We start from the raw sequence: 140,545 nt of genomic DNA, 5'->3' as shown, positions 1-140,545 counted from the left end.
CACCACAGGTGTTCACCCGTAATCACTGACCCATCTTGACAAAAGCCTGATTTGAATAACATTTTTCTTCCCACTGATTTTTACAGTCGGACAGATGCGCTTAGTTGTTTTTACATTTTAGCAGTTGTGAGGCTGTCCATCCTCAGCAGATGGGCAGGAAGAGCAGCGGGCTCTTTATGATGCACATTATTATTTCAGCAGGCGGGTCATCCACACTGCTAGCTCCCTACTAGATTTACAAGTTATTCCTGGGACACCTAAGCCATCGAACCTGGTGGACAAGTGCTTATATGACAAAATAATCACGGGGCACTGACTCAGTGGCACCAGGCAGTTGCTGAGCAGAGGGCAGGGAGAGGGAACCCATCCCCAGGAGGTGGGCCCTCTTCTATCCCGATGAACTACAATGCACCACAGGAGAGTTACACCTGCCAACCACAGGGCATCTACTCTGCAGGTACTGCCAAAGGCAGTCATTTTGTCACTCTTGGTGAGGGAGAAGAAATATTACCCCAAGTATAGATGGACATTTATCACAGACATACTCCACTGAAAGGCAACAGATGCAATAGGGTATAAACCGTTCAAGGAAAAAAGTACTTTTGGAGTGAAGCACACATTAATAAAATATAAAATAAAATAAAATCTCAGGAGGGCTACTGGTTAAAGTTTTGTTACCTATTTAAATCTGTGCTAAGATCTTCTAGTAGACCCAGATTTACCATCACTGATAAATAAAGACACATCATGTCCACAAATGTTTTCAAAGCTCAAGTTAACTGTTCAAGAAATTAGTAACGCCTGGGTTCCTTGCTTCCTAACCATGCACAAGTCACTTCCAGCTCCCAGCTCGAGGCTTGCTAGTTTTACGATGCCCTCCCGTGGACAGAAGCCATCTTTTAGCAGCCTTGGTCAACACCGCTGCACTCTTCGGCTAAAACTAGGGTTAATTTCTCTTCCAGATGACTCTCTGGATAGCAATCACCGGAAGCTGAATAAATATTGAACTTAATCATTTGAGGGCAAAATCAAACCAAGATATTCCCTTTGATGGTACCAGAAGTAAAAGGCTGTTACTGAAATGGGACCCAAGGTCAAACTGGCAACCCCTCTCCTCGGTATTTATACGGAGGACAAGGCGCAGCCTGCTTGGAGAAGACTCCGGTCGGATAGGGGAACTACGTTAGTAACGCATCCTTGCTTCTGAAAACTTCACATCTGAGCACAGATTCTGCAAGCAGGGAATGTTTTCCGACACACGTATCAACAGTCTGACTTCCAGTGAAACCACGAACGCCGCGCCAAAACGACCTCACGCGTACGGACAATGACCAGAGCTTTCTTTTCCCAGACCCATTCACCACATCACAGGCGCACGACTGCCGTAACAGCCACACCGCTCACGTCTGCCATGGTCTGGAGAGACGTAAAAAAGGTGGTTAGCAATCAAAATACAATTCTGCAATCAGCGGCATGGGCGGAAGGGATCAGCATGGTGCTGAAGTGGCCTGAGGGAGGGCAGCACCTCTGTAACCTGACGGGAACCAGTTTCACCCCAGAAGTCCATTCCCTCGCCACGGCCGCTAACACTGTCGTATAATTAAGCTCACTACGGCGTGACCAATGACTTGAGAATCAGACTGCCGGCTTAGTAGACATCGCCTACTGAAGAACTCAATTCAGAATATTTTTAGGGGCACTGCCAACTTTGGGAGTGGAAGATAGAGTGGGAGATGCGAGAAGTGAGAGGCAGCAGGTGCCCAAAACCTAAGACAGCTGCTGGCAACAACTCTTTGCACTCGTGTCGGTATCTGAAGAGCTCTGCAGCACATTCTAACATCTTGATGACCAGACTTCATCACTGAATGAGCAAAGAGTCATTTCTCCATAAGGCAATAATCCAGCTCTAAGCTTTTCCATGATGGCAGGAATTAAAGAATTTAAAGAATCTATCTAGACATTCAGTACCCACTCCAGACCCTTAAACACCTCCAGTTTAGCGGAAAATTGAAGCAGTATCACTATTAAATGTAATGAAAGTCAGAGATGTAACCAACTGACACAGGAAAGGAAGCGGGAAGAGACAAAACTGAACAGCAATCAATTTTGAGCAAAGGCTGAGATGAAATTGCTCCACTAATGTACACAGAGCATACACAATCCTATAAATATGGAGGTAGGAAGTATCAGAAAAACCCTCTGCCCTTTTATGATTCAGGGACAACTGCACTTCTAATACTTACGGCGCTGCTGCAAATAGGTTTGCGTTGCTGACAGTTGATAGTTTTCATTTGAAACAAAATAAAGAGAAACCCATTTTTATAAATTCTAAAGTAAACCATCTGCTTTCGTTGCTTGCTTTAATCCTGCAGCCCATTCCCACATTCTCCTTTTCCCATCGCCACTTCTCCACATGCATACATACATACCGAGTTTTCATCTCGTAGGCTGCCAACAGACGAGGCATTCGATGTCTATAGGAATCTTGCAGAGTGTTGGCTCTCCAGAGATGTACACTCAAGATGCTCAAAGCTGGTAGCAGGTGAGTCAACAACTCCCTCTGAATTTTTACCTCCTTGCTGAAATCCCGGCTCTGCCTATTAAACATAAGACTCCTAGTCCCTGACCAATTTAACCCAAAAAACACCCGCTCAAGGGAGGGCATCAGGAAATTCTCCGTTAATTACGACTTTCTATCCCAGGACATATTTCAGACCCTGCTGAGTCAATGAGGTATTTTCTCAAAAAGCTAGAATCAAAGGCCACTCAACTCTTCCTGGATTATTTCTAGCTCGTATTCATTAATACCGACTCCCGTTATGCCAGCCTAAGGGTGGCATATGGCTTTCTAGGGATAGTGAAGACAGGGGGAAAATAACAGTTAGGCATGCTTGCATCCCAATCTCATTTCTGTGCATGCATTTGGGGATATAGCTTTCTCTTGCCAGGTTCTTAAATACTAAATATACCAGCTCCCAAGTCAAACAGTCAAACGTTACTTCAAACACAACCACTATTTTGCACGAAATCAAGATGACATGAATAATCAACCCACGTGCCTCCAAGCAGCAAAAACAATGAGCCATGTGAGCTGAGGAGGAATTCCCAGTCCGCACATGCTCCCAGACACTAATGCAATTTTCACCTGCGTCTGAACAAAACATATTTATAGGCACCAGCCACTGGATACAGGTTTAATATCGTACAGTGAATCCAGAGTTCCTTCTACAAGATTAGAAAACTAATTTCTTTTTATTCAAAAAAAGATTATCTCAAATACTACACAGTTTAAGAGAAATTCAGTTGACTTTGAATCTACTTTTTAATACAGGCAAAGACTGTCTTAATTACATGCTTGAGCAAGAAAATTCCTGAAAACCTTCAGTCATGATCACACATCCCCTGTCTGTCCCTACGAATCCTTCTGCGGGTGAAGACTCAGGACTTTCAAACACCACAGAACACGTCTTTACCCACTTCGACAGTCTTGTGAATTGTCCTGTTCTCTCTGCTCCTTCACCCTAGACATACACAAAGCACACTTTATGCAGCATTACAGAGTCAATGTCTTTCTGGGGGTAAAATCCGACCTCCCAGTTTGCCAGGACATTTGCATGAAAGAGTAATGACGATTTAGAATAAATCAAGTGGATCCCAAAGCCTTACTGAAAGGACCACAGAAAGCAGGGATTTCAGAGCAGTCTCCCTCATTCCCATGATTGCTGGAGAGAGACGAGCAGGCAGCACTACATTTCCCTACAACCAGTTCTGAAAATATCTCTGTCTTGGCCTGCAGCATTCCCCGCATCCTATGCCATGGTCAGTGTTATGAAAAGGCTGCCAATTAGATTGTGGTTTTGAGCTACAGACAAAATGTCCACCAGAGACTCCGATTGTTGCTTCAAAAGCACTTGCATCCCACCGTGTGTTTTAGGAAGCGAACGTGCTGGTTCTCAGCTACATATTCTCCTGGCTCCCCACAAGGCTGAAATCAGAGAAGACGCTGCAAGGTTGCATGTTTTAATGACATCCAAGTAAATCATAATGAAATTATTTGCAAAAAGAAGAGTATAGATTCAGCGACAACAAGAATTTCAGGATATTGTAAAACTGAATTCTTTATTTTTCTATTGCAACCTCCGGGGCACGATTGTATCAAGAGCAACTTGCAAATCTGTGTCACTGCCAGCAAAATTTTGATTTCCATTTGATAGGACAATTTGCAAACAGCAGTTTTCCACATTGTGCAAGTGCTTAACATTTGTAAGAACTACAAGGATTCAATGCTGATTCAATGCCCATTTACCGGGCAATGCAACACACTCTTGCTCTAGGCAGGTGGCTTGGAAAAATCAGGGGGGAGACCATTCTCTCTCTACAAAGGAGCAGTAACTGTTAGTCTCTCAGCAAGGATCACAAGCCAGGTGTTGTTGCTATCGCAAGGAAGAGAGTATAGACCGGGTGCAGCAGGAAGAGTTAAGCAGTTCGAAGAATTTTATTTAGAAAAAAAAATGTTTTTTTTTTCCGGTGGAGCTCCTGAAGCATGAACATGATGCCACATGCTAAGGAACCAAAGTATTTACTCCTAGACCTTTTGATCAAAAGCAAGAAGCTTGAAATGTAGCTTTAAAATACTGAGTGCTCTAACTGTACCAGTCGGATGACCTGACAGAGCCAAGATTCATGCTTCACGAGTTTGCAAATTGAAAGAGTCAATCCAGCTCAGAGTATCGCAGAACCCTAAAGACAGACTGCTGGATTTATTGTACTAGATACTATTTACAAACATATCTCCACACTGTTTGCTCTCTAATTACAGCTGGAGCACACACAATCATTTATTTTGTGAGCTCCTTTTGTACACTACACCTCCAAAGTCAATGAAAGTAATTTTAAGAACCCGTTGATTGATTTATTGATCAAATAAGTTGACCGGTGCAGTAGACTAGAAATAACCAGACTGCTAAGTGATTTGACAAATATTGCTGGAGACTTGTCACTGAAGGCGCCGAAAGGAAAGAAAAAAGAAACCTACCTTTCAAGGTAGGTTCGGTTTTTTTTTAGACTCTCTGCTAAGAGCTGGCCCTACAATTTTGTTCTGTATGCAGGCCGCTTGGTCAAGCGCAGTCCCCAGCCAGGTGTTTGGGGTAACTCTGCCCAATCCAACACTAAATTCAGCACAAGTTGAGCTCCTACTGTCAAAGAACAATGAGGGTGGACAGAGGGGTAGAGTTTGAGAGAAGAAAGGGAGACTTGTACCCAACCAAGGCCATGGGACAGGAGAAACACAGGCAGTGATCATGTCCCACAGTGCTCTGGACAGATTTTTGGGAATTCTGTGGTGGGACTTCACTGCGGCTTTCAACGAGCTCCAACAGCAAGGAGCCGATTTACTGAAAACCATCTATCTCATCAATCAAGTGCTCACTGTGACGGCCTATTTTTTCCTATTGATATAATTGTGATTTAATGAGGTTTTCAATGAAACATGATGGCAACTTTTCATCAAAGCTGAGCACAACGTGTACTCATTTACACTGTCCACTCAGTCGTAAGAAGAGCTGTCACCCAGCTGAAGGAGTGGTTTCCTAACAGGTAGAGGAAAGGTACGCAAACAAAGCAGGAAGCAAAGGAAAAAACTTGCATTGCTACTATTGCTTGTACAACAGTTTAGATAATCTTTTTGCGTTGTTTCACTGAGGAGTTTAAATTTAACCCCAGATCAACAAAGGAATTAAATGTCCGAGGCTAACACTATCTTTTTCCACTAGCATAAAGCTAAAGCAGGAAAAAACATCCAGGTGCAGACAAAATAAATTAGCAAGACCACAGTCACTATCTGTCACAACCTCTCAGCATTTTTGAAAGTGAATGCCACACTTATCAAAACAACCTTTAAAAACAAAAACCTTTAAAAGCGATTTATCTCATAATATTCTCTTTCGTGCCGTGTAACACATATATTACACATATATAAAATTAGAAGAAAAACCCATTCAAAGAGCCAATGCTCCAATGCTCCATTTTCCATTTAATGTTGGCTATGCACCTACAGAGACCTTAAAACCTTTTAAAGGATCAAGCTTTCCCTCTCATTAGTACCACCGTCACGTTGTTCTGAGCTGTGGTCATATAACCTTTTGCACCTTTTCACTCTATTGAATCAATCTCCCCTGGCAACTTCTGGTGTGGCACTCTGCTCCCCCTGCCTCTGGCTCTTCTTCCCTCGCTAATTCTGTGTTCAGAACTGTGAAGCACAAAATTAGACGTTTCAAATTAAGCAAGGAGAGAGAATGAGAGAACCTTATTAAATCAACATTAGCATCAGAGTTGTCTTTAAAAGAGAAACTCAATTGCAAAATATTACTTGTCTCTGTAAAGCTCTTTGCATTGACAGAAATGAGAGACAGGCAGCAGCCGAAGTCGTCTTCCTCTGCCCCCAGCCTCCTCTTGATGCTGGTCACAGTACTTGAGCAGTGAGAGCAGGATCCTTTTCAGACCACAGCCCCAGAGGAAGCAGAGCTTACCTTGAACTCACAAGCTCTGGCACTGACAAGTAAAAAGGACAAGGTCTATTAACATCGTGTTGGAAAAAGGAAAAAAATAATGATAAAAACCACCCGCACAGACAAAAAATACTAACACACACAAGCAGGCTCCCTTCTCCTGCCAAGCCTTCCCCAACACTGGCTGTTCCCTAAGTCACAATACAAGTTGCTCACTTCTTTATTTTGTACCACAAAAAGAGCCAGTTCAAGTTCTAGTTCCCATGTGCAGCCCCTAACAAGCGGAATTCCCAGTGACAGTCAGTGCATTTTGTTCCAAAACGTCTGTACGTCCTGATGGGAACCTGCAGCTCCCGGCCACGTACGCCTCAACTCCTTTTCAATGTAAAGCACCGGAGCATCACAGCACTCCCCCTTTGCCAGATAATTAAACGTGTTTTTAAAGTCAGAGATCACCCGTGAGCCTGCACTGTCTTTAAACAGGATGTTCCCTTGGCACTTTTGAGGAAGAGCTGGTATTTGCACCTTGTGTCAGTAGAATGAGTGAACACACCTTACACGTTTGTGACACAGGCGGCGTGCTTGTCCGTCAGGCTGACACCTACAGCAGCGCGCAGTTCACCCTGCAGGGAGAGCTGGCAACGCGTGCTGTTAAGGAGAACTACAGAAGCAAATCTGACTAAAATAAGTTTTAAAAAAGTCTATTTCAAAACTATTTTAATGCTTATTTCAGTGTTTAGAGTACCCACTTAGCTAGGAAATGTTATCCTAAGGGCAAGTGGTGTGAAACCGAAGCTCAGTTCCTAAGGACAGCACAAAGTTCTCAAAGCGTTTCTGGGTAAAACAGACACTGCCCCAAGAGAAATAAAGGCTGAAGCGTTTGATTGCTCCACTCCTATCACACAGTGGAAACTTTTGTATTAGCCAGGCACGACTGAAAACTTAGCATTTTGCAGACAGACTTTGTAAGTGCGTTCTCCTTACAAATAAAACAACGTTTTGAGGAGCCAGGGCTGTTGGCAGTTCTGGTATCTCTGCAGAGCTGTACTAAAAGCAACTACTTCTTCATCTGACAGTCATGCTTAGGGGCCCTAAATTAAGCGCTAGACAAAGTAGCTCCTACACCAGAGAATCAAGATAAAGTACACCAAGGAAACAGGAAGAATGAGAAGGAGGATAAAAGTAACACCCACGAGAACCAGTGACAAAAACTAACTTGGTTGTTAAACAGCCGTCTACCCAACATCCTTGTTTTGTAAAATGAAATGCTTCGTTTTCACCCGAAAGGGCAATGGTAGCAACACAAGACTGCTCGGAGCTTTCCGAAATGAAAGGGCCCAATGAAAACGAGCAGTTTAACATTGAATTAGGGAGCTGAAAAGTGGGGAAAACAGAGAAGTCAGAACGATGCGCTGAACCTGCAGTCCTAGGGCTGCCCTCGATGCCTTTTCAGGCTGGTAAGAAGTCTTTACCACAATCAACTAAGTGTCTGCTACATGTGTTTCCTTCAGGAAAGGGCAACACTAAGCAAACACTGAAAACATTTTTGTTTTTTAACCTATTCCCTGCTGCAGCTATTTTTCTTCTACACTTAGCAGCCTGAACACAGAACAAGAAGTGGCCTCCAGCAGCCTTCCAGCCCAATCCCTTGCTTCCGTAGGGGCAATCACTCAGTGCCTTTCATTCAGCAGGACACTAACTGCAATGAGGGATGTCTAAACTGAACTATAACGATAGCGGTTTATGGAGCTAAGCACTGAACAATGATCAAAATTAACAAACTAATGATCTTCCTTAATGCAAATTGCATGGGTCTCCTGCACGGCCTCCTCTCTTATACACAGAACACTGAGATGTGAAAGTGAGGAGCACCACTTCAGCTTAAAAAAAAAGAAAACAGGTAAAAATGAGAGCATTCACCAAGTAATAGTCTCTTTTTCCAGCAACACCAAGTAATAGCCTGCCATTTACACACCCGCTTTCAGCTCTTTAGTCCACAGCCCCATTCTGAAAATGTTTCAGGAAACAGCCAACTTTTACCTGCCACGCAAAATGGACAACTAAAAGAAGAACAAATAGTAAAAGCTGAATTTCTGTGCAACTTCCACCATATAATTATGTTTCTTACACATCAAAGGTCAATTTGATAAGGCAGCAGATACCAACCCGAGAAGCAAACAATGAAACATGTAGACATTTGAAGATTTGAAGTCATTTATAACTGAAGGCTTGGAAAAGCTTTGAAAGAAATTCAAAGAAGTTTTAAAACCCTGCAAAGCACCAAGATCTAAACAAGCAAAATGTTCTAAGGGGGGGAGCAATTTGCTTTGTTTAAAACAAAAAAAACAAAAAGCAATCTGTTTACCTTTAAAGATCTCAGTGAATATCAACACATCACAACAACACTTCTCGAGGTAACTACTATTCCAAGGAAATTAAGGCACAAGCAATAATTTTCCTGCTTCGTGCAGAAAATATGAGACATGATCATGACTGATAACTGAGACCCAAACCATACAAGAAAAGTATTTTCATCAACCATGCATTTGTGCGGATTACTGAAAGGCAAACAGTCGCAGTGTAGCGATGCTCGCCTGTTAATATCCTTCCAAGTTGGCACAAACAGAAAATTACTTCGAAAGATTTAAGTATAATGGAACGAAAGGTTACTCGCATCTGAGATGAAGAGGAAGAGCTGGAGCAGCAAGAAAGCAATCCCTGTCTCACTCCTAAGTCTCTAAGGGACTCGGGAAGCAGCAGTGAGTGGTGGCAAGCCAGGCACCACGTCCAGGTGAGCAGCACTGCCTGCGGTGACTCAGTCTGGGTGCCAGCCCGCCACCCACTAACATCAGTACGGGAAATTTGCTGTAAGCACTGAGAGGATTCTGAGGAAAGGAAGAGAGACACAGAACAAGAGGCAAGACTGACAACACAACGCAAAGAGGCACGGCACCGCTCCTTTTCAGTACTAAATCCTGGCTGTAGCACTTAGCCCACTTTGGAGACCTCAGGAAAATGGAGCCGGCCCATCATTGTTCCATTTTTCAATCAGCAAATCAGGAATTAATATTCACGGGTTCCATGACTGACATAATTGCAATTTAAAAAGGGCAATTAATCATCAGCCACATTGGCAGCTGACTTGCCAGGCTGGGGATCCTTTCTCTCCACACCTGCCAACAAGCATACAGCAGGCAAACCCACCACATACACACGCAGAGCCAGCAAGTGCCATTCGCCCCCTTTCCCCACTTTTATTTCCCATCCGCAGGCTTCACAAGGTAAGATTTATTATGGCTTTTACCCAACAAGCACACATGATCCATCTGAATCATTTATGAACACTTCCCCCGGGTTATCCCCCCAGGTTGGCCAACCAGCCACGTGGCTAAGAAATGCTCTCCCCATGTTTTCTCACTCATGCCAGCCCAGAGAACTGAGGCAATGAGCTCCAACCCCTCGGTTACGTAGCCCTCCTTGCCTCCTCATTTTTCTTTTTATCTTTGCATGAACTAGTACTTTTAAAAGTGACATCTCATCTCATTCCTATTTGGAAAGTATATTACAGCTCTTCAGTATGAATGCAGCTCCAGAGAAACTACTAACGAAGGCTGATGGAAGCTTTAAGCCTGACACTTTTCACAAGATGAGTCCAAAAAGTCACTAAGGCAGTATTTACCTCCGTGCCTTTATTGGGAGGTTTTCCAGCATGCTTTAAACGAAACCAAAAGCCAAAGCACCTGTTCTGGGATTTGTTCTGCCACCTTTAAAACGTGAACAGCCACTGCCAGATGTGAAAGGCATTTCAACCAGTAGTATTTACAGGAGAGACATTTGGAAGTTAGGCAATGGTGTTTAGGTTCCTGGAAAGAAAGTTTTGAGAGACTACATTCCCAAAGGGTGGGTATATAACCTCCAGCAGAAAATACGATTCTTATTATAACATCCTTTCCTGAGAGGAAGAAAGCCAAACTGACCACTGCACGCCAGCCTCCTTTATCTGCAAAGTACATAAAGCACTGTGGTGATAAATAGCACAGCAAACAAGCATATCATTGATGGAAAGATTTAGAAATCAGCAAGCTGTGAAGTCTTCAAGTGACACACTTAAGACAATGTCCTTGGGCCAAAGAAAATATACGACATACATCTAGGCCAAAGAAATCTTGCTTTAACAGGTGCAACTGCTGCCAGCCAAGTGCAGCAGATACATGGCGACTGAGCACGTTTGTTGTAACACAAGCTGTAAAGTCCTCCGCTCCTCATTCCTGCCAGTCAGCAACCAGAAATTGACTTTCATCGTAACAATATGGGAAAAGATTTCAGTGCTATTGTATATGAAAGAGTAATTTCAGTCCTAAGAACCGTCAGGATGGAAACTGGAACACAATTACGTATTACACGCCTTGGTCAGTGCTCCAAACAAAGGTAGTTGGCAGAACGTCTCTGCCAGCAGATAACACCAATAAATGGCCTCATTTCCATCTATTAAAAGATAATAAACAGACCTTGCTTCCTCATACTCTTCTCGTTTCTATCAGGTCCTTCTCACGGTTTGCTACCTCTGTGACACATGCTCCAGGTTTTCTTCATTCACAAGGCTCAGTGCATCGTTGCAAGTTAAATGAGGTGTCTACAACCCACTTCTCTTAGCTTTGTGGAACTAGACAAGTGCAATTATAAGTCCCCTCCATCTTCTTCTTCATTCAGATTTTGCAAGGTTTTTAGAAATCTCAAAGAACATTTCGTTCCCAAGCAGACCGTTACCTGCCAGGGACACAGCTTCCACGCTGCCCACTTGCCCTTTGTTCAGACAGGACTGACCATGTCCTCTCTACCAACAAAATCACTCCTTAACAGGCAAGGGAGTGAGGTGTTAAGAAAAAGCAGGTATTTCACTCTATTATGTATCCTCTCCCAACTTCGGAGTAAACAACCTGTAGCTCAGTTGCATTTCCTCATTATAACAGACTGCATCAAAGGCTTCTGCTGGGCTCTTCTGCACTCAGAGAGGGTGTTTACAGAAAACAGAGCTGGAAGTAAAACTTGAAGGCTAAAAGAAAAAAGAAAACATGAAATACAAAGAAACTCTCTCAACCACAGCCAGGGCTCCTGGGCTGCTGCCCAAGATCATGGTCACCTCATTTCTTAAATTTCTTCAGAAGAAAAACAAATACTTGTGCTTCCAAATTTTCTGAACACCTTTAAGAGTAATACCTCCAATCAGCACTTGCTCACATCTTCATCTTCAAGCCTGTATTACCGAGTTTTGATAAGCTTATTCCTTCCCAATGTCTCTCTCCACATCAGTAAGAGCCACTAATAGAAGACAGAGACCAAAATCCTCCTCTTCTCTATTGCCTACATTTAGCAATCAGCGGCTGCCTGAGTATTGTGAGAAACCCAAAGCACTGCCACGTTATTACACACTTATCTCTGCAAAACCACCCTGCACAAGTGACAACTTCCAGGCAGGGGGGAGGGGGAATTGTGCGGCTTTGTGATAATTAAAGCATAGACGAGTGTCACTGCTGTAGATAATTATGCATTAGCAGCGAAATTACTTAATGGAATAAAATAAACTAAGCCAAATGTTTTGTTTTAAAGGGAATTCAGGGTCTGCAAAAGGTGCCCAACTGACAGCCCGGGAGAGCGAGAATGACAGCCCTGTGTCATTCACAGCACTGATACACCACCCAGCTGGCTGCCACCGTCCATGGAGGAGAGCTGGACATTTCAGCCTGCCCAGTCACTCAGTCTCTGATCTGTCTGGCGAGAGCCCGCCCAGGGACCAGCCAGTCACTAACTAGTGAGGGACAACTGTTCGGGGTCACTTCCCAAGTGAAGGCACCGGCTTGGATGGGTCAAATTAACTCAACCCACCGGTCTTCCATAGCCAATAGACTCCCGTCAACAACAAAAACATTGGGATAACTGGATACTTGACCCAAAACACAGCCATCTTCTCTCACCAAGTGCACGAGGCCTCCCCCAGCCTCTCCTCTCACCTTACCAAGGGCGCTCCCACACACGCTCCCACCGCCGCTCTCTGGAGATGGCTCTCCACAGCGTCCTCCTGCTTGTTAAAAAGGACTCTCAAGGTCAGTCAGAATTTATAAGGCAGCCATTTCATCTTTTGTGCTTCTCTGGCTACAGTCCTTCCTAAAAGCTGCTGAACGCTGGAGATTCTGCGGGGTCTGAAAGCCCTGCCAACACTGAGGCCAATTAGGAGTTTCAGAATGATGCATATTAAAGTTATTATAGGAGGCAGTTATGCAGCCAGAATAAATCTTAACTGAACCTTAAAGTGGTTTTTATAACTCTTGTTTCTCCTTCTTGAAAACAGATGAAAAGATACAAATCTCCTCCCTAAAAATCTGTAGGGATTCAAGCCAGCCACCAACTTCTTGCTCAAGAGAAGATTCTGCCCCCAGCGCAGTAATTCACTTTGTCCACGGCCAGCAAGATCAGCTTTATGTTTTAAACTCCGAACCACTCAAGTCCGTCAGAAACCTACAATATCAGCAAAGACCAACCTGAGATCCTGCTTTTACAACAGGACAGCACATACATGTTTAACTTCGGCTGAAGCTCCAGTATTTTCTTGCTATGGGTCTTCTTAGACAGTCTGCGTAGTCTGACTGCAGACAGCAAAGGGACACAGCTATTCTAGTCCATTTCTTTTCCTTTTATTTTTTTCCTTTCTTTACGGACCAGGTTTCACAGATAACATCAACACAGCAAATCTTGAAGAGGACCTGAGGAATGGAGGCAGACATGATGCCAAGCATGCGACATCATCAGGGCAGCATCTGCTGCTGTCCTCCCACCACTTCCAAACCCCAACTTGCTGTCGGCAGCAGTTACCTCCCCCTCCAGAAAGTATTAATGGCAACCAGCCACAGAGCTGGGGACCAGAGAGAAATCTGAGGTGGCTAAGGACATCCCACGTCACTTGTGAGGAAACCTGCGCTGTCCTGACAACAACCTCGCCCTTTTCCTCTGCAGCCTGAACACAAAGCAACTGTGTGAGCTGCCAGACCCCGTGCATTTCGGCATGACAGCGAGCCCCAGCAAGCATGGTGAGAAGACAGAAGCAGGTTCATTCAACACAGATCTCCGATTTGTAAATTATGCCAGCGTGCAGTGGCCTCGCAGTTCTAAACGATCTACTGCTACAGAAACCAATGGACTGCAAACACACAGGGTAAACTCATTCTGAAAAATATTACAGTAATTCCAGGAGAAGCTAGAGTCAGAATGAAAACAAATAAGTGAAAACTTTGAGACGTTTCATTGGTATGCAAGCAATTTGAGAGCTCAGCACTTCCCAGTCCACTCCTGGCAAAGTCTTCATGGGTGTCCCTTCACTGCCACCTTCTGGAAATACTCGGTGCTTCCAAACTGCTCAGCAGGAAAAAAACGTACGAGCTCAGCTTAGGGTAGCTGCACTGGCACGCAACCAAGATGTTTATTAAAAATCGCCAGTCACAAAACAGGAGAACTACATCTAGAATCCCATCCCAAGGAAGTGAGCAGCAGAACAGTCTGCAAGATCAATACACAGCGCAGCCAAGGCTGAGCCGTGGTTTTGACCCCAAATAATATACATAATTCAGCTCCCAGATTCTGCACAAGGCAGGGAATAGATCTTTTTTCCCAGATCCTAAAGTCAAAGGGATATTAACGAGGATCTGCTGCTCGGATTATTAGACTCCATTTGCACCAACACATCTTAAAGACTCACTTAAAACAGCCAACAAAGCCCTCTTCCTCAAAAAAATCAAATCAAATCCTGCTTCTCTGAAAGTGAAGTTTCCTAAGAATTCAGAGTCGATAATGAAATTTAAAAATGCAGGTCAAAAAAACCATCCTAATGCCATTTCTTTACATACACACAGGCATACATGATGCACCACTGTATTGATTTGCCAATAGATGACTGGAATTATCAAGCACGAAATTTCAGTCCAAGTCAGTGTGCGTTTTAACTCCTAAAATAGGCAAATGACTTGCTGAACTCTACAGCGAAGCCTAACCAAGCTCAACAGCAACATCTGCTGGGCAGCGAGCAGCAATATCAGATTAGTTTAATCATACGGAAGGGTTTGGTTTTGTTCTGAACAAAGATGTGAGTTTTCACTGCAGTTTCATAATGCCCAGTAAGACGTATTTCATGTGCAGAGAACAGATCTAACTGCTGAACGCATGCAAACAACAAAAAGGCACAACTTTGCACGACACTTTTCTGACTGTACGCATGCATCGACCATTACCTACCCCTGAGATATTTGACATCAAAACACTGAAATTAAGAGGGATTAAAATTTATGTTAGTACGACTGTTCTGGAGAAAATCTCTTCTGTCCAACTGCTTCAGTCCCATCTGAAGAACACCCAAGGTACCCCCCAAACTGCTTTCTTTCCCAAGGGAGCAGCCAGCACATGAAGGGCCTGAGGCAGCAAGGTATTTACCAACCACCTAGCCCCACCTCACAAAAGAGAATGGTAGCTAAGGCCATTAGAGCTCCTTTCCCTCCAGACACCTTAACACATTCCTTATTAACCTTAGAAAATAAGCCTGCTACAGCAGAATGACATTACTGGAGCATGAGAACAGCTAATGGTCCTCACTTAATTTGAGCACCAACTGACACTCTAGATTAATTACAGTGAAAACTCTCGTTTTTACCCCAGGTGCACAAAACTTGGCAAACTACTTCTAAGCTATTCTAAAGAAAAGAAAATGCAAGTTGCTGTTAACAGCTTCAAGACCGCACTTAGACCTTCTGCATCACCTGGCACAAGGCCGCAGTGACCTGAGAGCCTGCTAGTTAGCTACACAGGCAGAGTAAGAGGTGCTGATGTGCTTCATTTCTGTTACCAGTAAAGGAACCGGATCACGTTCTTATGGGACTACTGAGAACCACCTCTTACAGGTCACCGTGTAACAGGAAATCACAGGGAAGGAGGATTTTAACAGAACTCTATGATAACCTTCACTAGCACAGAAACTTCAAAAAATTACACTACAAAAACTGAGCCTTGAACTTTTTAAATAATAGAAAACTATAGGCTGGAATGACATTCATTATCTTTAAAAAAATCAGTTTGCTTTGTGGTTTAAGGCTCTCATGCCTTTTCAAGTTTTGTACCTGGAAAAAAAATATTTTGCCCTGAAAAAAAATCTGGGAAGAGGATTTAGGAAATATTAAAGTTCAATTGCAACTATATGGTTTTGTTGTTTAAAACAAAAAAGGGTTCCCAATTCCCCTTTCCCACATCTAGCTGTTGAAATAGAACAGCATATCATAGGAAAACAGAAAAATGAGTGATTGCTCAGGTCCTCAACAGGGAAGAAAACAGCTTTTATAAGGAACCATTTGTGTATTGGAAGCTCAGAAAATAGAGAGAGGAGTCGGTTTCAGTTTGACAGTGCCAAATTACTGCTATAGCAAGATGAACACCGAGAAATGAATCCATTCTGCTCGAAGGTTGGACAGAAGGGAAAAGGAGAGAAGAGATATGAGCCTGTGTGTTTAGGAAAAGAAAGGGGCTTGAAGTTATCTGCTAGAAAGTGAACAACATTTTCCACGGCAAAAGCATTAGACTGAAGATACAGCGAATAAACACGGCAAGCTCTCGTTCCTAACTACAAGAGCAGAGGTTATTTAACAAATGTATCCTTACTATAAAGTGCTATTTGAGCAGGTATTAAACCATGGAGCTTTTTTCTTTTGGACAGTAATTATACATAGCCCTGCTCTGTCTGTTTGATCAATTTTTACTCTCAGCTCATACAGCATCATCCTTCAAGTTCGCCCATTATCACAAAGTCTTCAAGGCTAAAAAGGCTCCAACCCCCCAGTGCAACACGAAGACAGGAAGAAGAAAGCCAGTTAATTCTCTAATTCCTTCTCTCCCTCATAACCTTGCAGGTGTTCTATTTTCATTGTCTAAAAATCAAAGAGAAAATCATAAGCTCATTTCCTCTCCCTTAGTACAGTCCCTTTCAAGAAGCTACTCTCCGTCAAGTTTTACTCAGCACTCATAAATAATACAGATAATTGCAGATGGCCATAACAAACAAGCAAAAAAGTGTACATATATAGTACAAAGGAAACAATAAAAAATCTGAGGTGCTCCAAAAGCAGAAGGAATTCCTGGCAAATAGCAGCAGTTGCATCCAGGTCATGTTTTTAGTTGATGTGAGGCAATGGGAGCCAAAAATAATACAGAGACAGACTTCAGACAAAGTTAAATAAGGCTGCTGGCAGCTCGCTCCCCTCTGAAGCATTTGTTTCCCAACTCACCCCCATGTGCAATATGCAGAGCTATTTCTTCTCTATACTTTTGCATTAGGAAGTGGGAATGCTGCTCATGGAAAGATAGGTTTAAAACTGCTGAAACTCCAAAATACATCAGCACTATGCAATTAGGAAGATATTATGCTGACTGTAATAAGAAACTCTAAGAGAGTCCAGCCAGCTGCCCAAGAGTTAACATAATGCATTTCTCATCAAAACCTCTTCCAAGAGGTTAAGCACACAATAGACTATCTAAAGCACAGCTAGAAAGGCTGCTTGAAATTCCACACATGTGCCTCAGCAATGTATTTCTATTAATGTCCAGTGTGTGTCAGCGTGAAGATAAGGTACCAACATCATGTCCAACCAGCCAGCTAGAGAATGGGACGCCGTGTAAAACATTGTCTGATACTTAGAATCGCGGAGAACAGTGGCGCTTGCAATCTCACCCTCTGCACACGCGGCTGATAACGCCACCACCGAGAGCGGCAGCCGGAGCAAACCGTCCCGCAGCCTCGGGAAACTAAAAAGGCAGAGAGAGATGGGGAGGGAGAGGGAAGCAAACAAGAATTAAAATAAACTTCATCAGAGAACAGGCATGTTTTAGGACGTCCAGCAGTAGCGGAGGGTGTAACTGAACCAGGAAAAGCCTCAGTGAAATTTGCTCTTCGTATCAGCTTGCTGTAACTTTCTTTGAAGACAACAAATAAAGAAAGAACCTCAGTGCTTATTTTGCTTTTTCCCATCATACCACGTATTCTCAGCTTCATCTCCTAGTAAGATCCAGCAAGGCTATTTGTAATGGGAGCCTTGTCGGAGACATTTTATTTGAAGAGCTGTGATCCTGAACAGGGCACAACTGGACTGCTGGGCCTGGCATTTAGGGCTGGAGAAGCCCACACGTCAGCACAAGCAGCTGCTGTATGGGAACCCGCTGGAACTCCCTGTGTGGGCTGTGCTGCGTGCAGATGGGTGTTACACACAGAAAGGTCCAGACTGTAAGGAAACTTACTGGCTGAACAGCTTACAAATATAACCTGCAACTTTACTGCCTGGGGGTCAAGGCGTGGAACGCAGCAATCCTGACCAGGAGACCACTGCATCTTGAAGGTGTAGAGACTGAAGCTGAGCAGGCACAGTGCCGTGCAGGGCTGCTCATGCAGCGTGGCCTTCAGGCCTGTGCTGTGCTGCAGGATAAAATCGCCCAGCTCAGCATAACCCAGACATCTGCGGGCAGCTCGCCCTCGGGACCGGCAGTTACGGCACCTTTATCTAAAAGCGCAGCAAGAAGCTCTCACGTGAACATCCTTTATGAACAGTTGCTTCTTAAACAGCTGTATTACAAGAATGTAACACAGTTATAAGAATAGAACAGCTTGACTGACCAAAACTGAGGAACCTCTCCACAGATGGGATCTGTGCAGCACGCCATGGGAAAATCTAGAGAGGGCCCATGCCGTGTAAAGCAGGGCTCCCAGCACATGAAGGGATGTCAGATTTACTTGCTATCTGCACTCTTTTTATTCTGTTTCATTAAAACAGCTGTTTTATTAAGCCACTGGTCAGCCCCTCTTATCAGGATCCAGAAAGAACCCTGCACCATTTCTCTCTAAGCATCCCTGGTGCAGATCCCTCTTCCCATCTCAGGTACGAGCAACTTCCTTGCCACCCCCTCCACTGCCAGTGAGGGTCACTTCAAGACATGCACAACAAGGCTCCAAGGCAAGGCAGCAGAAGCATCAAAGCTAGTTTTCATGGCAGTTCGGGAATGTGACAGAAATGTGACATCCAGCGAGCGGGCACCTACCTCACATCCCCATCATCCGAGTGCAAGACCATCTGTTTTCCATTCAGTGCAAACTTATTTCCAAGTTATATTAGCCCTTTAAATTCGTAATCTTGTTCTCTTTTTAATAACACTTTCATTCTCAAACATCTCATGGAAATTTTCAAGCTTGTTTCTAAGGATCATTGGTTCAGGATGCAAACACTGTCATTTTGAAGATAGAATACAATGAACGCTGGAAAGTTATAGCCAAATAACAAGTGAGATGTATGATCCCCACTACACACAACAGACAAACAAAATGAAAATCCCAAAATAAAAAGTTTAACCAAGCTTGTGGGAACTGTATTTTGTACTTGACACCTACAGCAATCTCATACCACAAGCCATGCTGGCTCGTACAGAAGGAAAGGCTACTGAAACACCCCCATGCATTATCAAACGTAGTATCTAGTTGTAGACAGGGAAAAAGGAAGACTAATCCTATCTTTTGCTTCATAAACAACAGAATGGCTTTACTGTAACCCTTAACTAGAAGGAATTAATCTGGAAGAAGTTTCTGTGGAATATATGAACTTTGTAGGCAAAAAGAAGTGAAACATGGGGAAAGGAGAATTGAAGCTGAGAGTGGGGAATTGGGCAGCACCACAGACAACTTCAATTTGTTACAGCTGTAGGATTTAAAAAGAGGCCAACCTTGTGATAACGTCCCTTAGCCCAAGAGACTACAAAAATGAGAAGCTCACAAACGACCATCAGCTGCTGAAATCTGCAAAAACTCTCCAAACACAAATTAACCTTCAGAGTCAGGAGATAAAAGACTAGCTGCAGAAATTGGAAGTTGTTCAAAAAAAAATGCTATAAATGTCTGACAAATCATAGCAGCAGTAGCAGGGAAAATAAGGAGTACAGATGCAGCATCTTACCCCCAGCCAGATAACACCTTTGCCTTTCCTCAAGAGAAGATGGAGAAAGAATTTACTCTTAAAATCCTGGTTGGTTGTATTAAACATTCTGCACAATTGTCTTAGTTAAATTTAGACCTCACTGGTGCTTCAGAGGCCAAAAGTTATTAGCTTGCTGGAGGTTACACACATGTAGATCCTTGTCATGCGAAGTTTAAATTTAATGCAAACCTTTCCGAAGTCCATCATCTAATACTGCAAGATTACGTTCTATAGGGATTCCTGAAACATTTAATGGTTTCATAGAAATAATTAATTCTTTCACTGCAGAAGTGCACCCACTTCTGCTACAGAGGACTGCAGCCAGAAAGGAACCCAACCGTGCAGAACGAGGGATGTTCTGTCCAGAGGCTATACAGATTATCAGGCCACTAACTTTCAAGACTCCGCTGATTAACATGCATTCCTCAAAGTGCAGAAAATAAAAGAAAAAAACCTCAGACAGCGAGAGTGAGTGGGATAGAAGGAACAAGATCTGAAACTACTCGCAATCCAGCTATTTAACTCCCCTATCGATAGCTTGCAACACAGAAAACAACACTGGAGCTACAAAACCCAGCGCAGAGTCCTCACCAGGGGAAGAAAAGCAGACTGCTTCCAAGTGTTTTGACTCTGCCTCGTGTGCAGCAGGAGGTCTCTATATCAAGTATTAAAAATGCAGAGAAACGGAACGCATAACCTTATTAATGCTGCTACTAAGTAGACTTTTTCAGGTCAAAAAATAATCTAAAATATAAAAATAAAGACAGGAGACTTGGAGAACTAAGGGCAGTCTGACTCTTCAGATAGCCCGTTGGCACTCGGGGACACGCTGCCTGCTCATTAGAAGCACCAACACCAAAGAGACCGTGCTCGACCACGCGCCTCGCAGCAGACAGCTCATCAGAGGCTGAGCCAGCCTTTAGTAAAGGCAAAGGAATGCTGCACATCGTTAATTACCAAGTCCTGACCCAAAGAATTTTAAAAAGCAATTTAAAAAAAAATAAGGCTATATAAAAATAAACACCAGTTATGACACTACAGGTTAAGATCTGAATTTCCTAAGATCTGTTCAAATACTTCAGTAGTTCAAGGCACACGTTTGTTTCTGAACTTTTGTGTGCCACAAGCTCTGAGCTAGCAGCAGTTACTGCCTACTGGGATCAGCTTTTGCCAGCAGGAGCCCCTTCCAGAGGTGCCAGACCTTCCGCCAGCCCCATTCAATGTGTAGTTCTTTGCAGAGAGAAACCATTTGGGAGTGTCACATACACGTGCCCTGGTTTTGCTTCGATATACACGTTAAGAGACGATGACAGGGCCTTTTTTGTAATAAATCACTAAGGCTTAAATCAAAAGAAAAAAAAAAATCTACATCTTTAACAGGTAGTTTTATTCAATTAGTGAAAGCAATTGGAAACAACCACATTACAACTTCTAGACAAAAACAACGCCACTCATGCCAACCCAGGCAGATTTCCTAGCTGGTTGTGCACGCGCTGAGGGTATGTGAATGCTCTGCAAACAGCCAGACCTGTAGGAGATAATGCTCCGACCACCAGCAGTACCCAAATTACACATAAACTTTGTGTTCTAGTAGCTAAATGCACCAGTCATTTTCCAAACAAAATATAAAAGTGAATCTGAAGGTGGTGTCATTCCTGAAGTAAACGCATGTAGGTACTTGTTGCTAATCACACGTGATAACCAACACTGAAGAAAAAACAAGTATGAAGAAAAAGAACTCGACTTGTTCCTCACTTTGCACTATTATTTCCTGACTTAAGTCAGTGTTTTCTGCCTCACCCACAAAAAGTTTCATTCAAGAACAATTTACAGAAAGAACAACTGTAGACTAAAACTCAACATTTGTGTTAGCAAAGTCTCCCCCCAGAACCAACTATTTCCTGCATACAGACTTGCAACTCTTAAAGTATAAGGGTTTTAGCTCAAAGTGCTACATTTTAACTGCAAAGCAGACCACAAAACTGCCCTGAGGTGAGCGGCATCCAAAGGGTAAGGCAAAGCTCACAAGGGCAGTACCTGGGGCTCTCACTACATCAGTTCATATGGCCAGGGAGAGGAAAAAAAACAAAAACCAAGGCCAAGTGTTGGTGATAGAGGCCTGACCTTAAGAACACAGCCTCACCTCACTGCTGTCCCCACGCTGTCACAAAAGCCCTGCTGCTCCTGGGCCTCAGTTGGCCACTCCAGCTCGTTGTCACAATGGGAAGAGATTACGCGCAACAAAAGCCCAGCCTAATCCAGGGATGTTTACCTGCAGGTTAATCAGCCAGGATGAAGCTGATCCCCCAGCTTAACACAAAGTAAATGAAAGCCTTAACAAAGCTAAATCGTGTTCAGCACCATGTTTAAAGTCATCTTCAGTCCCAGTTCAGCCGCATCTCTCTGCGGCTGATAGTGGTTGACAACACTGGGCAAAAAGTGTTAAGGTTGGCCTGAAGCTTCATCGATGACTAGAAACCTAACGAAAACTTTCCAGAAATAGGTCAACTGGATCATTCCTTCCCCTCCTAGGGGCCAAACTCCCCCAACCCACCACTATTCCAGCTGAACTCCCCTATTATCACCAAAATTCTCTTCCTTCATAGCAAGCAATGTACAGGCTATTTGTGTAGCTTTCACCAATTTTACTTCCATATTCTTTGAATTGGAGAAGAAAACATAACAGTTAAAATGGCAACAGGCATTTTTAACTGGTATGCACTAAATACATACACTATGTACACGAAAACAATGCTGATACTGTCCAGTGCACTCCACGTGGAAAGCCCGAGAGTTCAGAATCCCACACACGAGATCACACCAATATCAAAACCCACTGTCCTGATCAAAGTCACTCCTGCTCAACACATGCCCTTCCTCTCTCATTGATTCAGAAGGGCTCTGAAGAGCAAGTGGCTTATTTCTGGCCAAGAAATCATTCAAAAAGAACCCAGCAGCCTATGCCCAATTATCCCCAGCTGCTGGAGCAATAGGACAAACCCTTCCTCCTGTGAGGATTTCCTCCCACACTCACATCACAGGCCAGACTAACCACAAGGTGCAGAGCTGGAGCCACCAGAAAGCAGGGTCTGCCGTCCAGCGAGCAGAGCATGTTATTTATTTGTATATTTATAGAATTCACCGAATTCCCAGAGCACTGGGAATGGTGAACCATTTGTCATAACAGCTGGCAAACGGCTTTCCCAGCAATTTAGGAGTTGCGTCCAGCCTGGTTTCGCACAGCAAGCAATGCCCTTCAGTCTTGTCTGAAACAGCTAATTATAGTGCAAAGTTTGTCCTTCCATCACCCCATTTCTGAATTCATTCTTTCAAAGGGGTAAGGAAGACGACGACTCTTGGTCAATAACTCTGACAAAGCCATTATCCGAGGGGTATTAAATGGGGAGATAAGAACTTCAGGGCTTTGCACAAATCATATTAGTTCAATTCTGAAATCCGCGTAATGCTTCTTTTCAAAGTATTAATTTCATTTATTCTATTTGCTCTCCCTCTGTCCTGATAACACGGGCACACATGGCCCCTAAATGAGATCCTCCTATTTTATAAGTTATAATCCTCCCTTTCTAGAGTAGTAATGAGATGTCTTCGCTTAATCGCGTTTATTCTCCCCCCCCAGCTTCTGCTTTTCTCCATCCCCATTCCACATTGATTTGTTTCAAAGGTTTCAGCAAAAACCATCAGGCTGGGAGTCACTGGCTCTGAGACGAAGGCTCATGGTGCATATGCTGCACAGCCTTAGGAGATTACAAAAGCAGAAAGGAAAAAAAAGTTTCTTCTTTTGTTGGTAAAAAAGGAAAAAAAAAAAAAGAAAGCAAGCATGAAGAACCAAGACGTTGAGAGATTAGGTTTTGATTAACTGGAAATTAAATAGGAAAGATTCAAGGTTTAGGAAAAGGCGAGACTGTTCACAACACATCCAAGCAATTAAATAACTTGACTATGACAACTCCAGAAATTCCTTGTGCTAGAATTAAAAAATAACAAAGATGGCTGTACTGATTCTTGTTTATTTCACACGAGACTTAAGCTATGCTACTAGCATCAGTTAAACATCCTAGGCACTGCTCTGAAGTTCTGTACATATTATCCCTGCTGTACTGTAAGTGCTCATGGCATTAAATTATTTAAGAGTCCAGCCAGCACCATGATCCTGCAGCGATGTACAAACAAAACATGGCCTAATATAAACTGGTGAGAGCTCTTCCACAGGAGCTCAGCAGACTGCTTCCATCTGAACCAGTCCCAGGTGGTTAATCAAAAGCAATATTCACTCCAAGAGTGAAGTGAATGCTTCAGTGTTCCTACTTATAGAGGTGTTCAGCTTCTTAAACTTCATGGAGTCAAAACCTAAAGGTATCTAGAATCTAAGTACCCTGTTCAGTCATAAAAAAAAAAGACAAAAATGTAAAACAGAACCCATGTTCTTAACTCTCAAACCCTCTTGTAACCAGTGAACCACTAAGAAATAAAATCAACCAGTTTTAATCTGCACCCTGCCCCATCAGTGATGAAGTAACTGGCCCCAGAAACTGGCAGCAAGTTCCCTGCCAAATGTTATTTGTAGTCCGCGTGCTCAGCAGGACACTGTACAGTACCACAGGAGTACCTCACAGAGATGCTGTTAATAATAAAAGTCAGGACAAAAATCATAAAAAAACAGATTAAATGACAAGTTATGTCCAACTCAAGCAAAATGAAATCGTTTCAAAATACAGCTATCGTATTTGGAGTTATGGTCCATAAGTGGTAAAGTTACAAGAGAATATTGCAACACCACTAGAGACAGCTGTGCAAGGGAAGGCTACCAGTGACCAAGCTAGCGATACAGTGAGGGCACAGAGCAGCACAAGACCTTACTGCGAGTATCAAAATAATAATAATAATAATAAACCTACTACTGACACATGGCATCATTTTCAACTCTTACTAAATTAAGTGCTGTTAGAAGCAAATTATTCATTTGGCATTTCCTCCATAGGAGTTGTCCCATTTTTCACTGGTTTCCCTAGAAGGTCATAACAAACAAAACAAAACAACCAAATAACACCACAAAAAAACACTAAAAACTGAAGGCTCTTTCCCTTATGAACTTCAGCAGATAGTTTCCAGTTCCATCTGCACCTGGACTACCACCGGGTACACCTAATTCCACTACTCTTTTCTGTTTGAAAGAGAAGACAGATACAGATGAGATGAAAGAGCAGCTCACATCCATTATTTGCCTCATATTCTAGGGCTAGAAAGCAAAAAAGAAGTGAGCAAAACCCATTCAAACACTACTACAAATAAAGGAAGAAAACAATACTGGAAGACAAAGGACAGATACGATTTGAGTAGGATTAAGAAAGTAGAATAAGGTGACCATGTCTGAAAGGAAACTGTAGCTGAGATAAAGCAAATCTGATAGGGATTCCAATCATTTAAAAAGGCTGGCAAGAACAGTTACTGCTCAGGAAGACACCTAGAAACCAACAGACAATAGCTTTGACCTCATCTTTGGAAGGACAGGCTAGACTATTCCATTTTTAAGGATCTTAAATTTATGACTGATCAAAAGATAGTTAAAGAGCAATGAAATTTAACAGTTTCTCATTCTTGCACCACATTCCATGGCCACTATTTATCTTTTATGGGTTACACAGAGAGAGCCTGATCAGATTTTCGCAGACCATCAAGTTTGCAATATCTGGGTATGCGACAGTGCAGGATTAAAAGCTAATTCAGATAATAGAACAGCTTCTGTATGTTAGAGGTCAGGTCCCTGCTCATTTTAGAGGTGCCCTCCTTGCACTCCGCAAACATTGCCTGCCTTTGCTAGTCACACATCCCCGAGGTTACTCTCTGCGTCTCATTACAGGAGAGCAGGCTCTGTTTCTGAGCTGGTCCTTATCTTTCGGTTGGCACTGAATCCACCAGCTTCCCCCATCTTCCCAGTCCTCTTTACAGAGCTCTGTTAATTGTGCTAACAAAGATAATATTCTCTTTCTAGTGGGAAGAGAGTTAACAGTGTGTCCGCTGGCCCAGACCTGCTGTTCAGAGGAATGGCAGTCACCTGCCTCAGACATGGCTCTCCGAAGACTCTGCACTCACGCACACTTCCTGTGGTTGGGGTACAAGCTGCCAAGCAGAAGCTTCCTACAACGCAGCAATTCACAAGCTACACCCAGCAGAGCGACCTGAGACCTACCAACACAGCCACGTGCAGTAGGCTGCCGGACAATCAAAGCATAATTGGGTCCAAACCCCCAAGCGGACGTCCTCACAGAAGGCACATTCATCAGTGACGGTTAAGCACCAAGGCAATTAAACAGCCTTTTGTCCAAGAAGGCTCTAAACCCCAGAAGCTGCCAGGGTATGGAGGTGGGAAGCACCACTCTAGGCCTGCCCTGTTCTCACACTCTGCATAAGCATCTGCTGTGGATTGCCATCAGAGATGGACTAGAGCTAGAAGAACCTTCTGTCCAAACCATTACAGCGATGCTCACTTACATTTTATTTATTCACCCCCCAGTATTATAACCTCAAGCTGCTTCCCAGATCAGTCACGAGCCTGGGTAAGCCATGCCTGTTGCTATTCACCAGGCAGAAAACATGCTCACAGAAGGGCTCTTCACTTCAATCAAGTGCATGCAACACATCAGTAGGATGAAGAGACAAATAAAGATAACATTCCTCAAGTCTGTCCTCTTCCTAAACTGTCCCTTCAGTATACAGTAGGCAAAGAGAATTTCCCTCAGCCTAGCTCTCTCAATAAACATTTCCAACACCACAGCCTGTACTGGGAGTGGCTGACCAAATTAGCTTTCTCCCCAGCAGCCCGTGTAGTGCCGCGCTCTGCACCACTGGCTGGAGCAGCGCTCACATCCCACCACTGCTCTGCCCGCTGCTGAGCTGTGCTGGCACAGCACCAAGACCTCTCCACACACCCCTGGAGCCATCTGGGCTGGGAGCAAGAGGTGGGGAAGAGACACCACCAGGGAGGCTGATCTAAACCAACCAAAGGGATATTCCATACCATACCACGTCGTATTCAGCAATAAAAGCTGGGAAACGGGAAGGGGGGGGAGTGTTTCGTTATGAAGACGTGTGTCCTCCCACACAGCCACTGGGCACATTGAGGCCCAAGGTGTAGCCAAACATTGTTTGCTGATGGGAAGTAGAGAATTGCTCTCTCTCTCTTTGCTTCTGTGCAGCCTTTTGCTTGTGTTTTTTTTTTCCTTCTTTCTTTTCCCTTTAGTTAAATTATCCTTATCTTAACCTGTGAGCTTTTTTTCCCAATCATTATTTTCTTCCCTCCCCCTTTGAGGAGGGAGAGTGAAAGAGCAGTTGTGGTGGAGCTTAGCTGCCCGTCCACCACACAGTCTGCATGAACAGGCAGTGTGACCTCACTGTGGCACGCATAATCAGCGTCATCTTATCCTGGATATACTGAAACATGCATTTCATGTGCTTACGCTACCTGAGACAACAACCCCATACAGGCACACACCACGCTGACCTACCGTTCATCCTTTTTCCCCCACAGCTAAGGCTGTCCTCAGCACAGTCACTGCTCCTGCCTTTCCCTGCAAGCTTGGCCTTGGAATCACTGCATGACAGGCTGCAAGCGTAGCTTGCCAACTGCACTGTAAGCCAAAGAGTAAAGCGAGGAGTTACGAGGTGATGAGTGCCTCAGCCTCAATCAGGTTCTAAACACATCACATAAGTGACATTCCAGGAATCCCTGAGCTGAAGCTGAGAGATTTCAGTCTGTCCCAAATGGGAGCACACTGGAGGTTTTGTTACTCACCAACTGGGCTGCTCTCTGCCTTTCTTCATTAGTGCTGCTCCTCTCCCGCTGAAGGGCAGTGTTCAGCGCCTCACCGGCCGCTTCCCTCTCTCTTTTGGCCAGCCGGAGCAGCTCCTCTTGGACCAGGGCCTGTTCCTGCTCATACCTGTACGAGATCAGAGAAGGCGATCAGCAGTCTTCTGGCAACAGGGTCATGGCTTAGCATGGACTATCCCTGACCAGAGCCAAAACGCAAATGCATTATCGATTTGGTACAAAGCCTGCTCACAGCCCCTCCATTATCAGCAGGAACTCGAAGTCGAACAAACTGTAAACATGACCTGCAAACTTCACTGTCACACAGCGCAGACAACTACGGTAGACTGAGCACCTTACAAGCTTATATTTCAGTTATATTTAGCTCCATTAAGTGCTTAATTATCACCTGAAAACAGTGATAATAGAAAAGTAGTTAGCTAGATAAATAGGTACCACTTTGGAAAAAAATCAAGGAAGGTACTACAATAAAAGGAGTTAGTCTGACAGTGCTCTTTGTCTACTCTACAAGGGAAAAGAAATCACACAGAACAAATACAGTGACAGTGCTGAGCGAGCATCCTTGTCATGTCTATCACCTGGACACCTGAATCTCAGAGACTGCCATGAAGGAAATTCAGTCCAATTCAAGCCTGGGGAATTCTACAAGCAAACACCTTCAGTGTCTGTGTAACTCAGTGGCTTTCCGTTACAAACCTGCTGGCCTGCTCTTCAGGAAAAGACCAATTTTTACAGCATCTTTAAGAAAAGAAAACAGCACTGAAGTTCTCACTGCCCTGCATACCTAGAACTAGGAGTAGACTCCTCTGGTTTTGATAGAGGACATTCTTCTTGTACGTTTTTTTCCCCGCTCTTACAACTATCTTTAAAGATAAATAAATATAATAAATGTAAATACTTTTGAATTAAAAATTCATAGCACTCTAGTACTGGCTGAGTGGCAGTAAGTCTAGTCTATGAAAAGGAGTCAGATACATGAAATGGATCTGATAATGTTAGGCGTAAAATGAATTAAACCCATGACCACATCTGAGATTTAAAAATCCCTCAGTATCAAACACTTCGTTTCCTTCATTTGTCTCAGAAAAGGCAACTGTACTCAAATTTGGGCTTAGTTGGTCCTGTAATGCACATCATACACATTTTCTACTGTTACCAATTCTTTCCATTGGTCCTCCCTATCTGTTTCTCCAAACACCGCCTGCTCACAGCTCCCCTGGTCGCTCCTTTTGGCTAAGGTACAGGCTTATCTAAAAAGTGTTCAATAGCCCTTAGCTGAACAAGGCTTCAAAGAGGATTCTCGGGCACTAACATTTACAGTCACTGCACTCAGAGTGAAGTAAAACATATATACAGTCCAAAAAGAGCTGAACTGTGTCTTTTTCACAAAGTTCACCTCACCTCCTGTACAATTCCTGCTCCGCAACTGAAGCCTTCTGACCAGAGTCACCTGTCATTGGTGGCTGGATTCCTAGAAAGAAGAACAGAAGCCTGTGACAACTGTAACAGAAAACAGTCTGTCATCACATCGTAAATTATTTGATAAGAAGAGAACACTTCATATGCGAGTGTTATCCCATCAAGAGAAAAAAACACACACCTAAGAAGTCTCACCAAAATTTAAATCTGATCGTTAGAATTCAGAAGGAAAAGATCCTGACAACACTGTCTTTCACGAGGCACACTGCACAAGGCATGCTGTAGAAGTGTCTAGGTAAGAATGTTAACCTCACACTGTTTTACACTGAAACATAAGCATAGCTTTAGTCCTACTTTCTACTTGCTTCTGCTAGCTCCACTCAGTCTTCCCCTCAAGCTCCTGCTTTTCTTGTAATTGCAGAGATCCCACAAGTAACACATCTCTAACAGCAAAGGCCTGGTTCGTTATCTTCACGTTAGTTTGGATGCCTTAATTACATGCCAATAATGTTTATCAACAAAGTATATTTGAAAATTATCAGAAATCAAACCGATTTCTGACCTGTAAATAAAGACAAGCTCAGAAGTCACGTTCTCACCATCCACTTGGAGTGTCATGTAAGCTGTGCTTAGTCAGTCCATCCTGCCCCCACAGCGTGAGCTTATTTCCAAAGAACAACCAGCAGTATTTCCCCACCCATCCACAATATACTCCCCGGGCATGGAAAGGAGACAATAAATCAAGTTTCTACAAATAAAAGATAAAAATATTCGGCCTTGCTTACTGCATGTTTATTTTAAATCATTCTTAGAAACATTCACAAAGTGACACAAGTTCACTAACGCATCTAAGAAGGGTGGCACTCCAAAGCCAGAGAAGGAAAGGACCTAGAAAAACAAGCTGTCTTGCTTAAGGTCACGCAACAGCAGGAGTAGAGGGACAGCATTTCAACTGCCCCGACAGCCAGATGATACAGCCGCCTTTCAGAAACATGTAAAAAACATGTCACAGGACCAAAATGTCCAAGACGTTCAACGATGCTGATATCTACATATGCAGAAGTGTTAAAGGCTAATCAAAGAGCTCCTCTCGTAACAGGGCAGCCTTGAAAAGATCCACACATGCTATATAACATCCAGCAGCAGTGCTATTGAGAGGTGTGTCAAAAGAGTAGACCTGACGGGGACTGACAGTACCTGTAGGGGACTTGGGCTTCCCTTCTGCAGCTGGTGAAAACGGAGCTGTGCCGCTGGATGACCTCTGGTTGTCCCTTTGTGGAGTTTCTTTCATTCTGTTTACTACATCTTCAGAGAGCTGAAACATGCATACATGAGAACGGAATCAATTTAGCACTTACCATACATATATTTCAGGATAGAAGTACCCAACTTGTTAGCTTTCATGTTACCGCAACAACAGAATTGAACATAGAATCAAATATAGAACAGAGGGTGCCTTCAAAGCCCATCTACTCCAACTGCCTGACCACTTCAGGGCTAGCCAAAAAGGTAAAGCATATTAACAAGGGCGTTATCCAAACACCTCTTGACACTGGCAAGCCTGGGGCATCAGCCACCTCTCTAGGAAGCCTGTTGCAGTGTCTGACCACCCTCCTGGAGAAGAATTTGTTCCATCCATCCAGTCTCAACCTTCCCTGACACAGCTTTGTGCCATCCCCCTGCGAACTGCCATCAGTTCCCAGGGAGCAGAGACCAGCACCTCTCCCTCTCTGCTTCCCCTCCTCAGGAAGCTGCAGAGAGCAAAGAAGCCGCCTCAGAGCCTTGTTTTCTCCACATTACCAGACCAAATTCTTGGGTTTTCTGCCCTCCTGCTTTACACTTCCACTATTTTCAAAATACACGTGTGGGCACAGTACCTTTGCCACAGGATTTGGTGAGAAATAACCTCAGATATGTAACGCCTACCACAAGAGAAATGACAGGGCAGCAAGGCAACGACAAGCAGCAGAGCCAAGGCATCCCCACAGCAGGGGATGATAAGGGGAGGACTATCACGATCGGTTCCAATACAGCTGAAGGCTGGGGGACAGTGTCTACTTGTTCTAGGAATTTAACCTTATTCCCTAAGGAAAACCTGTCTTATTAAATAATACACAGTACTCCTGGTCAATTTAAACCTGAATAGTAGGAGGTATCCCAAATATAATCCAGTTCCATGTGAATTTAATGGAAATTAGTGGTGGTTGAAAGCCAGAATCCCACGTCAGCGTCCTGTGGAAGCGAACACCAACAGCAGTCGGCCTCTGGCGACCCTGGGCAGTGAGTCCGCAGGCACCTGTCCCTTTTACCCTGAGAGACATCCACAGGAACAGAGAAATAAAGGGGCTGTAGGAACTTTTGGTTTGCTTTTCTTGAAATGCACAGGCCTGCACAAAGCCAGACTCAGTTCAGGGCAGGCTGAGCAGAATTACTTTTGCATACTTAAGTGCAAAAAGCGAAGAACACCTTTGGTACCACGAATCATGAAGGACTATTTAATTTCACCACACAAACTAACAGAAAAACCAACAGAAAAGAAACTCTTCCTCCTGGAAGCCAGGCAGAGAGGCCTACAAGGCACACGGCCACCTGGACCTCACGAGGAGCTGCGGGCGGCCAGGCACCGGGCAATGTGGACGGCCACCTTCACGGCGAGCTGCTGGAGGTCACTGTACCACCACCAGCAGCAGGCTCCCCTGGCCCTGGGGGTGCTGAGCAGAGCGACACCGGGCAGAGCCCAAGGGGCTGCTCCTTCCCTCTGCTCCTTTGGTGCTCCTCAGTCATGAGAAGCCGGAGAGGAGCCCCCTCACCTGCCCTGAGCGCTCTGAAAGGAGCCGGGCACGGCCTCGGGTGACTTCTGCAGGGCGAGCAGTGAAAAGCTCTGAGCCGAACCCTGACAGGACTCCCCGCGAGGGCTCGCTCCAGACGAATTTTAGGGAGAAAAGCGCGGGGACGAGGCGATAGCAATAAAAAAACAACGGGATGCAACGCGGAGGCGCCCCCCCGGCGCCGGGCCCGGCCCCTGCGCGCCCCCTCACCCTGACGCCCTGCAGCACCCGGACGCGGTCGCGCTCGTCCCGGCCGAAGGAGACGCTCCTGCCGCCCGGCCGGCTCCCGCTGCCCCCCATGCCGCCGGGGCGGCCGCCGGGGACGCCGCTCCCCCCCGCTCCGAGCCGAGCAGCAACACTCCCTTTCCGCCGCCTGCCAAGACGCCCGCCTGCCATTGGCGGATGGCTGCCGGAGAGCCAATAGCGCGGCGCGGTGCTGGCGGCGCGGCGCGGTGCAGGCTGGGGGTTGTAGTCTGCCGGCGGAGCAGGCGTGTTGGGAGTGTTTTCCCCTCATCCTTCGCGGTGCGATGTGCACCATAAAACCCCTTTTTCCACGCATTTCTGCTTGTCATAACCACGGGGTGGTACTGGGGTGTTAGTCCGAAAAGTAGTGGATCGTACTGTGAGCGGGTTGTGGTGCCGAGGAGAGCAGTTTCACTTACCCACACCAACCTGCCTTCGTGGTAACCAGCCCTCAGGGCTGGTAACACCACAGAGCACCTCTAAAGAAAAAAAAAAAAAAAATCAAATAAAGTTTTCATGAGGGCACCACCACATCCCACCTGGAGTGCCTTCTGCAGTACCTGCACCAGAACAGCCCCAGGCCCTCGTCAGGCCTCCTCCTTCCCTCCAAACCGCCCCCTCAGGCTTCCGCTTGGGTACACTGACGTGTGGGGGCTCTTCACTGGGTCAGTAAGGAAGGCAATGCATCCAGCACACCTCACCACACAGAAAATGAAGTGGGAAGCCACGGCGCTCACCTCCGAAACCCAAGGTTCTCCTCCAGGTTGCAGTAAATTGGATGAAGCAGAAGTAAATTGGATGAAGAGCGGCCCCGCATCCCTCCCCTCCACCACACGTCTCCCTGAGGCAGAGCAGCCCGAACACGGGGCCTTCCCCTCTGCCACCCCAGGAACGCCTGGCCCGGCCTTATGCACTGCTCCAGATCACGCAGACCTTTGCAGACATGGGCCCTGGCTCCAAGTACAGCTGACCCACATGCTAAAGTGAAGGAAAAAAAGAAAAAAAAGAAAAAAAGAGCTTAGCACAAGCAGCTGGACCTAGAGACAGCAGCTTTGGAGGATCTTTTCCAGATAAACTTTCTGGATTCCTAGAAATACAGGCCACATGATGACCTATTCAATTTTGTGCATCTGTGACTACACACATAATAGTTAATAAAGTCTTGGTATCTTAGTTTTACACCAGAACATTTTTAACTGTTTAATACTTGCCCTTCACTGCAGACACACAGCCGTCTCATCAACAGGACTCTGGGCAGCCCCAAGGGAGTATCTATGACGCTGCTCTGCAAGGTATCACTACCTGTGCTCTATAGCATGCTCCCAGGAGTGGGGAATGTTCTGTTATTTGTGTAATACCTTGTACTTTGGAAACTTTTCCTATTGCTTGAAGTCTCAAGACTACAGAACGGCAAAGCAGCAGTGGCTGTTTGCACAGCAGCACAGAAACACTGCACGCATCCAGCTAAAGAGCGAAGCTCTTGGTAAAGCCAAACCATTTCTGGAAGAGGCCAACAGCTAGCACCAAGGAAGAAGTGTAAGTGAGGCAAGTGCATAGTGATTCTTCCCAAAACCCACTCGCAAGCCTCTATTTCTAACCTGCCACCTGCTCATTCAATTTGCTGGCACCCAGTTCTCGTACTGAAAAAGCCCACAGACATCTCAAGGCCCAGAATAGGAACTGGGCACCAGTCAGTACCTGCTCCCACACAAGCCTTTTCCCAAACAGGGGAAGGCTTACCGACAGCAGAGACTCCTGACGCTAAGCATGGCTGGAAACAAGACCTAGTTATTGAGAAATTCACTCTGTTGTAGACCTGGAAACCACTCTCTGCACTGCCCTAGGAATAGGCTTCCAAAAAGGAAAAATCTACCTCTGACAAAAAGACATCATGTAACTCTATTATCTGTCAAACTTGTTCAGGGTTTATTTTTATTTAAATCTGAAATAATTTTCCTCCATAACATGGATCATTTGAAAAAGAACATATGACCATTTATGCCAAACAATTTTATTTCTTTATTTTACAAAAAATATATATACATTTGTTCTATATTTAGTCTCTTTGCACCCCCCACACAACACTTCTGCTCGAGGACCATTGTGGACATGGCCCAAAGCGCTCTATGCACATACAACAGGAGGAAGGTCAGTCCATGACCCAGCACAGAAGCTCCTCAGCAGCAGTACACAGGACACTCCAGAAATACTGGAGCCCTGCCAGCAAAGGACAGGATGGACATGCTGACCACCTGCACTGGTGATCCTTCAGCTCTGAATTCAGCTGGTAAGGAGGCAAATTCAGGACCTGCTCTTCATTGCACCAAGGAGGGCTGATAAGTCCTTGCACTCAGGGTGTTAGTCAGCGAATATTCCTTGGGATAGAAAAGTATTTGCTCCTTTATTTCTCAACTGCTTAGACTTTCAGATCTTTCAGACCTGTCCAAGGCCCACCAGCTCCAGGGAAGCTCTGCAGGTTTCCCCACACTTGCCAACAGCAGCTCAGGATCGGTATTGTAAGCAGCATTAGGAGCAGTAGGGCAATTCAGGCACCACATCCATCATCCATCCCTGTTAAACTAGGCAAGTGTGGTTCAGGCCAATTCACAGCAAGCAATGGGAGGAGCACAGAACACCTCTCTAATGTGGCAAGGACTGACTTGGCCAGCTGCTTGTCCACCCCTTTCACAGTCATTACAAGGAAGGGAAATGTAAAAGGCCGTTGATCCACATGGGAAAATTTAGTTCTCACACATGGAAGCCTTTTTTTTTTTTTCTTTTTTAGAAGTTGTTGATGCTACTTCGAGGCCTGCAGGGCAAAGTCCACAGGCAGCAGAACAGAGAGGCTGCATTGCTTATTAACAAAAAAAAAAAGATAAGCAGAGGGCCTGCATAGTTTAGCAACTGATATGAACTTTGTGTTCTTATCCAAACTGTTTCTTCCCCTATGGTGGGAACACCGAGTAGCCAGTGCTTCCCCCTACCTATTCATGACCCAAACCAATACCCGCACACTGCACCCTGCATGATGATTTCACAGAAACTCTTACATCAATATTCTTTTTCAGAAATAGCAGTGAGTTGTGGCAAGAGATATACACATTACTCAAGTGTTTCCAATTCCCTCTTTCTATCATTTTTAGTGGAAAGTTACTATAGCAGATCTCCACCTACCTGTGGGACGCAGGTAGAAAAGCACCCCCAAAGCTAGAATAAACCTCTTCATCCCTGGAGAGCACAATCTGTCTCAGAAACCACTCTACTGCAGCTTTCAGCTAACAGTCCCTGGATTAGAACACAATGTTTTGGAACTGCATGCCAGACACCTCTGACAACAGTCCCCATTCTAGTGTGGAAGAGATTAGTAAGTCCCAGACAGTCTTTACATGAACCACACTCCACGTGCACATAACTATTTCCAATGTAACAAGCCATAAAACCTATTCAGACCAGAAGAAATCTGGGGATCTGAACTGTAACATAACAGAAGCTGAAGCAGAGCACCCATCTCCCAACCCAGAACACCAGCCAGCTTGATTCCAGAATGCCTGCGGTGTTTGAGAGCTCCCAGTCCCTACACACTGACAGCTCAGATTCATCATGGACTTCTGCTCTGCCTCCGGCATCTGAATGTCTCTGAAGCCTTCATCTGCAGCGTCAGCTTCCCTCACAGCCCTCTCCATGACCCTGAAAGAGCCATAAAGCAGGGTGCAGATGTAAGACACCCCTACCTCACAGTTTTTATTCTCGTAACTTAGCCCTGGCTCAGTGTTGTTACCTAGATATGTCCCTGTGAACCCAGACACACAGCAGTGCTGTCTCCGTACTGTTCCACAGCTACCTCAGCTGAGCCGTGCTGTCTGTCCTTCTTTCTGTCTCCCTATTGCTCTGTCAGTTCACATCCATGCTGGTAAGCTACTAGCTTGTGCTCCCCAGAATAGTCCCAGGGCACACTGGACAGTTCATTCCTCTTCATACCTCTTCTCCTCCCCACACACTCACAACGCAGTCCTTGTAAACCCTAGCAATTTATAGCTTTCATTCGCATTAGCTGAAACCAGAGGTGAGCCCAGCTGACTGGCTTCCCCCTTGAGACACTGCTATTGCTGCTTGTGCTGTTACGTTATGACAAGACCCAGACAGTTGTACTGCTTGAGAAATCCCAGGAAGACCATCTTTGGTTTAAGCCACCAAACTCTTTCAATTTGTATAGAATAAAGCAGTCAGATCAATAGCATCATCCCTAAATGCCACTCCCTCAATTGGCAGACAAGCGCTGTCAGTCACTGAAAGGCAAGAGGTGCCAGTCGGGCCTGTCTTCTGGATCAGATTCACATCTGGAACATGGAGGATCACGAAGGTTCGGTGTTCATAGGTTTATGAAGAGAGCCATTTAGATTGTTTTCAGGTAGTGACAAAGTGTTCTTTCCAACGGGATTTGGGTTGCCAACTTAGTTCCACAATATGTTTCAGAAATCCTAAGGAACTGAAGAAAGCCATGGCAGATAGCCAAGGACAGACATCCAATGGACATCCTAACAGCTGTGTATCAGGGTGTTTAGGAGGAAAGGAACGAGGCAGCATGTGAAGGGGTAGCCCTGCCTTAGGCGTTGATGGCTTTCCAGCGGTCACTGTCTGTGCTGTTGATGCTGCCCACGTGATATGGCATAGAGGCTACGTCATCCAGGTACGCTGTGGTGTCAATCTGAGTGCTGGAGTAGAACCCAGAGTCCATTCCCTCCTTCTTGGCAACAGCATACGGATGGGGTAGGTGCACATCCACATCTTCAGGCTCATCCACCTGACATTTGTAGGAGAAAAGGATCTTCGGCTCAGACCTGGAGTTATTAAAGATTTAGAACACATGTTAAAGCAATGCAGTGTCTCATCACAGCCACCTATCTTTAACTGAAACTCAGCAGCACCAAAACCCACATGTTCAGGTCCTAAAGAACCCTTCACATGAGTGTTCAGCCCTGAAATACACCTAGTGAAGTGACTGCCATGAAATTCCGCTAAATGTAGCTTAGGACCGGGCTATGTGGGAAAGATAAAAATGGCAGAGTCCTAACGTCAGTGTGGGAAGCATATTCTCCTCTGTGAGTTCTGAAGCACTGAGGGCAATGCTTAGCATCCAAACATCAGTGGACTCCACAGCTGGCCTGGCTACTGGTAGCAACAGGATTCCACCCCATGTTCCATTCATGCACATCAGGAACATCAAAATACAAATAATTTACATGTGTCTTCATCTCACAGAGATTACATGCCTCTGTTACAGGTCTAGCTCCAGAAACTGTTCCCTTCTGATTTCAGTAGAGAGCAGAGACATTTTGGTATTTTAGGAGTACTTTTTGTTCTTGGTGGTTCAAAAGCCTGACGCTTCTTGCTCGTGGACAATAAAAGGTGCGGCCTACACAACACACTTTTCCAATCTAGATGAATCTCCTGAGTGGCCACACGGCGGCACCCTCAACCCAGTAATAAACACTGCCGAGTGCTTTTAGCTAGTGACTGCCCCGTTGTATGGGGATCCCCAGCTAAGGGGTTACTTTACTCCCAGATCCTTACCACAAACCTATTAAAAATCCACTCAGGTGCCCGATTAATCCTTCAGGACTCAGTCTCTCACTCACCACTTAGTTACCAACTTCAGCAGCAGAACTCTGCACCAACAGGATGCAGACACTGACGTGACCCCCCTTAAGTGTTCAAGAGGAATACAAATATTGGCTCAACTTTGCATACAAAAGAAGTGACCAGCACTGGGTCATGCAAGAAAAACAGCAAGGCTAGAAATAAGAAGTATTTCCTTAGCTGGCATTCTAGTCACTGCCTTTCTCTGCAGACTGAGAAGAGTCAGGTGCTGAACAATTAACAATATATGCCCCCTAAATCCCTGTTCCTAGCTACTCACCCAAAGAAGCCTTTCAGGAATGCCACATAGATGAGAGGTGCAAAGAAGCTGAAGTAAAGGAACGTGGTAGCATCAACACAGCTGCAAACGGGAACATGAAGACATTTAGTACTCAAAGAATACCGCTGGACAACCCCAGCCACACGCCCCCAGAGGATATGATCCCACTTCCCTCCAGCATGCAAACACAGCACAAGAGTCTTCTGCTAAACAATTTCAGACTGATGCAAAATAACAGACTCTGCCACCAACGTGTCACCTCTCCTAGAGGCTCAAGAGGAAACCATGCCATGCTGCAGGTTCCAAGCCCCAGCGCTGCTAATTTTGATGACTGGAAGATGACTGATCTCTGCAGAATGAGACTCCAGATATGACCATGAGCATCTCCATGCTATTCCGAGCAAACAGGCTATTTACTCCCTTATTATCTGTGAAACAAGCCAGTGGCCAGGCATCAGTGGAGTCAAACTAACCTTCTCTTTCACCACCTCAAGACCACTGTGAAGCATGCACTCCAGAAGTTTCCCTACTGCAAGCTTCCTGATGATTTAGGAATTCTTTTGGCATGAAACAGAACCAGTAACTTCATTCCTCCTTACGAACACCTTGGAGGTTTGTTTTCTTGAGACAGGCAGTGTTAACGGACACAAATGCAACATGAGAGTGGGCTGTGGAGCTCCCTCCCAGCATACATACCACAGTCCTTCGATGATATCCACGCAGAGAAGGGCACTGCCCAGGCCCTGCACCAGGTTCAGCAGTGCCAGGATTCCAGCATAAACATAAAAACTCCTCCTGGCTGTGGGAAAGATATGAACACAAGGATGAAGCTCAACCCCACAAGCACTGTGAAAATAATAGGTCCTGTCTGACAGAGCTGGCAAACCCAACATAAGCACCTCAGCATTTTGGTTGTTTTATGAGCTCTTAAGAGCTAAGAGCACTTTTTCCTGCCCCATACTGCCAGGACTGATAGAGGTATAATGGGCTAAACCAGACCCTCCTGCATGTGTATACACAAACACACACACAGAAGACAGGTTTTGAAAGCATGTGGCCATGGCAACACGTGCAAAGATGTTACAAGCAAACATCTGGAACCACTGTCACTCATACATTCAGACGTAAGAAAAAAAAAATAATTTCCAATAATTTCCCCAGCTGAACCAGAAATTGTGCCCTTTTGATCTGCAGACTAGCAAAACTGCTCAGGACACCCGGACAGGAGCAGCAGGCATGCTGGACTAGGCAGATTGGACCCAGGATTGCCTGCTTGTGCCCTGTGCCACATACCAACTCCCTCCAGGCACCCACATGTGGATACCAGCACTACACAGAGAAAGCACAGTGCAATGTAAGTATCTTAGTAGCAGCCTCTCTCCCTGTTCAAGGACTGCGGATATTGCACCACCAAATAAACAGCACGCACCAACAATAGAAAAGCATCTTAAAGTAAATGCCCGGATAGAACTTATTAGAGGCTGATTGGAAGCTGCTTTTCTCACAGGCTGACCATCATGGACACTTCAACATCATATGTGCATTTCAAAAGCAAATCATTATTAAGAAGCCAATTCTTATTGCTCTTGGAAGATTATATACTTACATCTGCATCAAGAACCAAACTACTACATCTTGTTTCCTTAATGTAATTGATTTGCTGTTGAAGTTGCAATGCAATTCCTCTCACCCTGTCCTCCAAAAGGCACAACACCCTACTTTGCAGTGATAACTTGAGTCCTTTGCCATGTTTCTGTACCCTTAAATAGCAGGATGTATCTGCAGCACAATCACATACAGGAACCTCTTATTCCCACCTATGTATTATCATGATGCTGTCCCCAGCAGTACGATGGAACCCACTACAATCACTTACAAGGCAGAGAAATCCGGTCCTTAAGAGGAGTTTTTGGAAGAATCACCACGAAGGAATAGACCTGTTGAGACAAAGAAATAACTGTTCCATGGCTGCTCGGCAGCTGAACTCAGGAGGCCTCACAGAGGCAGTGAGTAGTGTCACACACTTCCTACATGTCTCAGGCCAGGGTCACAGCTCCCTGACATTAAAACCAGAGTACATGTGAGGGCTCCACACCTCACCCCATCAGCACACAAAGTCCGGTCACCGAGAAACAAGGGAGCAAAGAACATCTGAGCTCAGCTCAGATTCAGTTGCCACAGCTTACACAAACTTTTTTGCTTCAGCTTCCCTGTCTCATGAAAAGCATCATGCTGCACTGTATCAGGCAGGAGGTGGCCTAGGACCTTATTACGCTCTAATCTTCCTCCCTGCTCCATTCATAAATTATAAAGAGGCTGTCAGAGTGCATAACATGTGCCTCATACTTACCAGAAAGAAGAAACAGGAGCTGGCAAGCCAGAAGTGTCTCCCTCCATGACCATAGATGTTGAAGTCTTCTGCTGAGAGGTGGGCATCAGGGTACAGGATTTCCAAGGTCCCCTAGGAGAGAAGTGACACCATCACTATACTAGGACCGTCAGCATCCTCACTACAGTAGGTGTGTGTATAAACAAGACTGTTGAAAGTTCAGTTAACAGTTGTCTCTACCACACCTAAGACCTAACTGCTACCCTGCTTAGGCCAAGTTATGTTCATCCGGAACAGGAAAAAAAATAGAAAACAAGTGATAGGAAAAAAAGGTGGCAAGAATCAGCATCTAAAGGGAAACAGCATCAGTGACATTCCAGAGAAGAGACTGAAGGAAGGGAGGAGAGTGGTTTCAAGCAGCCAGCTATTTGAAACAGTTCCACTCCTATTTCCATCTCTGAAGTACACCTTTCCTGCTGCAACATCCAGAATATAAATGCCTGCACTTGTGCAGGAGTTAGGAAAGGAGACTGTCTTCTTCACTTGAATCCCTGAGAAATGATATGAACAGGAGCTACCATACAGACAGTGGAGAGAGAAAAGAATTTGTAAGCATTATCAGCCTCTGATACGGTTCTCAAACACCTGATACTTAATCAGGCTCCTCCAGGATATCATGTGGTAATGATCAGTTCACTGCCTCCACACACCAGGGCCTGATCACTGAACAATGTTCTGTGTGTTGTTCTGGTGCCGCCCCAAATAGAGGCGCAGAGCTGAGCACTTACACATCAATGAGAAAAATAAACCCAGACACACACTGCATTGTCCAGAGAGAGGGAGACACAGCTAATAACCAAGCTAGCAAGCCAGCTGCTCATTTGAAGGGATGCAAGAGCTCTCATCTCTCAAAGAGACAAGAGTCACAGTGCACAGCCCGTACTGACAAGGGCACTTTGGTTGTCTCCATCTAGTTTTGATTGTACTTAAGGCTAGACCCAAAATCTGTGGCTCAGATGTGAAAAACACTCACTCCTGTTCCAAGATTCAATGAACAAGGCAATCCATCTCATTTCTTGACCTTGACTGAGGTATTCCCACCATGGAGACAACAGGGTGATTGGGTCTAGCATGTGCTCTCGGGAGCTTCATCCTCCACCACAAGCACCCAGTGTTCCCCCAAAACTTTATCCAGAGAGCAAAGCTGCCGCTTCCTGCACATTCCAGGAATCCCACACCTAACAAACTCCATGGCAAGTCACCCCTTTTGCAAAGGCTAACTCTTCTGCTCTGATGTACTCACCTGGGTGACAGAATATGCCAGAGACAGCACTGTAGTGATTGCCAGAACGCGTTTCACACTCGACTTGCTCTCCAGATGACCTGGAGTTAAGGAATACAGAAGTGACTCAGATTGCAATCCCATCCCTGCTAGAAATCAGTCCTCTCCAAAACCAATTAAAGAAAACTTATTTCCACAGGCCTTCAAGGGAAGTTTAAAGCTTGCTTAACCCCTGTCAACTGCTCCCATTTGGAGAGCTGAGCCTTTCAGAGGCAAAGTAATACTTGTAGAATAACAGGTTTTTAATTGCTTCCTCCTGCCCACACTAACATACAGTGAGGAACCCAGTCCTGTCACTTGGATTACAAACAAAAATCAGGAATGATTCTATTATCATCACCATGGACAGGTTTTAATTTATTCCCAGGAAAAATGTTGATGGGAGACTGGATTAGAGGATGGGAGAAGGTCTTGCGTAATTTAGAAAGATTTGCACTGAAATATGTTGGAGCAGTCAATCTCCATAAGCTCCTTCTAACCTAAATTATTCTATAACCCCACCAAAGAGGAAAGAGGCAGTGCTCAGATGCTTTAATGGCTGATGTGATGGAGATGGCTACCCTCTCCCCCACCTTTCACCCACAGCAAGAGGTGCTTCAAATAGTGTTTTTACTTGTACAGCTGCAAGTAGAGTGACAGACTACAAGTACAGCTGAATGGACTGAATGAAGCCAGGATGGACTCAAACTAACCAAGGTGGGAAGGAGACAGAAGGACCCCCAGAAGTAACCATCTTCTTTAAATAAAAAGCGATTTAAGCAAAGATCAGACAGTTAATCTTTGCATAAAGGTCTTCACCGAAGCTGTACACTCCTTCACCACATACATACACAAAGCACAAATAAATCTTGCAATGGTACTAGCCATAGAATCATGAACGTAATCAGGCTTTCAGCAATTTCTAACAAACTAATTTTTCCTCTGTCTTTATTCTGGAACCCTTTAACTTTGTAGGATTAGCATTTCTACAAGCTTACAAATACAGCATCTGTGAAAAGAAAGGGAATAGGGAACATTCAAAGCACTCAAACTCCTGGGACATACCAAAGGCAAGGCCTAGAATCACCACGCTCAGCTCAATCGCCAGAAGGAAGAACCTTGTGATCTCCCACAGGATCTGAGGGATAACAGAAACCAGACAAACATGATTAGAAGGAGCCAGGAACCAGTTAGAAGTTAATACAGCAAAACTCCATTCTCTGCTCCAGGGGATAGCTGCCTCTGAATGGAACAGGTCATTTCTACAAACCTTCCTCGTGCTTTGTAGGGATGCTAATTTTATGCTTGTCCCAAGGTCTGATCCTATCTGAACAGAACAGTTGTGTGAGAGAAAGCAAACAGCTTGCCTGCAGAGAGACAGAGTGGCCACCGTTTGCGGATCTGTCATTCGTCATGGAAATGCACTTTCTGCTGTACTCTCAAGAAGCAACAACCCAAGATGATCTTAGAAGTGCAACATCAAACAGGGCCAGTTCTTAAAGCAGAAAATCCTGCAGTAACGTTATAACTGAATAAATTCAGTAGTATGTCCCCCTCCAAGGAGGAGGTCTGGATTTTCGTCCCCAAATCCAGAGTATATTAACTCTATAACTGAATAGCTTTCAGCTTGTCATTTTTAATTCCCAGGCTTCATTTGGTGAAACAAGATCAGACAAAAAGCAGGTGAAGTGACTTTCCAGAAAGTCATACAATAAGCCAGGGCCACACTTAGGACAAGAACCCTGATTCTGGCTTATTTATCCCTTTTTTCTGAGCACTGGTACCCTTGAATATACACAGTATTTTAAGAGGCATGCGGTAAGACATCCCAGACAATATATTTATAGTTTCTGAGATGTTCTCCCTCATGTATGTGCACATATACACGAGAAAAATATATGTGCATATGAGAAAAAATAGAACCAGAAGACATATTAGAACATGAGCCCACAGGAAAAATTAACCAAATGTCTGTCTTCCTGCACGACTTCTCAGCAAGGTGAAAGCACCTTCTCACCTCTTCTCATTATTCCAGTCCTGGACATACATCTGTTCAACAGAGGTGAATGAAAGTGCTACAAACTTCCAGCTACTCACAACAAGCAATGCCTTAAAATGCTTTTAAGGGGAAAGCAAGAGAATCACACTGATCCCAGAGAATAACGGTAGAAGACCTGTACTCTGGGCAGCCCTTCTTCGTCCAACAGCTCAAGCAGCAGAGGTTTTTTTTTCTGTTTTAGGTAATATTCTGTTGCAAGTCAAATGATTACAAAGGAACAGCACGTACAAAGCTATTTCCTGTTTGCTAAGGGTTCACCCTCTGCTCAGAGAAACTGCAAGGACATTCAGATACCAGGACAAAAAGGGAATTCTGTTTTATTTGCTTTCAACACAAAAGACTTCAGTATTTTTCCAAGAGCCCTTCAAATATAGCAAGAGCAACAAAGGCCAGGTATTGCCTATCCACTAAGGGTATCCAAGTGTTTGTTTAGCTCTTGCAAAGCACAGCTTTCCATCTGCAGGAAAGTTTAACTGCCACTGTTTGTGTCTAATTTAGGAAGTCCATTGTTTTACAGCCCTGGCTCTTGTGATCTATTAGATACAGCTATCAGAATAGGATTCCGTAGCCCACATAAGCTGTGAGTAGTGCAAACAAAAACACATTCTTCTTGCATGCAAGTAAAAGGGAAGCAGTAGCAGAATGCTGTGCCCAGACCCGCATGAAGCGGAGCCTCTAAAATGCGTACTGTACCTACCTTATCAGCAACTGTGGCAGCATCAGAGGCACTCACAGTCATGGAGACAACAGCACGGGCGATACCAACCAAAGCCACCACAAACACCTACATGAAGAGATATCAAAAATAAGCTCATGTCAAAAGGCACACATGGAGCAGTAACCAGACACCCTTTTGGCATATTGTTCCCAAGTCAGCTTCGAAGCCTGATAACGTGTACTGAGAACTCCACGTAATAGATTCAATTTAATTTCCTGCAGAAAATTCCTCAGGCTTGTCAGGCGTGGGGGTACTGGCTTCGAATTTATGAAGGTGCATATTTTCTCAACTGTCAGATTAAACAGTTCTGAAGAACCTCATCCACTCCTTTACAACCGTGCTTTTATAATGTAGGCCTTCCCACCCTTCGGTCTGCTGAGGCTGGGCAGGAGAAAGGTCAGACAAAATAAAGCCCTCCAAGTTAAAAGCTGAAGTGCTTGGTATGACTGAACAAACCAATGGCATCAGATAACAGAAGCCACTTCATACCAACTACCACACCTCAGATCCACGATAAAGTTGAAATCCACAGTTCTTTCCCTCAACACTGGCAACACTCAGGAATGCAGAAGGTAAGTCAACGCAGCCAACAGCTTTAAATCATGTTATCCCAGCACACAGAGCAACATCAAGGTACCTGAGTCAGCTCATGCACCATTTAAGCATGGCAACACAGAGCACAGCAAGGCTAATTTGCCAGCCCCTGTGCTGTCACAGCCATACTCTGCAATTAAGACCTCAGTTGGATTTATCTACCCTCTGCTGAGCAGTCTTACCCTCTGAGAAGATAGATTTTTTCAGTTAAATTCTCCAAGTCAAAGGCTAATTTAGACAAATGATGAAGGTATGAGACAACTACATCTACCACAAAATGGGAAGTCCAAGCTGATTCCAAGATGGATGGAGAATGGAAACAACCAGTAAGTCACCTACTGCAGGTTGCTTCCTCCTTAGAGGAAGAGGGGATGCAACTGCACAGAGCAATAATGTGACATTTCCTTCTGGGGTCAAAAATTGAAGACAAAACACTAACAAAAACAGAAGGGTCCCTGAATATAACGTGTTCTGGAGCAGCAACTACTCAGAGAGGAAAACACACCCTTTTTGTTTCCTCTCTAAGAAGGCAGAGACCCTTCCAAAGCTATTAATTTAGCTTTAATCACTGACTCCACAAGAAAGCATTCCTTCAAAATGTGTCAAACAGCCATTTGAAAGGAAATCCTCACAGAACACACTTAACATCCTCATCTCCCCAAAACAAAATCCAGAAGATCAAACTGAGTGAAAAGCACTTTTCTCTAAGGCTGTTTCATCACGTTCTACTTCTCACTCTGTTTTGAAGAAGCTGACAGCACACAGTCAGATGACTTTTTTCTTTCCTTGGGTTTCTCAGTTTTACTTTTCAAAGCCTTTGGAATTAACTTCTTGCTGACCCCTCCACGTTACTGGAAACGGAACGGAAGACTTAAATCCAGGCTGGAAATAGCTAGTAACATTTTTTTTTTTTTTTTTAAAGTTGGAGCATTTGGGTATAGTCCTGATTACCCAAAACTTTGCATGAGTCCAGTGCCCACACCTCGCACCTGTAGGAGCTGTAAGACTTCTCACCAAAGATTCAGCTGAGGCTACCAGCTTACATTCTGTTTTGATGCACTATGGGTTTTGCCATGCCAGTACCCGTATGCTGCCTGCAGGACGCCTCCCATCTAGCCCAGTTCAAACACCCATTTATTTACACAGCCTGTACTAATCTCACTGAGAAAGAGCAGGCACATCATGCCGCTTGGAGGCAAGCCAGGGTCTCAAAGGACACCTAGGATCAAGCTTCTGAATGACATTTCACACAAATCCAAGCAGGTTCCTAGCTGCATTTACAATGCCCTGTGAGCAGCATCACTTAGTAGGACTGATGTTCAGAGATCAGCACATGTGAGCGTGATCAGAAGTTGCCTGTGCTTTTCTGAATTGGGGAGAAGGGAACATGAGATCTTGCCTGTTTGAGAACTGGGACTGTATTGCCTATGTTATGTTTCCATCTTAGGTAATAACAGGAATATCATCAAGCAGCCACTTTGATATGATGGGAAAAACTAACTGGGTAAGGTTGCCACATTCCCAGACTAACCAGAACCATGTCACATTGCTGTTTTCTACACTAGATGACCAAGCTTTCCAACGAGGGAAACAAAAATTATTCTCCAGGGTTTCACTTTCACTACCTCAGTCAGAAGAAAGTTTCACATCACATGACTTACTGTAAGGAGGAAGGAGAATATAAGATGCTACATCACAAGACAACAAATTAACAAATGAAGGAAAATAAGTCACCACAGAACAGAAACCACCCATATCCAGATACAGACATTCCCAGAATCTGAAAGATGCAGTTCAATAGTGAAATAGTGTCTACTCCTGGTAATATACCTCCAACTAAAAATAAGTTTCATCCCTGTGTAATTTGGTCTAGGCTCTCTCTCTCTCTCCACTGCTTTGGTGATACTGTTCATGAGTGGTAATAAAAAACACTCCTTCAAGCAGTTCAAAAGCACACAGTGGTACTCACTAGTATGTAGAATGTGGTGAAGATTGGGCTGGAAGTGACCCGGATTTTGGCCCTGGCAGAGGGCAGCTTCCAGAGAAGAAACATAAAGAAAAGCACATTGGGAACCAGGAGCAAAAGATCCCAGTAGCGGACTCTGCAAAAAGTAAATAAAACATTTTTTTTCCTGTTCTTCAGCATCCAGAAGGCAAGGTACTAGCCCCAGTCCCTTCTCTCCCAAACTCTGAGAAGAAAAGCTCTTTCCCTTGGCCCAGGGTCAGACTGTGATCCCATTTTCTCCTTCTCACCTGGATTTCCCAATGTCCTCATAGAGCAACAGGAGGCACTTGTGTGGCACAGTGATGTTGGTGTCATTGATCACCTGCATTGTTTTTGGGGACAAAGTTGTCACATTATCTAGTGCTGTCACCAGGGCAGTAGAGTGTGTGATGTTGTCAGACACAGAGAATCTCATCACAGACATCATGGACTGGAGCATCCTGCCTTCTTTCTGGTCCAGGTCAAGCACAGCACAGGACAACAACAGCAGAGAAAAAGGAACATTAAATTAGTTGTGATTCAGAGCTAAAAAAGCACATCCCTTCCATTAGGCCCCTGGACAACTGCTTCCTGCTTGTTCCATAAATTACCGTCATCAGAAGGACTGCATTACACAACAGAACAAACACCACCTGCCCTGCACACAGCCATTAGGGCACTCGGTGTAAAACCAGGATCTTGTATCAGAGCAACACGCACCTTCAACACAGTGGAATACTAAGCTGGAGTAATTTTGTGATTTGAGCTTTGGCAGGTTCATAGAAGAAATCAAGACTCGGCAGCAACGCATGGCATCCTCAGACAGAGACAAACTCTGCTGTCACATCGCACCTCTCAAACACAGAGCAGCATCTGTGCAAACTGGCAGTTGACAAACCCAGGACTGGGTGCAGTCCTACCCGATGAGTTTCCTAAGGCCAAACTCTCTGGCAGCAGAGAGCTACACAGTCAGAATCACAGGAGTTGTGGAGCTCAGTTCTTTTGCCTGCCCTACCTTACACTTCACCTGCAAAAAATGGTAAGACAGGGCTTCCCATCTCCTGCTGAAACTTTCTGAGTTGCCTTTCTGGAGAGAACATTCATGTTTTCTCCCATCCTTCTGTCCACCAGGCCCTACACTGCTCCATTATTCTGCTCCACTATCCATGAAATCCCGCATGCTTCGCACCCATGCCAGTGGCTTTGCTAAGCGTCACAGCAGCAGAAGCAACAGTAGTTTATCATTCGCTTGGTTCCACAATCATCTTGGAAGCTTGAGTGGATGCTGGCACACAGTACTGTAAAGCAGGATTAGAGTTTTGAGCTGTTCCTGATTCAGTGTCACCTTACACAGATCCTCTCTTCTTCATACCCCATAACAGCAGCCCTCACTGTTAATACACTGCCTAGGAGCTGAACGCAACCACGGAGTCCTGTCACCTCTCCTGGCACTCCCCAGAGATGTGGTCACCGCTGACAGATCCAGAAAACCACGACCAACTGCCCTCTTAGAGATGTGTGCTGCCAGAGATAGCCCTCTAGTAGTCTGTGTGCTATAGTTAATCCAGGATTCACCTCAGAAAAATTCTCCCAGTTTGAATTTAGCCCTGGCTGGCACAGCAGAACCAGCAGCCTGAATGACAGGAGTCAGCAGGTAGCTTCCCTGGTAGATGCTGGGTGACTCACCGGTCGGGAAGAATCAGCACAGCCCTGTGTCATCTGTCAGGCAATTCACGAGGTGCTCGGGAGCACCTTCCCCACAGACCACTCAGGACTGTGGCCACAAACCTGTCTTCAGCGCTGAGGCTCTTCCGAGGTCTTCTGAGGAGTCACTCCCAGCTGACAGACCCTCCCTTTGATTCACCCCTGCTGACAGAGACTTTGAAATGGGATTTGCTTTCGCGACTGCCATGTGCTGTGCTGCACAAGGGACGTCACATGGAACAAAGACACACAGACCTGGAAAGATCAACTGCGTGCTGAGGTGGCAACGTGCGTGCCAACAAGCCCTAGTTCTAGGGGAGGTTCCAGCACACAACCTTCACCCGGCAGACCTCTCCAAAAGTGTCCTCTCTCCCCTCCGCTTCCTCACTCTTCTAAATCAACACCGTTGAGAATGATTTTCTCTAAATAATTGTGCTCCTTTCTCCTCCTCTGAAACACTTCCCTGACCTCTGTGTCTCAGTAGCAGCAAGGACAAATACGTTCACATTTGCCAACGCAGAAGAAATTCTACTTGCTTTAAAAAGGCTTGGAAAGGGTAGAGAAAAACCTCACAGAGCATTGGTAGAATAACATCATCAGCTGTGAACCATCACACCCTCTAATAATGTTTCTGGGACAAAGATTTGATCTGCTTGTCCCATTGAAAAGAGCTTAAGTAAAAGGCTGCAGAAGAACTACATGGGAACTAATGTGCTCTTATAAAAACGAACAAACAGGCTCCAATTCTTTTCCCCTAGACTCCACCACTATCACGTAACAGCAGCGAGCTGCTGATAAGGAGAGGGGTTGGCCACGTCTAGCAGCCAGCTCCCATCACAAGTTTCAAAGGGCAAAGCAGAACTGAGCTTACCGCTGTGCCAGGCTGCTCACCGTGACCTGGTACTAGGATCCTGCTCCTCTTCCCAAGGCAGGATACGTACAGAGGCAGAGCAACGGGACGCCCAGAGCACTGCAAGGGGCGGCCAAAGCCCTCAGCCAGACAGCACCATCCTCACGCTTCAGTCTGCCCTGATCTGGTGGAAGTCACCAGCAAAAACCCTACAGCAATGGGGCCGGGAACTGATGGCAGGGATCGGGCAAGGCTTTGCGATCCCCAGCAGCACTGCTCCCTGTAGCAGACTCTCCAAACCCTCGAAATAAACGCAGTCAGCTGAGCATATCCCAGACATCACTCACCGCACCCTGCTGCCCGGGCAGCCCCGCTGCAATCCAGCCCGGCCCACGCACGGGGGCTGAAGTCAGCCCCGGCCACATGAAAGGAGCCCGGTGCCACAGCCACGGCCTCCTGACGGGCTGCCCTATCTGCCAGACAGGAACCAAAACAAAACGGTCCTCTACGGACAGCCCGACTTGGCTGAGTCCTGCTGCTCTGCCCAGGCACTGGCATCCCCAGCGTTATTTGGGGAGAAAACACGGAGATCCCTTGTAGGGTCACTGAGACAGGGCACCGGGCACCTTTGGGGCAGGTGCCTGCCTCTCCCCGAGCGGGTCTGGCTTTCTGGCTGCTGACACCAATGCTATCGGAGCTCTGGAAGATTTGGGGCTCACGTCCCCGGCAGGTGCCTGCGCTCAGAGCCCAGCCACACAGAGCCGAACCGCGCACCCACCCGAGCCTTGGCTCTGACAGAAGCCACCGCTCGGCTTCCTTCTGAAAACAGCGCTGGGAGCACAGAGCCCGGGTGGGGACTGCGCCCTGGGACTGGGGCTGTGCAGCTGGGAGCTGCCCGCCGAGTCCTGCTTAAATTTAACTGTCACCTCAACAGCTTCAAGGTTTACAAAAAGAAAAATAAGTAGAAAAAAGGCCAAAAAAAGCTTTTTTTCCTATTCTTAAAAGACAGCTTTTCATACCTCACTGTTAGCCCAAACAGCTACGGTTGAGTCGCAGCCCCTGCAGGACCCCGCAGGAGGCAGCCCCGGCGCCCTGCTCCCCCCGGCCCACATCTCCCCCCCACACCCGCCCCTGCTCCAGCCCCCGCGGGCCGAAAGCCCCCACAGAAGGGGGCAGACGCCGAAGCAGCCCCGCCACCCCCAGAGCGCCCCGCTCGGCAGCCAGGCTCCAGGCTCGGGTCCTCTCCCGTCACCCGGAGCCCCCCGGGCAGGCCCCGCCGGCCCCCCCCCCCGCTCCTACCCGGCCTCCCCTCAGCCGCGGGGCCCGGCCCGGCCCGGCCCAGCCCCACCAGGCCCCGGCCCCGCCGGGGAGCGTCGCTGAAGGGAGGCTGGAGCAAGGCGCGGCTACCAGGCCGGAGCCTTTTCGGCTGGGCTCGGGGGGGAGCTATTGAGAGATGGTCCCTCAGCGGGGGAGGGCAAAGGCCAATCGGGAGGCAGGTGGGGATGGAGAGGCAGAAAGAAATAGCGGGGACAGCCAATAGGGAGCGGGGGGAGGCGGGACTCGGAGGGCGGGCACGCTGCGGTTTAAAGGCGCTGAGTGCCGGCGGCCAGGTCTACCCAGGCTATATTCCCCCCACACCTCCCATTCCCCAGGGCCATGCTGCAGGCGCTCGCCATCTCCCCAGGGGACACCAGTGCCCCGCAGCCTGCCCTCGCACCTCCAGCAGGCGTCCCCTGCCCGCGGGGCCCTCACGCTGCCCTCAGGACCAGCTGGCACCAACAGCCCCAACACTGCTCTGCTTGGGCAGGGAAACGGCTTCCTTGAGCCTGTGGAGCGATGGCCGTGCCCTCAGCGCTGGCAGCAGGCTCCGGGCTGTGCCACCCGATTCGTGTTTTCCAGGGCATCCCAGGCAAGGCAGCGTCACACCCTGCTCCCGAGAGCACAGATGTGACCATGGGCGCTCGTGTGATCCAGCACCTGCATTAGTGTGCGCCTCCAGGACTGGGAGCGAGGATTTTAGGCTGCCTCAATAGAGGAATTGTTTATTAAAAGCAGGGGAGTTAATAATTTTATTCCGTGACCCGGATGCTGTAATCAACACCCTGTAGGAGAGAATGATTAACGAGCTGGAGAGTTTGGCTTTTAAGGAACGTTTGAAGCTGAACTAGCTCGGTGTAGTTAGGACAACAGCAGCAGAAGGGGAATAGGAAAATTCATTAGCAGGACTGGGAGGTGCAAACAGCAGTTGGTGAGAAAAGATGTTCAGTATGGCAAATAGGAGCATAGCTGGGAGAAATGAGGCAAGATTTAACAAGGAAGTTAAATAGCTGGCTAAATATCAGCAGGTCACTCTTGGCAGTAAGAGCCGTCTGACTGTGATCCCAGTTTCAAGGAGGATGGATGCCTCTTACCTGAGTCACTTCAAAGACTGGAGGTTAAACTGACGTGGTTTTTCTATCTGTGGTTCACCTGGGGCTCTAGGGATTGCTTCTGCAGGAATGCAAGGCCTTGGCTGCATTGAACTTTGCTGTACACAGTCAATACCTCTTTAGAATCCCTGTATTGGAAAAGTTTGCATGACCTGCTCTAGGCAACAGCAAGCATGGAGTTATTTCAGGACCACCCCACACTTGCACCTTTCTCACATAAGTCTGCTTGGTCCTCTTCTCAGGTTTAAATTACCCGCTTCACTGCAGCAAACCTCGTGGAAGGGACGGGATGCGCCCTGGACTCTGGTGCCTGCCTCAGCCCCATTCCTCTGTTTTTCTACCAGGTTGAACCAGGTTTTTATGCTCGTGTCATGCCACTGGAATGACACCTGGAGCAGCCGGTCCTCAGCTTGCCCGTCTCACATTGTCGTTCAGGTTAATGATATGTTGCAATATCTTGGCACGTTCTGTTTATGGATCCAAACTCTAAGGCTCAGCAGGCCCCAACGTCTCTGAGTTACAGAAGGGACACCTCTATTCTAAGAGAGGTGGAGTGCTTCTGACTAAAAAGTGCCTTGGCAACAGAGCCAGGAGTAGAAGATGCATCTTCTCACTTCTAGCCTCAGGCTCTAACTAATTGAATGTGTTACCTCCCACATTACTGTGTCAGAAGGAAAGATTTTGCCTTCCAATCCACATGCTCTTTCCATCTGATTCACTCTGAGGCTATAGCCCAGCCCTTAGGACACCAAAAACTGTCTCTCAAATAGAAGGGTGCTGGGTGCCACCCCAAGGACCATGACAGTTTAGATCCTGTCTTCCTCGCTGCCTCCTTGAAATGGAGATGGGCAATCCACTCTTGTTTCCCTGCATTAACGAGCCATGCCCTTCAGCCCAAACACGTGGCGTGCAAACAGCTCTGCTCTTCCCACCTCAGACTGGTCCATCTCCTCGCGGCACGCTGAGAACCGCTGCTCTCTGACGTTTCCCCAGACCTGAGCAGAAAGGTGGCAGGGCTCACTCAATTGTTCCTTGCTTTGTCACTCAGCACTACCAGGATGAAGCAAGACAAAAGTGATACTTAGCGTGCCTTGGTATAACCTTGAGGGCCCTGACACTTGGTGCTTTACCTCCTACAACATGTCCTGGACAGGACATTACTTCCCATCCGAAACTGTTTTGCCGTTCAGCTGCTGAGCAACTTCAGAGGCAGATGTGCTCATGTTGTTTCAGAGTTACTGATGCCCACAGCTAGACCTGAATTTTCACCACAGGATTCTTGCTGGGCTGTACATCTCTGCCCGGCTGCTCTGAGCTCAGTCCCACAGCTCCCCCTGTGCTGCAAGCCGCCAGTTTGCAAAATCCTCATGGTGTGCTTTGCCGGGAGGTTGGTGTTTCAGACTCACAAAGGGCGCTGGGCAGCTGTGAGAGGGTAACAGCAGAGCTTCTCCATGTCCTGACCCGCAGCCTTCATGCCTGCAGGCCCTGCTGGTTCCACAGCCCTCTCGCACACCCGTCTGCGGCCTCTAGCACAAAGGCTGCCTGATTGTAGCGGCGCTTTTAGCTGCCCAACGTCCACGAGGCCGAGCACCCCAGGTCCAGCACAGGACCACTCGTGGCACCAACATGGAGGTGGGATGTGGTCTTCTGGGAAGGACAGACAGAAAAGCTGTCAGGCTATCCAGCACCCAGAGGGACAGTGGCACCCTGTGGTGAGAGCAGCTCTCGGCTGCCTCACCAGGCAGCACCACCTCACCAGCCTTCAAGCCACTGTCCTGTTTGGCTGCCCCAGGGCAGGGGCAATCACCAGCCGCCCATCCTGAGCTGCCGTCCTGCTCCTGCCGTGCTGCTTCTGCTTTGCTGCATGGGGCAGAATTGTCCCACCGGCTCCTGGAAGAGGCCTTTGGGCCTGGGGTTGCCAGGTCATTTGGGCTCCTGCTGGCTCTTTAGCGTTTCTGTCCCACGTCTGAGTGCAGGTACTAAATACTGGTCCGAAACACTTCAGAGAAGAAAATAGCTCTCTAAAATCCAAACCACCTGCACTTGTGAAAAAGCCTGTGGCCGGGGCATTTTACCCCCTTGCATCCCTGCAGAGCAGCAGCCCGTGGACACGCTGCGTCTCTCTGAATTCCCCGTCCAGTTTCGGTGGGACAGGTGCCCCTCTTTGCTACAGGGCACCAGAGCCTGTGCCGAGTTGCTGCTAGGAGATACGGATACGGACTCGTACCAAAAAAACAACAAAAAGCCAAAAAAACAAACCAAAACCAAACCACAAAAAGCACTAGAACCAGCCCCCATATCCCGTAATTTTGGCACGAAGCTGGATAAGGACGACGCTGGGTCTGGGGGTGCAGGGGGGGGCTCCCCCTCCACCTCGGTGCCCCCCAAACACGTCCCCAGGCGGCGGCCTCATGCATATTCATATAGGGGGCGTGACCAGACCCAGGGCTCATCCATTATTCATGAGGTTTCGCGCGCTTTTGCCGCTCACGTGGGCCGCTTGGCGCGGAACCCGGCGGGGCAGGAAGGAGCCATGGCGGTGAGCGGCCGGGGTCGGGCCGGGGGAACTCGGGGTGCCACCGCTTCCAGCCCCGATCCTTGATCCCCCCCCTCCCCGGTCACCGTCCTGCGGGGTCTGGGGGTTGGGTTTTGGGGCCGGCGGAGGGGTGGTCGCTTGGGGCACCCCGAGGTGCTCGGGGCAGGGGGTGGGCGCGGAGCTCTTCTCCGCCGACCTGGGGGTGGGTCTCCCCAAATTCCCGTGTATCCCCGTTAACTTGTGCGAGGAGCACTAATTATTTCCATCTACCCCCCTTCAGGAAGGGGAATCCACTGCCTATCAGCCCACCCGCTACCCCCCTTTTGCCTCCCCCCCTCGACCCGCCGTCGGGGAGGCTTCTGGAAGCCCCGAGCCCCCCCTTTCCTGCCCCGGTGTCGGGGAGGGGGGTTGTCCCGGTGGCGGGGAGAGGGGTGCCCCGGTCCCCCGCAGCTCTCAACCCCCCCTCCCCCTTGTCCCCTTGCAGGACTCCTCCGAGTCGCAGGCGGCGGCCACCAGCCCGGTGCGCAGCTCTCGCCGCGGCGATGCCTTCACGTCCAGCCCCGGCCGGGACCTGCCCCCCTTCGAGGATGAGTCCGAGGGGCTCCTGGGGACCGAGGGGCTCCCCGAGGAGGAGGAAGAAGGGGAAGAGCTCATCGGGGAAGGGATGGAGAGGTAAGGAAGCCGGGGGAAGAGGGCTTCTGGGGGGCTGGGGGTGGCTTTTTGCTAATTGGTGCAGCCAGCACCATGGGAGCTCGCAGCTGGGGTGGGTGCCTCTGCTGTGCTGGTGGGTTCGAAGAGCTGCTGGCAGGGGAGAAGGGGCAGGACGTGGTGTGGGGCAAGTCCTGGAAGCACAGAGCGAATTGCAAGCCGGGAGGAACGTGCCATCATCATCCAGTGGGGATAAACGTGGATCTGGCTGGATATGGGATGCACATCCAGCCTGGCTCCTTGCTCTTGCAGGCATAAATCTGAATGCTTTGTTGCTCAGCTAGGCCTGCCAGCAAGCTGGTGAACTTTACAATACAAAGGCTTGAATGCTGGCACTTGTAACCTGGTGCTGGAGCTCTTGGTACCGCAGGGCATCTCTCCGTGTGTGCCTGCTCAGCCTGCTGTCCTGACGCTTGTGCAGCAGTACCCAGCGAGGAGCTGGAGAAATGCTTTCTGCTGATCCGGTGCTGTCTGTGCTAGGGACTACCGCCCCATCCCAGAGCTGGACGTCTACGAGGCAGAGGGCCTGGCCTTGGATGATGAAGATGTGGAGGAGCTGACGGCCAGCCAGCGGGAGGCTGCCGAGCGGGTCATGAGGCAGCGAGACCGGGAGCTGGAGCAGGGCATGGGCCGCATGAGGAGGGGGCTGCTTTACGGTACGTGGAGACGAGCTTCACCATCTAGGCTGCTGATCCCTGTGCGGTAAGCAGGCTGTAAGCTGGCCCTGGTGGGGGAGCTGGTCTGTCACCCTCAGAATATATTACAGGCAGGACTCCGGAGCTCCAGTGTATTTGGGGTCTCAGTGAAATCTGAGGCTGTGGGGTTGGCTGGGCTCCCCTGTACATGATGCCTTTCATTTGGGCTTCCTCGAAATCTCATTCAGTGTGTTCTCCTGGTTATATAGCTGCTGCTGAAACAAAGTCAGGATCCTGGGCCTGGATCATGGGCTTGGGATTGTACCCAGCGTATGCTGTGGAGTTTGGGGTTAGTGTTTCTATAGAGACTGCTGCAGGCTGGATGGGAGGGCCTTTTGTGCACTTGGAGGGCCCAAGGTTTGTATCCCAAGTGCCAACCTCTTTGCTTCCACAGCCTGTGTAGTCCGACCACGACCGGCCCAAGGAGTGGGAATCCCAACCCTGACAATTTGTCTTCCTGACCCTTAGACAGTGACGATGAAGACGAAGACCGTCCTTCGCGGAAGAGGCGGCTGGCCGAACGGGCTGCCGATGGCATTGAGGAGGAGGATGAAGACATGATCGAGAGCATCGAGAACCTGGAAGACATGAAGGGCCACTCAGTGAGGGAGTGGGTTTCCATGGCAGCTCCCCGTCTTGAGATCTACCACCGCTTCAAGAACTTCTTGAAGACCCATGTGGATGACCACGGGCACAATGTCTTCAAGGAGAGGATCAGTGACATGTGCAAAGGTAGGGCTGGGGGATCACAGGCTCTCTTCTCTTTATGTGGGCTGTGGTACTTCTCAGTGATCCAGCCCCCAGGGGGTATTTTGCTGCCTGCCCTGTTTGTCTCAGACATCAAGTCAGCACTTTAAGAAACTGATGCTGATGGAGATAAATGAATAATGGAAACATCGTGACTGTCGTTTTTGATTCTGACTGACTAATTAGAAGGCCCCTGACATCTGCTGTTCATTAATATTCATATCCTAGAAATGCTGGCAAGAAATATGTGGGGCAGCAGACAGTGGTCTGCAAGACTGCGATCTGAAAGAGACAACAATGACTTGCTGTCTGTGCTGGTTTCTTTCTCACACTGGAGTCTGGATTGTCCAGAGAGGGGACACAAACAGAGCCTGTGACTTTGAAAATCACGTCAGTGTTGCGGCATTGTGTTCTAAATAATCGCTGACAGAAGCAATCATTAGGGCTGTTACTGATGAATTTTAAAAGCAGAAAGTGTCACATCTAGGAACAGCTCGTGTAACTGCAATTCATATTTCTTAATTTCATTGAGCCAGAAGGTGGATTACTGGATCTGGGTCACTGTTACGGAGCTAGCAAATAAAAGATATTTGTCTTGTCCCTTCCCAGGAACATCAGAAGGAGAAGGGTTTTGCCAACTATTCAGCTCAGTTGTTTCTTCTATTAATTCTGTTTCTTGGAGGTCTGTGGGAGAGTTGTGTCGGGCTGAGGCTTACAAGTCTCAGGAGCACTCAGCCTGGGAAAAACCTGTGCTGAACTGGAGAGGAATGATCGGAAGTTTAGTACTCATGGAGAATTTGGCAGAAAAAATGACTTAAAATGACTTTCCATCCATTTTCAAACTGTTGCCATCCACACCTTTCAGGAAAGGTGCAGACATCTGTGAGATGCATCTTGCAGGAAACAGGCGTGTGTGTTGTGGCTATCTTTTTGAAAATTCCTTGAGGAGTCAGCAGGTTGAAAATAATTCCATCCCTTCATTTTCTTCAGAAAACAGAGAAAGCCTGGTGGTGAACTACGAGGATCTGGCTGCCCAGGAACATGTCCTTGCCTACTTTCTGCCTGAGGCCCCAGCAGAAATGCTGAAGATCTTTGATGAAGCAGCCAAGGAAGTGGTGTTGGCCATGTACCCCAAATATGATCGTATTGCTCAGGAGATCCATGTCCGTATCTCCCACCTCCCCCTGGTGGAAGAGTTGCGGTCACTCAGGTGAGCAGCAGAAGCACCAGCAGTGGCTGTAGGGCCTGCAGGAGGCTTTGGGGTGCTCAGGAGAATTAGTCTGCAAGCTAAAGTTCTGGATAAGTCCAACAGAATGACTAAGCTTATAACAGGAAAAAGTCAGATTAAGGATGAACTTCCAGTGTCCCTAAAAGTAAAACACAAACCCTGGGAGAAAGCTCCTATTGGCAGGTTTTTATTAGGAGGCCTTTGGCAGTTGTGCCTTGGAGCAGGAATGTGCTTGGGGGTGCCCTGCAGGCATCCAGCATCTCTCTTTCCTCAGGCAACTGCACTTGAACCAGTTGATCCGGACCAGCGGAGTGGTGACGAGTTGCACAGGGGTCCTGCCTCAGCTCAGCATGGTCAAATACAACTGCATGAAGTGCAGCTTCATCCTGGGACCCTTCTTCCAGTCCCAGAACCAGGAGGTGAAGCCCGGTTCCTGCCCAGAGTGTCAGTCTCTTGGCCCCTTTGAAATCAACATGGAAGAGGTAAGAGATGCGGGCACAGGGCTGTCTGCTGGTCTTGCCCTGGCTGCTGCCATGCCTGTCCCTCCCTGTCCTGCCTTGGATCTCACCCTCTGAAGGGACTTGGTGCTGTGAGAGGGGCCTACTGCTATAGGGGACTGTGAAGATAGATCTTCTCTATTTGAGTTGTTAACCTGAATCTGCCTGATTTAGCAATCAAAAGTCGTGGGTGTTTTGCAGACAGAAGCTGTCCAGGTCTCTTCCTTTCCAGGTTAGGTCAGTATTTCCAGAGCTACCAGCTAAGGAAATAAGGGGGTCGTAGCAAACACTATAACAATCACTAATGTGGAGCTTCTGGTTTTTATTCTTTGCTTTAATATTTTCAACTGTCAAGAGTAGAGTGTCTTCCTCCCAGGAGCTGCTCTGGGGTGGACAAACACCACAGAAGCTGAAGCTCAGTGGTCAGACGTGGGGGGAAAAAAGCTTTCCTGCCACCACTGTTGTCTGTCACAGGGTATAACTGCTCCTCACAGCCTCCATCTTCCCATAGTTTTCTACCCAAAATATAGTAAATCTTTGAATGGACCTTTTTAGTGAGGTGCGTTTGAGAAACATTAGCAGTGCTGTTGCTGTCCAGACGTGCTGGGTAACTTTAATTTTGTTGCTGCAGACCGTCTATCAGAACTATCAGCGCATCAAAATCCAGGAGAGCCCTGGCAAGGTAGCTGCTGGCAGGCTGCCCCGCTCCAAGGATGCCATCCTCCTTGCCGATCTGGTCGACAGCTGCAAGCCAGGGGATGAGATTGTGAGTATGTTGTTGAACTCGAGTATGGGGTGAGCACAGAACACTTCTAGATTCTCTGACAGGTACATCAGTAATTGTGTCAGAGGGGATGCAGGGACAGATTGTCCTCAGATGTGTTTGGGCAGCTGCTTTCAAGACTGGTATCTTAAAATGGAAAAGGGGGGCTGTTTTTTACTGTGCAGACACTGATACGCCATCTCCTGGTTCTCAGGAGCTCACAGGGATCTACCACAACAACTACGATGGCTCCTTGAACACTGCCAACGGGTTCCCGGTGTTTGCGACTGTGATCCTGGCCAACCACATAACCAAGAAGGACAACAAGCTGGCTATCGGGGAGCTGACTGATGAGGACGTGAAAGTGCTTGTGGGTCTGTCCAAGGATGAGCAAATTGCAGAGAAGGTGGGTCTGCCTCAAACAGCCCTTCTTTTCCTGCTGAGAGCCAGCCATCACCTGGCAGTTGGATCAGAAAGTGATGGAAGGTGTCAGCTGGCCAAATACTAGCTAGAGGAACTTTCGGCAATCCCAGGCCTATCTGAATGCTCTTCTGGTCCTCTGTAGTTCTGAGAGAGCTCTTGATGAATGTGAGTTACAGGAGGGAAGCAGATATGACACTTCCCTTGTGCTTTTGGGGGTTGAATTTTCTGTTTGTACCTTTCTCTGAGCCTTCCACATCGTGACAGGGCTGGAAGGTGAAGGTGAGAGGCACTCAGACACTGCTGGACTCTGTTATTTCCTCACACATTGTTGTCAGGATATGGGGAGAGAAAGTATTTTGAGGGGCCAGTGCCTGGATGTTGCTTAAGGAGGTGTTATTACTTAGCTAAGCTGTGACGGAGGTCTTGGCTTTGCTTCTCTCTGCATGCTGAGGCCTGAATCCACTATTAAAAAGAAACAAGCTCCTGGGTTGGTGTGTGTTCAAACTCACTTGAGTCAGGTTTAAGTTCTCTAGTACAGGGACTTCACTCTGTTCTCTTAGTCACATAGTTTTTATATTGATGGTGCAGCTCCTGGTGTGTAGAGCAGCTTTGTTTAAGTCAGGACTGTTTTAAAATCAGTAGTGTCTAGCATCAACCTATTATCAGAATACCCTTGAGAAAACAACCCAGTTGGTTGTAATATGTGACTGTGATGGCAATTCGTGTACGGCACAGCCCATCCAACTACTGTCATGTGCAGTGAGTAAGTCTCAAACTGGATCAAGGTCTCCAGCTTTGCAACAGCTGATAACAGCTCCTGTGGTGTGCTTTGTGCACAACATGAGTGTGGAGGCAGTGGTGGCAGCTTCCAGCACTGGACTATGGAATCTCCCATGCTCCAGGAGCACTTTTTTTTTTTTTTTTTTTTTTTTTTTTGAGGCAATTTTAGGGGACTCTGGGTGAGTAGTTACCTTTGAAAAATCCCCCTCTCCGTGGATAATAGAAGACTCTTTGAAAACAGCTGTATTGCGAGGGCAACCGCAGATCAACTTGTGATGGTTTTCATGCCACTTTCTGCCTGGACATTCCCTAAGCAACTCCCTTCTGCTTTTCCTTTCAGATTTTTGCCAGCATTGCCCCATCTATTTATGGGCATGAAGATATCAAGAGGGGGTTGGCTTTAGCTCTGTTTGGTGGAGAGCCCAAAAACCCAGGTGAGTGTCACTTCTGTTGCTTGGGGCTGCTTCACGCAGCTGGAAACAAATAGAAATGGGTTTGTCCACACTGTTGCAATGAGAGTGGTTGGAGTTGTCCGTGTGTCTTGGTGACAGACAAGGTAACAGGCTGAGAGATGTCTCTGACCAAAGTGGCTCTTCTTATCACAGTGAAAATTCCAGTGTGGGAGTAAAAACACCTAGAGTAAAACCAGCTCCTGCTGCAAACCTGGGCAAGTTTTTATCCCTCTGTCTCTGGGAGGTCATATTTGATGCTCCTTTAAAAGTTTGATCTTTTGGTGTCTTGATTTATCATCTCCTTAGAAGAATGTGTTCAGCAGGCTTAGAAATGCTGCCTTACACTTGTGTTTAGAAAGCTGCTGTTGCAATGGAAAGGGAGAAGCTCTGCTTTGGATTCCCAACACTCAAGTCCCACTGTATTTGACTCTTCAGTACTTTGGTTCTTCTCTGTGCTCTAAACTGTAACAAAACGTGGCAGCATCCGAAGCTGGTTTTGTTTTTCCCTCAGCTTCCTTGTGAGGTGGTTTCCCCGTGTACACTTTGCCTACCCTTCAGCTTTGTGGTGGTCAGGGCAGGGATGCTATTAAGCCATGCACAGAGGACTGAGCTGCCTGTGTGTCTCATTACTGTTTTAGGTGGCAAACACAAGGTCCGTGGTGACATCAATGTGCTCCTGTGCGGGGACCCTGGTACTGCGAAGTCACAGTTCCTAAAGTACGTGGAGAAGGTGTCCAGCAGGGCCATCTTCACCACTGGCCAGGGTGCTTCTGCCGTGGGTCTCACAGCCTATGTCCAGAGGCATCCGGTCAGCAAGGAGTGGACTTTGGAAGCAGGAGCCCTCGTGCTGGCTGACAGAGGTGTCTGCCTGATCGATGAGTTTGACAAGGTGAGTCCTGGCTGCATCTCTCTGGGAAGGCTGTGCTGTGGAGGGCCTGGCTGTAACCTCTGTGGTGAGGAGATGCTGTAACTTGGGGTGTCATCTCCCAGCAGACCGGGTGTCCTGTGGTTTACTTAGGCCCTTGCTGGTCCACAGTGCAGTTTTCTGTCTCTTCAGAGCACCCTGCACGAGCTAATTCTCCTTGGTGTGTTAGGCAGTGAGTATAGACTTTGGTTCACCTCACATCATCCTTGCTTTCTTGTAGATGAATGACCAGGATAGGACCAGCATCCATGAAGCCATGGAACAGCAAAGCATTTCCATCTCCAAAGCAGGCATTGTCACATCCTTGCAAGCCCGCTGCACTGTTATTGCTGCTGCCAATCCCATAGGTAAGTGCTGAGAGACCAGAGACCCATTCTCCAGCCTCAAACAGAAATCACACAAGCAATAATGTCTTCCTGCAAAGGAGATCTGTGTTTGCCTCAAAGCTTCAGCCCTGAAGCCCCTGTTTGACTTGAAGGTTTGTCTCTGTGCCCCAGGTGGTCGATACGACCCATCGTTGACTTTCTCAGAGAACGTAGACCTGACGGAGCCCATCATCTCTCGCTTCGATATCCTGTGCGTGGTGAGAGACACGGTGGACCCTGTGCAGGTACAAGTGGTGTAGTGTGTCTGAGTTTGTGACAGTGCTGTTGGGATGCTCAGCTGCTGTTGCTCACAGAGTTGCTGAGGGGGTGTCCTCAGTTCTGTTACTCCACTGCTCTCTTGTAGGACGAAATGCTTGCCCGGTTTGTTGTTGGCAGCCACATCAAGCACCACCCTGGTAGCAAGGAGGCAGTGAACGGGGACTCCAGTGAGGTTATTCTTCCCAACACATACGGGGTGGAACCCATTCCCCAGGAGATCCTGAGGAAATACATCGTCTATGCCAAAGAGAAGGTCCACCCCAAGCTTAACCAGATGGACCAGGACAAGGTGGCCCGGATGTACAGTGACCTCAGGAAAGAGTCTATGGTAAGAATATTGGGAAAAGGGAGGAGGAAATATGCATCTAGATTGTAAATCAGCCTGTGGCTGCTCCAGCATATGTTGACACATTCTAGCTATTCGTGTCACAAGAGTCTGTGCCACTTTTTTTTGTGAGAGACAGGCGCATACTACGGTGTCTGCTGAACAGACGATTCCTCATCTAAATGCAGAGGCTTGCCTGTGGGTGATCCACAGGCTGATGGACTGGACACATGTATTAATTCCTGCCAGGGCAAAGTCCTCGTATTGTGACTCAGTCTGGCAGGCCCTCAGAAGATGTTTGTATTTGTTCAGCCACATGTGCTCCTGGTACATCACAAGGAGCTGTTCTGTGTAGAAACATCTTTCTCCTGACTGTAGGATCTTTCAGGCTCATTTCATCCTCTTCAAGTGCAAGTGGATTTTTTTGAGGTCAGAAGGGGATTTTTTGACCTCGGGAAAACTTATGTTTTTTTAGAATAGCCTTTTATTTCTTTTCCTGGCTTCTTGTTTCTCCTTGCTGGAGGTAGCTGGGCCTTGCTGGAGGTAGCTGGGAATTGATGTTCCTGGAAGGTTACTAAACACTAGTGAAGAGGGACCCCATGAAGCATTCCCTCGCGCTGCTGAATTAAAATACCGAACACAGGATCCTGTAGCGCTCTGTGCAGCATGTGCCAGCAGGTGGCAGCGCCTCCTCAGCCTGAGACAATCCTTGAAGGTCCAGGAGTGGTGTCTTGCCCCATGTCTTTTATCCTTTAATAAGGAGCTGCTCCTTCCTCCCCCTCCTCAGGCGACCGGCAGCATCCCCATCACGGTGCGGCACATTGAGTCCATGATCCGGATGGCCGAGGCTCACGCCCGCATGCACCTGCGGGATTACGTGGTGGAGGACGACGTGAACATGGCCATCCGCGTGATGCTGGAGAGCTTCATCGACACGCAGAAGTTCAGCGTCATGCGGAGCATGCGCAAGGTGGGCACCAGCCGGGCCCGGAGCTGCACCCCCGGCCCTGGGGGCTCGGCTGCAGCCCCCTTGGTTGTGCTGGCTGCGGGGAGAGGCTTCTCCAGGGTCTGCCCTGCACAGGCAGGCATCGTGTCTGTGTGAAGGGTATCCTGAGTCTGAAGGCACTGCTACATGACTGCCCTTTGCTGGTCAGTGGTGGGGCGTGTAGGGGCTCCCTTAGGAACGCTGTTTTTTAAGGCTGAGGACGAACATGAGTCCTGGCCTGTGCCCTGAGCCTCTGTACCAAAGCACAGTTGTCGCCTCCTTTGACACCTTCCCTCCTGTTGTGGCCCAGCACTCCTGCTGCTACCACTGCCAGGTGATCGAGCCAAGCAGGCAGGCAGTTTCTTCACAGGATCTTTAGGTCTCTTCAGGGGCCCGTTAACCCCACTGCAGCCCACACTGTGACTCAATGCACAAGAGCCTGCCCTTTTCTCTGCGTGGCAGGGCCTGGCTCTGAACAGCTCTTGGCCGGCTGCACCCTGGCATCTGTCCACAGAGTGCCTGCCCTCAGTCTGGGCGACTCGTGGCCTCTCTGGCTGCAGACAGCCAGCCGGGCACGAGCATCTGCTGTGCAGGCACGGGGTGGTCTGGGTTAAGAGAAGCTGCTCTACCCTTCCTCAAGGGCTGCTTCCCCCGGGAGCAGCTCACCACTGCAGCCGTGCTCTCTCAGCCCCTGGGAGGCTCCAGGGTTGCTGCTGGAGTCCCTCCAGAGATTTTGGACGGGCATCAGAGCAGCTGGTGGAGAAGTATTTTGGCTGATACAGGGCTGTGTTGTAACTGCATGTGCAGGTGGCAGCGCTTGGCAAGGCTGAAATCCCTAAGGAGACAGTAGGTGCAGGTGACAGTGGTGTCATTTGGTTCCCCTTGTGCCCTGTGGGAGGAGGGGGTTGGTTTGTGTTGGGCACGGGAGACCTGCAGTGCGGCACTCGATTCCTGACCCTCCTGGCTCATCTCCTCTCCTCTTCTGCCAGACGTTCTCCCGCTACCTTTCATTCAAGCGAGACAACAACGAGCTGCTGCTGTTCATCCTGAAGCAGCTGGTTGCAGAGCAGGTGATGTACCAGAGGAACCGCTATGGGGCCCAGCAAGACACCATAGAAGTCCCAGAGAAGGATCTAGTGGATAAGGTATGGGATTATCCTAACGAGCCTTCTCTGGGGTTGGCTCTCAACCAGAGGTGCTGTCAGACAGGTAACTTCCTGAGTCAATGTACCAGAAAAAAATGGTGTTGATCAATTCAGCCCAGAATCAGGACAGTCTCATCTGTCTCTAGGAATGCTATGTTCTTCCTCCTCGGTTCTCATGCTCATCCCATAGAACTTTGGGATTGGAGTGGTAAATTCTGCAGTAAGGCTGGTGCTTTGCAGGTGAATGAGGATACAAGTTCCCTGGTGCCCACATCTGAGGAAACAATGAGTAGAAAAATCTGCTTGTACGGATTTTGCCAGTCCCTCCTGAGGGACTGGCAAACCATCCTTGGTTAGCCTTCTCCTTAATGTGTCCCCTTCCTGGTGCAGGGGCTGCGCTCCTGACTCCGTGCTGTTCTGTGCAATGCACTGACCTTGCTTGCCAATAAAGCAGTACTCGATTCCTGGGTTGCTGTTTTTCTGGTCCTTGCATCAAACAAAGAGAGTAACTGCTCCTTCCAGAGCCACCAGTGGGCTGCTGCCTGTTTGACCATCCCCACTCAGAGATACCCTACAAGACTGTCTCCCATGGAGCGAGGACTGGGAAGTTTTGGATAATAGTTGTGCATAATAGTCATGTTCTACCTCTAGTGGAAGTAAAAGGACAAGCTGAGAGCAGGCAGATGCTGAGCCAGCATCCTCTCTTCGCTCAGCTCTGCCAATGCTCCTTCCTCCTGACCTGCAGTCTCCCCCTCTACTGCACTTCTGGTTCCCGCTGAGCAGAGCAGAGATTGCTGACTGTCCAATTTTGTGAGGACTCTGCTGTGGAAAACCACATAGTGCTTTTTATTTATTTATTTATTTTCTGAACAAACATTTACCTCTTCCTCCGCTCTGTCCTTCCAGGCCCGGCAGATCAACATCCACAACCTCTCCACCTTCTACGACAGCGAGGTGTTCAAGATGAACAGGTTCAGCCGGGACGTGAAGCGGAAGCTGATCGTCCAGCAGTTCTGAGGCTGGCAGCGTCGCCCTCCGTGTGCTCCTGCAGGATGGAACCTCCGTGCTGCTGCCCACCTGGGCACGCTACAGCCATCACCATCCAGAGGGACTTGGCTCCACATTCTCTTGCTTGCTTTGTGCCTTATGGATTAAGAAACTGCTGAGCTGCTGAAGCCCTTGTAAATAGTACAGAGTTAAGTAGTTAAATGCCCAGCCAAGTCCGTTAAATGCCCAGCCAAGTCCGTTTAGCAACTTTGTTCACTGTTCCGCCTTGTAGATGAGACCAACAGCAAGAGAATTGCTGGCCGCATAGCTGGCGTGTTTGCTGTTTGTTTGTCCCTAGTTGTTAATGGGCTCATCTGCAGGAGGGACAAACAGGAGCATTTGAAAGACATTCGGCTGCCTTACCCACGTCCCTTGGATTGCAAGCACTCGGGGATTCTCTTTTCCCATTTCTGGTGACTGCTCAACCTGCTGGGTGATAATTGAGACTGCTTTCAACTCTCCATGAACCAGTCAGCCTCTCGGCTCCAGAGCTCTGTGCCTGACACTTGACGTTTCCCCAGGTGCCCCCATGGGCTGACCTTGTGCTTGGTTTGTGCAAGGGACGGGGAGGGCACAGAGGAAGGTATGAAATAAAACATAACCAGCTCTCGTGTTAGGGGTGACCTCAATGTGCAGTGGAAGTGCCTTCCCAACACGCTGGGGCAGCATCCAGAAGCCGCAGGGAAGGGTCTTCCCCTGCCTCACTGGGTGTGAGCTCTGCACAGCTGCCAGCAGATGTGAATTTACAGCTGGATCCGAGTGCTGGCACCTGAACTGAACAGCATCTCCCTCCCTTTGATGAGGGTGCTGTTCTGGGGAGTAGCCCTGAGGTGGAGGTGTTCAGGGAGGGTGGGATGGGCTGAGTATTCACATGCAATTTTCTTGCTGTGTGCATTTTTAAATACACTTTTTTTCAATACCTTTTGTCTTTCCTCCTTTTTTTTGGAAACTCCTGCAGCCACAGGGGGAAAAGGAAGAGCATAACTGACCACCCTCCGGCTGCACCAGCTGCTCAGCAGTTTGCTGCTGTGTTAGGGCCTGGGTACAAACACATCCTATGTTTGCTCTTCAAGTTAGTAGGAGCTGCCTGGGCAAAGAGAGGGAGAGAAATCCTGCTGGTGCTGGTCTCAGCTATTGCACATCCTCATGGATAGATACCAGGATGTGGTTGTCCACAGTACAGTCACATGAAAGCTGCTATTCCCATCCAGTGCCAGCCTGCAGTGGCTCCTTCCCCATCCTGCCTGCCTCTTGGAGCTCTGATCCCCCTGTGGGACTGTCCCATAAATGTTGCTATCACCTTGAGACTGTTCCATCACAACATACATCTCCCTCTTCCCAGTCTTGGGTCAGACAGCCTTGATCTTACGTCTTGGATTCCAGCCTGGGAGAAGCAGTAAACCCTCTCCAGGGCTTACTGAAGTGAATGTGCTTTGCCTGGCTAGACATGGGGACTGTACAGCATCTCCAGCCTCCTCCTGCCTTTGCTGGAGAGAATTTGTAAACTGGCTGCTGCGATTCTGTGCTGGCCAAGCAGACATGTCCCTGGCTGCCAGCATTGTGGAGTTTTGTCATGGTGATGTGCGTGTGTGTCCTCTCAGCCTGGTTGTTACTCGGGAGCTAGCTGTGCTTGAACCCTGCTGGGGGCTTAGCACATGACTCTCAGCCTGAAACTGGCTCTGCATGTTGCCTTTTCTGTCTGCCAGCTCCCTCCTGTGTATTTGTTTAACTGTTTTGGCTGTTTTTTTCCCTTCCCACTGGGTCTCTGTCTACCAGGGCTTTCCGCAGGCAGCCCACAGAGTCACTTTCCTGGCATGCGCTCCCTGCCTGAGCTCGCCCTTTGCCCCCCAGATGTGTGCATGGGTCAGGTCTGCGCTGGGGATGGCAGTGCTGCCATGTGCCTGGAGCCCCGGGGTGAGGCCCTGCCTAAAGCCAGCGTGGCTCTTGAGGTGTGGGCACAGCACTGTCAGCGCCTCACCTCCTAACACCAGAGGACATGGACAGAGGCAGTCCCAGGGGAGAGCAACCCCGAGCACTTGGAAGCTGTGTCCAGCTCCACGGGAACCCACAGACCTTGCTGGAGAAAGAGCTGGCCCTGAGACAGCAAACCCAGCAGTAAGGAGGGATGCCACAAGCTTGTCCAACAACTGGATTTGTGTCATGGGGATGAAGGTTGGGTGTGGGAGGAGAAAGGCTTTGTGTTGCACTGGAGAAATACAAAATGCTTCCTGAACACTTGCAACCTTATGAACCCTCTGCTGTTCATGTAGTGTCCCAGAGTTAAGCACGTGGCCAAGCATGTTACTGTAAACCACGAGAGAATACACAGGAACAGATGATTTTCCTAGCTCCTTGCCCTGTTGCTGGTCAGGGCTGATGACAGCCACCCTTCAGTTTTGTCCTACAATTTACTCCTGCCTCATGTCCTCTGGCCCCACCTCACCTGAAGCACGGTGCAAGCTGTGGCAGCAGAGAGATGCTGCTGTCAGTCACTTGTTTGTCACTTCTCTCACCCTGCCTCATCTTGAATCTTCACTGCAGAGGCAGTTCTGCCTTTCCACCTTGTGTTGCCAGCATCCAGCAGAGCAATGAATTCTTGCAGCTGCGCCCTTGCTAATGTTGGCATCAGCCGCTCAGTGGAGTGTTAATGCCAGTCTGAAGGCATGTTCCTCCTCTCACGGCCACTGAGCTTTTCAGGTTCCCCGGAGCAAGCTTTGGCTGTTGACAGCATCAGGTGTCTGCTCTGGACAGGGGTTCAGACGGGGTGAAAACAGATGCTGCTCTGAACAGGGGCCGCCTTGCCCGGGGGCATGTTCCAGCTGAGTGCAGCAAGGATTTTACTGCAGGGCTCTGGAGATCAGCAAGGCGAGCCACGCTCTCGTGAAAAAAGGAGCTGCTCCCCTGACAACCCTGGCTTTAGCCAAGCTTGAGCACTTGACTTCTCACTGCTGAGATTCAAACATCGCACGCTCTGACAACCTGGGGCAAAAGCAAGGTCTCGGGGAGGTGAGGTTTGTCCAGAACAGGCTGTGCCTGGTCTCAGCCAGGAAGGTGATGAGGATGCTCCCTGCAAAACAGAGCTCTGTGAAGCCAGCAGTGTCCCTTCCAGTCATCATCGCTCCCCTTGGGACTGTGGCTGTTGGGAAATGCTGAGTCAGACAGGCATGGAAGAGCATCTTGGTTTGAAAAGGACATAACGGGCCAGATCCTGAACCAGTTTAATTTGAACATTCTGTGTGCACACCCCTGAGAGAACAGCATGGCTCTCTGCACCTCCTAAAATGCTTTTTGACCTTAGCCCAGCATGGAGCACTCTGGCTAGACAGAGTACAATCCTGAATATATGTATTTATTTACACACACACACATACACAATGTGTACATACACGAGCATGTGCCTGAACTCATGTGAGGGTATGTGAGCTTGAAAAAAAAAAGGAGGAGACAGAAACTCCTCCTTTTTGCAAGCCCTTTTGTATCTCCTGAAAGGGTCTGGAGTCTCAATAGCTTCTGCCTTTACTGTGATCATAAACCACCACGCTCTATCTGCAAGTCCTGGGTTGTATCCTGTGTGCTAGCAGCTGTTGCCCAGTCCGCTTGTCAAATGGCAGCTGCCATTTGGGGGAAGTTCTGGGTAGGGGAAGTTCTACACTCAATACACCACATTTCCCCCCAAATTAATGCCATAGCCACTTGGAAAAAATAGCATATGCAGCATTTCTGGACCAGCATTGTTTCAGTTTCTCCCACACCTTGGCTGGAACTTGATCTGTCCGTCTGTGTGCTTACTAAAGAGCTGTCCAGAAGCTGGTTGAGGAGGACTTTCACAGTGCAACCGTGCTCCAGATGGAGCAGTTGTCTCGGACAGTGTCATGTCCCCGTCCTAGAGCACACCAGCCAGCTGCAGTTCAACCAGGAGGGCCATTTCAGGCGCTTGTGGCTCTGTCTTTGTTGAGCTCGGCTGACCTAATTAGGTGAATTCCAGCATGCCATTGTGGAGCCCTGAACACAGTATGGGAATATCATTACAGAGGGTGTATATCTACAGTCACAGGTGAGTGGACAGCCACCCCTTGTGCCATGCTACAGGGAGGATGCACTCTGAACTCCCCAGTATTTTTCCATCTCCTGAGGTACTTTACTACTTAACAACGCAGAGCCAAAATTGGATCAGACTTCTGCTGTATTTTGCATCTATTATGCAGTTCATGCTGCCATGACTGATTTAATGTCTCCATTATCATGGAGCACTGGCCTGCCAATGACTCCAGCCATCCAGCACACTCCTCGGCCATAACTAAACATCTTCAGGGAGCCTCGAGGGGCTGCTGAGCAATGCATCTTTAGAGCAAAAGCTCCTTGGAAGCAGGCTATGCTTCCTTCTGCTCAGCTTGCAGGTCACTTCTCACTAAAGGCAAGGTGGGACTGTGGGGGGGAACCCAGGGGAGCTGCCAAGTTTCTCATGGCTTATCTGGTGCTCAGGGGGACTTGAAAAATAACTGCTCTGTGTGAGAAATGCTGAGGAGCTTCAGTCCCATAAAACCATGTGGAAATACAGCTGTAGGAGTGCCAGTGGGCCCTATAAGACAGTGCACGGCCCTCCTTAGAGGCAGCAGAAACCAGCCCTCCTCAGGTGCGTGCTGCTCCCTGTGCCCTGGGGTTGCCTGCTTCCAGCTTAGCCAGCTGCTAAGGTGCCAGGAGTTCCTCTCAAGACAACATTAGGCTTCTCAGTTTAACAAGGAAAGGTGTAACCCACAAGCCACCTCTGGATTCTTTCCAGAGACAGTACCTTACTCAGTGAGGGATAGAAGCTCCCCTCGCTGTGTGAAGGGGAAGGTTTATGTTGTCTAGGCCCTGAGGGTACCGGTAGGCCCGAATTGCTCTGACCGGCCTCACCTGTGGTCACCACCCCACACCCACGGCCCAAATGCTCTATTTAAGCTCAGCCTGGGGTCCCTTACTGCTTCTTTGAGTTATGGGGTGGGTGATGGATTTATGGTTAAGCTTGATGCTCTTACAGGTCTTTTCTAACCTACCTGGTTATGGTATTGCTGTCCAGCTCAGCTCTGCCTGTTGCTCCAGGCTATGATCTGCCATCATGCTCTGGCTTTGGTTCTGTCCCATCACTGTGGACCTGCCAAGTTGCTGGGTGGCATCTGACCATGGTTGCCTTCACCAGACCTGACTGGCCCCTGGACCAGCTCCCTGCTTTGGTATTGGACTGAGCTCACTGACATGAGCTATGCTCAGGGTGTGGGCTTCTGTCAGAACCGGACTGCTAGCCTTGGGCAGCTCTGCTTGATGAGGTACTGGGGGGTCCCTGTTGTGCTAGCTGTGTTATTGTGCTCAGTTCCCCAATGTATGTTCCTTAAAACCTGCATAGCAAGGACTTGGTGGTTGCTAACGTGGACCAAGGTTATGTCTCTAAGATATGCAAAGACCAAATCTCCTGTCCTTTATTGCTAACCACCTCATTCTACTGGGCTTCAACCTGCTTATTCTCCTGCTCCAGCAAAAAACTTCAGGAGGTCTGAGGTTTGCCTGCCCTCCATACATCTAGTTTTCTGCATTCCTGCAGATTTCTCTATCCCTCTGCAACCCTTTCCAGAAGGGCATTTGGTCTCTGCTTAGGAACTGAGTTGCTGTGCTCAATGCAGAGATGAGTTTTCTAGCTGTGTTATGCAGAAGCTCAGCTTAAATGATGTGAATAAACCCCAAGAGACCAAATCCTTCCTGCTTCCTAGCTGGAAGCTCAGTAGTCACCCCTGTGTGAGCGGAGGGCTGTGACCATCCCTTGTATGCCTGCTGCAACACAGCAATGTGCCCAGGCTGCTGCTTCTCTGGGAGGAGCCCTGTCCCTATGGCTGTGAGTAAACTTGCTTTGGCTTTCAGCTGGAGAGCTGTCTGCTTCCTTGCCTCAGGTGGCTCTGTCAAAGGTTATTCTGGCCCCTTAATCAAATTCAATATAGCTTTGTTTTCTTCTGCCCTCTAGGAGTCTGCTGGGGTTTGCTGTCAGAGCCTCCTGCAGGAGAATGGCATGGCTATTAATGCAGCCATCGGCTCCGCTTTAGAGGGGAGAGAAATGCAGCACTTCAGGGATGGGAAGCAGCAGGGGCATGTGAAAACTGCAAGTCAAAGTAAAGCACAACTTGTGTGTGCTCTTTCACTGCTTCTTACAGCAGGGGCTGGGAAGCAGGCAGGACTGGTAACAGCGCTGTGTCCCAGGTGGGTAGAGTGCCCTTCCCTAAGGGGAGGAAGCTGGTGTGGAGAGATGAAGAAAGGCTCACAGTGATGCAGAAAACCTTGGTCCCACTCCTGTGCTCTCAACGGAACAGATCCCATTCCCCTCTAATTACAGCACATCCTGGAAGGTGTCAATTGCTCCAGGTCACTTCTCTCAAAGTGTTTGTTACACATCTTTCCCAGCAGGGTTTTGGATGAGAGCAGAAGGTGTGCGTTTTCCCCACAGAATGGCTGCATGCCTGGGCTAGGTAAGAATGGAGTGGGTACCCACCCGTGCTTGGTGCAGTCAAAATCTTTGTGTCCGAGCATTAATAAGGCTGGTCAGCAAATAAGCTTATATAAATCTTGTCAGACACTCTGGAATAAATTCAGGTATGCTGCAACAAGGAAGAGGTTAAATCCTTCCTTGTGCCCAAAGAAGAAGAGGCTGGGCAGGGGAGTCTCGAGCTTCCTTGTCAAGGGGGGATGAGATGACAAAAGGCTGCCCAGCTTCACAGTAGCTGGGGTGAAATGCCTTGGTGTGCCACAAGCCTGCTGTGTCACTGAGTCTCTGTCCCAAAAAGCTAGAGATTGAATTATCTGGACAGAGTCTGAAAGTAATTTTTTTTTGTTTGTTTGTTCATCTTTGCACCAAGAATGGCCATGGATCCCTTTCTGCTGTATGGATAACTGTGAGCGTGCAATGAAAGAAGTGTTAAACCTTTTTTCCTGGTACTAGTGACATCTTGCATTTCTAACACTGCAGGAACTTAACATCTGACTGCTTATTTGTTTTGCTTATTGTTTATTTTCTTGCTCTGCTGAGCAAGGGCAATAGATCACTTTCATCTTTGTAAGTGAATTCAGTTTTGCTGGATTTAGGAGAATAAAACCTCTTACCAGCATATTTCAAATTAATGTTTTTTTTTTTTTTTTTAAAAAAAAAAACAACTGGAGTTTCAAAACAAGTATTTCTGTTGAGATTAGACTTCTATTTAATTTGCTTTTAATTAACAAGTCCTAGGCAGCAAATTCTTTCCTTTAGAATTCTTTCCTTTAGCTATCACCTCATTCCTCTACTTCAGTAGTATTTGTTTGCAAGTATCTTGGAACAAAACATGACCCTTAAATTGAAATCAGAAAGCTGGCTGAATTTCCTGAAGGTAAAAGCTGTTACGGTAACTTACGGGGAAAGTGGCAGAAGGATTTTCAGTTTTGCCAGCCTAATATACACACTTGCTTTTTGATTCCGTCTAATAGACATAGCTGTGAAATTGAACAATTTGGGGGAAGAACAGCAAAGCACAGATAATGGTAATACTGATGAAAGTTCTTCCCAGTATCACTTTTCTGAATAGCTTTGAAGCAGCTATAAAAAGCATTTAGTGCCATTGCAAAGCCCCTTTTACCGGTGCTCTGAACATTGTTGGAGAATGTACCCCAGGTAGGGAGGCTGGAGAAGATCAAATGAGAAATGACAAACCTTTGCCTGTAAAGCTGTCAATACCTCGGGAGAGCTGAGCCAGCCGTGCCTATCCAAGGGAGCGTACAATGAAGACACGGGCTGTGCCGGGTTTAAGTTCATGCTGTTTTAAAAGAGCACTGGTGTTGCCCATCTCTGCTGGCAACGCTGACCTGGCTGATCGATGTGGCCACAAATTTTGTCTCATTTTCTTGTCTAAGATGCATCTTCTCCTTTCACACTGTCCCTTTCTGCTGCTCAGTGTGAGACCAATGTGCAATGTCAAAATAAATCCACGCAGCACCAGGGAGCACCATGAGCCTCATAGTAAGCGTGCACAGTGCCGTGCCAGCATGGTTTCCTCCCCTCTGATGCGAGGCTGGGTAATTCACGAGGGTGTCTGCGCTGCCTTTGATGCCATGGGGCTGCTGGAGACACTGGAACCAGTTTCTAAGATTTGGGGGCTGGATGTGGCAGGGTCAAGAGATCTGAAAGGCTCTTAGTTACCCGCTTGTAGTAAGCCACCTGCATGCAGAGACAGCCAAATTACCAGCATAAAAGTGGAAAAATGACAAGAGTATTCATTAAATGCCATGCCTGGGCTAGGATCTGAGTGTACTGAAGGGGTTTTTATCTCAGCGAAGGGGTAGGAGGCAGCTCGGTAGTTCCTGCTGCATTTCCTGCGCAGTGGGGGCTGGGGGCTGCATTGATTCTGGGATAAAAAGGACTTTCAGAGTGCTGGGAGGACGTGGTCTGACAGAAGCCAAAAGCGAGTGGTTTGGTTCAAGCCTGCTGGCTTTGCCTTGCTGTGCTGGGGAACGGGTGCAGCCAGCCCGTCACCTGCCCTTGTCCCAGTCGGGGTAACTGCTGCATGGGAGCGAGTGATGGAGGGGAAAAAAGGGCAGGCAGCTGCCCAGAGGGGCAGTGGTGGTCTGGCAGGAGCTACAAAGGCCAGCACTGATCATACCAGGCTGGCTGTTTGGCTCTCAGGAGGGTTTGGTGGGTTTTGGCATGCCACCTTTGTTTAGTTGTCAGAAAGCCATCAAGCTCATGACAGAAAAAAAAATACCATCAGCACTTGTTTCAGGCGATTCAATCTCCAACAAAAGAACATTCACTACTTGCAGGGAAAAGGGGGAAAAAAAAATCTGGAATATTTTTAGTGAATCTTTATTTAGGGGATAAGAATATTTGGATTTAGAATCCTGACCGCCTCCAGACCAACTTGCTGTTGTCTCAGCCATGTGCTGCATGGGCACCGGGGGCCCACCACGGCTTGTGAAGCATGGGGAGGTCGGTGAGAAGACACCAGCACGTCTCCGCCCTGAGAGTGGCTTGCTGAGCAGAGCATATGGAGAGAGACCTGCAAACAAATGCTCCTCCTGACATCTTCGCAGCTCAGAAAGCAACCAAGGTGGCCACCATGAAGGCACTTGGTGAGGCCATGGCAGTGCTACTGCCTCCTCACTAAAGGCTTGAGATGCTTGATGTTGGTGTTGCCTGCCCTCCTAGAGTTGTGTGATGAGAAAATTGTTCCAAAAATGAATAAAAAGGCACCTATGTGCTGCTGTTGAGGAAAGCATGATGCCCAGTGAGCCTGATACCCAAGGGAAAGGGGCTGGTTTGTTTTGGGGTCCTTCAGCTTGGAGTTATGAGGTGTTTGCAGCCCTGTGATGCTTGGGTTTTGGGTAGGTCTCAGGTGTGAGGCCATGACTGGACTGGGAGCTTTGTGGCCCCTCAGTGGTGGCTGCTCAGGGGCTGGAGGCCTGTGGGACATGAGTCAGAGAAATGAAGTTGCCCTGGGGGAGAAATCTTTCCTCATGAAGTGAGGGAGATACACGCACAGTGCGTGGCTCTGCAGCTCGCAGGTGAGGCAAGGTGCTAAGCAAGCTATCACTCTGCGGGCTTTTCCACCACAGGGCTCGAAGCGCCCGCGGTCTGGGACCATCCCCAGTGGGTTCCCGCCGAGGGACCCCATCCCCTCAGCGCCTGACGGGCACCCGCGGCCCTTCTCGGCTCCCACCACCCACCGCCGCCACACGGAGGCGCGGGGGGCCGGGGCCCTGCAGCCGGCTTGGGGAGAGGAGGGGGGGCGGCTCGGCGGGCACCGAGCACCGGCTCCGCGCCGCCTCCACGGCCCCCCTCAGCCCCGGGGGGGGCTCCGGACGCCCCCTCCCCGTCTCCCCGCCCCCGTAGCGGCGGGAGGAGGCGGCGCCGGGCCGGGCGCGGCGGCGAGGGGCAGAGCCCGGCGGGCGCGCGGGGCGGCCCCGCTCCCCGTGAAGAGGCGGCGCGGCAGGGCAGCGGCCGCCGCCATGCAGCCGTTGCACCGGGCCCCGGCGCTGCTGCTGCTGCTGGCCGCCGGTGAGTGGGGGCTGGAGGTGGGGGGGCGCCGCCATCCCAGCGGGAGGGTGGGGGCAGGCACCGGGACCCCCCCCCCCTCCGTCCTTCCATCCCTTCTGTCCCTCCGGTCCTGTCCCCGGGTAGCGGAGCGCCCTGAGCACCCCCGGTGGGTCATCCATCCCTGCCCCGGGGCACCGGGACCTCTGCGGGTGGCAGGTCCCCAGCACCCCGTTTACCCCAAGAACCGGGACCCGCCGTTGGGTCCCCGCAGATCTCCTTGGGTACCGGGCTCCCCCTGAGCACCGTCACCCCCAGGGGTGGTGGCTGGTTGTCCCCCAGCTGTGGGGTGCCTGTGGGTTTTGCTCGCCCAGGGTCTCCAGCATCGGTGATGGGGTCCCCAGTGGGGACCTTGCATGCCATGGCCAGTCCTGACTGCCCTCGCGATGCTGTGAGGACAGACGTCGCCCGGAATGGGGTGAGCTGCCCGCCACGGTGGACCTTGCTATGCCAGGGCTGCCCCCAAAGCGCTCTCTCTCTTGTGTTTATGGCTTCTTCTGGCGTCGTGGTAATTTTACTAACTACCGCAAAACTGCCACAAAGGAAGGGGGAACCACAAATTGCTCCACGTTCCCCCCTCCAAGAGCGTCCTCTTGAAATTTGGAGGAGAGGTAGGGTGCCAGGGAGAGGCAATTAAGTGCAAGAATAATTGTACCCGGAATAGTTGCGAGGGCTGCGCTCCTAATTGTAAATAATCTGGGGATATTTCCCAACAAAGGGCTCCCTCCTCAAGACTTATGAGGCTGCGATTGCGCTCGCCCTCCCTACCACCGTCTCTTTTGTACCAAAATCTGGTCAGAGCGAAGCTGAGAAACAGGAGTTCTGAGCGGGGACATCTAAAGTGTGGGGGAGTCTTTGTCTTGAGTCATTCTGGCAGGGAGGGAAGGGCTGATTTCCCAACCAGTCGCTGCCTTCCAGCACGACCGAGCTGTGATATAGTGACATCCAGCCCCCTGGCATGTCTATCTTATTACCCCAATCTCCTGAAAATGTTCATGGGGGAATGTGTCATGTGTAAGCTCTGTGGAGTCGCTCTGTCCCTGAGCTGTACGTACAGCGCCTTGTCCCTGTGGTCTGGGGCTCCCTAATGAGAGGGGATAAAGCCTCTTAGGTTTGCAAACAATAGTGAGCTTAAAGAGCAAAATGGATCAAAAAAAAAAAAAACCTGTTGGGGTTCTGTGCCAATACTCCGCGGCACAGAAGCACTAAGCCTTTTCCTGAGCTGAGCTGGGAGCCAGCTTCGTGTTTCCCTCGAGGCAGGCTGTCCACATTAGGGAAAACCTCGGGCACAGCTCGCAGAAGTCCTTTAGCTGCATCTCATCGGGAAACCTGTGCCCAAATTCTGCCAGACCTCTGCCTCCTCCATGGAGCAGGGCAATGTGCATGGGTAGGACCGTCTGTATTCCTACCCCGCTGTCCTGCCAGCACAGGCTGCCCCCATCCCCACGCTCGAAAGCTGCATTTGCTCTGCGGGGAATGGACAGGGACCTCATGGTGGTTTTAAAATCTGGCACCCAAAAGGTCTACAGCTGATGCTGCTCTGCTGAGGGAGGGTATTTCCTCTTCTGCACAGACTGCTGGAAACTTTCTAGTGTTGCTGTCCAGCTGGTGATGATACGGAGGATTTGGGTCCTTGGATTTCCCTGTGATCCTCTCTGCTGTCCTAGCAGGGAGAGGTGGAGGGATGGGAGACGAGGGGCGGCTCAGAGGGGCAGCTCAGTTCCTCATCTAGTGAAACTGGTAATCCTGGTGCGTCGTGGTGGCTGGACTTGGATGGCCAGGCATCCCTGGAGACCTGTTTTCCTACCTGGCTGGAAGGTCGGAATTGGAGACAAAGACTGCTGAGAATTTCTAAATTGAGCCCATTTTGGTTAGCAGCTTTGCTCAGTGGTTAAGGAGCTGTTCCAGTCTGGCATAATTCAGTGCGTTGTGGCTTCGCTCCTCCAGTCCCACAAGACAGGCATGGTTAAAACCCGAGAGCTGCAGGGTCTGCATCCCTGATGCTGAGGGAGAGGCGTGCTTGCAGCTGCCTCCTGGGGTCGGGAGCCTCTGCAGACCCTCAGGACAGGGTGAACGTGCCCCACATCGGGGTCTCAGGAGCAGGCTGGACAGTGCGTAGGTCTGCTGACAAGCATGGAAACACCTCTCTGGGCTCTTGGGTATCTGAGCCCCTTTGCTTTTGCAAGTAGGAAAATGATGTGGTTAAAAGCAGGGGAGAGGGTAGGGAAGCGGTCTTTTCCCTCTCATTGTCTCCCCAGGTGCTTGTCTGCATGTGGGCTATTTATTTATTTTTTTTCCCTTCTGCCTGCTTAGAAGATTCCTTGTTAGCAGTGTGTGAACAGCCGGAGCTGAGGGAGTATAAATCAGGATGGATGAAAATTCCCTGTAGTCAATTTTTCCTTGGCCTCTCCGGTGCCATAAGGAAATGTTCATTTAATTATAGGCATCAGGGGTAGAAATAACTACATTAAGCCCTCAAGGGGAAGCTGCAGGCGACAAGCTGCAGATCAGAGCACACAAAAGTTTTTTTTTCCCCTCCGCTCAGCGTGGGAAGACGCTCCGGCATTTTGTGGGTAAATAAGTGAGCAGGAGACACAAAGGCAGCCGGGCCGCCGTGAGAGGGGCTGCGGGGAAGGTGCGTCGCGGCCCACAGCTGGCAGTCGGGTGAACTTGCTTCCAGTCCTCGCCGGCTATTGAAACACGTAATCCCGAAAGAATGGAGAGAGGCTATTTGTCAGCCACGCGAGCGCAGCCCGGGCAGAGTCGCACAGAGGCAGAGCAAACACGTGCGTTGGTTTGTTCAGAGGGCCAGGGATGCTGGCGAGGAAGATGCGTCCTGCTGGCGCTCCGATCGGACCCCACCATCCCCGTGCCGAGCCCCGTTGTGCCTCCCAGGATCTGGATGCGCGTTCTGTGCAGCATCTCACCGGTTGTGCCCGGTGAGTCGTGAAGTCCTTTGGGCTGAGCTGGTGTCAAAGGCTTCTGCTCTGCTGGGGCCGTGTCTGGAGCGATGTCCCTCCTGCCTTCCTCAGCAGTGCCTGGGCAGGGAGGTTTGCAGGTTGAGCAGCCACTCAATTGGTGTGCTGGAAACAGGACCGGGGCGTGCAGCCCAGACAGAGCGAGTAGTGGGAGCAAAGGCCTGGCAAGGTGACTTTTTGGCAGACAGTTGAAATGTTTTGGGCAAAAGAATCCGTGGGCTGTGTTGTTTTGTTTTGCTTTGTTTGTTTATTTTTTCCCCCCAGATCAGTTGCTTTCATCCTGTGGTCTGTTAACCCCTGGGGGCTTGCGGGCTGCTTTGAGGGTGCTTAGGAAAGGTAACCGAGAGAGGTAAATTCACTTCTGCTGGGTGCAACTGCCTACCTGGCGCTGGTTCCCCGGGGGCTGCGTCTCCCCCCCGAGCTGGGACCCGCCGTGGTCGATAGCGAGAAGCGCGGAGGAGAGCAGACGCGGCAGCAGCAGAGGAGGGAGGTGTGAAGGCTACGAGACGATCCGGGGAGGGAGCGAAGGGAAACAGTCTGCGAGGCTGAAACCAGGCACGGTTGTGACTCCTGGCATGAACGGCTGATGGAAGGGGGGAGAGGGGCTCACCTGAGCTGCTGTGGCCTGGTTCTGTGGAGTCTGCTGGGAGACTGGCTCTGCTCAGAGCGGGCTGAGGGTCCTGCAGCCCTGCAGGTCAGACCCCGGTGCACTTCTGCTGCTGGAGGGCACATCTGCAGCTGGCTGCAAAAGCAGATGCCCATCCTGGCGTTCCTGGCCTCCTCCCATTGTGGTACCCGCATTGCGTGCTGGAGGTGTTCCCTGCTGAGGTGTCAGGGGAGCAAACGCTTGCGGTCTGTTGTGGCAAGGTGGCGCCTGCTCAGTGTGTGCAACATGCACGCCCTGCTCCCTGTGTTTGAGCTCCCTGGTTATGCTAGCTGTAAAGGTCTCTGAAAGCTTCAAGATGCTGGCACAACTAGGGGGTGCTTTAGGATCTCCTTCTAAAGAGTTGCCCCAGTGCAAGGCCTCCAGCTGTGCCTCGTCACCTTCTCCTCAGTGAGTGCAGGACCTGCACCCTGCCTTACTTCTCCCATTGTTTTGCAAAACGTAGCAGGGCCATGGGATGGTGGATGGCTTCGAGGGACACCTGGTGAGGGACCTGCTTGCTGACAGTACCGGAGGAGGACGGCAGTCTGATCTTGTTTTCTGAAGTCCTAATTAGAAAAATGCTCTTGGATTAGGGACCTGGCTGGATGCGTGAGGGGTCCAGTGTGCTGGGGGAGCAGCAGAAGGGCTGGGTGGGAGCTGGGCTGGGAGAGGTGCAGTGCTCCAGGCATAACTCCGAATTAGCACCAGAATGACTTGTCTGATAAATGGCTGTCCTGTCTGCACCCTGCTGAGAACCCAGTCAGAGACTTCAGGTGAGAGTGGAGGAATCAGCTGGGACAGCCCTCAGCTGAACAGCATTATGCTTCTCTTCTTCATCTGTCTGCAACTGGGATTTTTTTTTTTTGTTATTTAAATCAGCGCCGTGTTCTGTTATGTTCTGTGAGCGTTTCTGCACTGGCAGCTCTGCCTGGGGCCTCTCTCCTCCCTGCCCTCGGGCCTTGCTCCCCAGCTCTTGCAGGCGGTGGTCTGGGGGAGGGCAGATCCCTGGCAGATGCTTCCCTCATCTGGTCATTGTGTTCCTGTCCTAACCGATTATCGGCAAGTGACCCATTCCTGACCTAGCGCTCCTAGGAAATAACGTTGTTGGATAAATCTGGGGTCTGGGCTGAGCTTGAAAGGAAGGTCAACGGGAGCCAGGCCAGATGGACGTTGTTGGGGCTGCCGTGTTGGCCACACCGAGGTGCCCTGGCCCCCCGTTGTACACCTGCCTGGGTGGTGTTGTAAGGCTCTGCTAGCTGGTGGTGAGAACCAAGAAAGCCAGAACATGTGCTCCAGGCAAATGCTCTTCCCCTCAGCCAGGGCTGATCCTGCCTTCCTGGCGGTGTGTTATAGTCCCAGCACTGGAGAAGGAGAGGTAGAACCTGCTGATACGGCTGGGGAGATGGGCAGCTAAAGGGCACACGGCCCCTCTGAAGGTCAAGCCAATGTGGTGACATCTTATAGGATGTTTGTGTTATTTCCTTGGAGAGAAAACTGAGGTTTGCTCGTTGTTAATTAAAAAGCAAGAAAATTTTAAAGGCCGTTTGACACAGTCATAGCCAGATTCCATTTCACGTCCCCAAGTCCCTCCTCTCATTTCAGCTGGATCCAGAAATGACTTATTTCCTCTTTCCCTGCTAGTCCTGTTCAATAGGCCGGCTGGGAGCTTTTAAGCAGCTGCCCCATCCCGTGGAGAGGTGGCTTGCCTTGTGGCAAAGGGATAAAGTGGTTCTTGGTTGGCTAATGTAGAAAATGCTTTGGGGTTCTCCTAGAGTTGAGCACAAACGTGAAACTCCTTTTATTCCCAGCAGTTCGGGGTATAAGCGGCAGATGTTCTTTCCTCCTTTTTTTTTTTTTTTTTTTTTTCTGCTATTGAGCAAAACTCCTCCATCTGCCTTTTCGGGCTCTTGTGTCGCATCCTCTGCTGAGCTGAGCAGAGCAAGCTTCAGTGCTGTGAGCTGAAGCCATTTTCTGAGGCGCCGGTGGGATCCGCGACCAGCAAACTCCCTTCACGTGTGTATCCTCCAGGCTGGCGCTTCTCCAGCGCCTGTGGCAAGGTAACACACTATTGCTCCCTGTTGTTGAAACTGCCCCATTCCGCTCCTTGTGGAGGTGAAGCCTCTTCAGCAAGGTCGGTGTTCCTTCCACGTGTCACGTTTGTGGGTGCTGCCAGCTGGAAAACTCGAGAGTTCGCAGCCAGAGCAGGAGCTCCCACGCTGTTCCTGCTGCACGCTCTCTGCCTTTGTTCCCTCTCCCCGCTCCGCTTACCTCTCCCACTTTCCGTGTGCTCTGTGAGCTGTGGCTGGTGTTGCCTCCCGTGCTCACATCCCTGCTGTTTCCCCGAAGGCTGGCTGCCCTCTTTAGCATGCAGAGCCTCATCTCCCCCAGGTTACGCAGAGGTGCCGCAAAAATAGAAACGGGAGACAAACGCCCCATTGAAGCAGCTGGCGAGCCCTGGCTCCGTTCCCTGCTCCCTCCCATCTCCAGTCGCAGGGTTTTATTCGCCTTTCTTTTTTCCTACCGTTTGATATGCCTTTTAAAATACCAGACTGGAGAACTGATGGCTAACGGAGGCCGCCTGATCCCTGTTCCCCATCCTAGGAGGAAAATGGCTAGCTGCTGATTCCTTGGGTTGGATTTCTCAGCTGTGCTCCCTGACCTCCCGGCTCAGCTCGTGCTTTGATTCTTTCTTTGCCTCGGAGTTGACAGCTGCATTGAGCTCCTTTATCAGATGCTTGGAAGAGAGGGGGGAAGGTGGCAAATCTGTGTTTGGCACCCCAAGCCTTTGGGTTGGTTCTGGTGCAAAAGGTATGAATTGGTGTCAGGGTGCTGTCTGGAAAAGGTGCCTTGTGGTATTTGGGCTGGTGTTGGTGCAGGGAGTTCCCCCCCAGGCCGACCTCTGCACCCTGTGCCTGTGGGTCAGGCCCCAGGCTGGTGTCCTGCCCCACATCCACTCCCGGAGAACCCCGCCTTGCTTGGGCCGTGTCTATTAATGACTCCCTCTTAGGGATGAGGCGGTGTAGTTTTATCTTGGGCTGAGGAGAGCAGAGCATCCCAGTAAACAAGATAATGCAGCTTAAGGGGTTTTAGCTGGGTAAACACTTCAGAGTTAAATGAGGGTAAACAAAGTCCCAGGACCTGAGCTTCCTGCAGGGGTGGGATTAGTTCCCTGGCTGCCCAGGTTCATCTGCCACGAGATGTCTGTTGTAGGGCTGTTGGGCTGGGCTGTGGCTCTCTTGGGGCAGGCTGGGGATGCCCGGTCTGGGCAGCAGTGCTTCAGAGCCTGGTGAGCACCACTCAATCAGCAGCACAACGGCAGGCTGGGTCGCTCTGGACCAACACGTTCCTAGACAAGAGGTGTGCAATCTCTCATTTCCAGCTGTGGATTTCACTGTGTGTGGCTCCCAGGGAGCTGGCCTGTCCCCAGGGGTGCTTTGGTCGGCTCCGTGATGCTGCAGCAGGCTCCTTCCCCTCTGTACGCTTTTGCCGTTCGCTTTTTGCCACTGCGCTGGCCTCAGCCAGTCTTGCATTGGATCAATAGAACAAAACAATTGAGACTGAGGAGTGCAGAAGCCTGACTGAAGTGTGTATGGGAAAGAGTAGCCAATATTGGGTGTTGCTCAGTTCAGAGAAGAGCAGAGGTAGGTGGAGAAGGTCAGAGCAAGCACAAGGCTTGAGAATTGCATTTCTGGGCTTGCAGCCTTCCCAGGACAGGGTTGGTAAGCAGCCTGGCAAGCAAGCAGCAAATCCCAAACATTTTTCTTTGCTAAGAAGCCAATACTTTCAGTGAAAGCACGAGGGCCAGCCGTAACTCATCTTGGCACTTGCATTGATTTGCATTTGTCCTTCTGGACATGGTGGTGGGAAGGAACCTTGGGAGGTCGCCCAGTCTGTGCCCTTGCCTGAAGGCAGATTCAGCTCTGCCTGAATCATTCCAGGCCACGTGTACCCAAATCTGCGTGTGGCATCCAGGTGATGTCTCAGCAGTGCTTTGTAAAATCTCTGTTTCTAATGCTTCAGGACTTTGCAGGTATTTTCACATGTGCATTCCAGTGATATCTCAGAGACATTTCTAATACAGGAGCTTCTCTTAAGACGTTTCTAATGGACGGTTTCCTATCTTATATCGGAGAATGTTTGGTGCTAGTTCCCAAGGTGGTGACTTACCACTTTGCAGTGTCCCTTTTCGTAACATTTCTGTTATTTCCACCCTTGGGATCACCTGGCTTTATCTGCACTCTTCCTTTGCAGTGCGGATGTCTGCTAGCTTTGTTTCCTTGGCTAATTTCATTATCTTGTTCCTAATTTTTTTGTGCCAAGGTCACCTAGGAAAACGATAAACAACACCAGGTCCAAGGACAGACCTTGAGGATTTCTACTAAAAGCCTCCCTCCAGCACAAGCCCCTGTCAGTTTGCCTATAGCCCATGCCTTACAGTTGCCTTACAATTTTTCAACTACTCGCTATTTTTTCTTGCTTCTCTTGTAATTCAGTGTGGGGCACCGTATCTGATATTTTACTGAACTCCAGATGGAGTAGATCTGCTGCACTTCTCCAGTCTAGAAAATCAGTTATCAAAGAAAGATACCAAATTAGTCTTCATCTCAGCTTATTCAATTAGTTCAGTTCAGCGACTAATTCATTAAAAAACGAAAAAACTGAGTATAAGCTGAGAAAGCAGGAAAACTTGTCTTTTTTTTTTTTTTTTTTTCTTTTAATCTCCAAATAAAAATCAGCTATGAGAGGATGAGATCTCATTTTAATGCGCTGAGGACCAGAGGGCTAGGAAGCCCTCAGCTCACCCAAATTAGTTACTTCACTTGCTAAAGAAAAATGTTTTAAACGCAAAGCGTGTTTTGGTAGACGTATTTTTTCCTTATGTCCCCATGCTTATCGTGGTATTTATCGGTTGAATAAAGCCACGTTCCAGATGCTGTTTTCCTGCATTTTGATTGAAGTTCAATATGCATGTGAATGCACCTTGACACAAATCACAATTAAAGGCTCATCTAGGAATCAAGGAGTGTCAGTCAAACTTTCTAATATGCAAAGTGGAAATACCAAGTATGTAATTGTTTAAACAAAAGTGTAAAATGCCACCTGCATCCCTGCTCAGCATTAGGTAGCGTTTGCTGTTCGTTTGCCTTAATTCTCACCTGTGACAGTCAGCCTGTCCTTACGAAAACAAAAGATGCGAATGCAAAATGAAGTTCAAATCAATGGCTTAAAAATAGATTTCCAGCCTTCTGATTTAAAACCTGATTAATATTGATGATTTAAATAATTTTGCTTTAAATCAATCCCCCTGTATATAATACAGCTGCGTATCGGGAACACTGGGGTGAAGCCTTGGCTGGGTGACAGTGGAATAGAAAACTGGCATTGACTCTGCAGAGCCAGGGTTTTATGCCATAAGTACGAGCCATTCCACCTCCTCTCCAGGATGGGTGACTCACAAGGCACCTTGTCCCTTCAGAGAGGCAAAAAGCCCCCAAAAGGCCGCTCCATCACTGCCCCATTGAAGGGAAGTGCCCAGGGCTGAGCGGCTGCTTGGCACCGGCTCCTCGGGGATGTGAATGCTCCTCTGTCTGGTTGTGAATGTTTCCCCACATAGCCCGATTTTCCTCGTCAGCTGAGTGCAGCCCGTGTGCGGGGCAGGTTACCCCAAGGCAGGTTGCTTTGGCAGGAGCAGGTTGTCTGGAGACCAGCCTGCCGCTTGCCAGTCCTTTCTGATGTAGGTTTATTGTTGCTATACAGGGACTTTGTGCTTCTGCCTTGCCTCCTCGGAGGAGTCGACCACTGATGGCCTCACTTCAACCTCCCTGCTGGAGTTTGCCATGATGTCCCATCTGGAGGCCATGAATTCTCACGAGCAAACCAGCCCTGAGGCTGCCGAGCCTGATCTCATCCCTGGCTCTCTGCATGCTGCCCCAGGATCAGGCTTTGCCAGCGAGGAGAACGAGGAGTCCAAGATCTTACAGCCCCCACAGTACTTCTGGGAAGATGGGGGAGAGCTCAACGACTCCAGCTTGGACCTGGGACAAGCAACAGGTAGGTTATTTTTACCTTGTTCTTCCTCTCCTCTCCTCCAGGGCTCTGGGGAGGCGAAGGGATGCAGGGATCTGTTTTCCTGCTTTGACACAACTCTTGCTAAGAGGGGTTGAGATTAAACGTCAGCTCTATTTTCTCACCTCAGTGCCTGATGTGTCCCCAGTGAACCCTGAGCAAGCACAGGCTTTAGAAATCAAGTTACAGCTGAGCCATTATTCCTGAGCTGCTGTGAGGTTCCCTGAGCTGGGGGGGGGGAAGCATCACATCCACCTAGTTTCCCTTTTGCCTCATGCCCTTCTTTCTCTTTCACTCCTTCTCCCTTTTTTTCTCTTTTCTCACTCCCTTCTTTCTGTTGCCATCAATTAATTATGATCTAAAGGTCTCAAGACCCTGGCTCAGAGGTCAGGGCCATTTTAGGGTTTGACTCATAGTTGGATCCCCCAGGCCAAATCCCAGATTCCTCACCCCGTGACTTCAGTAGGGATTTGGCCTGACTGAAGTCAATATATTTTGTTCCCCTGGGCAGCTGCCCCATTGCTGTCCTGCCTGCTCACTGGGGAGCCCAAGGCCACACTGAGCTTTGCTGGTGTTTCTGCTTGCTTTCCTCCGTGGATGTTTCTGAGTGTTGGTTCCCTCAGTGGTCTCCCCTCTGAGTCCCTTGTTGGCTTTGAGGTGTTCTCAGTGAGGGATGGGAGGAAGGAGGAGGAGTCTCTGCAGGGTTTCCAGTAGCTTAGGAGATTATTTTGCATACTCCTGCTCTTAAGTGTCATGTGGGACATGTATTAAACGTTACCCATTGCAGCCTTATCCCTCCTCCCTTATCCAGTATCACTGCCTCCCTCCCAGCAGGTCTGACTCAGGTCTGGAGTTAGAAGGCACAAGTTTTGTTTTAGTTTTATCTTCACATCCATTTCTGACCTTAAAAAGAGCTGTGCTCCCCCAGGGCTGAGGTCTGCTGCAGCATGCCGACTGGCAGCACTGTGTCTTGGCCTGCCCACTGGAGCCCAGGCTGTGCTTGGGAGGACAAGGACGATCCCACTTAGGTCTCTGAAGCCCTTTGCTCACTCACACTGCTCTTAAACTCCTCCAGCCACGCTCCCATGCCCCGCTCTCACGCGGCCCCAGTGCACTTGCAGGCCTGGCCATGGGGAAGATGTGCAGATGCCTCCTCCGCAGCAGTGCTCGCGGGGTTGTTCCCACCAGTGCATCCTTGGGACATGCTCTGGCTTAGCTGCTCTCACGAGCTGGCAGCGTGCTCAGCGGCGCTTTTATTGGTGTGCCAGCAGGCACCTGCATGTACTCCCAGATCGGGACGTGACTTGGAGAACAGCATGTGCTTGTGCATTGAGAGCGGGATGCGCTGGGTACCAAACCCAGCCTTGCCTCTTGCACGTGCCTCGCCCCATTTGTATGCAGAACATGCTCGTCTCTCCTTCCGTTCTCGCCTGCAGTGCTTTCCTACACGAACAGATGTGTTCTTTCAGCTGTCCTTTACACGTACCCTGCCCGATCCACTGCCCAGCGCCTCAGTGCGTCCAAGCGCTGTTTTTTTTTTCCCCTGGCCATTGCTATGTCCACAGCTCATGTCTCAGTGGCATTTCAGAGCCTTGGTTAATAGAACAGTTTGAATTATTCAGGAGCTGGGAGCACATTTCTACTTAAAATTTAATTAGAAACCTGCTGTGTGTCATTTTACTATAAAGGATATTGTAATAGCATCCCTAAAATGGGCAGCCTTCTCCTGTCATGCAAAGCCTGTGCATGAGAGAGACACATAGCCAATGGTTCTTGTGTTCTGCATGTGTGACAGATGCCATGTGATACCTCGTGGAGCTGTGTAATGACATCTGTTAGGTTATTTTCAACCTATAAATCCATTAAACAGTTTCAAACAGCTGCTATTAAAAAAAAAAGTATACTGTAAGTTCTCCTTCAGTAGGATTTCTTTCTGAATGACAGAGAAGTAAAGCCTGGCATAGCTGATATATCTGCCCCAGGCACAGATTTGAGACCCTGTATCAATCAAGGCACAAAACAGGATTGTTGTACTACTGGAGAGAGAAAATTTACTACTCTGAAAGGAGACATGGAACACTGGCTTCCTTCCCTCTTTGCTGTAAAGATACTGGGCCTGGAAGTGGTGATCTTGTTGCAGATGGGCCAGATCTCCTGAGATTTCAAAATGGTATTAGTCATCTCTCCTTTTTTTCTGTCCTTCTGAAGTCTGTGAGGGGAGACTGCTCTGCCTTTGTGTGACTTTGAGGCTGAGGGAGATAAAAAGTAGTAACAATCTGCAGCTGCTGCTCTTTTTTTTTAAAAGTACACTCAAACATCCTTTAAAAATATTTCTGGAAAACATGTGGCATCTACAGCCACCTGTTAGTCCATTAGAAAGTAAGAATGAACTCCCACTGGCAGAGCACAGCTCAGCCTGAGGCTCTGATTCTCTTGAATAACATGCTTTTGCTGATTTATGCTACATAACAGTAAGTCTGTATTGACATCAGTGAACACCAGCCCGTGGAAGGACCCTGAGATTTGTCTCTGTCAGAGCATACACAGAAGTGCACACGTGCACGTGTGCTAACCCATCCGTACCTCTTGGCTTTGCTCTTCTTGTACAGCTGCTTCCCAGTAGAGGTGCATCTGGAAAAGGTGGAATTAGGTCCCTTGGGAAAAGGGATGCCAGAAAAAAGCAGTGGATGACTGGTACTTCAGCCAAAAGGCAGGTCAGAGGAGCTGTGAATCACTTCTGCATCCCACAGCCCTCAGGCTTCCAGGAAACCCAGAAGCTGCTCAGGTTGTAGTTTGGTTTTGCCTGCTTTACTTCGCTTTTGGTATTGCCCCAAGTCACAAATCAACTGTAAATGGACCTTGCCTCAGGCTTTTCTTGCCTTCCTTTCCACCTTTTCCATCTTGTTTTGCCTGGAGGCTTCCATCCATAGTGTTTTCTACTATCATGCTGGATTTCTGGGGAAAAAAATACAACATCTCTTCTGGCTCTAGGGGTAGAAGATAGGAGTCATCAGGACTGCAGGTTCCTTCCAGTCCCTGATTCCTCGTAAAGGCGTTGTGTGGTGTCACATCCATCCTAGGGCGCTCCCTGGTTTGCGTTCTCAATCAGAACAGAGTGCCCCACACATTCTGCTTCCAATGAAGGCTCTAGAATTTGGCAGCCTCATTATTAACTGGTGGGAAGCGTGGGCTCCCAAAAACTCACCACACCTCCCAGCCTGGCGGTGGGCTGGCAGCAGGCTCGCTTCCTTACGGCCAGAGCCGGCACTTCTAGTTCCCAGTTGTGCATTTGGAGCCCATGGCATGACTGTGCTGGGAGCTATCAAATACAGTCTTACGGGCTGGTGATTCACCAGGGTGGCATGTGGCACTTCAGAGGAGGAAAAAAAAAGGTAATCTTTTAATTATTCATAGTAATTAGTAGAAGGGATTTCCACGACAGCTAGGATAAGGAATAGCAGGACAGGCAAGTTAGAAGCACTGTGTCCAAAGAATAATAAGTTTTCCAATGAACTAATGGGATAAAATCTTTCCCACTCTCAACTCTTCTCTGATGGTGAGATTCACTTCTTTCCGTGATGAATTATGTGCCTCTGGCCAGAGAGATCCCAGTCTCTCCCAGCCTCACTGAAATCTGCTGCCTCTTCATCCAGACTGACAGCAAAGCTGCAGTTGTTAATACCATCTTCAACGAAGCCTTAATGAAATGAAGCACCTGGTAAAGACTGTCTACATAAGAAGCTTAGCACTGAGCAGCCCCCTGCCTGAGCTCCGCTCCCGAGATGCCTCCTGTTTGTGCCCTGGTTTAACGTACGCTGACACGCTGGGTGATCTGCCCAGGGACGAGCAGTCTCGACCAAGGCATTGCCTGCAAAGGCTGACCTGTGACTAACAGGGTTTCTCTCCGCACAATGTTATTTTGGTGCAGCTATCCCTGAGCGACTCCACATTCAGGGGAGGGTGGCTTATTCCAGCCTTATTGCAGATCAGGCACAGAGCAGAAAAAAGGTGTGGGTCTCTTTGGGAACAGCTGTAGTGCTTTAAAGTACCCAGTCTCCATGTGAAGCAACTTCCAAGCATAATGAGAGGTAACGGCTTTGCTACCCTGGGTCTCTCTTTTAGCTGTGATTTCTTTGGACTTGTCTTGGAGTAGCAGACAGTAATTTCTCCCACCTCATGTGGCAGATAAGGATATTAACCCCAACTGTTTCAGCTCCGCTACCAGTAATTGCATTTTGCCTCCTTGAAATCCCCCTGCAAATCCAGTCCGATGTAGCGTGCCTTTTTGCAATAAGCCTGGCTGCTCTGTACGGTAAAACAGCAAGCAGGTACCACCGCAGAACTGGCTGCGTAGGAAGCAGCAGGTAAAATGCACCTTGTGCTTCGAGCTGTGTTGTGATGGAAGCCCAGGAATGTTCTTGTCTTTATTACAGTGCCGTCTAGTTATCAGTAATTCAATCACTGGTTAACGTGATCTTCCAGTTTAATCCCATAAAGACCTTATGGTCAGGTTATGCACACTAAAAGCGATGAGGCTCACCCTTTTTCTGAGCTGTCTTCGTTGCCTTAAACAGTTGATGTGGCAGATACAGGTTAGGGAACCTCGCAGGGCAATAACAGAGCCTGGCTCTTCTGAATGAAGGAGAAGCAGAAGCGTAATGAATTAAATGTCTGGCTGGGGAATCGGCCTCTGGCAAAGAGCCAGGCCCTGGCCCATCTGGTGTCAGGAGAAGTTTTGGTATCGATTTCAGGGGAAGCAGGATGCCACCTAAATGGTGGCTTCGCAGAGGTTTGGAGCTCATGTTCGCCTCTCCCAGGGCAAGTCATCTCCCCAGGCAGAGGAAATGAATCCGTGCGACCTGGCCCCGGGTCTGCTGGGAGCTGCAGAGGGCAGGAGGGCTGTGCGAGATGGTTTCTGTGGGAAGCGGTGATCCTGGGGGTCTTTGGAGGGCCTGGAAGGGGGAAAACTGGGAGGTCTCAGGGGAGGAAGGCAGCTGGATGCTGCAATGTAATCCTGCTGTGGTAGAAAGCACGAAGGGGGCTGCAGGGGCCAGGAGGTGAGGTGGAGGTGTGGAATTTCATATTGGTGAGACAGGCTCCCCAGGGGCTGGTGTGGCAGGGATACTGGGGGAGGATGTGACATGGAGGTGGGTCTGCCTGCTGTGTTCTTCTGGGCCATCCCTGCTGGGCTCTGGGGCTGAAAATGCTGAGAGTCTCGTGGGCAGTTCTGAGTGCTCTCCTTCTGGGAGAGGGCTGGTCCACTGTGGCTTGGCCGCTTTTGTTTGCGGTTTGTAGGGGCGTGTGGCATGCGCCACCTCTGCGCGTGGCCACAAGTTCCTCTTGTGCTCCCAACCTACTGCTGGTCTCAGCGGGAGCCTTACAGAGCAGACCGTAGCAGGAAGGCGCGGTTACTACCTGCTCCCTTCCTGGACACCCCTCTGCTTGGACACCCCTCTGCTTGGCAGCCTTCTGTTTCCTTTCTTCAATCTGATGAGCTGATAAAGCAGCAAATCTGATGAATCTGGCACTGCAGCCAGCTCCGTAATACCTGTCTGCTTTAACAGAAAAACCTGCCCCACTCCTGCAGCAGGAGCACAGGTCACTGGAGGCTGTCTGGCCTCTCTGTTCCATGGTTGCTATTTCTCATGGACCTCCGGCCGAGCTGGTTGGTATGGGACTGGCCAGCTAAGTGTCTAGCTAGAAGTCTGGGAGGAAGGATTTCATCACCATCCTCAAACGTCTGAGCCTGGAAAGTGATTGAAGCCCTTTGAGAACTGCGTTAAGTGGGGAGCAGCTTGTTTCAAGGAGCACGCAGCAGTACAGCTCTGGCCAAAACACCTCAAGTTTCAGTGTTCTCCACGTGAGTCTCTGAGTTCTGCCTCCTGCCCTGACTGCAAGGTGAGCAGCTGAACAGCAGTCCTTGCGAGATGTGAGGGGAGTTAAGGTTATAATCAGTGGGCTCTTACTGAAGCAGACAGGAGGAGGATGCTCCTAGCTTAGCACACAGGACAGCAGAAAGGCTGGTGGCAAGTGGGAATGTTAAATCAATTAGCAGTGGGTGTGAGGGCTCCTGTGTCTGCTTCCACCTCGCTGATTTGTTGCCCCAAAGAAGCAGCTGGGGTTTCAGTTTTCAGCTGTCTTGACAGAAGCCTGCCGGAGAGTGGAATCGGTTCTCCTGGGCTTCTATCACCAAGCAGAGATGGCAGAGGCAGCAGGACTTCAGGCTCCCATAGCTCTTGTTTGTGAAAGGGCAGCACGGCTGCACCACGTGGGGCTTCTCCTCTCAGGAGCCAGCTAATCTGTGACAGCACCTTCAGGAAAGGTCGAGTCCATGGCTTCAGGGGCCAGCTGACAGCCTAGGAGTGTTCACAGCTCCTGTGGGGCAAACCTCACGCTGCTTTTGCCCCATTGTTTTTATTCTGTGCCCATCTGCCAGTTCATGCTCTCTTCCCGCTGGGAAGAGGTTCAGGGGAGGTGCAGAGGAGTTGAGAAGAGCTGCAAATGTCTTTAGGCAAGGGAGATGGCACACTGGATCACTGATCCCTTAAAATAATGCCTCATCTGACAGGGCCTTGTTTTAGAGGACGAAACCAGTATCTCCCTCACTTCATCCACAGCACGTCAGGTCAGGCAGGGTTCCTGCTGAGGCTGGGGTTTTCGGTGCAAACACTGAGTGTCCCTGCAGCAGCAGAGCCCTGCGAGAGGCACTAAACCTTCACCATCTGTCTGCAGAGGGTCCAGACCTAATGTCCCCAGTCCTGTGCTCTGTGGCCATGCCTGCCGTTAACCAGCATCTGTCCAGCAAGAAAGTGACCCTGTCCTGTTGGCGCTGGGATGCCTGGCTTTTGGTAAAGGCCTTTGGGAAGACCAGCACAGGGATCCCCTCCCTTCTATTTCTCAGAATATATGCTGTGCTCACCTTGGGGAGATAGGGAGATGACTGGGGAGCAAACTGCTGAAATGGAGCTACTCGGGTACAGTTTCTCAAGGCAGATAAACTGACTTGTGCCTGCTGGAACTCTTTCTTCCATCTTAATGTGTCTGATCTTATGGGTATTCTCCTTATTCTGCAACCACTTGTCATTGGGCTTCCACTCCCTGTTCCTCTAACCTTATATTTGTGAGGTGTTTCTTCTCCTTCAGCATCTACACTTGTCTAGCAATATCCCTTGCGTTCATGGTCAGAGCCACAGAACAACTCAGGGCTGAAGTTGGAGGGAGGGGAGTTGTATTCAGCTCCTGTTTCTGACTTCTGTATCTCTGCAGCAAAACTGCTCCGTAATGACATGGGAATTTCATAATGCAGATGTCTGTGGGATGACTTTTCTTCTGTGAAGCCTTATACAAACTGAGGTTCTGCGTTTCAGAGGTGCCCAGGTTGATTCAGGGTTTGGCGGTGTAACCTCAGCATGCCAGGGAGAAGGACGTGGTTTGCTGTGCTGTCGTTCTCTTCCCTAGTACTTCCCATTGAGCTTGTGTCTGATGGCTCTTACAGCCCAGTATCTTTCTAAAACCCATGCAGAATGAATCCCTGGGTCCCAGCCTGATTCCTAACACTCATAACCTCACCTTAGAGAATGCCTGGTGTCAAAGCTGCTATTTGCAGCCCTCGTGGCTCGCAGGTCTGTGAAAACACCTTCAGGGCACAAAGGAGTGAAGAGAATGAAGGTAAGAATTTTCCCTAGGGAAAGCAGGTTCACTGGGATGGGGCAGGGAGCTGGGTAAGTCCAGGAGCATACAGCGTGTTTACCAGTACACTGCACTTACCAGGTGGGGCTGTTCTTTTCAGCGGCAGGCTCTCTGCTGTTTGATCCCATCTGTGGCTAGCCATGTGCAGTGGGGACAGTTCTGTGTTGTCTGGAGTTCACAGGATGTGATGTGAAGTCTCTTGGATCTCTTTTTAGACTACAGCTTTCCTGCTGCCTCTCAGAAGGCCCTGCTGAAAGGGAATGGGACGCAGGTAAAAGACAACTGGGAAGCAGCTACTGTGCATCCGCCAGCAGAATTTGTAGAGCCTGACATGCACACACCTTTCTCCAGCACGCTGGAGGAAGAGGAGGGGCTGCTCCCTATAGATCACTCAAGAGGAGGAGTGGAGAGCCTTCAGACCTCTGGGCCAGAGGTTACATCTTCTGAACCAGCGAGCCAAGAGGAGTCCTTGTTCTCCATCGTGTTTTCCACAGCCTCTGCCCGCCCAGGTGTTGTGACTGAGGCAGCTGTGGGAGGGCAAGAAGAGGACTCCGCTTCTCCTGGCTTAGACCTTGGGAGCAGCATGGGGCCGAGTCTCCTGCCAGTGTCCTCTGTTTCTTCTACTCCTGCTGCAAGGTCTCCTGGTGTTTCAGAAGAGCTCTTTGAGGTGACAGATGGAGACACGTGGGCTGTCGGGGGAGCATATTCCGAGCAGACTGTGACTACCGCAAGAGCAGAGCTTGCAGAGCCCACGGTGGAGGCTGGTGGGGAAGAACATTCAGCCCGAGAGGAGTTCTTGGAGACAACAGTGGGGTGGGAGATGCTGGAGCCCACAGTACTAACTGAGCTTGAGCAGCCAGCAGAAACGCCCGTTTGGACACCCTCTCCTGGTGGCAGCTCCACAGACGCCCAGACTCATTCTGGTGGTGAGCAGCACCCCGCTTCCTCTGCGGCTCCGTGGGACAGGGCTGAGGAGCCTGTGCAGGATCCTGTCTGGAATGACACAGAGTCAGCCACAGAGGCTGTGACAGCAGAGGGGAGCTTGTCGCCGCAGGCTGGGGACGCCCGCATGGCCATGCTGCCGACAGAAATGCCCTGGGATTCAGCACAGGTAGCACTGGGAGGGGGCAGTGGATGGGAGGTTGCACTGGAGATATTTGGCAGGGTGTTTAATCCCTTAACCTTACCAGCCCCCTAAGTCTCACTGGTGTGAGTTAGCTTTTCTTACTCATCCAACCCAGCCCAAACTGAATTTTGGAGGGTTTTTCACAGCACTTCCTAAGGTACCTGTGGTCCCTGGGGAAAGCCCTGCCCCCCTCGCATCTTCCCTCGTGAAAAATCCTGCTTCTAATAAACACCTTCCCTCTGGGGCACACATGGCAGCGAGAGCTCCTTGTTTTCTCAGACTTCATTATTGGAAGTGTCAGGACAAAAATGGCCCCAAGGATTTCTGGAAAGGGAGTGAGAAGGAAGTGCTATTTTTGTTGCTGCTGCCTGGTGCAGTCACCAGATGCAGAGCAGGTGGAGCAGGGCAGAGTGATCTGTGAGGATGTTAGTTTAGGAGAGTCCGTGGGTGAGGAGGCGTGAGGTGAAGTACAGCTCCTGAATCCAGCAAACTGGCAGCTGGTAGGGAGGAGCAGGGAAAGCTTTTAATTTTTCTTTCTGCCCCCAAAGTACTTGGGACCCTGAGTGAGTGACTCAGTCCTTCTGTGTGTGCTTCCTGCCCAGGCTGCAAAGAACTGCTCTCTTGCACCAGTTTAAGCTCCACAGGGGCTCCTGGTTAGGTTTTGGATCAAGAGTTGATCACATATACAATAAGGCTGCAGGCTAGAGAGCTTCCCATTGAGTTCTCAACTCATCCTAGACTCTAGATATGAGGGGAGGTAAGCTGGGCTGTGAGAAGCTGGCACAGTAGCCCTGTGCTGCATGTGCTAGCACTGAAATGAAAGCAGCCAGTGTCCTGCATTACAAGTGGAAGGGTGAATCCTCTGTAGTGCAAAGAGTACAGATCCTTCCTTTGAGAAGCACTTCTCTGGGGTATGGCGCAGCCCCGTGTGTACCCCATGCTCTTAGCAGAAGAGCTGCATTTGCTGTGCAAACCCAGCTGTCTTTACGTCTTGTCTTTCCAGGTGATCTGCAAAGACTGGAGCAACCTTGCGGGGAAAAACTACATCATCCTGAATATGTCGGATAACATTGACTGTGTAAGTCAGTCCACGGAGATTTGCTGGCATGGGAGGAATAGTGCTGAGAGAGGTGGAGGCAGGCGCAGCTCTTGCTGTGTGCTTTCACTACAAAACATTTTAAAAGCACTAATTCTCAAAATCCCTACAGAGGCTGTGGAGAGAAGGACAAAAATATTCCTATTCTCCAAATGGGGAAAGAGTGGGTGGATTTCACTCAGTCTAGACCGTGTCAGTTCCAGATTGGATTTTGACTAACTCCTGGCTGCCAGTTTGTGCGTGTTCACCTGGTTTAGCAGGAGACATGAGAGTTTCTAACTTGGCACCTCTTACTTACAGGCAGTGTGGCAGGATTGAGGTGTGACCCTTCCTCCCTGTCTTCCTTTTCCTTCTTCTCCTTCCAGGATATAGGAGCATTCCTCTTATGGCTCAGAGGAAAAAGGATCCCCCACTTGCAGTGTGAATGGTTCAGTATCAAGCAGCTGTCTCTCAATCTTCCTTAAGTGCCTCTTGTTCCCACCCTGTTATCTTGTGTGTTATCTGGGACTGTTAACTAGACATGCTCTGCTAATCCGCTGCCTGTCCATCCATCCCCATAAAGCCGCAGTTAATTCATGAGCCCAGAGCCCCTTGTGGATGTCTGGTAAGAGGGCTCACTCACCTCTGCTGGGCCTTTTATCAGGCACTTTAAAACCAGTTGTGAAAGGCCTGGGGTCAAGGTGCCTTTCATAATTCTCACAAATGATTACGAGCCTGACAGCCTGAGACCAAAATATTTCATCAGGGAGCCCCGTTCTGTCCTTGTGTGTCTGCACTCCTGCTTGTTGCAGCTCCTGCCGTGGGCAGAGGGGAGTGGTTTTGTTGCTGCAGGGTGACCCTTCTGCACTGACCTATTTCCACTAGTGCTGGGCTTGTGGTGTGTGTTTTTTGGGGCTCAAGGTGAAATTCTGGGGGCAGTGAAAGCATGTGATTTACACCACAAAGCACGCTGACTGCTGTAGAGGCAGATTAAAAGTCCAATCTCTTTCCTCCTGACGTTAGGCAGACAGGCTTGCCCTTTGGAGAGTCATAAGTGTTTCTGTTGCAGTTCACAATTGCAGCTCTGAAAACCAGTCCTTTTTCCTCCACATCCACCATTACTCTTCCTACCATCTCTGTGGAGTTTAAGTGCTTATTAATTTTGCAAAACATGGTAGCTTCCTTATTGTGGTCTTGTGTTGTTTAAGCCAGTGGAAGGGCGAGAGCTGAAAAGCAGACGTGCAGATGTCCCTTGACAAAACTGTGCCTTTACTGTTGGATCCTCAATTCTGTCATGGTGAAAGAAGGAAGTGCCCTGGGATAGGCAGGCCTGAACTGTTTTTCTACTTGATTTCATGTTTCAGAAAATATTTCCCAATGGGTCATTTGTACTTTCCTCCCCTTTATTCTAAGGGACACTTGTCAACATACGCATTTAACACGAACATTGCTTCATTCCCTGTCTCCCATTACCACTTTGCATGGCTGAAACTGGAATCAAACTCTTCTCTCCACCGCTGTTGGCACAGTTTGTTTCCCACCCATGGCAATTTGCTCACTTTGGGCAGTTCACCTGTCCTCTGCCTCCTCCTTTTGTTTTCTGGTTTCTGTGTCAAGGCCTGCGCTGTTTGGATTTCTGGGGCTGCACTGCAAGTGCTGTAGCTTAAATTGGCACGAGGGGATTCCTCAAATGTTTCCTACGTTTTGATGCCTGATCTGGTGCAGTGCTGAGTCCTGCTGAGAAGCTGAGGGACAAGGAGGGTGCCCAGCCCCTTGAAGAGTTGCACCTTGAGCTTCAATGTTCTCCGCAGCACCAGGCTCTCACCTGCTGCAGGGTCGATGTCTGTATTGCAGGGTGAAGCTGGCAGCTTAACCTCCTAATGGGAAGTTCCATCTTCCTGATAGGCTCTGGGCACGGCAGTCACTTCAGTCCCTCTCGGCACATCTCCCACTCAATATAGCTGGGAATTGTGCCCAGGAGAGGACTGGATCTGACCTGAGAGACAGGATCTGACCTGACACCGGTACCTGGGTATACGTGGAGGTGACCTCCATGTGGGCTCACGTGCATTCAAAGGAGAATCCATCAGCGCTCTGCAACCTCTGCTTTCCCTGTCATGAGAAATATCTCACCCCCGTTGTCCCTTTGCTCTTGGGCTAAGCTGCTCCCCTTCCCTCTGCATCCCCAAATGGAGCTACAGGCTGGCAGCAGGAGCCATGGCTGCTCAGCACCACGCCGCTCAGCATCCTCACACCGCTGCTCCGGGCTCGCAGCAGCACCCGCAGCCTGTTGACATGAGGTGAGGCACCGGCAGGCCCATGTGAGCCAGGCCCCAGCCAGCGGTGTCTCTTCCAATTAGGCCGTTTTCGGCACAGGCCTGTGCCTGCCCTGAGCGCTTCGGATTGCCATGGCAACGAGAGCTCTCCATTTTATTAATCATCTGTGCGGCCTTCGGGTTGACATGGCAACCGGAGATAAGAATAGAAACGCAGGAGTGGGAAAAGCAGCAAAGGAGCCCGCCAAGGGATGGCTGGAGCATGGCAGGCTGAGCTGCGCCCGCTGACCGGTGCTGGCTGCAGGGAGAAACCTGGCTTGATTCCTGCCTTACGTGGTGGTGGTGGTGCTCCACGGTCCCCGTGTGTTGGATTTGGCGTGGTGCGGGGGGTATGGCAGCCGCAGGAGCCCAGCAGGAGGGTTGGTTGTTGTGTCCTGGGAGCGTTGCACCAGGTTTAGCATTGCTGCTGTTGGGGTGTGCCTGGCGCAGGGGTTTTGGCACAGCCACACCAGCCCTGCGGTGCTACACCTGCCCCCTTCCCACCGTGCGCTCACCAAGGTCCCTTTCCCGTGGCAGGAGGAGTTTCGGCTGGAGAGGGGTCCCCAGCTGTTGGCGCTGGTGGAGGACGCCTTCTCCAGACAGACGGACGGACTGCAGGACCGCTGGCTGATCTCCCTGAGCAAGCCCAATGAGAATGAAAAGCACTTGCTAATGACACTGGCAGGGGAACAGGGTAAGTGCTGGGAGAAGGAGTCTTCCTGTCACGGGGGTTGTTTTTAGGGGGCTCTCAAACAGAGGTGCTTAGCCATGTTGAAAGGAGCTTTTGCTCTCCCGTCCACTTCAGTCCCACCAATTCCCAAGCGTTAAATGGACTTGAGGGATAAAGTGGGGTCTGAGGACTTGAGACCCTTTTTCTTCACATCTTCGTTCTGGCTTGTCCCTCACTGCTTGCACCAAGCTCTCTTCTGCACTTTGCTTTCTGCTTCACTCCCTCCCTGGATTGCCTTCACACGAGCATTCGTCAGCTTCCTCACCATGCTTCTGCACTGTCCTCCATGAGCAGGCCTCTGCCATGGCAGGGCACGACAGCCTGCTCTTAGGTCACTTCTTAGCTTATCCCTAGAGAAACTAAAACTTACAATGAGAGGTGAATTGAGCTGGGGAATTTTAACACCTTCACCCCCTTCTGGTAGGAGCATGCTTCTCCTATACTGCTTCTGCGTTATTCTAGAGGCCTCTAATGTTGACATTGTGGCCAATGTGAAAAAAAGCAGTATTCTAAAATGCCATACAGTAGTAGGAATATAGAGCTAATATTTAAATGATATTTGCTGTACTGATGCCTTAAAAAGCCCTTAGGCTGGACCATATGCAAATGAAAAGGCTTTGGTAATTGGTCTTCTGAAATAAAGCCTTCATGCCATAAGAGAGGACATCTCCCTTCTTGGAGGAAAAAAAAAGTGTGAACAGCAGCACAGCCAACCTGAGAGATATCTCTAGTTTAGAAACCTCAGGAACCGAAGTATTTTCTGCTTTGAAGAGTTGTGCTTTTGTTCAGTTCCTTTTTTTTCTGCTTTGCAAGTGAATGTAGAAATGGGCCTCAGCCTCTAAATCCTCCCTGACTGCTCACGCTTGCCTGGCTTGGAGAACAACCCCGGAACTGTTGGGGAAGGAGGGTCCCAGGAAGGGCTGGCTCACGGTGGGCTGGTGATTCCCTGGCAAAGGCTGTTTCCTGAAGCTGTGACAGCACACCTCTTGCAGCCTCTGCTGTTGTGGCAGGGATGCTGCCTTGCCAGGGTGCCCTGCTGAGCAAAACGCGCCTGCTAACGGATGAAGTAGGTGAGCATGGGGCTTTGTGGGAACATCCTAAGTGCTGCAGCTCAGGATCAGGTTAGAGCAGGGCGGCTGGACTGGACAGCATAGGCGCCTGCCTCCATGCCTCTTCGGATGCTGCTGCTTACAGAGCAGATGCAGATCCTGAGAGCTTCTGTGGCTGTTTGAATGGTACCTAGGTGCCTCCAGTATCAGTTCATGCTTTTTTTTTTTTTCCTCCTTTAAGGAGCGTTCGGAGGTATCCCTGGTTATGGTCCTTGCATTCTTTTGGCCTCTTAACATAAAGCCAACAAATAAAAATGCGTTTTCCTCTTCCTTTATCCTGTTAGGGATTTTGAGTACATCTTAACCGAGTTAACGTGAGCTGAAAAAGCAGCACTGATCTCTCCCTCTCCTTTGCAGGTGTCATCCCTACAAAAGATGTTCTCATGGCACTGGGAGACGTTAAGAGGAGCTTAGCTGAGGTGAGAGGCTGTCTGCCTGCATCCATCCTTTAAGACTGGCTATACAATTAAAATAAGCACCTTGCAAACTGGGAGCACATCTCAGTCTAACCGAATGTTGAACCCACAGCAGGCGTGCAGATGAGTCAGACTCTTGGCAAACTCCGTTCTGCCCTCTCTGGTAGTTGCCAGATCATCAAATGTCTGCTCCCAGTAAGAGAGTAGCTGTGGGTTATTCCCTCCCTGCTTTTCTGGCTTAGTTTTGAAGCGGCTTTTCATAACTTCATTTTGTTGGAATACTTGGTCTCATACTTTCCACACTCTTGCCTGTGGTGATGTGGGTGCTGCAGAGCCCCAGATTCAGCCCAGCTCACCGTACAGCTGATTTACACATGCTGGCTGCTCCCAGTTGCTCAGTCTTTTCTGGAGGAGGTGGGAGAGGTGCATTTACTAGATGGGACACGTTCACACACAGTCCTGCAATCCCAGGGTCTGCGTTTCACTCCTTAGGAGGAACACAAGAACTGTCTTCACAAGGGCAGGCAACGGATGCCAGATTCTACTGCCAGCTGTCTGTAGTCCTCACATACTCACTTTTAGCCATAGGCAGCTTGGAAAGGGCAGAGATGAGAACAAAACAGTCCTGTGATCTCTGAGTTTGCCCTGTAGGCACTGATTCTCAAAACAAAACAAAAACACATTCCTGGAGTAATTCTGCAGACTTTAGCAGCAGAATTGGGCCACCACCTTGCTGGACGTCTGCTCCCAGGTTTTTCTCTGACCTAACAAACTGGTGCAGTTAGACAAAGCAAATTAAGTGCTCAGTGCGGTATTGATTGGCTTACACCAGAGAAAGTGCTAAAAGCCAACCCTGTAGAAATAGTGTGACTGAAGTATCAACACCTAGAACTGTCCAGAAAGAAGGATTTGTGCTGGTGTAAGTTTAGACTTCTATGTGCAACAGTGCCCCTGCGTAAGCATGCATCCTACCACAGTAGCCCCACCGCCTGCCTCTGACTCTCCATCAATAATGAAACACTGCTCATTGCGTTGACCTTGCGCTAGCACAAGCTTGGGAAGAGGCAGGAGGATATTTTCTTACACCCATCATACTTGCTATTAAATTGATATGTAACCTGTCTGGAATGCACCAAGTCGCAGGGAATGGTGTTGGGCTCTGCTGACAAACCCAAGGGAACTCTAAAACTTGGGTGGTTTCTGCCATGAAAGCCTCCCTGTCTTGCACATCGGTGTGAGCCTTGTGCAGGTAGTCAAGGCAGGGTTGTGCCTCCTGTCACTTGCTGATTTGTCAGCTCTCAAGGAAGATGGTGTTAAATTTGGTCATGTTCCTTCTCATCATGCAAGACAGCGAACATCCTGGCTCCCTAACCCCGGCTTTTAGTTCCTCTGCCCACAGTGATGGTCCTGTACTTAGACCCTGGAAATTCTGAACAGGATCCCACCTGATTGCAGACCAGGGGTTTCAGTGTGCCCCTCCCTTCCTTCCAGATTGGCATCCAGAACTACTCGACCACCACGAGCTGTCAATCCCACCCCAACCAGACACGCAGCGATTATGGAAAGCTCTTTGTGGTACTGGTGATCATCGGATCCATCTGTGCCATCATCATCGTGCTGGGGCTCATATACAACTGCTGGCAGCGACGCCTGCCTAAGATGAAGAACATGGTGAGCACTGGGTGGGTGGGGAAGGTGGCTGGACTCTTATTCCTTGGGATGGAGGGGACTGGAAAATTGGGAGAGATTGTTTTTCCCTGTGAGCCTTCTGGATGTAGCTGGATACGCTGCTGGAGCAGCAAGGAAGCCCATTTAGGCATAAGAGAGATGCAAACCTGGGGCTCTTGCTGTGCTCAGGACAGCTCATGTCTACCGTGAGGGCTGGGCCAGGAGCAAATCTACCTTTTCCCACAGATGACCTGCAAAGTCCCCATGACCCTCATAGCCTGATCTAATTGTGCCTTTCAGCAACACTAGCACCTGTTCTCCCTTGTCTCCATTTGTGTTCCTCTCCTTCCTCTGCAGTCGCACGGTGAGGAGCTGCGCTTTGTTGAGAACGGCTGCCATGACAACCCCACCCTGGATGTGGCCAGTGACAGCCAGTCAGAAATGCAGGAGAAGAAGCCAAGCGTGAACGGTGGAAACACCGTCAATGGCCCCGACAGCTGGGATGTCCTGATCAACAAGCAGGCGAGCGAGGATGTGGATGTGTTTGAGGAAGACACGCATCTTTAGAAAGAGAAGAGAGAGAACCACCCCCTTAAATACACTTGTCTCTCTCCTGTCTTAACTGGTGGACCATGGGATCAGGTGGCTTCTCAGGAACTTTTTAAAGGCTTGGGACAGGTCAAGTCTTTGGGCAAGTTTTCCCGATGGAAGTCCTGAGCCCACATCTGAGGCTTGGAGCCAGGAGGATCGCTGAACAGAGGGAAGCGGGAGGGGTGGGTGTGTAGGTCTCTGTGTGTGTGTTCCTATCAGTAGCACCAATGCTTTCATCACCTTTAAAGGCACTTACTGTAGCTCTCTGGTAGTGGCCAAAAGTGGCTGGGCTTGAGAAATAAGGAGGCGAGGCTAAGTCTGCCACCAGGAGCTCTGGGGAGTAAGTTCACTTTGGGAGACCAGCTGGAGTTACGGCAGCCAGATCCTGACCTTGCTACATCGGATTTGTATCTGTAGAGCTGAGATGACGTTCAGTCCCTGCAGGTGCATTAGAACCTGGGCACCATTCTGGATGGAGAGAGCCACAGTTTGTTTGATGTCCTGGGCAGAGTTTGCATTCCACACATGAAAAGAGTTTTTTGGTGGTTTTGTTTGGTTGTTTTTTAGCACTCTAGCATTCAGCTGCTAATTGGATGGGCCAATGTTTATATCTGGGAAGAACATCCTACTGTCATCTCTTTTTTTCCTCCCCACCTTACATCCTCAAAGAGCTTCTCTCTATCCCTTTTCCATTTCACAGCTCCAAGCTGAGCTTGCAAAGTTTGAGCACTTTACCCTTGCTTCACTGATTGCAGAAAACTTGGTGCCATGGTGCAGCATCTCAGCTGGAAACTTGCTTTAGGCTGGAGAGTTATTCAAAAAGGACATTTACCTGCCTCTTTCACCTAACAGCCTGTGAAATCTGCAGCAAAGTATCCCTTGTGTAAGTCTCAGTCCTAGATTGGCAGGCCTTTTCTATTGCTGTTCCATTTTCCAGGATAGTTTGGTTTCAGTTGATCTTTTTTGAGGTAAATGTAAAGGCTATGGGAGTCTTTTAACAGGGAGAAAAGTGAAAACTCAGATCATTTTCTGGTCCTTTTATTTCCTTTTCAGGATCTTGCCTTGGGGTGTGAAGTGTTTAATGTCACATTGGTGTAAATCAGGGTAACATCTTTAAAATTGCTGCATTCAAATAAATGTAAAAGCCTGTTTAGATGAGATGAGAATCAGATCTAAGAGCTCCCCAATGGATGTTTCTCAGGCACGCCTCAGGCAACTTTGAGGCCCCAGCTCCCTGAAGATGTGTGATATAAGGCACGTGAATATGCATAATTGTTCTCTGAGCCCTGCCTAAATCAAGACTCAGAACTACTTTCAAGCCTGAAATCCCAGAACATTTGTTTTTTCTCTCACTGAGGGATTGAAGGACTTGCTTCGGTCAGAGGCAACGGTATTGCTCTCTGTTTTGGTGAGCTGCTTGCTTGCGTACTGCAAGATGCAGCTTTGCATTTGGTATTTAAGGGAACCTTTGTACAGAAAGACTCCAGATATGCAGCCTGTAAATCTATCCCTGTACATATACGTATTTTTAGCATGCTCATCCCTGATGTGAGTGCCTAAAGTCAAGGTACAAAAGAGTCTGTTGTTTCATTTTGCATAGCGCTTTGCATACAAACTGAATCACAGATCACCTCGATGTAGGGCCAGGTCAATAGCAGTCTATAACGGATTCAAGAGATAGCCTTTGGTTTCCTATCCAGATTCCAATTTTCAGTGTTTATCCTGCCTCCTTACCTTTCCCTGTATTGTGTAGGAGACGGTGACCATCAGCTCCTTTTGTATATTGGTGGAGTTGCAGAGATGCCCAGAGGAGTTCCCTCTCCTGCACCAGCAGTTGGCAGTGGGTGGCTGGCAGGGGGACGGTCCGCGTAGGTGGGTGGCCACATGTGGCCCTTTGCTGACTGCCCCTTGGTCATGGCTCCTGCTGAATTTGACGGGTCCGTGCAGTGAAACTGCACAGGTTCAGTGGCTGTGTTGAGGGCATTTGGGGGCTCATGGGATTAAACGCAAGTTGTTATGATACGGTGAGTAAACTTAAAGCATGGAGTTAAAATTTGAGTTTGTATAGCACTTAGCATAACGGGGCCTGGCATGGCTGTGGCCTTTAGGCAGTTTCACTGTATAAATGTTTCTAAGTCCAATAATCCTCATTAAATATGTTTTTATAACCCAGTGGCTATTAAAAAGATACAGCCACCAATCAGATGTGAATTAGTTCACCCGCAAAACACTTTCTTGGTGCACTTCATTGCTAGGAGCTGCTTTGCTGCCTCATTTTCTCTCTGCATTACTAATTCAGACAAACAACAACGTGCTGATAAAGTAATGCTTCTTGTTGGGCTCAGTACCTCCTGATCCTGTGTCTTCAAACTTTAAAGAAAGCACCTGGGGGGCACTTGGGCTTGTTAAGGAGCTAGCAAGTTCTCCGGGCTTGCCGCTCTGGTTTCTTACAGCCTGGCTGTATTGCAGGGACTGTAGTGGACTCTTCTGAATCTGGAGTGCTCCGGGGTATCTTGAGAGTGTCTAAGGGTGGCTGTCACAAGGGTGAGAACAATCTTCTGATGCCTCTGACTGGGTGCACTTAGCTGTATGATCTCAGTTTATCTCCGGAAATCTACTGGCTAATACAATTTCCTTGTAGTCTGGTGATACTTTTTATACCTTTTGCATTTGTTTTTTCTCTGTATCCTTTTTTGCACTAGGCCGACCTTGTTAAGTCAATTGCACTGTTGTCCTCTCCTGCAAGCCCTGCAGATGGGTTGTCTCCTGGTACCTGTGGGCTGGGAAGTGCTGTAGAGAGGCTGTCTGTAGCCCATTTCACTTTATTGTTCAGTGCTTGGGTTTCCAGCTCTGTACAGGGAGGATTTAAAAAGGAAGAGAAACTTTTGTTTTATCACTTGTAACGGGAAACTTTTCTATCAATTTAATGTAGTTAAACTTCTTTGTAACAAAGACTGTCAAAGCTGGACTGCTCAGAGTGGTGTGCCAGGCAACAGAGCAGAGAGAGAAGACAATGTAATTCCTGGAAAACCCTTTTCCACCTACTAGGACTTCGCTGTAGTCCCATCTGCCAAACGTTTGACCGCACTGACACCTGGTGGCTGCTGGGAGTTGGAGACAAAAAATAAAACCGAACTTCTTTTCTCCCCTCTTATCTATGGATGTTTGTTTGCTGTGACTTGCCTAGAACAGTCACCTGCTTTGCTCACGGGGGGTTGCTGGAATTGCTTGTGAGCAGAGGGGCTGGCTCCAGGCACGCGAGGGATGGTTTGTGTGAGGATGTCCCTGTCTGCAAGGCAATGGGATGGGACATTTCACGGAGTCACCAGTCCAGGGGCCCTGGACAGCCAGCCCAGGGTCACAGTTCCGTCTGTCCCCTTTCTCTTCTGCTTGCCCCCTCTCCTCCCAGGGAACACGTCCAGAAGTCAGAGGCTCTGACTGGAAACGAAGGTGTTTCATCCAAGAGAGCAGTGGGGTGCTGGTGTGAGGAGCTCTGCCCCAGGAACGTGGCGAGGGCAGCGGCTGGATGCAGGGCTGGGAGTGGAGCGGCTCTCCACCTCCGTGGGACAGGGGCCAGATGTGGTCTGGGAGGGCCGTGCTGCTGCTTGCTTCCAGATGTTGCTGAGATGTCCAGAAGGGGGTCTGTGATGCAGGGTCTGTGTAGTACAGTGTGCTGGGGCTTTGCATTCTCAGCCCTGTCCATGTTTCACGGCCGTGTCTGTCCTTTCAGGGTTGGCGGCAGCTCAGCCCCAACATCCATGGCGACTCCATCCTGGCTCACCCCTGCTGCCCACCTTTGCTGTGGTGCTCTCCCAGCCTCCTCATAAACACCCCGGCCCCGGATGGAGATCACTTAGAAACACGTATTTGGCCCTGAGAGCGCCAGACCTGGTTTTTTATTCCCTTCACAACAAAACTCGCTAATTGTGTGCCTCAGCACTGAGCCGCGGGGGCACCTCGTTCCGCTGCCCTGGCTGCCCTGGCTCAGGCCCCGGCCGTTGCTCCTCCGGGCCGCGGGAGGGCGGCGGCGGGGCCTCTCTCCTCCCTCCCGGCGCCCTGTTTACATCCGGCACCGTTTCCGTCCCCTGCGGTTCCCTGCGGTCCCCCTCGGTCCCCTCCGATCCCCGGCCTCCCTTCCCCGGCCCGGCCCAGCCCGACCCAACCCGGTCCGGCCGCCCTCCGCCCGCAGGGTCAATGCGGCGCCGCCGCCCCGCGGCCTGTCCCCGGCCATGGACACCAGCGACCTGTTCACCAGCTGCAAGAAGGGGGACGTGAGCCGTGTGAGGTGAGCTGGGGGGACACGGAGGGGACAGGGGGGGCTGCAGCCGCTGCCAGCACCTCGGCCCCGGCTCCCCCCTCAGCCCCGGGGCGGGCTGGGGCTGCCCCGCAGCCGGGAGGTGGCTGGGGAGTGGAAAGGAGAGCTCGCTTCTGTATAAACACCCCCCAAAAATTGGGTGGTTGCAGGGTCTTTGCTGTTCTCCGGAGTTTGTCGTAACGTTTGCCTAATTTCTTAAAATTCCCCTGTCGGGTGGTTGTATGTGGGTACTGTCTGGCAAAAACGTCCTTGCGGAGACCCCTCGTCTTCGGCTGATGTTTCTGTCTGGTTGGAAGCTGCGTTGGCAGCCGTAGGAAACTGCACCTCTGGGAAGTGCTCGTCGTAGAGATACTCAGACCCCTTGTGGTGTAGGCTCTGGGGGTGTCCCCGAGAACCTGGGCTGCTCAGCCCCAGCCTCAGCCTGCTTGCGGTGCCGCCGGGTGGGCTGCGGGGCTGCAGGGCTGGCGGGTGCTGCGGTGTGAAGGCCTGGGGTGACCCTGCACACCTCCACGGCCTCTCACAGCCTCTCTGCTCCTGTTTGATCCTTCCAGCTCCCAGCGCGTGGATCTTCCCAGATAATCAGAAAGAGCCCCTCTGTTTCAAGGAGCTTGCTAACTAAGGAGCAGGTCGGTGGGTGAGGTCTGGGAGATGTTTTTATCAGTTGTGTGTTCACGTTAGCTTAGTTTATTGCAGGCGCTAAACTGCTGCTTTGCTGTAGGAGAGGCCCTGCAAATGACCTTGCAGAGGTTTTAGATAACCAGCAGAGAATTGATATTGGAGAAATCATCGGTCTGGGAATGCTGTCAAAGCAGAAAGGAGCTCCGTATGGAGCCAGACAAAACTGGCTGAGCAGAAAGGATCTGGGTTGTTTGGGGTTTTGCATGTAGTCACAGGAAGCTGAAGTTTGAGGAAGGAAAGACGGAGTGAAAGAGGGAACTGATGTGGTGGATGAGGAAAACAATTGAGAATCTTTGTGAAGGCTGAGGGGGCCTCTCCATGTGGCTAGGAGAGACAGCTGGGGCTGTAGTTGGGGGCAAGAGCCAGGCAGCAAAGGGTTTGGTGTGCAAGGCAAAGGCTGGCTTCTAGAGGTGCCAAAGGGGAAGAGTTGGCAGCCTTTGATATAGCCTAAATGTGCAGCATGAGGAAGTGACAGGAATTAAGGGCAGTCTGGAGTGATACTGATGTTGCAGTTACTCCTGGTAAGAAAAGCCATAAACAGGGTAGGAGTCCAGCCTTGTTCTTGTAAATTTGGCCACTTGCTAGTAAGCATCTAGGCTGGGAGCATTTAAAATAAATAAATAAAAGGTACTGTTGAAGTGGTCACGCTTCTTTTGTGACTGTGGCCTCGTTATGGGTCAGCAGGAGGTTGATTTAATCCCCTTCTTCCATTACTCACCACCTAAGATTGAAGGAAGCTGTCAAGCCACCTTGCTGTTCTTTGAATGAAATGAAATTAAAACAATGCTGTTCTTTGTTTCGCTGATGTCCCTTCACCCCTAGGTTGAATGCGGGTTCTTGTCGTGCCTTTGGAAGTTACCACCCAAACTCTAAGTTCCATCTTTTTAAAGAGAGGAATGTGTCTGAGTGAGCAGCTGCATGAAGTTATGACTTGGCTCTCCCTTCTCTTTCAGATACCTCCTTGAGCAGCGAGATGTGGAAATTAACGTCCGAGATAAGTGGGACAGTACGCCTCTGTGAGTCCTGCAACCTAGAGCACGGCCTGGGTGGGAGGGCAGGGCATTCAGAGCTCTTTTGCTCTCTCTGCATTACAGATAGGAGCTCTGTTACAAAATGTCTTGGGTTCTGCTTTGTGAGGGATTTGGCTGCATATTTCTGCTTCTCTCCTCTGTGGGTGCTGTGATAAATATGTCTTTGTCTCCCCATCTGAGTGGCACTTGCTGGAGTTAGTGCTCAGAAGCATGGTTAATTTTGTGACCAAATGACCTGGATTGAGCAGTCTGTTCTTGGCCTGGCTATGCTTTTCTTCCAAGTCTATGACATCCTACTGTGTCTTTTCAGGTAAAGGAGTGACCTGATAAAATGCAAAGTGGCTGTGGGATCACTGTCTGTCTGACAAGGTTGTGAGCATGCAGTAGGCAGTGAAGAATCTCTGTGCCAGTGTTGAGGAGGGTTGTCTGAGCTTTTTACCTCCCTACATCCCAATTCCAAAGTGTACTTAGACATCTGCAGTATATTTGGAGTGTGGCATAACTTCGCAAAGTAAAAGTAGCATCACATTTGCCTGCTGCAGTGCAGGTTGCAGGATACTCCTAGTTTGTAGGACAATTTAAGGTCCTCATGAAAATGAATTAGAAAATGCTTAGATTGTGAAAAGAAGAACAAATCTTTTAACAATCAAGACTTTGAGGGGTGGGTTTCCTGTACATACAGCATGGGTGCTGTTCCCTCATTGTCCTAGCATGCAGCAGTCAGATGGACATGCAAAGGAGCAAGGAGAATTCAGGGGAATTGCTGAATGCCCATGAAATGAACTCCATTAAAACGAGGAAGCGGATTTGGCAGCTAGTGGTGGAACAGAAGATGCAAAACCCAGACTGGGACCTTGAGATCTCCTTGTAGGACAGCAGTGTCTACGAGTGCTGGAAACAGATCCTGCATAGTCTGTTGTTTGGGTCAGACTTGCATGCTATTCAGGAACAATTCCTCGCTTCTATGAGGAGATGTCTTTTAAGCATATCACAGATGGCTTAGTGCTGAGGTCTGCGTGTTGTGGTGTGCCCAAACACTGAATTTTGCTTCCTATTTTATCTCTAATTTTCCTTTCTCTTGTTATTGCTAGGTATTATGCTTGCCTCTGTGGTCACGAGGAGCTTGTACGCTATCTTCTGGCCAACGGTGAGCAAAAGTGTCCTGATTATCTTGCTCCCTACTGGTCTGTAGGGATTATATATATTGTTCTAACTGTACCTCATGGAAACTTCTAGTTTAATGAACCATCTAATCAGGCTTCAGGGAAGCTTTCTGGAATGACTCATGAGATATCATGACTTTCTGAAATCACAGCTGATGTTTTAGAAGGGTGAATTGCTATTGGGAGTATGTTGGTGTAAGAATTGTATTTCATCTGAAGAAGTGTCCATATAAAATGTTTTTGCAGTCTTCTGATAGCCTTGCTTTGTACACAGGACTTGACGGTGAAAAGCAAGGACTTTTGCTAACCTGCATCAAAGCAAGGCAAACCATCCAGGCAGTGTCTGCCCCTTTGGTTCTTGGCACCCAAGTTCCCTTCCACAGTGGTGGCACTCTGCATTCTGGCAGAGGAATCAGTGTGCAGTGAGATCTGGAATATTTGTTTCTCTCGCTGCATTCAGTGCACTGTGATCTGCCACTCATGCACTTCTAAAATAGGAAAATGCAAGTGCACTTCAAATTTGTAGTAGAGTCTAATCTAAAGAGGCGTCTTTTGTCCTGTTAGAAGTCCAAAAAGTGATTGTACTCTACGTACAGAGAGATTCTTCTCCCCAGAACATTGCTGGAATCATACTGACTGGCTTATTACCAAAGTCAATTTAAATGAGTCATGACATCTTCAGAAAGGAATTATGCGGTGGGAGTACGGCTTTAGGTTATGCACGTGTAGCGGGAATTTAATTTTCATAATTGTGCTCAGTAGCACAGGAGATCACAGTGAAACATGTCATCAGCTGAAAATCATACTTGTTTAGTGACCATTCAGGGACACATGAAAGACATAACTGTGCCCTCCAGCATGTACCTGTTGTCATTTTGCAGGAGCAAAATGTGAGGCAAACACTTTTGATGGGGAACGTTGTTTGTATGGAGCTTTGAGCGATGCCATCCGACGTCTGCTGAAGGAGTACAAACAGATCACAGCGAAGTGCATGAAAAGAGACTACTATGACGTCTTCCTACAGCGGTAAGCAGATGGGACAGCTCTGTGTGCAATGCATTCTGTCATCCTTCCGTAGCTGTTAACCTGGATATTCAAGCTCTCTGTTAAGGGCCGATTTGCAAGGCAGATGATCAGAACCTTATCTCATTCCCGTGCACGTAGAGCTTCCTAGGGGCACATATTCCTATGTTGCCCTAAGGGCTGACTTCCAGGTACACATGCATTGAAAATAAAGCCTTCGGGTACAGATTCCAGAGCCTACAGAAAATTTTTCTTTCTAATGCAGAAGCATTAGACTGTCATCCTTGACTGTCAGACCTAAATCAGGTCACCAAAACCACATCAGCAATTTAGGATAATTGACAGCTAAAATTAAGTTTCTGGCCTAAAGTACTACAGCCCACAGCCAAGGTTTCCAACAGTGATAATAGGTGTCTCATTTCTGAGACACTCAGTTTGGGGCTTCTTAAGGTGCTCTTATAGGTACGTTGCTCAGTTCTTTCTTTTTGTTCATTAACATTTAATTAAAACGTGTTAATTTTAAGATGTTTCTGAAAGTTGCCTGTCAAACCATGTAGTCTTAGCCTAGAGCTCAAAAAGAAGCCTAACCTGCTGTACGAGGAGAGGAATAGTGTCAGTCTTTCTCTCTTGCTGTTGTTCTACCCAGGAAGTTCTTACATTATTACACAAACATTTTTTTAAATTGTTTTAAATTGGAATGATTTATTTATTTATTCATTTTTAAAGCAAACAAACAAACAAAAACAACAACAACAAAACCACAAACACAACAAACCACAGATTTCAGCATCTGTGTCTTCAAAATTGGAGAGAAAGCAAGTCCTGGAAAGATCAGAAAATCTTCCCATTACTACAGAGTCCCAATTTCTAAAGCCATGAGAAAAGAGTGGAGGAAGGAAACTCATTTGTCTAACTAAATTCAGATTCTGCCTTACGTGGAAGAGTTTTGCAGGGTGATCTGTCACTTCCCAATGAGTTTGTGGCTCAGATAATGCAAGGTTATGCATGAAAACCAAACTGTGCTGTTCTCCACTTCTCATTCCAAACAGATGTAGCATTAAAATTGAAACAGAGGGCAATAGTAGGGGGGGGGCAATAAAATAACACCTACCTGTTTCTATTTTGTTTTGGACAAGACAGTAGTAGGAAGGATGTAGTGGCAGGAGCTTGCGATCAGCTTTCAGGACCCTGCTGTGATATCATCTGCTTGCGTGAGCCCACACCTTTCTGTGCATCAGTCCTGCTCTCTAAAGGGAGCATGTTGCTTATTTCTCCTGCCTCATTTGTGAGGGATGTTTATGAGGATATTAATGCAAGAGCTGATGGGTGTTAGGAAACACTGGTGAGGGATGCCAAAAATCTTTTAAGTAGCAATCTTATTTTTCTCCTTTTCAGGAGTGAGGGTATGGGCATGCAGACATAAACAGGGCTCTTATGTGGTAATTGCCTGTGTTTCATGCCTGTAACATCCTTCCTTCTTCTAAGGGTGTGTGATCTCAAGTCCCTTCCTGTTTGGTTAATCCGTGCACACTGACAGCGGCCAGGGAGCAGAAAAATTGTGCCTTATGTTGTGGTGGGGCAATTCTTTTATGAAAATGTGTGCTTCTGTAGGTCATGGACAAATGCTGCTTTTCGTATGATAGATTAAAAATAGGATTAACCTTTAGAAGATGTGTTAGGGAGCAGCTAGTCCCTCTTTAAAATCCTCTGCCTGTGTTCAGAGGCTCACCTGAGGCAGGAAAGTTCTTCCTCAGTCTGCTTTTTACATATATTAAGTATTAATCATACACCATTCAGGTAAGTTTGTAACTTTTTCAAATTACTTTTACCATGAAACATTAAAACTGCCTGATTTGATAAAAGGCATCTAGGCAAAGCAGTCTGTCTTTAAACTCTTTTCCCCCTGCACTCTGTGACCTGTTGTTCATTTGGACACACGTTACCGTGTCTCCCGCTAGCTTTGCTCCATTCTCTCCTTTTTCATTTTGCAGCAGATTTCCCCTCTCTTTGTTCTCTACAGGTTGCTGGAGCAGGGTTACCAAAGCGACATCGTTTTCATTGTTCACGGCAAATCCTTCTGTGCCCACCGCTGCATTCTCAGTGCTCGCAGCGCCTACTTTGCAGAAATGTTTGAGGCCAAGTGGAAGGGGAAGAACATGATAGTGTTGAAGCATCCACTGGTGAGCAGGGCTGTGCTTCCAGCCTTTTTTTTCCTGTTTCAGCGGGGTGAGAAAAGTGAGTGGGAAGGCTCGTCTGAGGGTTAACTTCTGCAGTGGAAGTCCTGGAGCTCAGAATGACCCCAGGCAAGGAGAAGGACTTGTGAAGGCACTTTATGCATAAAATAGCATCTTATTCGAATAACAAAAGCCTGTAAGGCTGCATAGTTTGCCTTTGTTCCCTCCGTCATGGGCTCAAACATAGCTTAATTAATTGCAGTAGCAGGTAGCTGTTACCGTCTGCCAGCTGCGTCATAACTCCTCTGTGGGATGAGTCGCTGTAATTCCTGGTGGACAGGTGGTCTCTAGTGAAGACATCACCTCCATAATTGGTACTAATTGAGTCTCTTTTGTTGCCTTTACAGCAAGAACTAAATGGGCTCTAAGTACATTCCATCCGTTAATCACCAATACTCTGGCGTATGTTCCTGTTGCTTGATTGTGGCTGTGCAGAACCTGTCATGGCAAACATAGTTCCAGTTTCTCAGGACATGACTTAGTGTTTCTCCTTTCTCTTTGTACAAGAACATTGCTGTCCTATCAAACTAAGAAGAGGGGTTGAAAATATTTGTGACTAGTAAAAGAGCGGATTTTACAGAGTGTGTATTATAGCTGAGTCTTCGGAGCACTTGCATTAGTCAGGTCCTGTCCCCATGGCACATGGATTAGTGTCAGCTGATACATTTGAAGAGCAGTGTTAACCAGGTGGAGTGGCAGCATCAGTTATGCAAGGAACATAGAAATAAGATATTCAGGTTGCTGTGTCTGAGTTGCCATTTTGCCATGTGTGTTTTTTTTTTTTCCCCCAACTTGTTCGGGATCTTGTTGGTATCCAGGCAAGATTCAAGCTTGTTAAATTTCTGGGAATTCTAATGGTAACTTTCTTGTGTTTTATTTTAGATTAATCCAGCAGCCTTTGGCTCTCTGCTGCAGTATCTATACACAGGTAAATGATTTACTGTCTAGTGCATGTATATGTGGCTGGTGAGTTGCTGTCTGTGCCTCTGCCATAGCATAGTTTGGGTGGCACAGGCTTGCAGACAGGCATGTTTGGGTACACGAGTTGCCAACACATCCTTTCTGCTGGCAGAAGGGGAGAATGTGAGCAATTCACAGCTCTTCCAAGTTGTTTGTACCTTTTGCCAGTTGTTGTCCTGCCAATAACTATGCAGTCAATTAAAAAAAAATCAGCTTTGGCTGATTGGCTGGATGGGTATGGATAATGTATTTTTAACTTAGAGAAGGTAAATTTATCATCTGGGGTAACAATCTCTATAGCTGTTGAAAACCCAGTTTTCCACATAGGGCATTTTCAGTCTGGCAGACCTGAGCAATGAGTGCTGAATGCTTTGACTACTTGCTGATATTTTTTTTTCCTGAGCAGCAGTGGATCATAAACCTTCAATCAAAATGCCAAATGTTGCATTGTACGCATGTTGAGTGCTGAGCTATTTCAGGCCAGGAGGTGGTGCCAGAAAATAACTTTATCTTCAGGGCTGTCTCCCCAGTTCAGCATTTTCAGAAATATTCCTCACAACATTTTCAAAGATGGTAAAAGATTCTGGGGTTACAGCTTATGAGCCTAAAGTCTTTTCTCACCCCAAACCGGATAGTTCATGGTGGCAGTCATACATGATGCTGCTGTGCTGCTCTTTTTTGTTTTCTGAGAGAATTAGGTGCATTTTTATATAAGCCTGTTACGTCTTTGACTTCTTGAATGGAGCTGTTAGGATAGATGCTGGAAAATGGGAATACGAATCAGATGCCAAACTGAGATGGGGGTGGGCTAGCAGACGTTAGCTTCTTGGAATGAGTTGTAACTGGACACCAAAAGGTGAGGTGATATATCTAATTATTGCGTTTCTGTGCCATCTAGTCTTCAGGCCTTGAATTTACCATTTTTATGGCTAAGTGATATGGGTTAAAAGAGCTGTCTGCATTTCTTCTTGACAGGTCGTCTTGATATTGATGTAGAATATGTAAATGATTGCAAGAGATTAGCCAAACAGTGTCGGCTGCAAGACCTCATAGATGACTTGGAGACCAAATGTAAAAAAGTCTATGAATTTGGTAAGCATCTTACATGCTGTTGTCTCTGCTGTGCATGTGTGCCCTTTCAAGGAGGAAGAGGAAAGCGTGATGGTGGATATTTCATGGTGGCCTCCTTGGGGCTTCCAGAACATGATTCTGTTGTGGAATTCCCCTGTTAGCATGGTGGTTTTCAGTCACAAGTTCTCTGTGGGGCAGCTGTAGTGGTTTCTGGCATGTGCATGTTTATCATTTACATTGAATGTTTTCATTATAGTAGAGCAGCCACGGCAGCAGAACTTTGCTGTGCTTGCCAGCTATTCGGTGCAACACTGTGGGGTATATTGGGAAGTGCCTTTCAGCAGAGACCTTACTTAAATCCCTGGGGGGATAAAATATGTAGAATTAGAAGTCCTTTTCTGCATTTAGCTGACTCCTAACCAAAGTAAAACATCTGATAATTGGTTCAAAATGGATGCAGAAAGAGATACAATACTTCTAAAAACAGAGAAGTATTTCTGAAAGGATGTGTGTATTTTTAACACGTGTATGTGCCAAATGTTAAATGATTCAATCCTCTATTTAAGGGCTTTTTGTTATCCAGAAAGCTTGTGATCTAGTCATGACATCAGCTTATTGCATGAAAACCAACAGTTGGAGTTTATCATTCATCTCCTTAGCTCAAGAAAAAGGACACGTGAAGAATGAAAACAGGACAAGTAGGGCAAAGCAGTATTAATCATTAAATAACAGAAAGGTATCTGGTAACAAAACCTTCAGGCTGAAAAAATCTGAATCTCATTTCATGCTTTGAGTTAACTCCTTTGCTTCAACCAAGTGAGTTTTATTTCAAGAAGATAATGTAGTTTGTAGCTTTTAAGTCAATAGCATCTTTTTCCTTGATCTCAGAGGTGAGGGTGTAGCTATTCCAGCTTTCCATTTTGAATTACAAGTTCTGATTATTCAGCCTCCTAAAGTTGCAGGGCTTACAGATAGAGATAATATCCTGACTCAAGAAATTCCTCACCTGCAGATTGCTTGGAAGATTTTACCATGTATGTGTCTCCCCTTAGCCATATGCAATTTGTTGATGATGGGATGCTGGGTTACAACAGTACAGCTGTTCCCATATAGACCAGGCTGCAAGTGGAAGCTGTGTCATAAGTCTTACCTCAGCTGTGTAAACACAAAGGTTAACGTCCATCTGCAGAGATGAGAAATGTATTTCTTGGTTTCTTTTTATGAGTAAGTGTAAGATGTCAATCAGTGTATTAAATGGTTGGTGGAAAGGGGAGTGGTGGAGAATGCTAGAACTGGAAAATAAAAATTGCTTAGGCAAACAGGTAACAACTGTTGTGTGGTATCTTTTGATATCAGAGTAATCCAGTGAGATGCAGGAGATCTTTTTTCTTTTTTTTCTTTTTCTTCCCGGGGTCTAGCTGAGACCCCGAAGGTGAGCATTCCACCTTAATACATTAAATTGGAATCTCATACTAAATTGTGAGAGGAAAGTAAAGTGAATAAATTTCTGGCTGTCTGAAGCCACTCATTGGCAACTTAAGGATCATAAAGTCCAGTGGTTAAATTAGCAAACTGCTGAACTCTTGACTTCTTGGCAGGCTCAACAATGCAAAATGGTGAAGTCCCATTTCAGGGTGGTTGGGAGTTCCAGGTGCAAGCTATGCCTGCAAAAGTGATAAAAACCTTCTGGGGGGCAGAGAACAAATCATTTAATTTCCGTGTTCTTTGGCAGGAAAGCTGTTCTTCATGTCTAAGGTCTGACAGAAGACATAATCAATGTGTTTAAAGCACTGATGGAAATCCTAGGCTTAATTTTTATTCACAACAGGTTGGATTCAATGGAACAGACAGAACTGCTGATAGGTCTGTTAAATGTTTTGTCTCCTATCAGATCTCATGTGGAAACCAGGAGAACTTGTTGATTCTCCAGAAAATAATACATACAAGAATTATAAATGTTAAAAATGGGAAAGACCTGAGATCACATCATGTCTGGCACTGGACAAAGCATTACTGTTCCCTCTAGTGCATTAGGAATCTCTGCTTATTCAAAGTGTTAGCTGTGGAACAGACATCTGACTTGGGTCTGCAGAGCAGGGTCATGTCCTGCATCTCTATTATAAAGCAGAAACATGCCTAATAAAACATGTGAGTTCAGGCCTGTGCAGCTCCAGTGGATAACAGCAGTCTCTGCAATGTCGTTATCTAGAGTTGATCAGCATTTCAAAAACACTTAGTGACTTGGCACGCACAGGCAGTAGTTCAGGAAAACCTGGAGAGGATGACCCACAGCATTCTGTTGCACCTGAGATAGACTTCAGAGCGACTGCTTGCATGTGGACTGTGCCTACAAAAAGAAAAAAACATTGCAGTGTTTGGAAGAGCTCAGACAGGGTTTGTCCACACTAAGCCATAATCCTTCCTTCAGAAGTGAATGTTTTTGAAAATAAACGTTCTGTAGTTATTTCTACAATTTATACAAAAGGTTTGGAACAAGGATTATGATTTTGTGATGCTCACCTTCCTAGTGGAGGCACTGGAGATTCAGAATTAATTGTTGTAGTTTGCTGTGGCACTGGGAAGAGGAAGCATGAGGCATTGCCTGGGTGTGACACCATTTTGTGAAGGTTTGGAGGTTTGGTGTTTGTTTTTTGTGGTGCATTGACTCAGCTGAAACAAAAGAATACGAAGAGGTATTGAGCAGCGGAAGTAAAGGCAGCTGATGGATTGGGAGGTGATATTCAGTGCTGTACAGCTGGGCTGGACTGGGAGGGAAGACAAAATTGATCCTTCCTCAGCCAGAGTTGGGTTGTTCCCTCCAGCTCCCTGCATTGTTTATGTTGTCTGCTCCAGAAAGCCCTTCATTCCTACCTTTTGCTAAAGGTGATGGTCTCTGCTGCTTGCTTGCAGCCAACAGCTTTTTCCTGTTTTGTCACTTTGATTTTTTTATTGCTTCTGTTAGGAGAGAGTTGCATGTGATACCAAATGCCGTACTCCTGGATTTTGGGGGAGACGGTGTCTGAAATGTCTCCTGGTAGACGTGCTCCTCAGACAAATCACCGTTCTTTCATGGTTCTGTGAAAGTGCACAGATGCTTTGCAGATCCCATGAGAAGAACTCTTTCCCTTGACTACTGCTTAAAACTTGCTGGGTCCATTAGTGCTCACAGAGCCTGATTGATTTGGCAACATCAGGCACTACACAGATATAAATGATTCTCTCTGCCATAAAGAGTTCCTAATTGCACAGTGAGAAATTTGCTTCTCTCACGCTGGTCTGTAAGTGGACAGGGCTCTTCAAGAAATGTGTTTGAGTTGGTGCCAGGCCTCCTTTTGGCTTATTTCCCCTATCTGAAGGTGGCATTCAGCGCTAACAGAGCGGCCCGTCTCCCTGCTGGCGTAGCTCCATGTTTAGCAGTGATGGCACCTGGCTGTCTTGTGCTGGTAGATTCCCCTTCCTTTTCCAGTATCCTTTGGGGATATTCGGCCTATCTGAGGCACAGTGGTAGCGTATCTGAAGGGTGCAGCAGTAATGCGGAGGAGGGGGCGGAGAACTTGTTTTGAGGCACATCATGGTCTTGTTTCGCCCACGGCCCCGTGAAGTCATCTGATGGAGCTCATGTAGTGCTGTGCAAAATGTCAGGAAAAATGAGGTCTCAAGGTGGCGTGATTCACCTGCGAGGGGTTTTAATGCGGTGAATCATACCTGTCAAATTATTCTGAACGCTTCAGTGTGGGGCTGCTTAACTCTTTTGTCCTTGAGAGTTAACTTTGCTTCTCTGTGGCACCCAGCAGCATCTCAAACCTTCCTTACCTCAGCTTGGCTTTTGCCAGCAGTGCGCCACGTGTTTCACATGCTTCCCTGTGTGCAAGGGACTCCTGAATGTCTCACATGCTCCAGTCCTCACCTGAAGCAGGCTGGCTTGAAAACAAACCTGAGGGAGGTGGCCAGGAAGAGGAGCGGCTGTGCCAGCAGCAGTAGTGTTGCGGTGCGGTAGCTGGACAGACACTTTGGTTTGCTGCTTGTTTGAAGTTGGAACATTCCTCTCTGTTATTCACAAAGCTGAACTTTCAAAAGCAGCAAAGCTTTCTTAAGGCTTGGATTTTATAAGCTTTGCTTATGTCCTAATGCTTGCTCGTCTTGCCTTTTCCAGTGGAAAAGGGGATCGATGACAAGTGCTACAGCAGCCTGCTTTTCTTCTGAATGAGGGATGGCAGGTTTAAATGTTTGTCTCTCATGTGATGGCACATTTAGTTCTCAGTAGGTTCTGGAGGGACTCCAGCCTTCTCTAAGATGCTGGTGTTGGAGCAAATTGGAGACTTGTGCTTTAGCATCAAGAAAAGCAAACCCTTCTCTATGGGCATGGCAGCAGCCTGCAGGCCTAGTGGTGTGCAGCAAGGCTGTTGGCTTCAGAGAGCTCCATGTCATTTTGATCATAGCGAGACCACAAAACTAAGGGCATGTACATTGCTTCCCCTTTACCAGGCTGTTTAGTGACAGGGCAAAACAGGAAAACATGCTAAGTCTGAAAAAGGCAAACAAATCTGTAGTCCCTGTGTGGTTTATTTAGTCTCTTTGGTGGTGGTGGCAATGATATTTAATGCTTGCAAACAACAAAGGTGTACTCAGGACACCAGGTGTTTTGGGGGTCTTTGTGCTATGGGATCTCCAGGTAGAGAGTAGAGAACAGACTCAGGTGCACAGAAGTTACTACCAAAACAAGAGTAAATCCCTTTGTTCCCTGACATGAAGTTAGGAAGGCGCAGCTGAAATGAGACCCATGAAAGCACATGCAAGAGCGGAGAGGCATGGGGGGCAGCTTCATTTTATCCATTTTATCCCTCGTCAAGGGCTTCACCGTAGGTGGTGCTGTCAGTAGTAAGGATGGTCAGCCGGAGAAGTCACTGTATGGATGACTCTTGCAGGGATCAGCAAACTGTAGGACAATCCTCAGCTATACCTGATGACAAGGATTGCAGAGAGCAAGTTGGCTTCAAATATGCCTGTAGCAACTTCGTGTTCGCTAAAATGTATATTTTGGTGAAGACAAGACAGGCAGTGCCTTCCAGCTCTGCTCACGAGCTGTAGTGAGAGCTGCTGTGTGCATGTTTACGTAGGGCAATCACTTGTGCATTGCAGTAGAAGCTACGCAGCAATAATGCTGATGTTTCCTGGAGTCTCTTTCTTTTCTCTAAATGGGAGAAAATGTTCGTATGGGAATTTAGGCATCTCTGCTGTTTTGTTTTTTTGCTTCTTCCAGTTTCTTCCAAGCCAGGGACCTGTGTGAAAGTGCTGACGATTGAGCCCACAGGTAACTGCCGGCTGCAGGAAGATCTGGCTCTTCTAGCAGACTGCGCCCTGCCAGCCGAACTGCGGGTAGGGAGCATTTATCCTACTTCTGGTCTCTCTGGGGCTGTGGTATGTGTTCACATGTGTTCAGTCTCATTCTCTCCATTTGAGTTTAATGGTTGCTTGTTTGCTGGTGTTAATGCTCCAAGCTGATTTTGTAAATGCTGAAGCATTTTATTGCTTGGAAATGCTGTAAAAGTATTTAATGAGGCTGTCAGTGCTGGGCCTTTCACTCAGATTTCTCCCCCGGCAGGGATCTTGGTAAATGAAACCCTTGCCGTGCAGTTGGTGGGGATTTCCCCATTGACTACAGTGGGACAAGAGTTGGCCCCCAGCTCTTTTTCCTTCTCTCTACCACCCTTCTTGAATATCAGAAATAGTTTATCAGTGGGCACTGTTACCCGAGGGGACGTATAGATGGAAGATGTTTCACTGGGCTTACTTGCTAGGACCTGACACCCTGCAGCTGAGAGGTGCTTTCGTACCCCAGCTATTTTCAACAGAAATGAGTCCTTATGAAGCAAATTTAACTTGACTGGCAATAGATTTGTTTTTCATAATTATGTCTTGTTGATCCTTAGAAACAGTCCACAGACAACAGAATGATGATCATTACATTAAAATACCATCAGGATTATTAGGTAGACTCAGATATGCAGGTATTTGCACCTAACTGTGGGAGAATAGGTTTAATATTAGAGGTCTTCATTCTCCTTGCATCTGTTGCTTTCTCTAGTACCAGTAGTTTCACTTTGCTTTTGTCTGCCCTCTTTTCCTTTCTTTTTCATAGCAAGCACTGAATTTAATAACATGAACTCATCTTTGGTGGCTGCTATGCCCAGAGGTTGTATGAGTGAGTGCTGTAGCAAAGTTTATTGCCTTTTTTCTTTTTACTTTTTATCTCCTGCTGAATAGACCTGTACGCTGCAGATGTCAGGGAATTTGATGAAGTAGAGAGGATCCTTTGCTGTGTGTGTGTGCTCATGCAGGACTGCGTGCGTGTGCATGCAAGTGCGAGAGTGTGAGTGACCAACCTGAGGGACAGAGTTTCTTACCTGCAATATGCCAGTGTGTTTTGTGCTGCTTTTTGGCAGATAACATTTCTTTGAGTACTGAGCTCTTTATGGAGGTAGTTTGTCAGGTTTCCACCTACCAACGCAGACATCGTTCCGATGTAACTTCCCTCCCCCAGGTAACTTTGTGTTTGTCTGTGGCTCTCAGTAAGCTTTCCTATATGCTTGCAGGCTATAAAGAGTGGTGATACTAAAAGTAAGCCTTAGTATTACCTCCCCAGGAATTAAAAAATGGATTGTGGCCCCAGAACAGGGAGATTTACATAAAATTTAAGTCACTCCACAAATAAAGGTAATGCTTTCTGTTTGATTGCTTGTTCTTAGATCTTTATACCACACTCCTCTCAGAGTTAAGGTTTTCTGCTCAAGGGTTGGAAACACTTCCCATGTAATTCTTTTGTGTAGAATAGGAACTGGAAGGAAAATATGAAACTTGGAATAATGCAGCCATCTGACAGTGCCATGAATGCCTCTGTGAGTTGTGGTTTTCTTGCAATGTTCATAGACCAGAAAGAAAGCAGTTACAACAGCGTTAGTCTTGTTAGGGCTGTGAAAGTGAAGAAGGCATGGGCACACGCCTATTCAGTAGAAATTTTGTCTGCCGTGCACAAATGTGTGCTTTTTTAAAGACAAATAAATTCTAAAAGTTTTCCCTGTTTTTCTCTCTGTAGGGTTTTTTTTCTTTTTAATTAATTTACAAAGAATATATAAACAAAGGTCATCATCCTATTCCCATTTATCTCTTCCTAACGTTTGCAAATTGGTAAATTCTGTGAATAAAAAATCTTTGTCCTGGACAGAGAAATCCTCAGTCTTTCAGGGTCTGACACCACACAAGGAACAGTATACAAACCATTTAACTCAAAATATCAGGCACAACTGAATAGTCCTGTTCAAGTATCTGTGTTCTCTAGAGAAAGGTAAAGGTTTTCTAGCTTATGCAAAACACGATTGGTGTTTGGCTTCTGGGTAAAACCCAGCATTTCTGGATGGCAGTGCAGGTAATACCCAGAATTTGATGAGGCATTCTGAGCTGCTGTACATGGTGTAATGCCGTACCACATGGAACTGGGGTGTATGCCACTTTCTATTTCACTATGAACAAATAATTTACATGTGATGTCTTTATATTAGAATGATGCAGCAAACTCTGTGCATCTCAGTTGCATGGTTTGGTGCTGAAATATGTGACTGAACCAATAATTAACACTTGATATACAATCATGGTTCGTTGCTGGCTTTGTCAGAGAGAACTATCTATTCTCTGAGCTCTTAAACCTGTTTAGAATCTTCCAGCCTTGTTTCTCATTTGTTACACTTTTTCTGTGTATGCATTTAAAAACGTGGTGGGTGTCACTGTTGTGTTTTAAACTGGTAAGAACCAGCATTTCTCTGACCACAACTTCTTTATCGCTTTATTGCAATAAAATTTGGCAGTGACAGGTTCAAGTAAAGTACCATCAAAAGCCAGGCAACTGTCAAAAATGGTGTGGCTTTCCACTGTCTGCCTAGCTCGTCATCTCATGCCTGCCCGGTGACCTCTGAGTTAGAAACTCCAGGACTTCCAGCATGGAGGCACATCACTTCCTTGCAGCTGTTTTTTCATTCCTTTTCAACTGAAATCTTATTTTCCAACATAAGATGAAATCAAACGTAGAAGGATCAGTGTGCCGTGAAATAAACAGTGTGCTTTCCATCTGTAGCCACATTTGGTGTGGCTACAAAAAATGTGGCCATTTGTCATTTTTGGCATAAAGGTGAATCTTGTACTGCGTAGAAACATTTGGAAGTAATGTCAGTACAGCCATGTGGTGTAGTTATTGGTACTTATTCCTGGGCTTTGCTTCCTCTGTTTGGCAGAAGCAGCTGAACTGAACTATTAAAAACTTGCTTCCAAATTTTTTATCCAGTCCACTTGCATCTGATTATGGGCTGGTAATCTCCTCTTGGATCGCTAACCCCTGTATTTTGTGTTGTCATTTATTTACAATTGAATCTTCTTGCTGAGATAATCTCCTGGCCAGGGTACAAATTGCTGTCACTGAGCTGTTCTGTGTGGTTTTGCTTCCAGCTACGTTTCTATTTAGGCACTAATAGCAAATTCATAGCAGCAAAGACTTGATCCTTCTGGTGGCAGGGAGATCCTGCGAGCGTTCGCGCTGTCTGGTGCTACAGAGGTGTTGAGAATATTTCTGCATGGTGAATGAGATACTGTGAAAGTGTTTGTACCTTGTAGGCTAGACTGTTTTGTGCCTCTTGGGCAGCATACTTAACTTTGCAGCTGTGCTTTGCCTGAGCAGAAGTATGCTAAAGAAGTTGCCTGAACAGGGGCACGGGAATAAAATGTTTTTCTGCAGGGAAGAAAAGACAAGGCGAAATTTCTCAAGTGTGACAAGGGAGGAGAGTAGAAGTAGTAGAGATTTAAAAGGGGAGTAAAAGGAAAAAGTCTGTGAAGCCACTTCGTGCTGACTAGGAGTGACAATGACATGACGTTGCTTTTGTCGTATGAATTGGAAATGACCTTGTAAACCTGAGCAGTTAGAGTGCCGACCTGGCAAGGCTAGGAGCTGGAATTTGAGCCAGTAGGATTTTGCAGTTTGAAAAAAACTCTGAGCCGAACAAACTCCCATGTCCATCCCAGAGGCGTGAATTCCTTCTCCAAATTTACATTTGGGGAATGAAAGAGGAGCAAAGGATGGATGACCGTAGGAGCTGGGGAATCAATGTGTCGATCTAAACTTGTGCTGCGAAGAGTGGCATCTCATGCAAAGCCTGTTTCTACTTGCCTGTGAAGGTGTTTTTTTTTTTTTTTCTTAATTTCATATCAGAATTTCTAGGAGAGGACATGGAAGCAGTGGGCATAGAATGGGGATAGCAGCAGGGCAAATAGAGCAGGCAATTGCACCGTGGCTACTAGCCTTTGTAGTGGGATGCCACAGAGCCTGCCTGCAGATCCCAGGCTGGGGTTTGTTCATCGCCTCCAAACGTGGGACACACAACAGCAAAATAACAACCCAGGAAAGCCACAGATGGGGCAGTTTGTCTCATCTCTGATACTGGAGGTGTCCTTTGTGTTAGAGCTGTGTAAGAAGCAGGTAATAGATCAGGTGTGGAGTGTTCCCTGGATGGCTGCGTCTGTTCCAGGAGAGAAGTTCCCTGGTGGGGATGTAAGGGAAGGGCTCACAGTAGGGAGGAAGCATTACTGTGACAGCCCTGCACACAATTTGAACATTGCTGGGCTTACTCACATATGATTAGGAAGCAGAGGCTGCCAAATGTTGCTGTGGACAGATGAAGAGTACAGCAAATGGGGCCAGATTGCCACGTTTGGCGGTTTTGTGAGCTTTTGCCAGCCTGGTGCCTTGCCACATCCCAGGACCTGTGTAAGAGAAACACCACTGCATACAGGCTGAGCTAGTCTGAGAGCACCACCCCAGGGTATTAGGGCTGTGCCTTTGTTTAGTCCTGGAGGGAGGAGTCATCTGGCCTCTTAGTAAAGCTGAAAGCGTGTTGCTTCCAGTTAGGATCGAGGCAGGCGTGTTGGAAACGGATGCCTAGGTAGTCTGTGATGGGAGACTGGTCTTTGTGGTCAGCCCAGGATTTTCCCAGGTACAAATTTGGGATGTAACATTCCTGGATGAATGACAGAGGTAATAAACTCCTTGTCACAGGCAGCACAGGAGCATGTGTCTGGAAAGCAAGAACCAGGGAAAACTTTTGTTTCCAGAGATTAATTGTCCTGGTTACATGACTGCAAATACAAACTTTATTTTTTTTTTTTAGCAACCGAACACAGAATAAGGTAGAAGTGAAAATATTTGGAAGTGTCACTTTAAAATAGCATAAGGCCAACAGATTTTTTTTATGTGTGTGCTGTCTTTGTTGGCATGTGGGACTGGGAGGAGGTGTGTTGGTGTTAAAATAATTCACTGGAGTATTAATACCGCAACAACACTATCTTTGGCTGCAAATCAAATGAGAAATTTAAAATGTGCTTTGGAAATGTTAGATTATTCAAGTGAAGCAGTAATTGTAGCCAAACCATGTTAAGATGGTTTATACATCTATGTAATCTATACTTTACTACATCCACCTGGAGATCTACACAGTAATGTGCTAGTCCTAAGCTCTTGTAGGCTTATCATACCCACTTTGTGAAATAAACTTCACCTCCAGTTGATTTTCTGCCTTGCTAGGTGACACAGAAATGCTTTCTGGAGGTGTATGGAAGGGTCAGGGAGTTTTCATTGAAAAGGGAAGCAGCTGTAACTTGCACCAGGAATATCCCTATCAGGAGTGCAAGGAGTGGACTCCAGTCCCTCCCAGCGAAATCTTTATTCAGAGCATCTCTGGTGCTGTGTGTTGCGCTGAGAGAACGGATGGATGGTTGCATCTGGGAAGACCAAGAAGTCCAAACTCAGTGTCCTGCGCATGTTTATGGCAAGAATGTTAAAGGCAGGATTTTCTGATTTCTTTTCCCAGGTTGGTTTTGGGGAATTGCCATTTGACAGCACCGACAACTTCAACAGCTGTCCTGATGTGTGTTTCCGGGTGGCAGATTACAACTTCTTGTGCCATAAGGTATGTGCTTGCACTATGCCTCGTTCTTCTGTTCTTTGCCATGAGTCTACCTGTCTCCCCCACTCATCCAGTGCTGGATACACTTGGCAGAAGCAGCATTGCCTCATCAGCTGGAAAACACAAAGTCTCGCTGCAGCTGGAGACTGTGTCCAAAACATTTAATAGAACATCAAACCCTGCCTTTCTTGCAGAAGTGAGGAGATAAATTTATGAATTCAGCTACAGCATTCACAGTGACAAACATCCTACTGCTGGTTTGTGAGTTCAGTGCCTGGAGAGGGGAATGTTTGATTTACAAGTAAATCAAAGTACAAATACAAGTGTTCTTACCAGTAAGAATAGATATTGAGATCCAACCGCAGCTCAAGCTCCTGCCCTAGTCCCATGCTACTTGTGAATCTCTTAAGTTTACAAATGCTTTTTGGTTCTGAGGTTAGGCAAGATTAGAAGTAAGTTATGGAAAAAGGGAGGAAGAACTCTCACTCAGAGATTGAAGATGCAGCTTAGGAATATAGGGAGAATTGGAGTTAGAGAATTTGAGCTTCAGAAATATCTTTGAACTGCTCTGACAGGTGGTCAGCAGTGCTGTTTGGCAAGTTGCTAGTTTTGGCCTTTCTTTCTTCTCCAGGCATTTTTCTGTGGTCGCAGCGATTACTTCAAAGCACTACTTGAAGACCATTTCTGTGAGAGTGAGGAGCTGCAGACACAGCCCAGCATCCCTGTGGTGACTCTTCACAACATCTCAGAAGACATCTTCATCCGGGTCCTCTACTACATCTACAGTGATGATACAGAGGTACGGCCAGCCACAGAGCTTTTCCTCCTGTGCTGTTTAATTCCCGAGGTGTGCACAGAAGAGTTTTTCTGCAGCATCCTGGGGATGGTTTCATAAATACCACTGCCCTACTCTGCTACTTCTCTCTGTCTGAGGAGCCCACGTACTGGGACTTGCTGTGAGCTCTGCAGGGAGATGGCTTATGTGCGTGACATTCAGGAAGCAAATCCCCACTCTTCCATCCAATGACAAAAGTTTGGAAATTAGGTTTCGTGCTGCATGTCAGGCTGGTAAATGCAGGTCTTTGCAGATTTCCCCCTTGGGCTCTGGAAGGATAAGGTGGGGAGCTGCCAGTAGATGGCAGATCGAACACATTTGGAGATGTGGAAAGGTTAAGAGATTCCTACTTATTTACCCTTGGCATCATGGCCCACTTTTCCATTTGTAGCAAGTAATTATTGCCACTGTTATTATTGCTGGGGTGGGCGAAGGTTCCGCTGGGAGACCAAGGCCTTGCTGTGCTCAGTATTGCAAGCAGGGACACACAGGCTCTAACCCACACAATTTTGAGTCTAGTGGAAGGTGCTGCAAATTTCAGCAGTTAAGCAGCTTCCTGCTTTGATTTTGTGGCAAATGCTTTCCACAAATGTAGCTACAAGATGCCAGGACACATTCTAGCAGTAGGGCAGTGATCAGAGACTGCTGCACCTGCCAGTGTCAGTTTTTCCAAAGCAGCTTTCATGCTCTGGGTTAGGTGCCATGTCCAGAGAGCACATGCAGCTGCGACCTTATTTCTGCTGATCTGTTCACCTCTGGGCAGCAGCCAGGAATACACGGTAGGGAGAGATGTATTTAGCAGGCAGCAAGAGCAGGATTGCCATTGGTATGCCAGAGAGCAGATGCTTCACTTGTCTGTGGTGTCCCCTCAGCCGTGCTCTGAAGGAGCAGGAAGGGAGGGCAAGAACTGTGTTGTGGTTGTGAAGATGCTCCTGACCTTGAGACCACACTGCCATGGGACCCTGTTGCCTTCCACCACTGCAGTCTGCCTGCCTTGCTCATGATGGCTCACAGGAAGGATGTTTCCCAGTCAGCTGCTGCTTTCCAAGGGGTGCCTCAGCTGCCCTAGCTGGCCTTGGGGCAGGACAGAGCAATAGCAATGTGTACGAATGGAAAGGGTCTTGCTTGCATGTTTCTTGTGCAGGATGGTGCCATCACAGGCACTAGCTTGGATTTTAAACTGAGCAGCTAAGTTGTGAGTTTCTCTGGAGAGTTATCTGGCATGGAGAGCTACCAGGAAGAATGGTGAAGAAAACAGGAATATAGCTCAAGTTTCACACTTATGTGTGGAGTGTTCTCCCTGGCCCCTGTATTTCTCCAGCCAGATGTCAACACTCTTGGTTCCACTTTTCTTTTTCCAAAGAATTTAAAGGTTTTTCTGCTCTGTAGTAGTGACAAAGCTTGCAGCAGGAGGTAAGAGTATGTACAGAGCCCAGGAAGAGTTCCAGGCAGAAAAAGAAGTTGCTGATCAGAATATTTGTGTGGGCTCAAGGGAAGTTTATGGAGGAGGCTGCTGCCATCAATACTACTGACTCAAACACCTCCAGCTTGTGAGGTTCCTGGAGCCTTATGAAAGGACAAAGCAGCACTTGATCAGCAATCCCCAAAGCTTTGTTACATCACTGTGGCACTATAGCATTCATGACATGTCTCTAGCACATCTTGCATCCTTCTGCACAGCTGTTGCGGGGTGTTGTACTGCTGAGACATTTGCTGTGAGTAGAGTGTCCAAACACCGGTGTGGACAGCTGTAGGGGAGGAAATAATCAGCCTTTTGCAGTTGTCAGAGTGAGCAACCACACGTGCAGATGTGGATAGCAGTGTTTTTGCTGCTGAGCAGTTTTCAGGGCGGTGCACCGTGCTGCACTAGAGTTATAGTTCCTCAGTCTAGACCAGTGTGGCTTGGTCTCTAGATACAAGTGATCGTGCTTCCTCCCCAGCCAGGATGTGCTGTATGCTGCAGATTGGCTGTCAAAATGCATGTGGGTAAGTGCACTCTTTGCACTTCACATTAGCGGGACCAGAACTGTGCAGAAAGTGGCTCTAGTTCCAGGTTAGTGACGCAGATGGCTGACTAAAATAGGATTTGCCCAGCCAGGGAGGATAGATTGGGTGAAGCTGGAGGTGGTGTCTCCAGCATTACCTATGGCATTTTTTTATCCTCCTATTGCAAGGAACAAAAGTATTCAAGAGGGAAATGGGAGGCTGGTTCTCTACCTCAAGAGCCTGAAAATGTTAAAGGCCATTAACAACAGTGTGAACTTGAGCATCTGGTACATGAATTTAGTTCAGTTTGAATGCCTGTCAAAGCTCCAGTAATATTTGATGTGCAGTCTGTTCCACAGTCAGCTGGGCTTCACATGCAATTTATTTGGGGTACAATTTTCTGAGTGCTTCATCTGGCTCTGATGCATATGTCAAAATACTTGCTTGTGGCTTGAAAGCCCCACGTGATTTGACCTCCTTTTGATACTGTGATGCTTCCAAGGAGCCCTGGTCCTGACAGTACCTGCTGGGATTGCTGCTAGCTTTGAGAGCTGCCTTTGAAGCAGAGATGAGTCGTGTGCTGTCCTTTTGCTTGCGGGTTCCTTGATCTTAGATCTCTGCAGTGCTTGCGTTCATACTTCTCATTCCCCTTTTCAGGGTCTGGTTTGCACCTTCCAGGTGTAGTTTGATAAGACTGGGAGTTCCCAAAAGAGAAGAGAATGGCAGGGTGAGCAGGAGGAAATGCTGGCTGGCTTCACAGAGCCAGTTTGAGGGAGGAACTTAAGAGAATTTTGCACGTTTTTCACAAAATGGGAATCCAGAAGTAGAAAATGGGAGGAAAAGCCCAAGTGTGGACACGGTTCTCTGTTCTGCCAGCCAATCTCCTGAAAGGCTTTCAGTACCTCTGCTAAAAGCTACCTCCTTCTGTTACCACGTTGAGTATTTCTGAGCAGCCAGCATGCAGCTACACTTCAGTGTTTCAGCATTGCTTTGTGCTTAGGAGGTCAGCTGCAGGATGGCAAACTTCATGCTTTATGCTGAGCAAGCTGCCTCTGCCACGTTTTGAACTCTATAATGACCAAGTGGCAGACCTAGCCCTGAAAGGATGAGCTCCTCTCTTTCCAAAGCAGTGTTTGGGCTAAGCAACATTTCAGGGAACCTCTGTTAAGACACAAAAGAAGGCAGTTTGCAAGGGATGAGTGAGGTGGGTAGGATTGGGCAGTAATTTCCCTCTTTCTTTTGCCAGCTGTCCCCGGAAAATGCCTACGACGTGCTGTGCGTGGCAGACATGTACCTGTTGCCCGGGCTCAAGCGCCTGTGCGGCAGGACCTTGGCGCAGATCCTCGATGAGGACAACGTTGTCAGCATCTGGAGGATTGCAAAGCTGTTCCAGCTGACCCGGCTGGAGGACCAGTGCACGGAGTACATGGCAAAGATCATCGAGAAGGTAGCAGAAACACTTCCCGCTGCGCTTAGCACATGTGCCCATAAATTTAAATGCACAGTGAGCTGTAGACTTAATGGTTGTGCGTGGTCTGTGATAAATAGCTGCCCTCTCTGGTTTTATGTGCTTCCTGAAAAAGAGCAGCTGTTGGGTCGGAATACTCGTGGTGAGTTAGGACAGAGGGTGGGAATGTCACTGCAGTAAGCCAAATTCTGGGGGCTGTCTAGCACAGCCCTGTGGGCTATGGGGTGAAATACATGCCCCAAAAGTTCTGCAAGTGCTGTGAGTAGGTGACTTTCACCAGGCTTTCAGACACCGTGGCCAAAGCAGCAGCAGTGTTGTCAAAATGCATCAGCTGCAGCCTGGAGAACCCCATGGGGCTGGCAGGGGAGCTTGGTGCAGGAAATGTGTGCAAGTGTTCACACACAGCCTGCTCGGGGTGGGGAAGTGTGGTCTTCCTGGCATATTGCTATTGAATGGAGTTGTCAATATGATCTCTCTCCTTTAGGATGACAAATCTAACTGTAGAGGTTCTCATGGGGGAAATTTGGCTGTTGAACAGCCAGAAATAATTAATCTAATGCTGAAGTTTTCTTTATGAGGCTCCATTTAAGCGTTACGTTTAGTGATTATAGCCTGAAGTGTCAGGACTCATGGACTAAGTTGCCTTACAGAAGGACAAACTAGAATCTATGTTATTTTTTTATTTATTTTTTTGTCCTCAGACAGGTCTCTCTAAGTGGCTTGTACAGCTCACATGGGAATGTAACATTTTCACCTGCAGTTTGAAAGGTGTGAAATTCTTTCTAGCTTGTGAAAACAGTAAAGGAAGTAACTTTAGGGCTGTTATTTTGTTCAGTGTATTGCTTGGGGATGATAAACACATCATAGTGCACCCAGATTCTGGCTGCTGAAAAGAGAATTTGGTTTGAAAGCTGAATTGATACCCCAAGTAGTAACTGGGCAAGGCAGAGCTTTGCTTATATGTTCCTCTTCCTCTTTTCTAGCCTGAGTGGGCATCCTTGGACCCAGTGCTGGCAATGTACCTTTTTAAGGGTGTTGGCACAAATGGAGCCAACCCCAGCTGTTAAAACATCAGCAGCTGCCAGCATCTCGTGGAGATGCACTGATGATGGCAACGGGGAGAAATTCTGGCAGTGCGTATGGCACAGACCAGGGCTCAGCAGCCCACTGTGCCCAGGCGCAGTTGGGTCGCACAGACGGATGGAAGCTGCCTCTCACCCTTCAGCACACCACATGTTCCTGGAGAACTCGGTGCAAAATCATTCATGGGTGACCTGATTCTGTCAGGTTGGGCACAGAACAGAGCAGCTGCATTGCTGTGATCTGCTGGTGGTGGTGGGGCTGAGAGCCGTGGTGGAAGCAGAGTCGTCTGGGTCTCCCGGTTCTGCATTGGGCACAAGCGCCTGCTGCCTTGCCTGTTGCAAGATGTTTCCCAAAGGTGTCTGGCAGAATCTCCTGGTTTCCACTGCCGGTTCCTGCTAGGGAGCTTTTCTGGAAGGAATATTATGTATATTCATGTGCCCCGATAGCAGAGCTAAGGATTCTTAGTGGGTATTACAGTGTGCTGCTTGAGGTGCAGGTTACTCACAGCTGTGGCCACTCACTGTTGGAGTATTGCTGCCTCCTTCAGGTGAATAGCAGGGCACATCTCCAAGTAGTGCCTGAAGGAGACACGGGAAGATTTGATGCCCTTAGGATTCCCTCTTCTCCCAGCAGATCTCTAAAAAGTGGATGAGCACGTTATTCCAACAGTTTACATCTCTTTACCCACCTTCTTGTCTTCCTAACGATGTTTTTGTCCGCCCCATCCAGCTGGTGGAGTCGGAGGAGTTTGTGGCTGCTGTGAAGGAGAATGCAGAGGCTGTGGAGGAACGGCAGGAGACTGACTCCATTCCCCTGGTCGATGACATTCGCTTCCACATCACCAGCAATGTGCAGACTTATAGTGCCATCGAGGAAGCCAACCAGAAACTTGAAGCTCTGGAAAACCTCCTGGCCAGTATAGGGCTTGAGTGCTGATGTGTGCAAACCCTGCCTGTCATATGCAGCCTGCGTAACCCCCAGTGGGTTGGCTCGGAGTGCAAGAACATCTGAGTCCCTGAATGTTTCTTTTCCTCTACTTTGTCCTCCTTCCCATCCACTTCCAGGCATGGTTTCTTTTTAATTTATTTATGTCTGGACATTTGCATGTCTGGTTTGTGTTTGGTTTTACTTTGTTTTTGTGTCTCTTTTCGGAAGTAGCTCCCAAAGTTCAGCCTAATTCAGTAGCTGCTGCTTTGTACGATGCACTGCTGATAGGAGACTGCAAGCCATGGGGGTGAGGGAGCTGCTCGGGGGGTCTTGCTGTGCCTGGTGTTAGGACCCGTCCCGTTCTGTTGCCCAATAATACGCTGCTGAAACTGGTTCATGCCAGGGTATTTGTTGAACTGCCAGCAGCAGAGGAAGAAAACTGGATTAAACTCTCCAAATAAGTGTATTAGAAAGAAGGTGGCCTTTCTTTCTTTCACTGTCAGCATTATAAGATTGGCAAAGGTGAGCAGCACTTCCCTAACAGAGATAGAAGCACTTGGCTGTGTGGAAGCTGCTGTTTTCACCTGCTATTCTAGTTAGGAGGAAAAAGTCAAAGTGATTTCCAGGTCTTCCCTAGCTTTTCATTGCCTTGAAGTGTTGTCATTTGGATTTCCACACTCAGAGGAGTGGAAAAACTCAGATTTTACAATACCTGAGTTCTGACAGGTGGACAACGTATATGCAATCAGGAGGGGAATACAGAGCAAAAATTTGATGTTTTCCTTGTGCTGCATGTGGTGCAAAACTTCAGAATTTAAAAGCTTTGCTGAACAAACATCTTTGGTAATACAGAAGAGACCAGAGACCTTCCATTCCTAGAAAGCAGTAGCTTTTGGTGCATAAAAAAGGGAGAGCGCCCCTTGTCTCCCTAACAGGGGAAGGAAACACCTTCTTCTTGGAAACAGCACTTTTCCCTTTCTCTTGGTCCATTGTGGTGGAGCAAAACTGACTTGCTGGTTGGGTTGGGGGAGGGGGGTCACCAGAAGTCTTCTGAGAAAGAAGAAGGGGCCTTTTGGGTCTCCCGCGTGGCAGCTGTCCCACTCTTCGACCTTCTGGCTCTGCTCAGCCTTGTAGGTTCATTGTTCTCCAGGAAATTCACTGTTTGTACTAATGAATGTTTTGGAATCTGTGTTCTGCACTAGGCCATGTTATCTCTTCGTCTCCTTAGACTCCTCATGAGGGTAATGATGTTATTTGTCCCCAGCACCGATCAGCAGGTGATAGGCCTGCACAAAGCTCCCCCTGCCAAGTAGGCTGCCCTGAGAGCTGTTTATCTCCAGAATGGCATGTTACAAGAGCTTCAGGTCTCCAAGGCTCGGGCCAGGCATACTTTCAGTGCTGTGAGCTGGGGGGGAAGAAAAAGCATTGTGTGAAGCACACAGGGGATCTTGCACAGCTGGTGGGCTGCCATTACCAATATACGTTGTCATTTTGGTCACTCTGTGCAGCAAGAGTTTAAAATAATCCACGTCGAGTGTGCTTTTAGTGTTTGAGGTGAGAACTGGGCACAGGTTCCCTGCAGCTCCAGGGTCTTGTTTCCTGTAATGGTGGTGGCGCTTCACACGGATGAGGAAAGGGTTTGGAGATCCAGTGTTTGGCAGGGACTTGCTACAAGTGCGCATATTCTGGCAGGATGGGTCTTCCTTCCCTGCTGATCTCACCTGGTCAGGCACTCATGCAGAACTGCAAACTCTGCCCCTGCTCAGAGAATCTGCCTGTACCTGGCACGTGTTGCAGCTCACGTGGGCAGACTTTGGGCACTAGGCAGGCTGGGTTCAGCTGCAGTGAGAAGGCGGCACTGGGCTTCAGCTGGTGTATGTGAGAAGCTGGGATTTGGCAAAATCACGTCAGGACTGAGTTGCACTAACAGAAGCTGCAGGCAGGGCTGGCAGGGCAGGAACGAGGTGCAGTGCCACTACCTGGACCCCAGATGCCCGTGCACGTTTTCGTCTGTGTTTAACTGGTTTCTCCTGCCAAGCAAGTCTCTTTGTGACGGGAGGTAGTGGCTGCATGGCTGCTTCACTTCTGTTTCAGAAAGCTTGTGAGGAAGCATAAGGAGTTGTGGTTTGCTTTCTGCAGCCATACGAGGGTGGGGGAAACGGGTGCGTGGTGCAGGGTGTGTTGCTGTTTGGGAGCTGCAGGAGCGCGCTTCTCTTTGGGGTGGTGGCGTGGAGAGGAGCTGTGTGTGTGTTGTGTGATGTGTAGAACGTGTCTGTGCCCATCTCCAAGCTTAGTTTGGCTTTGACAAGACCTCCAAAGAGACCAGCACAACTTGAACTGGTGAAGGCATCTCAGTAGATTTGAGGAGGGGAATGGCTATTTGGAAAGCTTGAATATGAATTCCCATGTATTTGGCCAAAAGAAAGGTGGAAGAGGAGAGCTGCCTGTTTTCTTGCTCAGCGAAGCGTCAGGCTCATGAAGCCTGCAGAAACAACCGTCAGCTTAGCCCAGCCGGTTCAGTTGCCCTGTGTTTCTCCTCCATTTATGGCTGAAGATGACACTGAACATAAGCAGGATGTTTAGTTTTATCACGTCCCCTCTGCTTCTCCTGCATAAATTCCCCATCTGACATCTCAGTAGTCAGCTTCCCACAGCAACGGTTGTGACAGCCCCGCACGAGGCTCGCACGGAGCCCCAGAGAGCAGAACGTGGCCTTTGCCTTCTGTTTGTACCGAACAAGATGTAGGAGCAGGATTACCGAGGAATGTGCTAATTCTTTTCTCTGCAGATGCCTCAGCTGCCTAAGCAGGATGGACGCTGGCAGTGGGCAAAGCGGGAGGACAGCAGAGGAGGGGCAGCAGTGCTGGGAAGCGTTTTCCATATGGCTGCTCTTAAATAATTCCATTCCCGTGTCCTTAAGCGTGGAGCGAGTGGGGCTGTGGTTGTACACGTGGGAAGAAAGGTCAGCATGGCCCTTTGATCTGCTCTCCCAGCAGCCCAGTTCCTCATGGACTGCTGAGCAAACCCCTCGGCTGTCCGCGTGCACTTAGCGGCCGCTTCTGTGAGCCCCGCTGGGTCGGCCAATTACTCGGGGTCCTTTAACCCCCACCCTTTTGGCAAAATAGGGCTGTGAAAAAGCATGCATAAGCAGATGGTCAGCATGCAGGCAAGCTCTCTAATTAACATGAGCCAGGTCAAAAAGTAGATTGGAATTCACTTTATTCTTGCTGCATATAATTTTATCACGAAATAAAAAACTTAGGATTTTTCTTCTGTTGCCGGCGTCCTTTTTGTGTTCTGTTGCCTCTGTCCGTTTTATTTACTACTTGCCACTTGTTGAATTAAGAAGATTGTAAAGTTTATCAGAGCAACAATATATTTAAGAAGAAATGTATAAGCATGTGTGCAGCAATAAAATAGTATATTTCACTATATCTGTTCCCTCCGTAGCCTGTTTGTTACCAACTAACATCAGTGTGCCTTTATTTCTGAAAGGACTTGGTGGGTTCTTCGGCACTTGTTCCTGCACTTGGACCAGGGCTGGCTCTGTACCAAACTTCCAAGGAATGAGGAAGATGTGACTGCTCTCCTCCCTGGTGACCTGCTCAAACAGTCCTACCACAGTTGTAAAGCACCAACTTGTTTTTGCACTCCTTTCTCCCGGTGTTGTGTTTCGTGAGCAGCTCCGTGGTGCAGAAGCGGTCAGAGTGCTGGTGGCGTGTCAGGGAGATGATTTTTATCTTGGGGCACTGCTCTGGGCAGTCCCCGGGAGGTCAGTTGTCTGTTCCTCTCTGCTTGTCACCCCATGCCTTTGTTATTGCTGGCTTCCTGTTAAATCCAAGGATGGAGATTCCTCAACCTCCATGGAAAGCTCTTCCTGTGCTTAACTGTGACTTGTTCAGTGCACTCGTGGTGCCCTCGAAGCACGTGTTTTCTCCAGCCCTCAGGCCTCTTGGAGTGCCAGGCAGTCTTTCCTCTCCCCTCTGAGGACACACACTTACTCTCCCTTCTGCCCTCTTGTATGCCTGCGTGGCTGCGATAGTTCTGGTGGCAACTAGCACGACGAGCTGCCTGCGCGCGGACTCCGGAGCATGACTTGGTTTCAGAGAGCACGGATCCAAGCACCCCCCTCTAGCTCCCTGTAGGAACGCGCAGCTCTCAAGGGGGGAGAGCAATAGTATCTGAGTGACTAATGCTGCTGAAGGGAGGGACCGGGTCTGGCAAAGTTCAAGCATTAATCAGGCTTTTGGGACTCAAGGAGCGGTGCTTACAAGGAGTATCACTGTGCTGCGAGAGCCTGGAGTAAAAGACGAGTTATCTTTCAGAGACTTGAGCTGTTGGCGTTGGTACAGCCATGGTCAAATCAACAGTGGAGATGGCACCTTCCCACGGAACAGCTCTCAGTCGCTGTGTGTTGACAGACTCGTCTGCTCAGGGTGACACTGAGCTTTTCTGTCTTGCTGTGGGCAGCCTGCTGAAGGCTGTCGCAGCTCGGGGAGCTGGATTGTGTCTGGGCTCGGTTTTTAAGGATGAAAAGCTCCTGCTGGGGCTGGCGACGGAAAGCAAAGGCTTGGCTTGGTTCTCTGCTCGCGGGGTGTGTTGGCAGAGCAGGTTTTTATTTTACCTTCTAAGCTAAAACAGATTTGACATAACAAATTTATTAAGATAAGAGATGCCACGCTGGCAAACCATTTGTCATAGCTGGGGCCTGTTTGGAATAAAGGTGGTGGGGCTGCCCGCCTTGAAGAAGCACCAAGAGAGGAGGGCGGTGACCTCCTCCTGGGGGGTTATGGTTGCTTTGGGGGTTTCAGGTTGGAAATTGGCAGGGAGTTACTGGCAATAACGAAGGCGAGGTCTGCAGGGAGGCAAGCTTTAAGCTAAGTGTGAACAGCATCTGGGGAAGGCGTGTACGTGCCTACCACTTTTCCTGGCCGTGGTTAACTTTGTAAGCCCGCGGGTTTCAGGCGAGGTTTGAAGGGGCACTTCAGGAGATGAAAGCAAGCCTTGGAAGAGGATCAGTACCATGCGAAGAGCTAGCCCTGGTCTCGAGGGTCTGGTTGCTCAGTTCCCAAAATAAGCTCTGAGAAATGAGTGAGAGAGCTTTCCTCTCCCTCCTCCTGTTGCTGGCAGAGCAAGCTCGAGGGGAAAGAGAGCAGGATTGGAAAATGCCATCTGCTCCAGGGCTGCTCCCTCCTGACTGCAGCTCGTGTGGTTTTCTGACAAATCATCCCAGGGGGTCTGCTTTGCTCCCTGCGCTCTTTGCTGGTGTGACAAGACATGAGGCCATTGCTTTGGCATGGTGTGGTAAGCAAGAGGAAAATTGGGGAATGCTGTGGCAGGGCCAGATGTGTTGGTTCATGGGCTCGGGTGGAGCTGGCTTCTTTTTAAGTAAAGCCAGAGGAGCGGGTTGTAGCTTTCCTATGGAAGAAACTGAGCTGGTCTGCATTGTGCTGGTGTCATTAAAACCCTGGTAGGAAGAAATGCCTCCCTCTTCAATCTTTTATCCTATTGCTGCTTTGCTAGCCGGGGTCATCCCAACACCATTTGTGCGAGGCTCTGACAGTGATGAATTGTGCAGGGCTGTGCTGAGACCTGCTCTAGAGGGAAGGAAAGTAAATACGTTAGTTACCACTCCTTGAGATAGGCTTCTGGAGATGAAGGCTGATCTTTCATATCAAGGCTAAGATGACATTATATCTCTCCCTTCTGCTCAGAAGGTTTTATTCTAACACATTCTTGGCACAGCACAGCAGAACCACCAATATTTCTATGAATTTTATTAAGCTTGCTTCCATAACGGGAGCCAGCAATCTGCTCTAACTCCTTCCACCCTCCTCCTCCCTGGAAGTAAAACTGAACTTTTATCCAGGAGTTTTAAACCAAGTTTGTTGGCGGCAAGTTCAATCTCTTTCAAATTCCCCAAAGCTCTTGTAAGGAAGCTAGGAATGCTTCAGGCAAATTGTCCAGAAAGATTTTTCTTCCAAGACGCTTCTCCTTGGGAGCAGCATCTTCACAGCCGTTCAGGGCATGGGCTCTGTCCTGCTCCTCCTGGGGTGACTGCTCCTTCCCTCCCCGATGCCTGGAGGAGATGGCAAATCTTGTTTCTAGATGTTACGAGACCTTCTCTGATCATGCGTGCAATCAAACAAGAATCTTTTGGCACAAGTGGAAAGTGTTTCTCCTGCTCTGCCAGCTGTAGCGCTCGCACTGCGCTAACAGGGCAGCTCAGGCGTGCGTGCAAACTCGGGCATTCACTGGGGGCCCGGGACTTGCCCGTCACGCGAGTGCCCCCGGGCTGGGTTTGGGCACAGAGGAGATGCAGTGGGGGACACGCACGCGCTCAGCACGGAAATAGTGGGCTTGGTGTTCAAAGTGCACGGGCTGAGCGCTGGAAGCTGGGCTCCGCTGGCGCTTTTGATGTGGCCAGCACAAGGGCTGCCCTGTGCTGTGGGCAGGATGCTTGTCGCCTTCGCTCCAGCACAAAGCTGACCCCGCAACCCATCGTGAGGGAACATCCGTGTTTTTCCTCTGGATCAGGAACCAGAGCTGTTTGCATCCAGTGTGTGCACCCCTCCCGCTCCAGGGTTTGTTTTGCTGGCCCGAGCACAGCTGTGGTGGTGCCAGTGTGTTTGTCATCTAGATGAAGACAAGACCATGGAAGGAGGGCTGCTGGCCTTGGGAAGGCCGCAGAGGCTCTGCTTCTGCTGGGGCTCTGCCCTGTGGTCAGTCGGGGTTGCTTGCCCTTGGCCGTGGGGCCTTCCTACAGCGATGCAGGAAAGGTAGCGCTCATCCTTCCCACCTGAGCTCCACTGCTTCCCCTCTGCCCTTCTCCTCTCTGCGTGTTATCTTTCAGGACAGCACAAGTGTTTTCCATGCTGGACATCCTGTCCTCCCCTCCGCTCCACCCCAGGCCCAGCAGGTCCCTCTGCCAAGTTTCCTTTGCTTACACATCAGCACGTACCGTGCGACCCATCCCAGCTCGTCATTGATCTCATAGGAATTGTTTAGCATCCAAATTCCTGGAGTGCTTCCAGGCACTGAAGAGCTTCCCCTGCCTGCCCTGCTCCACGCGGGGAAGGGATGGGGTCTGCTGTCCCCGTGGTATCACTGCAGAGGCCGGGGGACGCCTGCCCAGCCCGGAGAGGAGCTGCCAGCTCGGGGCAGCACAAGGCCTGGCACCGGCTGGGGGAACAGGCGCAAAGCCTCAGCCTTCCTGCCGGCTCGCAGGGTCAGGCCACGAGCACGTGCTAAAAACAGCAAGGCCACCCACAGCCGTGACAGATCGCTGCACCCCGGGTGGTGGCGGTGGCGTGGAAACGCTGGGTAAACCACACGGCCAGAAAGGAGGATGAGGATGATGAAGGGTGATGGGCTGGGCACAGGCACCGCTTTCCCTGCAGGGGAGGATTCCTGCAGCAGGGGCACCATGAACGCACTGAACCGGGGCTGGGCTGGCCGGGCTCTCACCTGCACTGGACACAGCCTGATAGCCGGCGGGGGGCCGGCCCCGTGCCCCAGCCCTCTTTGGAGTCACAGCCGGGGGCACGAGGTGGCATTTACCCCGCTGCTCCGCCTGGCCGTGGTGCAGATACCTCCTGTTTGCATTGGACACGTTTCAGGACAGAAATAACATTTTAATGGGCTTGTGGAAGTGTGGGGAACAGGTCTCAAAGCAGGGCGAGCTTGTCTGACACCGCAGGCTCCTCGTCGGCTCCGGCCCCCTGTCCCATGTGGGGCAGGAGAAGCACACAAGGAAGCAATGCTGCGGTGCCACGAGCTGGCTCTTGTTGGGCTGCTCCGGGCTATAGCAAACAGCAGCGCAGGGCTGTGGGTTTCAGGAGCTTTCAAAAAACCAACCTTCAAGCAGAAAGGCAACCTCCGGGCTCTGACAGCTGCCCTCAGCTCCCCCGGTCCGTGGTGGCTGAGGAGCAAGCACCAGCTATGCCAGCAGTGCCCAGGGGCTGCAGGTGCCCCTCTACAAGCTGGATTTAATATCTCCGTGCCTTTCCCTTCTCATCCTCCAGAGGTACAGCAGTTACAAATGATGCCCTCAAACACGCTCCGCTCAGAAAACATAACTTTATTATTAGTTGCAATATACCTTGTATTCCTTTAAGAATTCTAAACTCGTATATGGTTTCCCACTGAAAATACGTGTATGTATATACGCTTTTATATATGTATATATATATAAATGTATTTTATTGAACTGGGACACAACGGAACAAGAGAGACAAGCTTGGAAATTACTTGGAAAAATAAATGTGATCTCCATGGATTTGTGCTGGCAGCGCGCTAAGGTAAGTGGTACAAAAAGAACAGGCTAAATAGAAAATGTGATGGGTTGGGCGGGGGGGAATGGTCTCCCAGTGCTACAGGAGGTGGGTGACACAGGTGGGAGTTGCACGTTGCTATTGCTCGGTCACAGGTGCCACCTCTTCTCCAAGGCAGACCGGTCTCCAGCACGTCTCCGCACAGCAGCGCTCATAAGGCCGGCCGTGCTCCCTGCGACGGTACCTGCCCCTTGGAAATGGAGTTTAATTACATTTCCCTTGGCAGCAGCTCTGCTCATTACTAATCTGGTCAGTGAAGGG

At 48.4% G+C, this 140,545-nt stretch overlaps 5 protein-coding genes across 9 annotated transcripts in view; 3 read left to right on the top strand and 2 right to left on the bottom strand.

Annotated features, from left to right (window-relative positions):
- The window catches only part of CHCHD6 (coiled-coil-helix-coiled-coil-helix domain containing 6), a 124,092-nt gene extending 92,069 nt beyond the window's left edge, over positions 1-32,023 (bottom strand). Inside the window, exons 1-4 of one of the 4 annotated variants that reach the window (XM_035337667.1) lie at positions 31,850-32,023; positions 30,009-30,126; positions 28,794-28,863; positions 27,357-27,501 (exon numbers count right to left, since the gene is read on the bottom strand). In XM_035337667.1, the coding sequence (XP_035193558.1) occupies positions 27,357-27,501; positions 28,794-28,863; positions 30,009-30,126; positions 31,850-31,939 (423 nt within the window). In that variant the 5' untranslated portion in view covers positions 31,940-32,023. The remainder of the gene's footprint in view (positions 1-27,356; positions 27,502-28,793; positions 28,864-30,008; positions 30,127-31,849) is intronic. The other 3 variants (XM_035337669.1, XM_035337670.1, XM_035337668.1) reach the window with 3 other exon arrangements.
- A 1,858-nt stretch (positions 32,024-33,881) lies between these two features.
- On the bottom strand, positions 33,882-50,826 carry TPRA1 (transmembrane protein adipocyte associated 1). 2 transcript variants are annotated; one of them, XM_035337728.1, is made up of 11 exons: positions 50,658-50,826; positions 47,074-47,276; positions 46,790-46,922; positions 44,206-44,292; positions 42,515-42,587; positions 41,432-41,511; positions 40,150-40,260; positions 39,676-39,736; positions 38,496-38,598; positions 37,800-37,880; positions 33,882-36,720 (listed from the first exon to the last, which is right to left on the bottom strand). In XM_035337728.1, exons 2-11 carry the CDS (start codon positions 47,262-47,264, stop codon positions 36,486-36,488), a joined length of 1,155 nt encoding a protein of 384 aa, XP_035193619.1. In that variant the 5' UTR covers positions 47,265-47,276; positions 50,658-50,826; the 3' UTR covers positions 33,882-36,485. The 2 variants fall into 2 exon arrangements, with proteins under 2 accessions (XP_035193619.1, XP_035193618.1); XM_035337727.1 differs by lacking the exon at positions 50,658-50,826 and adding an exon at positions 48,491-48,829.
- Positions 50,827-54,250: 3,424 nt separating this feature from the next.
- On the top strand, positions 54,251-65,952 carry MCM2 (minichromosome maintenance complex component 2). Its single transcript, XM_035337648.1, has 16 exons — positions 54,251-54,326; positions 54,808-54,995; positions 55,512-55,687; positions 56,195-56,458; positions 57,464-57,683; positions 57,976-58,183; positions 58,830-58,964; positions 59,176-59,367; positions 60,505-60,598; positions 61,255-61,505; positions 61,762-61,888; positions 62,039-62,151; positions 62,271-62,513; positions 63,298-63,480; positions 64,485-64,640; positions 65,547-65,952. Exons 1-16 carry the CDS (start codon positions 54,321-54,323, stop codon positions 65,655-65,657), a joined length of 2,667 nt encoding a protein of 888 aa, XP_035193539.1. The 5' UTR covers positions 54,251-54,320; the 3' UTR covers positions 65,658-65,952.
- A 9,600-nt stretch (positions 65,953-75,552) lies between these two features.
- Positions 75,553-105,331, top strand: PODXL2 (podocalyxin like 2). The gene is made up of 8 exons (XM_035337649.1): positions 75,553-75,732; positions 85,150-85,443; positions 93,363-94,258; positions 95,277-95,351; positions 98,201-98,357; positions 99,860-99,921; positions 101,410-101,589; positions 101,944-105,331. Exons 1-8 carry the CDS (start codon positions 75,684-75,686, stop codon positions 102,151-102,153), a joined length of 1,923 nt encoding a protein of 640 aa, XP_035193540.1. The 5' UTR covers positions 75,553-75,683; the 3' UTR covers positions 102,154-105,331.
- Positions 105,332-106,262: 931 nt separating this feature from the next.
- Positions 106,263-135,385, top strand: ABTB1 (ankyrin repeat and BTB domain containing 1). Its single transcript, XM_035337551.1, has 12 exons — positions 106,263-106,462; positions 108,124-108,186; positions 109,293-109,348; positions 110,246-110,390; positions 112,408-112,567; positions 113,504-113,549; positions 114,557-114,673; positions 119,913-120,028; positions 125,557-125,655; positions 126,284-126,451; positions 129,720-129,920; positions 131,754-135,385. Exons 1-12 carry the CDS (start codon positions 106,407-106,409, stop codon positions 131,958-131,960), a joined length of 1,434 nt encoding a protein of 477 aa, XP_035193442.1. The 5' UTR covers positions 106,263-106,406; the 3' UTR covers positions 131,961-135,385.
- The last annotated feature ends 5,160 nt before the right edge of the window (positions 135,386-140,545 follow it).

Source organism: Oxyura jamaicensis, chromosome 12 (genome assembly GCF_011077185.1).
Source record: "Oxyura jamaicensis isolate SHBP4307 breed ruddy duck chromosome 12, BPBGC_Ojam_1.0, whole genome shotgun sequence".
Lineage (NCBI taxonomy): Eukaryota > Metazoa > Chordata > Aves > Anseriformes > Anatidae > Oxyura > Oxyura jamaicensis.
This window is presented reverse-complemented; position numbering and strand designations above follow the sequence as displayed.

Coding starts and splice junctions, on each gene's coding strand:
- MCM2 (XM_035337648.1), top strand. Junction 61,506..61,761: donor TGATCGATGAGTTTGACAAG/GTGAGTCCTGGC, acceptor GCTTTCTTGTAG/ATGAATGACCAGGATAGGAC. Junction 62,514..63,297: donor ACCTCAGGAAAGAGTCTATG/GTAAGAATATTG, acceptor CCCCCTCCTCAG/GCGACCGGCAGCATCCCCAT.
- PODXL2 (XM_035337649.1), top strand. CDS start 75,684: ATGCAGCCGTTGCACCGGGCCCCGGCGCTGCTGCTGCTGCTGGCCGCC. Junction 75,733..85,149: donor GCTGCTGCTGCTGGCCGCCG/GTGAGTGGGGGC, acceptor GTTGCTATACAG/GGACTTTGTGCTTCTGCCTT. Junction 98,358..99,859: donor GACACTGGCAGGGGAACAGG/GTAAGTGCTGGG, acceptor TCTCCTTTGCAG/GTGTCATCCCTACAAAAGAT.
- ABTB1 (XM_035337551.1), top strand. CDS start 106,407: ATGGACACCAGCGACCTGTTCACCAGCTGCAAGAAGGGGGACGTGAGC. Junction 109,349..110,245: donor ACGCTATCTTCTGGCCAACG/GTGAGCAAAAGT, acceptor GTCATTTTGCAG/GAGCAAAATGTGAGGCAAAC. Junction 126,452..129,719: donor TCTACAGTGATGATACAGAG/GTACGGCCAGCC, acceptor TTCTTTTGCCAG/CTGTCCCCGGAAAATGCCTA.
- TPRA1 (XM_035337727.1), bottom strand. CDS start 48,523: ATGACACAGGGCTGTGCTGATTCTTCCCGACCG. Junction 47,277..48,490: donor GTGCTGATTCTTCCCGACCG/GTGAGTCACCCA, acceptor GACCTGGACCAG/AAAGAAGGCAGGATGCTCCA. Junction 39,737..40,149: donor GCTCCTGTTTCTTCTTTCTG/GTAAGTATGAGG, acceptor TTGTCTCAACAG/GTCTATTCCTTCGTGGTGAT.